This window comes from Brassica napus, chromosome A4, assembly GCF_020379485.1.
Source record: "Brassica napus cultivar Da-Ae chromosome A4, Da-Ae, whole genome shotgun sequence".
Classification (NCBI taxonomy): Eukaryota; Viridiplantae; Streptophyta; class Magnoliopsida; order Brassicales; family Brassicaceae; genus Brassica; species Brassica napus.
Window position 1 is genome coordinate 8,874,684 of NC_063437.1, and position 144,179 is coordinate 9,018,862.

Genomic DNA, 144,179 nt, shown 5'->3' on the forward strand with positions numbered 1-144,179 from the left:
TCTGGTTGCGGAAAGATAAGACCTCTTTGTACGTACTCGGTTTTAAGCAAGAAGAGATCAAATGGAGTGAGATGGATCTTAACCCGATCAGATACATCCTCGTTGCTCTCTGGTTGAACAATGGTCTCTGAGATCACTACTACATCTGCCATTTTTTTTTTTTTTGAGTAAACGACCAGTGAGGAATGTGTGTGTATTTAAATGTTTCAGTCTCACCTAAAAATAAAACTACCACGTGGTCTATATAAGATGAGCCCGGTTGGCTGTTTATTGGGTCATAAATAGCCCAGCCCATTTTCAATTTTCGTGCAGAGTTTCATTGTCAATGGTGTTACCTTGGCATGACTACAAAAGGTGTTGTTAATCTCCAAAAAAAATAAAAGCTGTGAGCCGTTAGCACTAAGATGCCCCAGCTGCTATGCTTCTTTCAACTGTCCATCTATTACTAGTTCAGTTTGTGCGTCCATCAATACTAAATCTGAAACAGTGGAATCTGATTCTTCTACATTATGGCTTTAAACTGCATTGCTCGAAATGCGAGTTAGAAGGTAGCACAGGAAGAATATCCCCTGCAATGATAACTAACCAGGTAGGCAAGGGTTTAATTTCTAAGTAAGAAAAACCATTTTATCATGCGTTTCAGGTGAAAGGCAGATTGATGGGTTCGTGCCAATGTACTACAAAGGCATAATGATGGTGCATATAAAACCTTCTCTCTTGGCTCTTGGCTCGCTTCAGGGCTGTCTAATAGCACGTTTAATTGGACCGATCGAACAGGGTCCAAATCAAAAAAAAAAAATAATTAAGAATTTTTTAAAAATATTATATAAATTACGGTCTAAAATTTTTAAAAATATATATAAATCTAAATTTAGAGCATATAATGTTTTAAAAAAACAGTAAATATACATATATATATATATATATATATAAAACTATTTCATTACATTATTAATTATACAGCTAATATTTTTGAACAGGTCCGAAAATTAATTGAGACGGCCCTGCCTCGCTTATATAACCATAATTCTGAATACCTGTGGTTACTAAGTCAGGATAATGAAAGCTTTCCTTGTACATTTTGTGTTCAACAGTGTGACGATGAGTCTGGCAAGCACACCAGTCGCAGCCCCAACTTTGGTCTGCTTGGTGACAGTGAATGGGGACACTAGTAAAAATCTATCGCATAGCCACTGTAGTGCCACTTAAAAACCGTGGCTATTTAAAAGAAGCCACGATACCGCCACGTAAAAGCCACGAGACGTAAAAAGCCACGGTAAAATTAAGAAAGCCACGACCCAGTCACGAAACAAAGCGTGGCAACTAAAAGCCACGGAACCGCTACGAAATTTTCGTGGCTGTATAAATTAGCCACGAATTTGCCACTAATAAAACGTGGCACCATTTTGTTTTTTTGTGCCGACATCAAAAAGGAAGTGTTACGTCCAATCGTTTGACGAAATGGGATCTAGCCACGGTTGTTTCATGGCTGTTTCGTGGCTATACATGCTTTTTGAGTCTTTATTCTGGTTATGGCAGAGAAATATTCGTTTGGCAATGATATTTTAAGAGAGCCACGAAAATTTCGTGGCCTGGTCGTGGCTATGTCGTATCATATATACGCTTCATAACCGTGACATTTAGAACTTTTGTTCTTCTCTCAAATTTTCAGAACAAAATGTCTTTCTACTTTCAATCTAGAGAATGGATGGATCAAAGAATTGATCCTGAGAGTAATCAGGTTTCTGAAATATTTCTTGGAGGTGTTGATGCATTTATTCAATTTGCGTGTAATCAAGAAGATTACAAAGAAAGAGAAACTTTGTTGTGTCCGTGTGCTCGATGCAAAAATGTGAAGCAACGTGAAGCAAGAGTTGTCGCACGACATCTATTCTTGTACGGTTTCAAGGGAAATTATTATTTTTGGACGAGTCATGGAGAGAAATTCAACGATCTTGGTGAGAGTTCTGGGGCGAATCATTCGACGGGTGAAGAAGAAATGTTAGAGACTCCTATTTGGAATGCTTATGAAGATCACCACCTGAATATTCCAGAGGTACCCGCAGACATTGCGCCAGCTTACATGCCGGAAGCTATAGAAGAGACAGACATGGCACAACCCTATCATGATAGTGTTTTTGAAGCATTTGAAGCAGCGACTCAACCTCTCTACGAAGGATGTGCAGAAGGAATTTCTCAGTTGTCTCTTGCTTCGCGGATGATGAAAGTGAAGACAGATTATAATCTACCAGAAGCTTGTGTAGATGAGATATCTGAAGTATTTAAAAACATACTTCCGCAGCCAAATAAAGCTCCAGCAACATATTACGAGACAAAGAAACTGACACGGTCGCTTGGGTTACCCTTACAGAAGATTGACGTATGTGTGAAGAACTGTATGTTATTTTGGAAGGGAGACGATGCGAAGTTGGTCAGTTGTCGGTTTTGTGGAGAAGATCGCTACTACCCGAAGAACGGAAAAGGTAAAAACAAACCGAAACAGAGAATGTTTTACCTCCCAATAGCAGATCGTCTGAAACGTCTATACCAACTTGAGGCGACAGCTTCCAATATGCGGTGGCATAAGGAACATGTAACTCCGGAAGGAGAAATACATCATCCATCTGATGCCATAGCGTGGAAACACTTCGGTGAGTTATATCCTGGATTTGCTGCTGAAAGCCGAAACATTTATCTATGCTTATCAACGGATGGGTTTAATCCGATTGGTATGAATGGCGAAGCACATTCCCTTTGGCCAGTTATTGTAACTCCATACAATTTGCCTCCGGGAATGTGTATGAAAAGAGAATTCTTATACCTTTCGGTGCTAATTCCCGGACCCAAACATCCAAGAAAAAGCTTAGATATTTACCTTCAGCCGCTGATTGAAGAGTTACAGAGTTTATGGAAAGATGGAGTGGAGGCATATGATATTTCAAGGAAAGAAAGATTCATAATGCGAGCAGTGTTGATGTGGACGATAAGCGATTTTCCAGCGTATGGGATGCTTTCAGGTTGGACGACACATGGTCGGTTATCGTGTCCATATTGTCAAGATGAGACAGGTGCGTTCTGGTTACGTAATGGACGGAAACATAGTTGGTTTGATTGCCACAGAAGATTTTTAGATGAAGATCATCCTTACAGGAGAAACACTCAAGCATTTACACGGGGAAAAACAGTTGTGGATCCTCCTCCACCATGGTTGACGGGAGAAGAAATATTGCGTGAGAGGATAAATAATATAAAAGGTTTATCAAAGTCCGTTGAATGTGGAGGGAATGGACATGATAATCCATCCAAGACAATATCTGAATACGGAGTTACTCACAATTGGGTTAAGAAGAGTATTTTCTGGGAGTTGCCGTATTGGGAAACTCATCTTCTTCGGCATAACCTTGATTTCATGCACATTGAGAAAAACTTCTTCGATAACCTCACGAACACATTGTTAAATGCTCCTGGAAAGACAAAAGACAACGTCAAAAGCAGATTGGATCTTCCAGGTCTATGCAAAAGGCGTGATTTAGAGATGAAAGAGGATGGAACGATGCCCGTGCCAATATTCAGGCTGTCAAATGCGGCTAAGCGAGAATTCCTTCTGTGGCTGAAAAATGATATAAAATTCCCCGATGGATATTCCTCCAAATTTAGTCGATGTATTGACGAAAGCAATTTAAAGCTACATGGACTGAAAAGTCATGATTGTCATGTCATTATGCAACGACTCTATCCATTTGCATTCGCGGAACTTCTTCCAAAAAATGTTCATACGGCAATTAGAGGTATTTATTTTTTATATTATCTTAATAATTACTATGATTGATGTTATAACTTTAATGTTTTGTTTACAGATATTGCCCTCTTTTTCCGAGATATCTCTTCGAGGATTTTGAAAGAATCAGATATTGGTCTTTTAAAGGCAAATATCGGTGTGAAGCTTTGTAACTTGGAAAAGATTTTTCCTCCATCGTTCTTCGATGTTATGCAACATCTTCTTGTGCACCTTCCAGATGAGGTAGCCTTAGGTGGGCCCGTCCATTTTAGGTGGATGTATGTATTTGAAAGATACATGTACCATTTGAAGAAGATGGTCAGAAACAAAGCACGCATTGCGGGTTCGATAGTTGCACAATGGATAAACGAGGAGATTTCAAGAGCATCCTCAAATTATTTTGGTCATCCTGAGATCATGAGCATTCCAGAAGGTCCAAATGATATTCGTTTCTCATACAATTATCCGGATGTACCACCTTTGTTTTACCACGAAGGGAGAATCAGTGGTCAATGCTCAACTGGTTGGTTAAATGATAAAGATAACACCGTTCTTCAGACATTTATGATGCTCAACTGTGAAACATTTGCTCCATATGAAAGGTACCTTAATATTATGAAAATATAATATAAATACATATTTCTAGTTACATAACTAATATTTTAAATGTGTGCAGGATGTTTGAAGAATATATGACACGGAGTATTCCTGATATTACTCCAGTTGCAATGCAAAAAGCGAAAGACACCAACTTTGCAGAGTGGTGCAAAGACTATGTGAGTTTTTGTTTTAATATTATCAAGTTCCACAATTTATTTATTTTATGATGTAATTTATAACAATGTTATTCTATTGCAGATTAATGATGCGACTCAGTTTTACACATTTCCTATGTGGATGTTGGATTTTGTACAAGGTCCTAGGCGCAATTATAGGTCTTGGCCAATATATCACACCCGGGGATACACTTTCCACACACATAACCACGGTCAAAATAGAAAAACTCAACATTATGGTGTTTGTGTTCCTGGAACCAATGAGACAGACTACTATGGCCTCATACAGGAGATTATGATGGTGGAGTATCATGGTGATGTTGGCTTGAAGGTCATGATTTTTAAATGTTCGTGGTTTGACACCACGGAAAATCGCGGTATGAGAATACATCCATCTGGTCTTGTTGATGTCTCACCACGAAGACAATATGCAAAATATGATCCTTTTGTATTACCTGGTAAGTGAAATATATATGTGCTTGAGATTTAATGTTTGATGAAAATCCATAATTTTAAACTTCGATGTTATTGTATCATGACCAGGTAATTGTGATCAAGCATGTTTTATTTCTTATCCACGGGTACGCCGACATTCTGCCGATGATTGGTGGGCATGCGCAAAAATTATTCCTCGAGGAATCCGAGAAACGTCCGAAATTGCTTTAACTGCGTGGCAGGATGATAGACGTGACCAAGTTGCAGAAAGTTCATTGTTACGGGTGGAAACACATGTTGTTGACGATGTTTCTGATTATGATCTTGCCCCGGTGAATCCTCCAAACGATGAATATGTATCAGATGTTGAGGTACAATCAGACGGTGATTCAGAGTAGTCAAATATATGCTTAAGGTTGTAAAATATGTTATAAGGTTTGTAAAATATGTTGTAAGGTTGTAAAATATGTTATAAGGTTTGTAAAATATGTTGTGAGATTGTTGGAAAAATTATATTATGTAAAATATATGAATGTAATATATGAATGTATGAAGGGTTTGAATTGTAGTTGTTGTATGGGTATAAGGTTTGATGGAAAAGAGTTTGGGTTTTAGGGATTGTGCTTTAGGGGTTGGGTGTTTGTGGTTACGCGTTTTTAGATAGAGCCACGGTTTATTTGTGGCTGTTTCGTGGCTATAAGGAAAATAGAAAAAACCAATTGGTTTGGCTCGAATTTTTTTTGGTTTCCCGCGAGATATTACATATTGCCACTGTAATTGCGTGGCTATATCGTGGCTATGCCAAAATTTTGGTAAACCAATTGGATTGGCTCCAATTGATTTGGTTTTGGCTCCAATTGTTTTTAATTTCGCGGTTCAGTGCCACGGTTTAGCCATTGATTTTTCGTGGCTTTAGAAAAGGGTTTAATAATTCAGTTTTCTTCTTTCTTCTCAACACTTAGAGAAAAAAAGACAAACTCTCTCTCTCGACTCGCGACGGAACGGTTCTTCTCCTCTCCGTTTCTTGTGTCACCGTCTCCGGTTCAATCTCGCCGTCTCCGATTCAATTCGCCGTCTCCGATTCCATCTCCCACCTCTCATGGTAACCCTCTCTCTTTCTCTTCTCCTTTCTCGGAGATGAAACCCTTCGATTCTCGATTCGATATGATGTTTTAGGGTTTTCGATCTAGGGTTTCGATTTCTCTCTGTCTTGTTTGATTGGTTGTTACATGTCTACTCTCTGTTTCGATCTAGGGTTTTGTTTATTTTAGAGTATCGATTAGGGGTTTTGTCTGTCTACTTTCTGTTTCGATTAGGGGTTTTGTCTGTCTACTTTCTGTTCTTCGTTTAGATTTGTCTTTCTCTCTTTCTTGACTCTAAAGATGTGTTCTTGTTGGTTTTTTACAGATGAACTCAACAAGAGCACCTGGAACACAAGCTGCGTCTCCTCCTATGCCTCCGGGTGCTACTGGACCCGCTGTTTACCATGCTGCGTCTCCTCCTATGCCTCCGGGTGCTACTGGACCCGCTGTTTACCATGCTGGGTCACCTCCTATGCCTCCTGGTGCTACTGGAGCCGCTCCAAACCATGCTGCTTCCTCATCTCGTTCCAACAGCTACCCGCAGATGACCCTTAATGCGATGCTCAACTCACCTGCTAGGCTCTCACAGCCACATCTCCATCCTGATAAGCCGAATGGAGCTTTATGGTAAGATCACTTCCTCATCTTTGAATGTTTCTGTTATTTGAATTGGGTCTTTGATTGGTTAGGATTGTTTCTGTTAGGATTGTTTTGTGAAATTTTAGGTAGGATTTTGTCATAGTCTTGTTTCAGTTACTGATGTTTGTTATCATCTTAGGTTTGGTATTGACCCATGTATCCATGCTTTCATCCGTGCAACTTGGCAAGGATACTACATGGGTCCTTGGAAGAGTTGGAATAAGGTGCCTGAGGAAAGGAAGGATTCCTGGTGGCAAACGTTTGTGGTAATCAAAAATTTCATTTTTTTTTAAATCTCTTACTGTTATTATTTCCTGTTTCTAAACCTCTTACTGTTTTGTTTTTTGTTGTAGCAAAATTTCTACTGGGAGCCTCAATTTAATGATTTGGTCTACGGTCTGTGGAAGAAGGAAACGATGACAACCGTTGGTGAAAGGATTAGTAAGAAGAAGAGGCAACACAAGAAGCCAAAGTACATCAATGATAGCGACTGGACACTGCTTCTGGAGTATTGGGCGACTGATGAAGCTAAAAAGAAAAGCAAGAAGGCTGCTAAAAGCCGCAAGGCTGATCCTGTGGGTAAAGGGTGCCACAAGCATAATGCAGGCCCTAGGTGTTTTGCAAGGATAGCGTATAACATGGTATCTTCCATGTCTGTACTATAAATAATTTTTTTTCTAATCTGTCTTCCTAATTTCTTTTTTTTGCAGACGCAAGCCTCTGGTGAACCACCATCCTACACTGCCCTTGTCAGGGAGACACACTCCCGACCAGATGGGACTTTTGTGGACTATCGGGCTGAAGAACTGGTAACTCAGGCCGAGATGGAAGCCACACAGCTCTCTAACACTGAAGGATCACCAGGGAGTCCAAGTGCATCATCTGCTCCTTCTCGCCTCATGTTAAACAAGGCTTATCTGAAGGTATGATAGCTTAACATTTTTATTCTCAGACACTTTTAATCTTCTGTTCTGTTTTGACAATTGCATTACATGTGTTACCTGAGTTGATCAAATAGCCTTATGTTAGTTTCTGTTTGCTCTTGCTTGGTTTTGAATATTTTTCCATTTCTCTTGACAGAATGCTAAGAGTAAGAGGGGATATGTTTACGGACTGGGCAGTGAACAATTCAGGGAGCATGCGCCTTCTTCACGCGTCCCCAATGGTATTGCCCGCAACCTGGACCTGGAGATGCGTGTGGGCGGTCTTGAGACAACCCTCCAAAGTGTCACTTCTGATGTTGCTGGGGTGAAACAGGACGTCTCAGACATGAGGCAGGACTTTGCAGCAACAAGGGAAGCAATCAATCAGCTCCTCCAAACACTTAGGCCCCCGCAAGCACCTACTGGACAGACTTCTGATCATCAGGCTCAAGCACCAACTGGTCAGCCTAATCCTCTCAATGGCATTTAGAAGTTGGTACTTTATTTTATAACCTCTTTTGTAACAAGGTCTTTTGATAGTCTTCTTAGACTCAAAACTTTTAACCTTGTCTTATGTAACTTTTTATGAATGTTGAACCTTGACTATTTTGTATATTAAGCTCTGTGTTTATTGAATGTGCAATTTTAATAATTTGAATGAATCTCTAATATGAAAATTGGCTAATTAAAACTAATCAAACCGAATGTTTTTCAAAACAGTGGATACTATAAATGTTGAATCTTAGTAGCTAAATCGTGGCTATAATAACCACTGAAAAACAGTTTTAAACCGTGGCTAATAGTGCCACGTCGAATAAGTGGCAGTATCGTGGCTATTATAGCCACTAGCAATAGCCACGTCTTAATATTATATCGTGGCTATTATAGCCACTAGCAATAGCCACGTCTTAATATTATATCGTGGCTATTATAGCCACTAGCAATAGCCACGTCTTAATATTATATCGTGGCTATTATAGCCACGAAAACGCGCGTGGTAATAACGTGGCTACTAGCCACGAAAAGCCACACTTATTTCTAGCCACGAGGCTATAGCCACGCTACTTTTCGGACATCTAAGCGTGGCTGGTTTCTTTTATAGCCACGATAATTTGCTCTATAGCCACAACTTTGTAGTGGCTATGCGTTGGATTTTTACTAGTGGGAACAGTTTGCCCAAGCTATCCAAACTGTAATGGAACCCTTTTGAGAAAAGTATATGCCCTCATCCACCTGATAAGAACTCTATCTTTCTGTTGCTTCATAAAACAACTTTTGATTCCAAGCTTTGTCTTATTTACAGTACACTGAAGCAGACCTGTACAAGCAGCTGTCATACGTTTGCCACATCTTAGACACACAATGCTCTCTTGAAAAGGTTTTTACTTGACAATTTTCCTTTGTGTTACCACAATCAATTAATAACTTCTCTGGCATTTAAAAAAAACGCAGATAGAAGTTTGCGTCAGAATTCAAGTAGAGAAAGCAATAACGAAGATTAGACATGCGTTTGAGGCAGCAGCATCCATAGCTCGAAGTATCCGAGACCGGTGTGCTTACGGGTGGGTGCAACTCACAGACATAGCCATGTGACAGTTGCAATAATTATCTCATTTCATGTAATTAAACTTATATCATCTTTTGACATCCCAAAGTTTTGCTTCGTCCTAAAGCTTCTTAGCATAACTATAACTGAACTTTGAAATATAGCAATACTAGACTAAAATTTTTTTTTGGCTCCTGTGGCTGGCCATCGTCACTCGTTATTTGCCTTAGATTCGCTACTTGACTCGTACCGCCTCGAAAATTTAAGTATTCGTAACAAGTCGACAATTTTCATTACTTGCAAGACCAAGTCAAGTATCAAGGATCATTATTATTTTTAATATTTGACTCGTTACTTGTCCCGTTACTTGCTCCATTACTTAGTATTTGTTACATGATCTATTAAATAATTGTTTATATATATATTTTTCTTTTACTTGCATTTAGGATTAGACAAAAATACTCATTACTCTTCTTATACTTGTTACTTGTTTTGTATCCATCTTGATTTTTAAATACTCGTCGTCATCTAGTCAAGTATTAAAAATTTAGCTATATGGCTTGTTATTACTTATTACTTGATTAGAGAAGATATTTTTATCATTGTGAAAATTACAAAATGCTTATATATCGAAATATTTATATATATTTTATTTGTCTTCTTTATAATATGAGAAAATATTTTGTTTAAAGTAATTCACATGTTATTTTAAGTAAAGAATAAACGAAAAAAAGTTCTTGTCAATTTTTAATAGAATATTATTTAGTAGTAGTTCTTAAATACTCGAAAAACTCGTAAATAGGTCACAAGTACTTGTAAATTTAAAGTGCTCGTTAAGTAATAGAGCAGGATAAGTAACTTGCAAGTAATTCATTTTTGATCAAGTAGTAGGTACACGCAAGATAACGAGTACTCGCCTTGTGCCCAGCTCTGTTGATTGTTTTCTTAAGAACGTCTTCTTGTTTATTGATTGTTTTCTTATGATCTTGTGGTTGTTTTCAGGTTTGTGAAATCTAGATGCTGAAATCAAAAGTACGCAAGCAATTTGTTCACCCGGACTTTGTTTCCTACTGTCCGGGGAGGGGATCGAACCCTCAAGCTTCACTAGAATCAGTATAGAGCTCCGGTAACACTTTACACAACGAGATCTAAGTACAACGAAGAAGATCCGTGTTGTTACCTCTGAAATATACCACAGATAATCGGATCCTAAGAGAGGTCAACGCCGGAGACACTTCGCCGTCGTCTCCTGATGAAATCGCCACCGGTAAAGCTCTCTTTCTCTCGTGATTCTCTATCTCGTAAAGCTTCTCTCTTGACTCTCTCTGTTTCTTCAGGTTGATCAAGATGATTGATCACGCGAGGTTGTTAGACGTTATAAAGTCATTAACGACTCAGCCAAAAACGCAGCGTCTACGCAGAGCAGCCCAACTGATGAAGATCAAAGCCCACAAATCTCCACCTCTTTGGTCTCAAACACTTCGAGACAACCCTAACCTTGTCGGAAAAACTCTCTCTTGTTTCACCGCTTAGATCTTCTTCCTCTTCCACTAAGACTGAAGACAATCATCTGTAACACCTCACGGCTGACTTAGCACGATCAGCAATCAGCTTCTTCTTGATCCTGGTAAGTCTCTTTAACTTCACAGAACTCATTCGGCTTCAACCTCCTTTTTACACAGATCCCCTTGAGCTTTACTTTCTGTATATTACTCTCTGATCCTTTAATTTCACTATGTCCGAAGTTGCAGATCCAGAATCCTTTATCAACCACGATGACCAAAAAACTGAACCCGCAGTACCTTCCTATACAAGAACTCTCTCAGACTGACACTCCAACTGAAACCACTGATCACTCTGAGGCCTGAATCGTTCTCAGACGACTCCACCTGAGACGTCACAACTTGAGATCAATCACGATCTCCTCTTCCTACGGGTAACTCTCCACCTTTAATCTGAACCATTCCAAAAGAGTTCCTTTTACTCTTGAAACCTTCATACTGTTCCAGAAACTAACTCAAGTAATTTTGTTTCTGTATGTCGAGATATTTCAAGGAGTTACCCGGAGCCGGTTCGGACTTTCAGCAGACATTAAGAATCTCACAGCAGAGCTCAAACTTCGTGCCAGGTAAACACTTAGTTAGAAAATCTGCGGGATTCTTAGAATTATGTATCTTCACTAAGTTGACGATTCGCTTAGATACAATGTCTCTGATGAAGTTGAATCGAGTATCCATATGCTTAGTCCGTTCATGATGTACTGCGTTCTTAGATAAAGCAATAGCACTTTGAGAGTCACAGTGTATCCTTACACTGTCTTGCTTGTATCCTAACTCAGTAACGAAATTCCTCAACCAAATAGCCTCTTTAACTGCCAAAGTCAGAGCCATGTATTCTGCTTCGGTAGTAGACAGAGCAACCACTGACTGTAACCCTGATTTCCAAGAAATAGTGTTACCTCCAACTTGAAAAACAATTCCTGAGACTGATCTTCTTTTGTCTAAATCCGCTGAGTAGTCGGAATCAGAAAATCCTTCCACTATAAACTCAGTAGATTTCTTAAATGTCAAACACTTCTGATAAGCTCCAGCCACGTATCTTAGAACCCATTTCACAGCTTCCCAATGCTCTCGACTAGGATGAGACATGAATCTGCTTATCAAACCAACCGCAAAACCCAAGTCTGGTCTTGATCCAACCATAGCGTACATCAAACTCCCTACTGCACTCGCGTAAGGCACATCCTTCATGTATTCATATTCATTGGCTCTTTCCTTAGGATGCAGACTCTTGAGCTTGAAGTGGGATGCTGTAGGGGTAACCACTGATCTAGCTTCAAACATTCCAAATGTCTTTAGTACCTTCTCAAGATATTTAGACTGCGATAGCTTCAAAATCCCTTTCTTCCTATCTCGAGTAATGTCCATACCGAGAATTCTTGATGCTCTTCCCAAATCCTTCATTTCAAACTCTGAACTTAGACTGTCCTTTAGAGCCTTAATCGCCGGTTTACTTCCTGAAGCAATTAGCATGTCATCCACATACAACAGTAAATATATAGCTTCATCAGAATTCACCTTCTTCATATACACGCATGAATCATAGTCGCTTCTGATAAAACTCTGCTTCTTCATGAACCCATCAAACTTTAAATTCCATTGTCTTGGTGACTGCTTCAAACCGTAAAGTGATTTCCGTAGGAGACAGACCTTGTCCTCATCCCCTTTTAGTACAAAACCTTCTGGTTGCTCCATGAGAATTCTTTCTTCCAAATCTCCATGTAAGAAAGTTGTCTTAACATCCATTTGTTCTAGTTCATAGTCAAAATTCACCACCATTGAAAGAATAAGACGTATAGACACATGTTTCACCACTGGCGAAAAAATCTCGTTGTAGTCTATACCCTCTTTCTGAGAATAACCTTTAGCCACAACTCTCCCCTTAAACCTCGGTTCCTCAACTCCAGGAATGTCAGGTTTTAGCTTGAAGATCCAACGACACCCTATAAGCTTTTGATCTTTAGGTCTTTCAATTAGATCCCAAGTTTTGTTCTTGTTAAGAGAAACCATTTCTTCCTTCGCAGCAGCATTCCAGAATTTTCTCTCCTTTGTCTTCATAGCTTCTGCATATGTTCTAGGTTCCTCAATCTCTAACTCTTCTGCAGCATTTAACGCATACGCAACAAGATTCGCATCATCAAACCTCGACGGTGGCTTAACGTTTTGTCGCCTGTTTCTGTCACGAGCCAGAATATAGTTGTCCAAAGAAGGATCTCTTGAGCTCACCACGATTCCTCCTCCTAAGTCTGAATCTGACGCACCTGACTCATCTCCCGAATCTTCTGAGCTCTGTGAAACTTCTTCATCAGAAACTTCTGAGACTTCTCCACCTGAGACAGAAGTCTCTCCTCGCTGAAACATGTCTGATGACAGTCCCTGAATCAATTTGTCACTGAAACTTACACGTTTGCCTTTTCCTTTTCTGTCTACTTTTGATGAATCCTTTTTCTCATCATCTGCTGCAGAATTTGTCAACGTATCTTTGAAAACCTCTTGTTCATAAAACACAACATTTTGACTGGTGGTGCACTTTCCCTCGTCTTCGATCCACACTCTGTAACCCTTCACCCCGAATGGATAACCCACAAACACACCTTTCACTGCTCTTGGACTAATCTTCTCTTGAACCCGATGCACATAAGCAGAGCAACCAAACTTTCTTATGTGTGACAGATCAATTTTACCCCCTGACCACCTTTCCTCTGGCAGCTCAAAATCAATACTCGACCCAGGAGTCCTGTTGATCAAGTAAACTGCGGTAGAAGTTGCCTCTGCCCAGAACTCTGGTCTTAACCCTGTCTCTGCTAGCATGCATCTAACCTTATCCATTATAGTCCTGTTCATTCTCTCAGAAACTCCGTTTTGCTGTGGAGTGTAAGTGCACGTTCGATGCCGCTTTACTCCAGACTCCTTACAGAACTGATCAAACTTGTTGTTACAGTACTCTAAACCATTGTCAGTTCGTAAACATTTAACTTTCTTCCCAGTCTGAGTCTCAACTTCAAGTTTCCATTCTCTGAACTTGTCAAACGCTTCATCTTTAGCCTTAAGAAAATACACCCAGACCTTTTTAGAGTAATCATCAATGAAGCTGATGAAGTACTTGCAGCCTCCAAGGCTTTCAGGTGTTGAAGGCGATCCCCAGAGGTCTGAATGCACATAATCCAATATACCTTTTGTGACGTGCTTAGCCTTGTTAAAACTCTGTTTGTGCGCTTTGCCAAGTGCACAACTCTCACAAAACTCTAGGCCTCCAACTTCTTTGATATTAAGATATCCCTTCTTGACTAACACATTCATATTGGAAATGCTCATGTGTCCAAGACGTGAATGCCACAACTCTGTCATGTTCTGCTCGGCTTTTCCAACGTTAGCTTCAGCTTGTGCAACTGTACCTTGTAGATAATACAAACCGTTTTCATAGTTTCCCGAGAAAACCTTTTCGCCATCTTTGAAGAAATGAATCTTAAAACCTTCTCCTTTATAGTTGCAACCGGCTTTTTCCAGCATACCATATGAAATAAGATTCCTGCTCATCCTTGGCATGTATCGCACATCAATGAGAATAATTTCCTTTCCATCTTCATTGGTGATCTTGATTTTACCAATTCCTTCAACATTACACTGAGTGTTGTTGGCCATTAACACCTTTCCTCCTTTCTGCTCCTCAAAGTCAAACAGAACTCGCCTGTGAAGTGTTATATGGAATGAGCAACCAGAGTCAAGCACCCACTCATCCTTCGTATCTTGAGTACTAACCGTCAGAACTAATGGTTGCTGCTTCTTTGATGTAGTAACCGCATTTGCAGAGTCACTCTGACTCTGCTGTATGTTGCCTCGTTGTGGACACTCTCGTTTCCAATGTCCATCTTTACCACATATGAAACAAGCAGTTTTCCCATCTTTATTAGCTCTCGGTTTTGACTATGATCTCTGATCCTTAGACTTCGATCTTCCTCTGTAAGAGTTATCATTCTTATCAGGTCTATTACGCGATCTTCCCCTTGATTCCACATATAAACCTTCGGAGCCAGACTTCCCCTTATTCAGCAAACCTTTCTGCTTGAGCTCAATCTCCTTAGCATACGCTGATGAAGTTACTTCCATCACAGTGAGTGTATCTTTTCCAGTTCCATACTTCAGTGTGTGAACCAGGGCCTCATACTGCGATGGGAGGCTTGTAAGAAGTTGTATAGCTTGATCCTCATCACTCACGTTGATGTTAAGACTGGCAAGATCTCCAATTAGCTTGAGAAAACAATCCATATTCCCCTCTATGCTCTTGCTCTCATCCATCTTAAAGCTTGCAAACTGTTGCTTGAGGTAGATCCTGTTAGGTAATGTCTTTGTCTGGTAATCATGTTCCAGAGCTTTCCACATACCAAGAGCAGTAGGTTCATTCATAACCTTCCTCAAGATCATATCACTCAGACACGTACCAATGAGATTCTTCACTCGAGTGTCCTTTGCAACCTTAAGCAGATCCAGCATAGGATCAGCTCCTGCTTCAAGTTTCTCTGAGACCTTATAAAGGGTAGCATCTCCTACAAGTACTGATGCTAGTCCCTTGATCTCCAGTTGACCAAAAAGCTTGTATTTCCACATACCGAAATCTCCTCTACCATCAAACTTGTCCATCTCGAACTTTCCTCTAGTTGGCTCCATCTCTCTCAATCACAAATCACCGTTGAAAACCTTTTCAATAACAGATCAAGAAGAACCTACAGCTCTGATACCACTTGTTGATTGTTTTCTTAAGAACGTCTTCTTGTTTATTGATTGTTTCCTTATGATCTTGTGGTTGTTTTCAGGTTTGTGAAATCTAGATGCTGAAATCAAAAGTACGCAAGCAATTTGTTCACCCGGACTTCGTGTCCTACTGTCCGGGGAGGGGATCGAACCCTCAAGCTTCACTAGAATCAGTATAGAGCTCCGGTAACACTTTACACAACGAGATCTAAGTACAACGAAGAAGATCCGTGTTGTTACCTCTGAAATATACCACAGATAATCGGATCCTAAGCAAGATCAACGCCGGAGACACTTCACCGTCGTCTCCTGATGAAATCGCCACCGGTAAAGCTCTCTTTCTCTCGTGATTCTCTATCTCGTAAAGCTTCTCTCTGGACTCTCTTTGTTTCTTCAGGTTGATCAAGATGATTGATCACGCGAGGTTGTTAGACGTTATAACGTCATTAACGACTCAGCCAAAAACGCAGCGTCTAGTCACAATGAGAAACGCTGAGCTATATTTGACGCGGCCCAAACTACGCAGAGCAGCCCAACTGATGAAGACCAAAGCTCACAAGCTCTTTGTGGTATACGGTACTAAGAGGAGATCTTGACTTCGAATCATCTTCACGTCCGAATGTTGTCTTCAAAGCAGAGTGTCTGTGGAAAAGCACATTTCCTGAGTTGATTCAGGTGGTTCACCGGTTAACCAGCGAGTGAGAAGCACCAAGCAGAGTCCCAAAGTTGAGGTCTTGTTCTAAGGTTCCATTGATCCTTGTCTGCGTAGGCGGTAGAACTGGTGGTAGTCGCTGAGGGTTTAGGCCTAGACCATTCATAACGGCTAAAGTCTGCATTATGGAGTAAATAAGTTAATCAGATGATATGTTTTACAGATTAGACTTTGATTATATATGATCTTTAGTAAGAAACCTGCACTTGAAGTTGAAGCAGCGTCAGATATTTTATCGCTTCATCAAAGCAATGAGACTTTATATGTCTACAACTATTAAAAAACAAAACAATGTTTCTCATTCTCAAGATAGAGATCTGAAGTATAAAGATTGGAACATTCAATTTAACTTGTTGGAATTGAGTATCAGCTTCTGTAAAGCTTTCATTTTCTCGTTGATCTTGCTCCTTCTCCTCTGAAATATTTTCGGAATCTATTTATTAATTTTTTAATTTTTACAGATCATGAATATTTAAAAGGAAAAAGACAGAAACCTTTTCAGACAAGTTGTGGAACTGTGTATCAATGTTTCTCTTCAACAAGTTTTACTGTCTGACTCCATTTCTATTGAGTTTTATTGTTACCATTTCAAAGAAAAATGGTGTTCTTTAGTGACTCCATTTCTCTCTCTTTAGTATTTCTTTAAACCAACCGATTATAATTTGACGACAGCTGGGTTCGAATCCCAGCCACTGGAGAATTAACATTTCAGCATTGCCAGGGATAGAGGACCGACATGTGGCAACACATGACTAGTCTGGATCACTTCTGTGGGGTCAGGATACCTCTAGCTAATTCAAAAAAAAAAAATTGGACGACAGCAACTAAAGTTGTTAAGTTTTACCTTGTTCTTTTTTTTAACACGTTTTACCTTGTTCTCAAAAGCACATTTGTCTCCTCCAATTTCAATGACCTCATAGCCTGCGCTAGAAACTGCTCCACTGAAATCGAAAGGAAAGTTTCAGTCAAACATCTCAGCGGAGGAAATGTTTCTCTTGGGTGGGGAAGGTTGGGTTGTCGGAGTACGTGACAGAATCTGCCGGAGAATGCTAGAGAGTTTGTCGGATGAAGATGGCAGAAACTGTCGTCGGAACTACCCATCTTCGACTTCGACATTAAACTGGAACAGCCACAGTACGACGCACTTGTGTCCAGACGGCATGAGGAGGCTTGGGGATTTGTAGTATTGAAACGATGAGTAAGATGGCGATCTGGGGGATATTTTGACGAGGGCGAGGAGGAGGATTGGTCGAAACCTAGTGGGCCAAAGTTGATGGTGGTTTTGGTTTACGAAAACTGTTCAACCTAATTAACATATATTTTACAAAATGCTCCCCATACTAAATAATGTATGGATCAGCTGTGGTATATAGTTAATCAAGAATGGAATGAATCAGATCTTATATTTGTGAATGCCAGCCACTCAATCTGTTTAATCAACTCTGAGCAGTAGTCTCAAATGTGATTTTTATTTGTTGCATCATGATCATGCATTCCATACCCCCACAATATTCATTTGGTTATATCGAAGTTAAAATCAAAAGTTCTTCAAAAATTTAGGGGGCTTATTGTATTGATGATTAATTCAAATCTTACGGGTTATTGTAAAGCTATTCAATCTCCTTCTAGTTAGTTCATCTCTTTAGATGCCTGGGAACCTTCTCCTTCTTTCTCCTCAAATTTTTTTCCTTTAGTAGCCTTCTCAATGATCATAGGCTCTACTGCATCTTCAGGCTGTTGAATGTTGCTATGTGTTGATATTTCTGAAGGTTGAGATGGGCGTCGTCCTGCATTTAGCTTAGCTACATCGATGTTTGACAATCGCACTCAATATGTAAGAGGCGGTTGTCGATCTCTGCTCGGCTTCTGGTATCGATCGTTGCCAGCTTGTTGGTGTCGATCAGTGTCTTCTTGTTGGTGCTGATCGATATCTTTCGTCTTGACACAGAACGGCATAGGAGGATACGGGTGTCGACTGGTGAAGTCTGAGTCACTCGATTCGAAATGTTTCGCACAATCCACTGATTCGGCAAGTGGTGTCGTCGGTGCTCAGTTGGTGGTGTCGATCGACACCAATGCAAAACTGCTGATGGACATGGAGCTTTCGACGTGAAAGTCTCCTTCTTGAAGCTTTTCTTCCTTCGCCACTTGCCAGAAATCAACATCTATGATGGCACTCACGTGGTGTCTCCTTTACGTTTAATCAGTGCTTCCTGCTTCTTAACAACTTCTCATGTTTGAACCACTTGAGTCTCCAACTTCTTCACATGTGTGCTTAGAGCTTCAAACTTGCTGTTCAGTTTGATGTAGACAGCATCCCTTATATCTTGCTCTCTTGAGTTGCTGGTGCTAGATTCTGATAAGAAAAACTCCCAAAAGTTCTGTAGTTGTTGTTGTTGTTATTGTAGTTGTTGATGTAGGGCTTCTGATATTGTGAACTCTAGTTGATATTACTCATCTGACCATTGCCACAGAAATTCATGTTTCCACCTTGATTCCTAGACCTGTGATTCTGAAAACTAGTACCACTGATGAAGTTCACATCCTCCTCATCACCTTTGTCGTTGTGGACATATACATCTTCTACATCCTTTGTGAAGCTAGCCTATTTATTGAGAATCTGATGAACAATGTCCAGCTTGGCCTTAACTTCATTCATCTGCTCATTTCCAAAGACAGTTGCCAATTTCTTCCTCTCAAAGTAGTGTTTTCGTGATATTGCTAGACGCCAAGTTCTCAATAAATCTCACAACCTCTTCTGGATTCTTAATGTTGAACATTCCCTCACTAGCAGTGTCTAGAGAAATCTAGTAAGCCAAAGCGATGCCTCTGAAGAAGGTATTTAGCAGTTGTACCTCACTGAATACATGATGTGGACAATCTCTCTGATATGACTTGAATGTGTTTTTGATGTCAGTCCAGGATGTAAGAGATTCTGGTGGTAACTGCTTAAGCCAGTATGAAGCATCTCCAGAAATTGAGTACTTGAAGAGCTTGCAAAGAAGATAGTCCTCACGGACTCCATTGGCTTTGATAGCATAAACTAGATCTTCGAACCGCTCCAGATGGTACATAGGATGCTCATGTGGGTGACCATGGAAAGGTGTATGTCCCACTAGTGTAAAGTATGCAGGTTTCAGCTCGATATCGTTCCTCTAGAAAGTAGGAGGACGAATATTGTAGATCTGTTGGCATAGTATTGAGCTGGACGGTTGTAGTCAGCAAAAGGTTTGGGTCGAGCAGTCTGGACATTCTCCTCAGCTACAGCCTGAGCATTGACTGCAGCATTCTCAGCATTAGTAGCTTATTGTACAACTCCTTCAAGATTAGGGATTACAGTCCCCTAATCACCTATCCTCTGACCTGCTGCATTACGCGGATAACCCTCGTGGTCATGTAAGTCTCCAATCTCATCATGTATCAGCACAAGATTCACAACCATGTCAGCTCGTGGGTTGGTATTAATCGAGACTGAATGAGAAGTATCGATCGGTGCTCGCTCACAAGTATCGGTCGACGAAGTTGAGTTGATGTCAATCGATGTTGCGAGTCTCTCTTTGCGCTGAACGTTCAAAACGTGGAGGGTCTGAGAATAAAATCTCTTTCTCCTTATTGCTTCCGGTACTGCTGGGCATGCGCCTGAAAAACAAGATTATTTTTAAGTAACTAAAACAGAAAAATAACCTAGACTAAATCAAATAAACCGAGTCTAATGGCAAATCCAATGCTCCCCCGCAACAGCGCCAAATTTGATATCACTCAAATTACCCTATGATCAATTTTTCTTTCTTAAATAAGAGGTTCAGTTGTAGTACTTAGGGATTGAATCCACACGGATCGAGTGTCGATCGATACTACTGACTAAAGTATCGATGGATACTTCCTTAGGTAAGCGTTATCGTCCTAATTGATATTTCACTAGTTACCTAGACCAGCTATCGCATGTATCTAGCAACCTAGCTCAGTAGGATTAACTCATGATATGATCCTACTTTTTCTGTTCTCAATAATACTAAAAATTGGTGTTCTAATTAGCTACTTTAGAATACAAGCAGTAATAATAATTTTGATGAATGAAATCTATAGATTCATCCTAGCAGTTTTATAGTTTTGGCTAATCCATAAAAACTCTAAACCTAACAGAGTAAACTACTTAGGCATAGCAAAGAAAATCATAGCAATAGTCTGAATATAATGCAAAGATAAATAAGGTAGAAAACAATGAATTCCAATACAAATCTGTGAATGAGTCTTGGATTTTCTCTCCAATCTAAAAACCTTAAATAGTTTGCTATGTAAAAAAGTAACAGAATAATGTAAAGCAGTGTGTTTTCCCAAACAATGGCAAAACACATAAATACTAAGTAAATTTCGGATAAGGCTAATTTTGTAAATATGTGGATCTTTCGGTTTCAAGTTAGTTACAAACAAGCCCGTCTTCTCACGTCAGTGTCGAGCGACACCAAAGGGTCAGTTCGATCAACACTTTGTTTAAATATCGACTCTGGCTGGTTTCTTGAACAACTACGACTTTTTCAATTTTTAGCTTTAAAATTTTCTATAATTTCCACATTGGTCCAAAAAATACGTAGAACTCTAAAATGTACTCCAAAACATGTAATATATTCTAAAAAGGTTATATAACATGTTTGAAAACTGATAAAAATGTATATCAAACAACTAAATAATATGAGAGAAATTATGTGTTGTATTGAATCTTGAGTTTTGTCTTTTGAAAATTTATACTAGTCAATTCATAACAATGACACGTAACTGTGCCATTTATATTAACATGATGTCTGATTTATATTGTATTTGTTACAGCCGGAAAATAAAATATTGGCTTAACTCACAAGATTATAGAATAACTTCTTTATTAGCTTAAGAAAATCTCTCAAAACTTAAGCTCTCACAATAATCTCTCTCACTTATAAGTTCATGTCACAACTCAACATCTTCTTATATAGAGATCTTAAAACTCCTAAACTTAATAGTAAAACCTTTTATCCTTATCCTAATACAAGTAGGATTAGGATGACTTGAGTTTCAAGCTATCTTCAAGTTTATCTCTAACATTCTCCCCTTTAAACTTGAAGTCACCATCTTTCAAATCTTGAACTCCAACAAGCTCTCGCATTTCCTTGAATTTCAACCTTCCTAAGGCTTTAGTAAGTATGTCGGCTTTCTGAAGGCTTCCTGCAATGTGCTCCACGTCCACTAGACCATTGTCTATGCATTCTCTAATGAAATGATAACGTTTATGAATATGCTTACTCCGTCCATGGAACACCGGATTCTTTGTAAGCGCTATTGCAGACTTGTTATCTATCTTAACCACCACTTTCTCACACGGTTCTTCAGTTACTTCAGCAAGTAATTCCTGTAGCCAAATCGCTTGCTTTGCCGCCTCAGTAGCTGCCATGAATTCGGCTTCACACGAAGATAGAGCAACCGTTTCTTGCTTCTGAGAACACCAAGTGATCAGGCAATCATTTAAATAGAACATATGGCCTGTGGTACTTCGTCCATCATCAATGTCAACATTGTGACTACTATCACTATACCCTGTTAACGTCCAACCTTTTCTGTTTGACCGCTCGAAGCTAAGACCATACGCAAATGTGCCTTTTACATACCTCAGCACTTGCTTGAGAGCCGCCCAGTGTGACGTCTTAGGTTCATGCATATACCTGCTTAGTACTCCAACAGAATAAGATAAGTCCGGTCGAGTATGCAGCAAGTAACGCAAGCACCCTATGACTCTGCGGTAATCCTTTTCATCCACGCTTGCTTCCTGCTCCGCCTTTGAAAGCTTTAAACCCGCATCCATAGGAAACTGTGTTGCATTGCAGTCAATCATGCTTGTTTCTTCAAGAACCTTCTTTGCGTAGCTCGTTTGCTTGATCGATATTCCTCCTTCGTGTTGAGAAACTTCAATACCGAGGTAATACGTTAAGAGTCCAAGATCACTCATCTCGAACTTCTTTGACATATTGCTTTTGAACTCGTCTATCATCTCTGCCTTAGACCCTGTGATTAACAAGTCATCCACATATACTGCCACAAGTAAAACGTCTCCATCACTCGTCGAACGATACAGAGATGCTTCCTTTGTACACCTAACAAACTTCAGTTCCTCTAGCGTTTTATTAAGCTTCTCATTCCATGCCCTCGGGGCCTGTTTCAACCCATACAACGCTTTCTTTAGCTTGTAAACTTTCTCTTCACTTCCTTTGACTATATATCCCTCAGGTTGACATACGTAGACGTTCTCTTTTAGCTCACCGTTCAGAAACGCTGTCTTAACATCAAGATGATGTACTTGCCATCCTCTGGAAGCCGCTAGTGCTATGATGAGACGTACAGTCTCTATTCGCGCCACAGGAGAGAAGACCTCTTCATAGTCTACACCGTGTCTTTGAATGTATCCCTTAGCTACCAATCTTGACTTATGTTTATTTATGGTTCCATCAGAGTTTCTTTTCACCTTGAAAATCCACTTCAGACCTATGGCTTTAGCTCCGGGAGGAAGGTCGACCAGCTCCCATGTCTTATTCTTTACTATGGATAGTATCTCATCGTTGCAAGCATTCCTCCATATCTCTTCCTCACACGCTTCATCATAGCTAAACGGCTCTTCGTTCAACAGAAGTAACAGTCGTTCTCCCTCGACTTCAGATAAGTAAACATAGTCTTCTAAGTAAGCTGGAGTTTTACTGACCCTAGTTGACCTTCGCAGTACTGGCTCTGCTTCTTGCTCTGTTTCGGACTCTGTTTCGTGATCGCTGTCTTCGATTGATGTTGCTGAGGGAACTTGTTCTTCTTCTTTACCTTCTTTGATGCTCTCATCTATGTTCCCTTCATCTTCTCGTATGCCATTGTTCCCAAAATCTCTGCAAGAAAGCTTGAACGATCCCGGAGCAAGAACTGTTTCGCTTGTAGATACACTCCAGTTCCAACTCTTTTGCTCATCGAACACAACGTTTCTACTTACCACTACTTTTCGGTTCATTGGATCAAACAGTCTGTATGCTTTGCTCCCTGGTTCTGTTCCTAAGTGCACTAGTATCCTTGATCTGTCGTCCAGCTTTCTTTGATGCGGTGTGTCCACTTTGGCATAGCTGATACATCCGAAAACTTTGAGGTGTTCGGTGTTAGGCTTTCGACCCTTTAGAGCTTCATATGGCGTCTGAGACTTGAGAACCTTTGTTCCTACCCGGTTGATGATATAAGTGGCGTGCCTAACTCCTTCTCCCCACAGATAATTAGGTACACTCATGTGTTTGAGGATGCTTCTTGTCATCTCCATCAGTGTTCTATTTCGACGTTCCACCACTCCGTTTTGCTGTGGCGAATATGGTGCAGTTAGGTGTCTGTTTATTCCCATTGCCTCGCAGAAACTCTTGAACTCATTTGATGTAAACTCACCTCCTCTATCGGTTATAAAAGTCTTTATAGATTCCTTTGTTTCTCCTTCAACCACGGTTTTGAAGACCTTGAATTTCTCTAGAGCCTCACTCTTTTCTTTCAACAGTATTGACCACATATATCTTGAATAGTCGTCAATAAGAACAAATATATATCGATTTCTCCCCGCAGTAGGAGGTGTGATGGGTCCACACAAGTCACCATGAATGAGCTCCAACGGCTGAGTTGCTCGATACATGGTGGAGTTAGGGAATGGGACTCTGGCGTGCTTGCCAAGTAAACACGAAGAACATGTTTCATTGTCCACATTTAGACTCGGCAGGCCTATTACTAGTTGCTCCTTCATCATCATCCGCATAGAGCTTACTCCAATATGCCCCAGTCGCGCATGCCATTTACTACTCTCGGATTGAGTCTCCACTTTAAGGCACTTGGCTTCCACGATATTCATCAAAACTTTGTATAACCTATTTCTCGACCTCTTAGCTTGTACTATAAGCTTTCCTTGCTTGTCATGGAGGAAAAGATACTCCTCCTTCATTCTCACTTCACAACCAGCTTCTGTAGCCTGCCCAAGGCTAATAATACTACTTTTCAGGTCTGGTATGTAGTAAACATCAGCCAAGATCTTCTTGTCGCCGTTTTGACTTATAAATAGTATGGAACCTTTGCCTTTGATGTCGATTCTTGAGTCATCCCCAAATCTCACCTTTCCTGTAACTGAATAATCAATGTTTTTAAAGTACTCATACCTCCCCGTCATATGATTACTCGCCCCATTGTCAAGATACCAAACTTTGTCACTGTCTGAGCTAGCTTCAAAATCTTTGGGGTTTACGTTTCTTTCATTTAGGTAGACTACTTCGTGCATTAATAACCTATCAGCCTCTTGTGTATCATCTGTTATCTCCTTGAGTCTGTTTTCGTATGTCTCTTGAAGCTTTAGAAGTCTATCAGGGCAACTTGACGCAAAGTGTCCCTTCTTGTCACACCTGAAACAGGTGATTTTTGATATATCAAAATCCTGATAGGATCTTCCTCGTCCTCGTCCTCTTCCATACGAACGTCCTCCTCGTCCTCTGCTTCGAAAATCTCCACTGTATTCTCGATTCTCAGAGCTTGCATACATAAGCTTACTCTGTTCTTCATGACCATCCTCATCATCTTCTCCAACCCGCTCCTCATAAGCTTTTAATCTACCAATGATATCTTCAAAGCTTGTGACCTTAAGGTCAAGTACTTGTTCGAGGGACGCCACGATGTGTATGTACTTCTTTCTAGGTAGACTCTTGAGAAATTTCTTGACAAGTTTCGTTTCCTCAATGTTTTCCCCTAGAGATGCAGATTTCGAAGAGATCTCAGATAGCTTGCCGACGAAGTCATCGATTGTATCGGTTTCCTTCATCTTTAAGCGATCGAATTCTGCCATTAGGGTTTGTAAACGAGCTTCTCTAACTCTGTCTGCTCCTAGATGTCGAGCTTTAATGGCGTCCCACACCTGCTTCGCGGTATCCAACTCTCCGACCTGCAGAATAAGCGCTTCTGGAATGGATTGGAAAAGAAGGGCTGTGGCCATATCGTTCTTCTCGGGCTCGATCGTCTCACTTTCAATGGTTTCCCACACTTTGTGAACCTTGAGAAGGACCTTCATGCGCATTGCCCAAACTGTATAGTTTGTTGCCGTCAGCATCGGACACTTTATGGATGATGTTCCTTCTTTTGTTCTCGTCGGTACGGTCGTGATGTCTCCCATCTTCGTTGAATATGATTTCAGATTTTGCTCTGATACCAATTATTGGCTTAACTCACAAGATTATAGAATAACTTCTTTATTAGCTTAAGAAAATCTCTCAAAACTTAAGCTCTCACAATAATCTCTCTCACTTATAAGTTCATGTCACAACTCAACATCTTCTTATATAGAGATCTTAAAACTCCTAAACTTAATAGTAAAACCTTTTATCCTTATCCTAATACAAGTAGGATTAGGATGACTTGAGTTTCAAGCTATCTTCAAGTTTATCTCTAACATAAAATAGACTCTACTACATCACGAACATTGTTCATCTTCAGTTTAGTAATGTGATCCTTCAAGATATACTTCCCTCTAAAAGAAAGCCTTTTCAGTGTGGTAAGTGATCATTCTTTTTCAAATTGTTTAAGATTCCTTATGAACCAATGACTTAGAAATGTCACTGCGTCTTGGAGAAATATACTATTTGAAAAAAAATACACACTAGCATTCACTTGCAAACCCAGTTACTATAGTTTACTATTATTACCACAACACAATATATAGCATAGTACGCTCTTTAGTTGCAATTGAATACGACATTTTGATCATATATATTGAGAAATATAGAGAATAGAAACATAACAGTCACGTGATATGTTAGCTGTTTCTCGTGAGAATGAATCGAAGCTTGGTGAAATTATGGCGGCTTCTGATGATAAGGCGAATAAAGAGATACTGAAGATCGATTTAAGAGACATGAAAGATATATAGTTATTCATAGGAACTATGAACGGTGCATGTCTTGGAAAAACAATAATATTGAGCCATCTAAAAGGAATCCAAAAATCAGCGATGGATGTAAGAAAAGAATTTTTTTAACATATACATAGATATAGATATAGATATATATATATATATATATATATATATATATATATATTATATCAACTGTTCTCTCATAAAGACATTTTGTATTTAATACATAAAATACATTGTGTATTCTAGCCAACCTCTTCATATAGTTAGTTTGTCAATTTATAGTTTACTAGACTTTGACCCGCACGTTGGAGGAAGCAGAGAAGCTTGATGGAGGAGGACGGTGAAGAAGCTTCACGAGGTGGATGAAGCTGGACGAACAAACGGCAGAAGAGGCGAGATGAAAAAGCGGAGGAGGAGGCAGGACGCTCAAGTTTGCAAGCGGTGGAGAGTTCAACAAGAAGACGGCGGCCTTTAGATTAGATTTAGTTTTGTATTTTTGGTCTTTTTTTTTAATTTTGTTTAATGGTGTAAACCAATTTAAAATTACAAACCGGTTAAAATAAATGAAGAAACGGCGTATCTCATGTGGCACTATCAAACTATAAAACCCAATCGTTATTTGAAATTTATTCTTTATTGATGACATAAACCAGTAAACTATATGAGTGAGAAATAGTGAAAGATGAAATCATCAAAAAAGAGAAGAGTCGGTGGTATATAACTGTATAAGATAGCGATACAGTAGCAAAGTTTTTTTTCTCAAACCACTGTACGTTTTAAATATGTCAATTTGCCTTAGTTAATATCATATTTTAATGGTTCTTGCTTATTTTTTTTAAGAAATTCTTATTAAAATTCTATTAAAATGTTTTAAAAATCTATCCAATTCAAGAAAAACAAATATTGTGAACAAAATAAAATATTTATATTTTTAGTGAATTATTATAATATAATAACAAATATATAATTTCTGAAAAAATAAGAATTAGTAAAATTTGTAGTAAAATAATAAAATTATAATTAAAATAAAATAAAAATTTATTAAAATTTAAAATATATTTATATTATTTTGTTCATTTGCTTACCCGCCCGTAGGGCGGGTCCGGCCCTAGTAATTTATACTCTAGTTTAATATATTGTGTAATTCTATAATATTATTGGTTATCTTTCTTATTCGACATTATTTATATATAATGATTTGTTATATACATTTTATTTTGTTATTAATTGTTATTACTTATTACATACTAATATATTTTTGAGTTCCGTACAATAAATTCATAATATTATATAATCAGAGAATCTCTTCCAAACTATTTTTTTTTAATTTTTACAGTTTGCATACAATACACTTTAAAATTTTATTTAGTTATACTTTAGAAAAGATATTTGTTATGATAATTTATATTTCCATGTTGTATTTAAAAATATACTTTAACATCTATCATTTTATCTTTTGTAAAATTTGGAATATTATCATTTGAGTTAGAAATATTTATTTTTAAATTATATATTTGGTCATGAGAAATTTAGAAATTTAAGCAAATTATTTTTTAGCTTGGAAAATTATATGATTTTTTTTTATTTTTTATACTAAAATAATGTACTGTTTATTTTAAAAATGAAATTTTTGGTAAGATTTTTATATTTTTCTCTATATATTTGTTCTATTATTTTTTTCCAATAATAATTTATTTAACATTAATTTATAATAATATTATTATATTACTAATTATGAACTTAATCAATGCATTAATTATAAATATATTTAAAATATATAAGAGTTTTTCTCAACATATTTTTTTATTGCTAAAAGTGAAATTTAACTTTACAGTTAAACTGATTTATTATTAATATCACTATAATTGTTTAGATTTTTAAAATGTATTATATTTAAAAGATACAATGTAAATAATCACGATAGATGGATACTTGTCTCCTGAAACTTGTTTTCCAGACTACCATCTATAGCCTATGGAGGGAGAGGAAGGCATCAAGGGCAACCCCAGAGTGCAAATCATCTAGTTCGTGTAATTGATAAGACCATCAAGAACAGGATATCATCACTACGACACCGACGGCCATCTTTCTACACTGATATGATGCAGCGCTGGTTCTTTTGAACCACCTAGTTCAAGAATCCAGTTATTTCCAGTTTCTTTTATCGATGGTGTTCATGATTGAAAGCATAAACCTTAGTGGCCTGTAATTTTTTCTTTATTGATAATCAATTTAAAATTTCAGCAAAAAAAAAATAATAATCACAATAGATGTAATTTATGAAATAGACCTAGAAGTAATTTTCATTGGAATTAGAATGTAATTTAAAGTTTATTTTAAGGCAATTTTATATTTGTACTTCACTTTCAATAATATAGACTAATATTATAATTGTACCCCGAATATTTAATTTGCATATAGTTTAGATTGTGAATTTGTGATTCAACTAATATGTTTAGTATATGTAAACATATACGTAGGAGGCAAGATTAGAGAATAAGACAGTGTATTATATTAAGCGGTTTAGATTTGCAAACTAAAATCTAGTATTAATTGAAACTCAAACCAAAAACGTGTTATAGCTAAGTAGGGTCATGATTTTTTGTAATTAAACTACAAAATATCTTTAATTAAGGAAGCAATAAATGATTTAAATCTCAGTGGCATAAAACTGTAAATATTAAGATGATGTAAGGGTGATTTTTCAAATGTACCTCAGTTTTAATAGATTAGATGCTGGTTATATATGTGCTAATTTTCCTTCTTTCTTAGGATTTTTGAGGTGTATTAATATCAATTTGTGTATAAGATTTTGACCAACTCGTGTGTTTAAGGCTTCAAATGTTTTAATCCGCCTCGCACCGCAATGCAGTTAACAATAACAAAATTTTTACATATACTATATATCTATACGTTTTTATAACTGTTAGAACTGCACCGCAATTGTACCGTTTGTCCCGCACCGCTCAATCCGCTTGTCCCGCACCGCTCAATCTTTTAGAATCCGATGACTGACTGATAGAAAAAAAAGTCTATCTCTCTTTATCTCTCTTATCTATTCGATATCTTTCAGAGGGCTATAGAATATGGTTTCTATTTTGATAATTGATAATTATAGGATTGATTTTGTATGTAAAATAGTTAAATAAGCTCTCAATATGATTGAGATTTTGTTGTGTCTTCAGCTTATTTCGGAGCAGTTTCTTCTCGTATTTTCTTCTTTCTCCAATTTGTGCTGATTTTAATAAAGTTTCTGATGATAGAGGATTAGATTTATGTGGTTTCTCTGAGTTTTCACTATTATACCTTATATTCTCTTCTTTCATTGAAGTCTTCCATGTTTGGTAAGGGTAATTTTGTATCTACTATTGTCCATAATCCTTAGTGGGACGGAAAAGATCTTCGGTTTAAGTCTTCACCGGAGATGGGAGTGTGCTCCTTGCAACTGGTGGATTGGAGAAGAAAGAAGAGTCAGAAGCAGAGAGGCTACTAGATATGGTGTCGACGGTTCTAAGCTTCTCATCATAGTGGCTCTCGATGGTAAATTGGTAATGAGCTGATCTTATTTGCAGTGGAGATATACAAGGGCTAAGGAGTGTTGGGAGAAGCCAGGCTTGAGCATTTTAACATGGATCCAAAAACTCGAACCGGAATCAACCTAAAAGTATCTGTCCCGAAGCCGAATCAAAAATTTACAAGTACCTTTTGGGTCCAAATTTTTTTTACCCGAAAGAACCAGAACCGAAAGGAACCAACCCGAATAAACCCGGACCCTAAAATAGCTGACCCGAATAGATCCAACCCGATAATAACCGATTTGTACCCGACTTAAGAACATGTATATCCAAAATTATGATTTTTTGTGTTCTATTATATATATATATAGATATATGTATATATATTATTTTATGATTTAGTTGAAATATTTTTGTTAACAATATTTGTTATTATTTTGTTATATTTTTAAATAATATTAAGCTTTAAAATGAAAAACTCAGAGTTTAAAAAAAATTATTTTATTATTGATAGTTTAATTTAAGTTATTTTCTAAAATCTTAGTTACATATGACAATTATCGACTAAATTTCATGGAGTTTAGGTATGTCATGTCATTTTCAGATCCTAAATACCCGAACCCGATCCGGACCCGATATGGGTCCGACAATTATGGTTATTTTATAGGTATTTTAATTATATACTCGAACCAATTCGGATCCGAGAAGAACCGACCCGAACCCGAACCAAAAATTTACAAATACCTATTGGGTCCAAATGTTTAGGATCCAAAAGACCCGGACCCCAAAGGAACCGTCCAAGCCCGACCCGAAGACCTGAACGCCCATACCTAGGAAAAGCTATGGCGGAGGATCTTGATGGTGAATGGCGAAGAAGATTTGAATCAGTGGAAGATTAGGTTAACGCATGAGGAGACGTGTTGAAATACATGTCTACTAGATATCGCTAATACCGCTCACTTGTTAGTTTGGAGGGAGTTCTGGGAACATTCAACTTATGGGGACAAGAAACTTTCCTCGACGCGAATCAGCCTTGCATTCGGAAGTAGAAGCACTGCGATGGGCGATGGAGAATATGCTACAACATTCAACCTGCCAGAGCTTTGGGACAGACTGTAAGGAACTGATTGCAATGGTAAAGGATCCTCAGGCGTGGTCAAGCTTTGCGACAGAATTGGAGAGAATAGAGACGCTACTGATATGCTTCCTGGATTTCAACATCACTCATGTTCCACGGGCGCGTAATCAGATTGCTGATTTTTTAGCTAATACTGCTAGATCCTTCCATTTAACTAAGACTGCTAGATCATTCCATAGGGATTTACTTTTTATTGGCTGTTTTATTTTGGTTTGGTTACCCAAACCACCTTAAGTTTAATATAATAGTCTTTTGTCGTAAAAAACGGAGGGAGTAGTACTCTTGAATTAATATTTCTCTACAAATGAATAACTCTTGTTTTAAGAAAAGTAAGAGATTTTTGCAAAAGAAAAAAAAAAGTTAGAGATGACTTTTTCCGGCTATTTACTTTTCTGTATTAGTAACGTCCAGTTGTAGAACACCAATAAGCATTTCAGATACATAAGAAAGAAATAAAGGAAACGAAGAAGAATAAACGTTGAAGTTATCAAAACGAATAAACGTAAATACACGTAAGTAAATGAATAAAATTCGATTTTGTGCAGCATCAAACGTATTAAAACTGAAAAACTAGTCAAATATCTAATTTCATTCTTATCTAACTATTGAAAGTTCATAATATTTATAAAATTTTAAAATAAAATTAAGGATAAAGGAGAAAAATTAATGAATAAATGATATTTATTTTATAGCAAAAATTTATGCTACAACAACGGTTAAATTGAAATCGATGGAGTAAAAATATTTGCAATTTTAGGGGAAAGATTTTAGCACCAAAAAAAAAACAATTTTAGGGGAAAGAGTCTTCCTAAATTCATGCAAGGTTATATCAGAAGTTTCCAACTGTGCAAAGTCAAAGATTCATTAGTTCAGGTAATAACGTTTAATTCGATTCACCAGCCAGTGACCGCGAAGACAAATCTAGACAGTTCAACAATTCTTATTTTCTTTTATCAAATATTTACATTCAATTTAATAAGTATGAGCTATCCAATCACATCTATACATCCTTAGTGTCTCTGACTCAGACTTTCTAGATATGATTAGTTTTATCCAAAACAAACATGTTCTGTCAGGAAGTTACGCCGAAATTCTTCCCTGCAGTTTAAAATTTTGATTTAAATCACGAAAATAGCGTTGTTTCTACTTTTCTTTTATTTTTATTTTGGGTGAGGGGAAAATACTATTAATTTTATACTGAGGTTACGATAAATGTGATTTTTGATACTTATTTTTTTGGTTTGACAACGTATGTTAATAATTTCGTATTGTTGACTCTTCTCTTATAGGGCGTGTGATTGACAAATAAAGGAAGGAAATTTATGTGATAAATCCTTATCTGCAGACATATATCCATATATTCTCACGTTTACAACTCTTGGGACGGATCAATCCTAATCATGTTAACTTCAACGTAATTCTTTCAGATAGTCATTTTTATGTTTTGTCATAAAAGTAACTATCAATATAAAAAGTGACCCAAATAGTTTCTTTTTATTTTGAACTTTAAATTTTTAATTTTAAAAATTTGAAACTCTATCCTTAAAATCTTACCCCTTAACTTTAACCCTTAAGTCTATATTAGTTAATCATATAGCATAAATATATTTTTACTCTTATTTGATCATTTTCATTTTCGAAGATTATTTTTTGAAGATAAATTAAAAGGGGTTATCATAGAAAATTTCTCTAACTTAATAACGGTTTATTTTATAAAGCAAATGTGGAATCTACAATCAATATTATAGGTTATCAATATTCTTGTATTAAATGATACCATAAACTGCAAATAAAAATAGAAAAACGCGTAGTTTGATTGTTTCATGTAAACTCCATAACAGTTTCTTTTATAAAAAAAATATGGAATCTATTATCAAAAACTACTCCCTCCGTTTCCAAAAGATCTATGTTTTAGAGAAAAAAATTGTTTCAAAAATATACATTTTTTTTTACATTTTCAATGCATAAATTAATTGCAAATTGTAAACTTTAAAAAATATAACCATGTTTATTAAAATCAATTTTTATTATTTGAGAAGCATTATAGAGAACTAACCTTGAGCTAACGTGTTATTATCGAAATTGTTATTTCTTACGTAGCAACACCACAAGCTCTCTCACACCATATATATTCAAAAACCATTTATTTATTAGACTAATTACAAAAATTGTCATTGATCATTAGATTATAACTTGACATAATATAGTATAAGCTTCTTCATTATTGACTAAAAAAAACAAAAGACCATGTGAGGTTTAATGCGTGGTGCTATGGTTGCACAAATTAGGCAAATAAGTTAATGCATATTCAATATTAGTTTCCATATATTCATCAAAAATATTGACCCATAATAAATTTTTCGTATTTATTATAGAGATAAAAAATATTGTATTGGTTTTTACTTTTTACACGTATCCCCTATATATTAAAAGAGAAGCATTACAACATTTGAGGTAGCCATGTGTCATCACCACAATGATTCTTAGAATCCTTAGTGAAATAGGTTGGTCCATCTAAATATATAGGAAATTATTTATTAAACTAACCATAAATTAATTATTAATGTTCTCAATTTTTTCCCTAATAAAAATTACGGAATTGTCTAATGTGGCTAAAGTATGTATGATAATTAATGACTTTGAATAATAAAGATTTGATACAAATTAGTGTATTTTCTATTATTTTTGTTTAACTTTAAGTTACTAAAATAAATTAAACAATCACATTAACCATATAATAAAAATGTAGATTTTTTCGTATATGTTATATTTTGAACTTTTTAAAAAATTTCACATTAATTTTTTTATGATCCATGATTTAACTTTTTTTTTATGACAAGATACAAATTATTACAAAATCATGTAAGTAGAAAGTCTCATATATGTTAATATCTTTTAATTAAATTATATACCATAGAAAATACATAAATATTTTAATTTTGAAATTTGCTTTGAAGAATTTTTTTTAATAAAATCTCTGAACAAATACTAACACCTTAATATTTAATTTTTTTTAATTTGCATTGAATGTTTATAAAAATTATAAATTACTAAAACTTTCAAAAACATTGCACAATGAAAATTTGTTATCAGCGCGATTTAAATTTTTGTTATAAAAGATACAAATAAGTAGAACACATCATTTAACAATATATCAATATTAAAAATATATTGTTTACCTATGTATATATTATGTAAATTTAATTATATAAAATAGAAAATAGAAAAAAACTGATTGTTTAGTTTAATAAAATTTATTTACGTATTTACAATAATTTAATTATATACTTAATAGTTATTGACTTTTTCATTGTCCAATATATATATATATATATATATATATATTATTTTATAATCTATAAAAGAACATATTATACGTAAAATAATATATATATACAATGTTCATCATGCGCAAGGTGCCGGCCTTAGTCTAGTTCATCATATAGGAGGTACTATAATTTTCACATGATATGCATATGTTATATAAAAAGGGGATAGTAAGTGTAATTATTTTTAAAAAAATTGTACTACATAATTCAGCTTACGAGAAAAGAAAGTTGTGTGTCCTGGAATATATATAGATGATATGTATTGTCTTCTGTCTCACCATGCATTTTTAATATACCTAACATGATATCACTCTCTTTTTTTGGGTGTGAGTCCATTTTTTTAATTTCAATGTTAACTAACATAATATCTATACTGTGTCATTTCTATTTTCTTTTTAAGGAAGAAACATTTATTGGTTCATACACTGATATTTGTATGGTTTGTTATATTGATTTTATTTCATGGTGGAACAACCATCCTTAGAATTTTAAAGGATTATGAGGCAGTCTCAGGCCAACTAATAAATTTTGATAAATCTTCCATTCAATTTGGATATAAGATTGAAGAACCTGTCAGACAGGAATTAAGGGATATTTTGGGTATTCAGAATCTTGGAGGAATGAGATCATATCTTGGTCTTCCAGAAAATCTGGAGGGATCAAAGATTCAAGTTTTTAGTTTTGTTCAGGATCGTTTAAATAATAGAGTAAATGGATGGACTTTCAAGTTTTTTACAAAAGAGGGAAAGGAAGTGATTATTAAGTCGGTGATCACGGCATTACCAAATCATTCGATGTCATGTTATCGATTACCTAAAGCAACGGTGAAAAAACTAACAAGTGCGGTATCACAATTTTGGTGGAGCCCAGGGGGAAGCACAAGAGGAATGCACTGGAAATCATGGGACAAGGTATGTGCAGATAAGGAGGAAGGTGGCTTAGGTTTTAAAGATATCACTGATTTCAACACAGCAATGCTTGGTAAACAGTTATGGCGTCTGATAGAGAAGCCAAATACTTTATTTTCTCGAGTATTCAAAGGTCGGTATTATAGGAATGCTTCACCCTTGGAACCGATTCGCTCATATTCTCCGTCATATGGCTGGCGGAGTATTGTTTCTGCTAGATCTCTGGTTAGCAAAGGACTAATCAAAAGGGTGGGATCAGGATCTTCTATATCAGTATGGAATGACCCTTGGCTCCTAACCACTCGCCCGAGACCAGCTAATAAAAATCAACACAATCTATATCCCCATCTTACAGTAGAGTCCCTCATTGACTCTACCTCGCGTACTTGGAATTTAGAGGTAATTCGGGCTTTGGTGGATCCTCAGGATGCAAAACTTATAGAAAGTATTCCACTAAGTAGGAATCAGAGGGTGGATAGAGAGGGATGGCACTTTACAAAAAATGGAAAATATACGGTTAAATCAGGATATCAGGTAGAACGGATTTATCCAGACAAAGAAAAACCACCATTACTGATTGGTCCCACGGTTGATGTTTTGAAGGCTTACTGCTGGAAAATACGGTGTCCACCAAAGCTAAAGCATTTTCTATGGCAATTAGTGACAGGATGCATAGCAGTTCGGAAGAATTTACAAGCAAGGGGGATTCAAGGGGATATTTGTTGTACCCGATGTGGAGCTCCTGAGGAATCAATAAATCATGTATTTTTTGAATGTCCTCCAGCTCTCCAGGTTTGGGCTCTTTCGAAGATACCATCAAACCCAGTCTATTTTCCAACAAGTTCCCTATTCACAAATATGGATCATCTATTCTGGAGAGTTCTCCCGCAGATGGAGGATCACCAGTTTGCATGGATTATATGGTATATCTGGAAAGGTAGGAATAATAAAGTTTTCAGCAACTTGGATATAGATCCTATGGATACGATTAAATTGGCGGAAACAGAATCAACATTATGGGCTGAGGCACAAGTAGTAAATGACCAAAGGATGCTAACACTACAAGAAAATAATGATATTGCAATAAATAATAAATATTGCAGTAGGTCGATATATTGTTGCAAATGTATATTTGCAATGAAACCGTAATGAATTATACGGTGTTGCTGATTGATTGTTGCAAATTCCCTTTGTTGCAAAAATATTGCAAATTTTGCAATGGAATGATTTATTGCTAAATCCATCGTAATAGTGCAATAACATTTGTCTTGCAAATTTGTTGTATCTTTACAACATACTTTGCAATTCTAAACTCACACAGTTTGTTGCTATACATAATACATACTACGACAATATAATTCTAACGCAACTTTGTTAAATTGTATTTGTTTTATATTTGCTATTTCACAATATTCTAAATGTGATGGTTATTTCAAATTTAAAATAATAAAAATAAAAATATGAATTAATCAAATAACTAATTTTATTAAATAATCAAATGTTACAACAATATTGAACAATTATTAAAAACCATGCTTCTAAGAAAAATAAACAATTCTAATCGTTATATTTTCTTCTTTTGATGGATTGGAAACACAGGAAACATATGTTGATTTGGCTCCCATATATATATTGATTCTTTGACTCCGTTTTTCTCCATCCTCTAGGACATCGACTAGGATTCATCCTGAATCTGAAAAAAAAAAGTAATAGTAAAATTTTTAAATGAATATCAGAGAACAAAACAAATACAAAGTATACACCAAATTACCAAATATTAAACACTTTGAAGTAAGGGTTCTGTTTGTTACCTTCGTTAATTAACTAGCATGCGCTATGTGTAATTCTAGTTTCACAATCTCTCTTTCGTTGAAGAGGAAGCAGAACATGGAAACTTAATTCTCCACAAGTATGACAAGAAACTGAGAAATCATATTTATAAAGAACCGAGAAAAGAGAAAATCTTAATTGCTCAAGAATCATATCCCTAAGTTCACGTATATGCTGGTATCCTATTTTAGAAAAGTTCTGGCGTGGAGATATACACCAAACTATGAATAAAATGATATATATCAGTTACAAAAAAGATATATTAGCGTGTTGGTTTCATCGTATAACAAAATGATATTTTAGAATTATAATTCAACAAATTGTCAAAAATATATAGTGAAATTTGAAATATAAGATGAGTATAACTAAACAATTGAAAATCTAGTTTACTTTACTTAGTTAAGTTTTCGTTATTCAGTATAAATTTAATAAATTTTGGTTCGAAATTATATTGATGAAATAATATGTAAAAAATTCTTTTAAGGGGGATATATATTAACTTTTAAATTGAAAATAAATATCCTAAAATACATAAAGATGTTGCAAATACAGTGATAAACGTGTCACATATTAAAACATGGTACTTTCTTTCCTTTCTCCAAAAAGCCACATCTCATTTTCTTTGAAGTTTTCATTGGAAATTTGCAAGAAATTTTTTATAAGTAGTAAAAAACTTGCAAACTGGTAACGGAATTTTGTAATGATTTTTTTTATCGTTGGTTTGCGGTGAATTTGTATTTAATTGTTGATATGTATTTATCATTGCAAAAACATGGTAAAATTTGTTACCAAATTTCAAGAGAAGATAACGTTGCAGAAAATATGTTGCAATATCACCATTTTCTTGTAGTGTAACACCAAGAATAGACACGGTATTGACGTCGATCCCAGGAAGATGGTGTTTTACGGATGGCTCGTGGAAGGAGGGTACTAGATTTTCAGGACAAGGTTGGCTTAGTACTTTGGAAGGTTTCGATGGATTACTGGGGGCGAGGAATGTAAGGGCTAGTCTTTCGCCTCTTCATGCGGAGATGGAAGCACTTTTATGGGCAATGGAATGCATGAGGAACTTACGTCAATTTCAGGTTACGTTTGCAACGGATTGTTCTCAATTGGTGAAGATGGTTTCGGAACCAGAAGAATGGCCAGCTTTTGCAACTTATTTGGAAGATATCAAGACCCTGAAAGAGAGTTTCACGCGATCAGAAATAATCTATGTACCACGGACGCAAAATACAAAGGCGGATAGTCTAGCACGCAGTGCTAGAAAACAACCGTCTTTCGTCGTTCACATGGATGCAGATCACCCGGTTTGGTTCACAGAGTCAATATGAGTCTGTATTGTTGATGACAAAAAAAAAAAAAATTTCATGGTGGAATGTTTTTGAATAAGATATCTCGAGCAATATAAACATACCATATAACAGTTTCTGTTTAAACCATAATTTCGGTCATTTGCGAAACTTGATAAGGGGATCTAACTTGGTCAAGAGGCAAACTAAAACCTTTCCTTATATGTGTAAGTATATGAATACATCCATATTCAAGGTTAGCTTTTGAATGAGAAGCAACATATTGGCTTTAATTGGTAGCAATACATTTATCACAGAATATACACATAAGAGTATCATTTTCCTTTCTAAGATCATCTCCAATGGTTTACTCTATTTTTTCCTCTAAAATAGAGTAACTCTATAATAGAGTTGGATGTTGCTCCAATGGTACTCTATTTTAGAGTACAAAATAGAGTGATGAACAAAAAATAAAAAAATACTCTATATATAGAGTAAAAAATAGGTTTACACTATTATAGAGTAGAGAATAAAATACCATTAGAGCATTTTTACTCTAAATTCTATTTTAGAGGAGAAAATAGAGTGGAGTTGGAGATGAACTCCATTACACTTAAATTGGTAGCATATTTCATTTCCCAACTTACTGGCAAACTAATCATTTATGTTTATGTATAGAAAGCTGGTTTTACTCAAAAAATCTATCTAATTTATATTATATCTTTTAAACAAATTTACCTATAAAAATCTATTCGTTAAACAAATTGGTCTATTATGATTTATTTTATATAGTTTAAGCGAATTAACCTTTAAAAAGTTGTTTGGCCTTCTAGGTAATCATCTCACCCCCGTATAAGAAAGTTAGATTATGAATTCATTTTTTAGGAATCAAATAATAATTTTACTTTTATTGATTTTATTAAATCTGTCATATAAAAGGAAGCTTGATTATGTTTTCAAATTTAAGGTAAGTTTTAATAATGTTTAGTAATTCAAATTATAGTATAACCTCTTTAAATTAATACTCTATAAATTAATATACACTAAAAATTTCTATAAAATAATATAATTTTATAGTCTCAAATTGAGTTATTGGTTCAATTAGTATATCGATAAACTAATATCTCTATTAATTAATTAAAAATTATAGTTTTGGTGTAGTCTCAACTTTATTAATTTATAGAGGTTTCACTGTATGTGAAATTAAATAGGTATTATTATCTTTACTTACGGCGATTTGATTTTATGTCACTAACCCGCGTCTTGCGTTTTGTTCTTAATATAAATACGTTGTATACAACACATTGAAACATCACACCCTTCTTCTCGAACTTCTATACCAAAACATTCTCTAGAGCAAACACGTGGCTAGCTTTAACTCCATTTTCGATTTGAAGCCTTTCAAGACTATATATTTCATTAGATCTAATATTTGTGTGTATAACTTTAAAATTCCTAATATCAATAGATTAAAAGTAATAATCTCTTTTACTCACTCATTCCGCGCAGAGCGCGGGTTATCACCTAGTTCTATTGATTAAAAGTTATGCAAAATAACTAATTACAAAAGTAATATATTTCTAACTAAAATCCGATATGTTTTTTTAATAAATGTTGAAGATCTTAAAATATACATTTTTCTGAAACAGATGAAGTTTTGTTTACCAATATTCTCTTATTAAATGATAACATTTATTGCAATTAAAAATAGAAACCCACGTGATTTGGGCTATGCAAATTGCACCATGAAGACATAACTTCAGTTTTTTTGCCTATCAAAAGTTTAAATCCAAAGTTTAAAGTTTGTTCCTTATTAAACTGAAAATCAGTCATTAAAATATCTAACTTTTCAGGTAGATTTTTTATTTCAGTCCTCTAAATATATAAATCCATATGAATTCATGAGAATAAGTGAATGAAAAAGGTGAGATGATTTATATATAAACATTTTTTACAAATTCAGTAACTCTAGCCAAACCCAAAATTTAGTCATTTCTCACCTTAGAAAAGATTCTCACTTAATTTTTTGCATATTATTTTCCTGATTCCATCCCAATTTAAGAAAAAATTAAACTTATATTATCTATTCAGACCTACGTACGTTATCATATATGACCATATAGAGAACATAAAGCCCTGTTTTTGTATAAATATATGTAGCATCTACCAATAACATACACACAAACCCCAAAACACACAAAAACGCTTGTGAAGAAAAAAAAGAGGGACACAAGAAAGGGAAAGAAACCAAAAACTCTCTTATCGTTTACATGGCAAACCGTTTCCTCCGACCACACCTCATCCACCGTTTCTCCACCTTGAGTCCCGTCGGTCCTCCGTCCACCGTCGTCCCGGAGATTCTTTCCTTTGACCAACCAAAAACAGACGTTGACCTCGATCTCTCCGACCAAGCTAGACTCTTTGCTTCTGTCCCAATCTCCGACCTTGTCCGTTCAACTGCCGTTCTTCATGCTACGGCCATAGGCCCTATGGTCGATTTTGGATCGTGGGTTATGAGTTCGAAACTCATGGACGCGACCATAACACGGGATTTGGTCCTCCGTTTCGTGAAAGGAACGTTTTACGACCATTTCTGTGCAGGTGAAGACGCCGCTGCCGCAGCAAGGCGCGTGAGGAGCGTGTATGAGTCGAGGGGGCTTAAAGGGATGTTAGTGTATGGCGTTGAACACGCAGAAGACGGTGGTGAATGTGATAACAACATCAAGAAGTTCATTGAGACTGTTGATGCTGCCAAAACCCTACCTACGTCTCACGTAAGATATCCTCATTTATTTTTTATTTTTTTTAAAGACATCCTCATTTATTTTTATACTTCATTTTTCCAATCTAAAGAGTTTTTTTTTTGTATATCACTTTCCCTATTTCCAGAACGGTCTTTCACATGGTTTCACCAAAAAAAATTTGGTGTAAACATTTCCTATTGTGTTTATTAAAAAATATATTGTCTCGGACATTGCAAACTATATGAAGTAAAAGACTTGAAAGCCTATTCTATAAACAATTATATTAACGAACAACGTATATTGGTGAACATTTTGTGGAAAAATATTTTGATTAAAAAACATTTTATATATATATATATATATATATATATATATTTGTATGTGTGTTTTTTTCACGAATATCCGTTTTTTGTTTTACTCGATTTTGCGGCAGTTTATTAACCTGTGCTAAAGAGAAGTAGAATTTCCTTAATAAAATTAATCACATTTATATAGATCAAATATATTAGTGGGATACATATAATATAATTATTTTGTGGAGGTTCGATCTACAAAAATCATATATATTGTATTATATGGAAATGCACTGATTAATTAGTGCAAGTTGGATCTACAATTTTGTATTATACGGAAATGCAGTAGGAAACCGACCAAAACGTTGCTGTCAGAAAAAAGAAGAAGAAGAAGACCAAAACCTTAAAAACCACAACAAGAAACACCAACAAATTTTTCTTTTCTAATTAAATGTAGAATAATCAAAGCCACGTCGGGTCCTAGTCAGACTTTAAAGTTAACACGTTAATCACGCAATGTGAACTTATTTGGTAATCCAAAATGTCAACTACACTCGAAGAATATTCTTACGTTCACAAAAATCCCGGTTTATCCCGGTTCAATGATTAATTAATTTTCCTTTGTCTTTGCCGAAACAGTTAAGCTCCGTGGTGGTTAAGATCACAGCCATTTGTCCAATGAGTCTTTTAAAACGTGTAAGTGATTTGCTTCGTTGGCAATACAAGAACCCAAGTTTCAAACTTCCATGGAAACTCCATTCATTTCCGGTTTTCTCCGGTTCAAGTCCTCTCTACCACACAATCTCCGAACCGGAACCATTAACCGTAGAGGAAGCACAAGAGCTTGAGACAGCTCACGAACGCATTAAATCCATATGTATTAGATGCCAAGAATCGAACGTACCGTTACTAATCGATGCCGAAGATACGATTCTCCAACCGGCAATCGATTACATGGCGTATTGGTCAGCAATTATGTTCAATTCCGACAAAAGTCGACCCATTGTCTACAACACGATTCAAGCTTATTTGAAAGATGCGGGAGAGAGGTTGCACTTGGCGTTACGAGAATCCGAGAAAATGAATGTTCCTATTGGGTTTAAGTTGGTGAGAGGTGCTTATATGTCTAGTGAAGCTAAGTTAGCAGCTTCCTTGGGTTACAAGTCACCGGTCCACGACACCATTCAAGAAACACATGCTTGCTATAATGAATGTATGGGTTTCCTTATGGAGAAAGCCTCCAATGAAACGGGCATTGCCGTCATTCTAGCGACTCATAACACCGATTCTGGTAAGCCAGTGAACCATATTTGTTAATTAAGAGTCCCACAATAAAGAGTGAACCTAATAAAATATATGAATCTAAAATACCTTGATCTTCCAATTAATAAAATTTCTCTTCATCTGTTGACCTAGCCAAATTGGTTAACTGTGTTAAATCATTGTGTGCATTTATTCGCTTTCGTATTATCTCTTGGCATATCTTATAACATTGTAGATCCAGATATTTCATTTTAGGACGAATTAGTTGTCCTTATGTATTATAATATTGATCATTTTCCCATTTGTGATTCATGACAGGTAGACTAGGTGCAAGGAAAGCAAGTGAGCTAGGAATTGATAAAGAGAATGGGAAGATCGAGTTTGCGCAGCTTTACGGGATGTCGGATGCCCTATCTTTAGGATTGAAAAGGGCTGGTTTCAATGTGAGCAAGTACATGCCGTACGGGCCGGTTGAAACCGCGGTTCCATACCTTATCCGACGAGCATATGAGAACCGCGGTATGATGTCCACCGGTGCTCTAGACCGCCAACTTATGAGGTAACTATCCGTTAGTAAACGTCGATGGTGGTCTATATTTGGTTACTAACGATGTGTTGTGTTTGTGTATTTGAAGGATGGAGCTTAAGAGGAGAATAATGGCTCGGTGAAGAAACAGATTCATATGCATCAATGGAAGGAGACATTCATGAAATTTGGCAGGCAAATGTGAAGTTATATCCTTCGTGATCATTTCATAATATGTTATTTTATATTTTGTTGATGCACTATACATGATTTTAATTAATAGTGTCTTCTTCATGTTTTGTTTCATATATTTTTAATCAAGAAAAAAATAATGAAAGAAAAATTAAGTCAAGTTTAATTTAACTCAAAACTATACTTGATCGGTAAAATACAAAATAAGAAAATATTTTGATAAGGAAACTAAGTTCTAATTTTATGACCTACTTTAAGAATTTAACAAATCCTAAAATCGACCATTAAGTCAAGTATTTGTACACTTCTAAGCTATTAGATATATTTTGATATAGAAACTAAATCCTAGTGTCAACAGAAAATTATACAATATACAATATCTTAATCTTCTTTCTTTCGAAAGTCGCCGCATGCTAATTTAAAAAATCAATTGGATAAAACACCTATGACGCTTTTATCACGGATATAGGGGGCGATTGGTTTTCCCGCTACCACCCGCAAACGCAGCTTTTACGGTTGGTAGCGGTTGTCGGCGGGTTGCAACAATCACTCAAATCGCTCTAAACCGTTTCAAACCGCTTCAAACTGCTCTGAATCTCATAAATTCAAAAGCTGACTCCAGCTAGCGTTTGCGGTTGCGGGCGATTGCGGGAGGGTAAAAAGATTTTCTTTTTTTTAAACAATATATATACAAAAGTAAAAATATTTAATAAAAAATTTAAAATTGAAAATATTAAAATATATCTATTATATTTTAATTAATATTATAAAATTTTATAATAAAAACAATTTCAATAAATTTTCAAAAATTAAAATTATAACTTTCTAAATATAAATTTTATATTTATTATAATTTTATGATTTTTGATATTTTTATAATTATATTAAATGTAAATATTGTTAAGTTATTATTTGACTGTTACCGCATTAGGTAGTTAACCAGTCATAAGTCACCCGCAAACGCACTAATTTTTAACCGCAATACCAGTCGTATAAATCTCTTAAAACTGCTATAAACCGCAACCGTCCGCATCCACAAACTCCCGCAGCCGCAACCGCAACTGTTGCGTTTGAACCAGTTAGGCCCATAGTGACATTCTTCTTTGATATGCTTTATTTGTTGAAAACGAGATAAAAACTTATATGTAATGTAAATTCAATATCAGAACGAATCATTTTTAGTTTGTCATGACCGATGCTAAACTCAGGAAGAAACACTTTAAGCAATGTGAGTTCCCAATTGACAGCATTCATGGGGTGATATTCAGCTTCCACATATGAACAACAGCTGTCAAGTCTGTAGTGTTTACTGTTTAGGAGATATCTAAACTGAACAATCCAACTAGTAATAGAACACTGAGTAACAGGACAAGCCACCAATCAGGACCATACCATCAAGTGAAATGAATGTGAGGCAATAAAATAATCTCTTGACCAAGAGTTCCTTCAAAATACCTAGCAACCTTTAATGTCGCGGGCCATACATGACTTATTGATGAGTAGCTGTCAAGTATATGAAACGTTCTACTAGATGATAGCATTCCAAATCAACAAGTATCATCTAAGCTCAATTGCAACTCACCAATTTTTTGAAGATTTTTACTATTTTGTTTATAATTTTACTAAGGGTTATTGGTGTTGTTTTCAACGAAGTGTTCCTCGGCTTGCACCGGATTGGTTTTGCCAAGCCTCCGTCATCGCAGCTTGAGAGCACCTTCGGGTTAGTCTTCGGCAAAGCAACATCTTATTAACCTGCTCCTCGTTTCCTAATGGCTTGTCCGGGTTCTAGGAAGTGCGTGTGCAAGGATAAACTTGTTGCTCGTTGCAGTTAGTGTAGTTCTATGCTTTTGTTCAATTGTGAACATGTTTTGATCTTTGTTTGGTTCTCTGTTTTTTTTTTTAACTTTTCTGCGACCCTTAGGATCAGTCTAGCTTTCAAGCAAATGAGATTACAATCACTTTGTAATCAGACTTCATTACCCTTAGGCCTTACCAGTTAATGATATTTAGTTATTTACACACTTAACAAAAAAAAGGGTAAAAATCATTCTCTCTAAACTATTTTGTGATTATTATTTTGTAAAGTGACCAGTGACCACCATAATCATATTTCTAGCAATTTCTCCTACAAGATCAAATCTTTGTCTTTGTATCTGTCTAGTCACAAAATTTTGACGGACTTAAATTAAACGTGTTGTTTTAGATAAGCAGTGGAATTGCCACATTGTTGGCTGGTCATCAACTAGTGGTTTATACTAGTCAAAGGTGGGAAACAGGCAAGTGGAAAACAGTTTGTTGCGCTCCAAAAGCGTTCCAATTTTCTCTTTTTTGGAAAAGTTTTTCCACTAAATATTTTTGAATTCGATTTCAAAAGGTTGATAAAATATAATCTTTCAAGGGTAAAAACACCCACAAAAGCTCATGAAATTGTCAATTACAAAATTGATCGTAAAAACATTCATGACATTGCTCACAAGCCTCTCTAATATATGATCCATGTAGGATCTGTTTGGTTCTTAGTAAGGCTTAAACTTACGAGCAGCTCGAATTTGTTGTATCCTCTTCTTGTCTTCCTCGAACTTAGTCTGAAGCGCCAAGAGTTCTATAATATAACACAACCCAATAAACAATCATCAGAATCAGAACAATAAACAAAGTAAAACAAAACTCTTGGATATATAAAAAGCAAAGACTTACCACTTCGTTGGGCATCTCGCCTCTGGAAACGGTAGAAACCATGACCGACAATCTCAGTCTTCTTCTTCTTAGCTACCTTATCTTCCAAAGCAGCCTGAGAAACAGATCCAACAGCTGTTCCAGATTCAGCATCTGTTGTCTTTTTCCTCCCTTTATGATGCACGACCACGGTCCAACCGCCTTCTGCTGCTTTAGCTTCTCGCTCTTGTTTCTCCTATACGACAGCAACATACAAAAACGTTGTAGTAACACGAGACTATATACATTACAGCTTCCAAATGTAGGAGAGACAAAAGAACCTGCTCAAGGCGTTCTTCGTGAGCAGTCATGAAGTCATTGATTCTCTTCTGCAGCTCGTCTAAACCGGGCCTGTTCTCATAGTAATCAGTGACCCACTCTGCAGTTTCACAAAGGACTTGTCAATTTTTATCGAAGGAACAGATTCAAGAGTGAAGACTGCTTAATATCTAATCAACTGAAGCTAATAATGGAAGAAACTGCTTACTTTTCATTCCTCTGGAGCAATCTTCATCGCCTGAAGATATTTCATAAACATCTTCCTCCTCTTCTTCAACTTTGTTCTTCTTTTCAATCTCTTTAGTAGAGGTCAGCTTCATCTTTCTCTGTTTCTTAGACTTTCCTAAGAAGACAAGTTATATTCTTAGTTAATAACAAGACAAAAATACACAGTTATTATAAAAATCTACCAAACAGATTAAGAGAGCAAAGCTTATTCATCTTACGGTTTCTCGTTTCAGTTGCATCATTAGCCACGTTTTTATCGTCATCAGCTATCAAACATAAACAAGAGTTGGTAAATGAAAATACTATAGGAGAAGTTGAAACTAGCATGTGCAGAGTGCAGACCAACACAAATGAAAAAGGACAAAACTACTAGAGTCATGAACCACACACACACACACACACATACCTTGTTTTATCAGATGATCATCAACAGGACCACTAGAAATCTCATCGGCCTTCCTTTTATTCTTAGTCTTGTTCAACTTTCCCTTGTTGCCTTTGATTTTCTCAGCTGCAACAAGGACCAAAGATAATAAAACAAACTAGCTATAGCATGAATTCTACATCTTCCCAAAAGGAAAAGGGCTCACCTTGCTCGCTTATTTCCTCGGCAACCTTCTTACTCTTCTTCTTCTTCAATTCAACCTTCTTTCTATTAGGCTTCTCACTTGTGATAGCTGTACAAAACAAAAGACACTAAGCTTAAGCTCCTCTTAATTAACACAATCTGTCAGGCAAAACTCTCACCTTGAGGATGTTCAACATTGCTCACTTTCTCTTTCTCTTTCTTCTTCCTCTGCACTTTCTCAACCACTTCAAGATAAAAGCCCTTTGTTAATTGAGTCCAAATCAAGAAAATCGTAATGATAAGCGAAGAAGAAGAAGAAACAAACGCGAAAGGTTTAGACTCTTACCCTCGTGGAGATTACTCTTCTTCAGCTTTCTGCCTTCCTTCATCTTCTCTTTTTCGAGTCAGAAACTATTGACGGCGACTATCGGCGTCGACGTTTTAGGACAAGTTTGAGGTCGCGACCATGTAAATTAGGGTTTTTGATTTTTGTGAGGTTTTGCAATTACAGAGGGGGACGGACATATACGTATTTATCCTAAACCGGAACATTCCCGGTATGTGCAACTCAATCGTTTCGGTTCGGATTTTTCTTAATTGGGGGTTGGTTTACTCTATTCTATTCGGTTACTAATAGTCTAATACTATCTTTCTAAACATGATTTTGATTATATCAAAAGTTGCTAGTGGTAAACACAAAAAAAATTGAAGCTAAAACATGGGAGAATTTTAATTTTACCACTATTTTGATACTATTTTTCAAATTTACTCTAAATAGATAAACGACTAAATGATAATGACTAAAATAATCTTACTAATCTAACTCTCATCCCTCGTTAAAGACGAATAAACTTCACCGTCGATTTTTCGTCGAGTTTCATCATCGTCTTCATTGAGCTTCGCCGGCTTCGTCTTCATTAAGCTTTCGATGTGTTGTTTCTTGTTTCTTAATGGTTACTATGTGATCAGGGAGGTGAATGAGAATATTTAGAGCCACTTTTTGATTACCATCGTGTTCAGCAATTGGACTCTGTTTGTATTGACGATGAATTTTAAATTTTTAATCACACACACATGTTTAGGCGATCTTTTTTATTTGTTTAGTTTGTGTCAAATCATATACATATTCCTTAAAGTTTGAATTTTTTATTGTTGTGCTCATTTACTTAGTTAAATGAGTATATTTTCTTTTTATCACTCACTGTAAATCTTTGTTTTTCCCAGTTAATTTTTGCATGTTAGATAACTTTGGGATAATTTTGTTTCATGATTTTGAATGAAAGTTTATACCTTTTTATGTTTTATGTTGCTCTACAATGCTTTTGATTTGATTAGTCAATGTTCTAGCTTGGTCTATTAATATCTGATTCTCTAGATAGTTGATTTGATTTGAAGTATAGTCAATAAGTTAGTCTTTGTTGTGTGATTTTATATTGTTAATTTGTATGTCCTGAAACTAGTTTGATTTGTTAATACGGTGAGGTTTTAGATTCAAGAAGCAAGGCGAATGAGAGAATAGTGATGGTGTTAGTTCCCATGAGAACTACAAGAAAGCACGAACTACTAAGGAAAATATTGTTATTTTCGTAAAAGAAATATGGTTGGCTACTGATGAGCATATAAAGATCACTGATACAAGCCATGATCATGACACGGGCTCTAGCAGCAACAACAATGGTAGTGGTCATATAGCATGTCAGGATGATGAATCACATAAAATTCAGTGGAAAGATATGTGATAATAAAACTGGTGGATCTGTTTCTGAAGCTATTACTGTGATTTCTATACCAAGTCAAAATGTTCCTGTTGCTGGAAATGCTCTATTTATGGGTTATATTGCTTATGTGCTTGTAGAGAAACAAGTTTGATGGATTCTACTACACCTAGTGATCCAAACACTCGATGCAATAATCTCAAATATCTTAAATCATAGTCCATAGTTTAGAACATAAAAAAGTCAGCTGATAAACACTAGTAATTCAACTTAGAAACCTTTAATTTTGTTTTCAAACTCTAACAAATCAGTTTATAACCCTAATAAATCAGTTTATACACTTTTATAAATCAATCTAAAAAGCTTTGTTCAGTTGATAATTTGATATACACTGATATTTCAATTTAAAAACCCATAAGTCAGTTTTCAAACTCTAATAAATCAGTTTATAAACCCTAATAAATCAGTTTATAAAATTTAAATTAGTTTATAAGCTTTTATAAATCAAACTATAAATTTTTATAATTCATTTTATAACACATAAAACAAAAACCAGTTTATAAACAGTAGCAATTATACTTATAAACCCTTAAATCAGTTTATAAACATTTATAATTTTTATAAATCAGTTTATAGTCACTTATAAATCCATTTATGAACCACTATAAATCAATTTATAGATCAATTTATAAATCCTTATAAATAAATTTATAAACCCTTATAAATCATATTTCCTTTGTAAGAATTTAAACGGGTATGTATCATTTATCAACTCTTATAAATGGGACAATCCGACTGACTTATTCACAAAGGTTTTTCCTTTTACAATATTTCGAAAACTCGTCTATGATATTAGGCGTTTCTATGAGTTATGAAGAAAAAAGTTATGTCACTGGATTTTTTTTCCTTTATGGTTTTTGTTTCATCAAGTGTTTTCATTACTAATTTTTTAACAGACAAGATGAACAATCAAAGAGAGGTGTTAAAAGATAATATTATGGATAATGATTATCCATTTTTATCAGTTTATTATTAATTTTGTAAAATATAAGTGTTAAGCCAATACTTTCCTCTTTTTTCTTCCATCATGAATTTTATATATAAAAGAGCAAGAGAGTATATAAAATGCCTATATAAAGAGATCATTTGTTCATGAAGTGAGGTAACTTAATAATAAGTTTTGTTACTCTCTCTCTCTTTTCATAACACGTCCATTCCGTCTCATTATTTTTATGGGCCCTGTGTATATTCCATATGAATAACAAAACAATTGTCTGAAAATTGACCCTAAATTGTTTAAAAGGACCCTAAAATTATACTTAAAATTGCTTAAAAAATTTTTGGGCCCTATACAAATGCCCCATCAACACACCCTTAGAGACATGCCTGACTCTTTATCTCTCTCAGACTCTCACTAGTCTTTGTTCACATATATCACAATACTAAAAGCACAATATGGTGAGCAGAGAGTGTGCCACCTCATCAAAAATAATCAGCCAATAAGAATATTTCATTTCGGGTCTGGGCTTCAGTTTTGTTTCGAATGGGCTTTGATATGTCTTCGGCTCTGGGCTTCGTGTTCGTTTAGAATTGGCACATCAGCAGATGTGAGCCCCACTTTATATTGATTTGGTTTGGTATCTAACTAATGTTGTTTGTTTAATTTGAGTTTTATTTTTCTACGGTTTAATTTTTTTCCCGTACGGTTCTCTTAATGTCGTTGGTTCTCTTACGGTTTTAGGGTTATCGTTTTTTGACTCTTCTTCACCCTCGCCGTTCCTCAAAACTCGGTCTGTAAACCCAAAGTTTTCTTTTTACAACTCTTAACCTCCCCTAACGTAGATTCAACGTATTCTACTTAATTCCCCATTAATCCAGTAATAATGTAAACCTCTCTGTTTCCTTCATTTGATCTATAAATTGGAGAGGATTCCGGGTGGGATGAATCTTCACAATCACTTTCGATTCATCTTCCATATCAAGCATACAAAGATCCTTTGATAAAGTCGTCCACAGATGCTTTGAAGAGGCAGATGACTAACTATATGCTTCAGGACGATTAAAATCATCAGAAGGTACAAACTTTTTAAAAAACAACGAGATTCGGTTCTTTACACTTTAATTCAATCTCATATTCCTTATTAATCTTTTGATGACTCCATCTACAGGGAGCTCGATCGTTTTTCTTTTCATTGGATTTGCAGCATTTTGTTTTAGTATCTTTCTGTTTTTTTTCCTCAGTTATGTTAGATATGTTTTATTGATTCAGAGTTTGGTCTGATTCTACGCTTCTGGTTCGATAGATGAGCAAAAAAATGAGTCAGAACCATTGATTTGATCGAGCAGAGGCAGAGCGTCTGAAGCTTTGATGCATCATCGAGAAAAATCTTTTGAGTCTTAGAGAGTTTCAGAGTTTCAGGGGAACAGATTTAGGATGATAAAGGCAAGCCAAACCTAGCCAAATTCTACGGTGATATGTCTTCGTTTCTTTGAAATTTTAATTTCTTACGTGGACGACTGTGACCTATTCTCAACTTATGATTTGCGGTTACAGCTACAGAAGCAATACGAGCTCATAAGCAACGTATTTTCAGGTATGGTTTTTCTGAGATTCCAACCCACAAACTACCTTGGTTTCTTGATCCATACTCTAGATCTTATATTCTGCAATCTTTCAGTCAATCGTCTGTTGTTTTATGGATTGTTAGAGCCTGTGATTTTGATTTTTCCATAGTATTGTGTTGTCTACAGCTTTGTGCAAATTATCTATATATATGATTTATTGGAGATTGATATTTTTGGCCCAGCGTGATACACATTTAAGGAAGTGACAGAGTCATCGAGTCAGTCATGGAATATGCTGCCAAAGAAAAGTAAAGAAATACCTTTTTGTACTTGCTCATACCCAATATTTTTTACAGTTCTGTATTATATTTATCTTTTGATGTTGTTGGATAATAAGGTTTTTAATCCTTGATAGCTGTGGGATGCTGTACCGTTACTGCAAAGCTATGGGATAAGGGCTCCATCAGGAGGACAGGGTGTTGAGGAAGGCCGTAGAGAAAACAAAAAAGAGGGTGATGAAGTAACAGAGAATCTCCTGGACATTGACCCGCTAGAAAACATGGTTAGACTTAGAGATGATGTTTTCAAGTGTAGAAGAATAAAGAAAGAAAAACTTCAAAGGTTAAGGTAAAACCCAATCTTTACATTTTTCATCTACTTTCGTTTGATGAAAACTTGATCCATAGGTTTATTTGTTTGAATATATTTGAATTAATGGCAGGAGGAGTTGACGACCAAAGTGGACCACCAAGACCACCAATATTGTTGATGAGAAGGTCGATATGTTTGCCATTGGTGTATTGGTTCTATAAGTCATAACCAGTCGTAGAGTTGTTGATACAACAGAAGCCATGTCAGGGGTGGTTGTGAATGCGTGCTATTTTCAGGATCACACAGCCCCCTCATACCTCAACGAACTCATCCGCCACGGGCAACTCCTAATGGAGTGAGTAGAAACAATCAAATAAAACTTAAATGTCTGGTAACTAATGTGCTTATGCCTTGCCTTAGTCCCCCTTGATTGAGTTTTGCTTCTTAAGATTCTCAATTGGTTGCTTCTTTTATTTCAGTCAACCAAACGGTGAATATCACCTAGATGTGTCTCTATGTTGTTCTACTGATTTTTGTTTAGGCTCAAACCTCGGAGCAGTTGTCAATATTCTACAAAGTTCATGTAGTTTTAATCTAAGCATAAAATTAAACCCCAGTAGACAAAGAAACTCTCAGATTAAAAAGCGTTAAATATATGGACCTTATTAGCAACAAGCTCTGCTTCCTTATGATCCTCTACACTCTGTTTTTTTTAAATGTTTTTTTTTTGTAAACTAATTTTTTTTTAATTGTTCGTTCATCTTAGGAAAAATATAAATTTATTTTTGCTTTGTACATGGTTAAGTATAAATCATTGTTTCAATTATGAATTCTAGAGACATTATCATTAATGAAACTCTCGGGCTAATAGTGTTTCCCACGGTTAACTCACGTTAATTCTAGAGACATAAACAAGTACTAACCCAAAAAGAGTTTAATAAGATATTGTCATTGCCTTTGATTACGCACGGTTAACTCACGTTACAAAGAGAATTTATCAAAATTGTTATCTCAAGTCTATCAACAATCATACTATTATATTTTTTTCCTTCTTTTACTTTGTTTCGCAATTTCCCGACTTCATTTTTAAAACTGTTTCCAAAACAACAACTCAGATATGTTTCTATTCTGACGTTTGTTATATTCTTTTCTACACAATACCCATGACTAATATATCTACACGTGTGTGATGCCTTAAGTTACGTATAAGGATTTGATTAATAAGCATGGTTAAACCTGCTTTAGATCTCCATAATACACGACTTCAACTAAACAAACAAATCAATCCACAGCACTTGCTATAACATTTTTCAAGTTTTACAACCCATCTAATTGTCAACAATCCCGCGCTTGCGCGGGGCTCCGCCCCTAGTATCACAATACTAAAAGCACAATATGGTGAGCAGAGAGTGTGCCACCTCATCAAAAATAATCAGCCAATAAGAATATTTCATTTCGGGTCTGGGCTTCAGTTTTGTTTCGAATGGGCTTTGATATGTCTTCGGCTCTGGGCTTCGTGTTCGTTTAGAATTGGCACATCAGCAGATGTGAGCCCCACTTTATATTGATTTGGTTTGGTATCTAACTAATGTTGTTTGTTTAATTTGAGTTTTATTTTTCTACGGTTTAATTTTTTTCCCGTACGGTTCTCTTAATGTCGTTGGTTCTCTTACGGATTTAGGGTTATCGTTTTTTGACTCTTCTTCACCCTCGCCGTTCCTCAAAACTCGGTCTGTAAACCCAAAGTTTTCTTTTTACAACTCTTAACCTCCCCTAACGTAGATTCAACGTATTCTACTTAATTCCCCATTAATCCAGTAATAATGTAAACCTCTCTGTTTCCTTCATTTGATCTATAAATTGGAGAGGATTCCGGGTGGGATGAATCTTCACAATCACTTTCGATTCATCTTCCATATCAAGCATACAAAGATCCTTTGATAAAGTCGTCCACAGATGCTTTGAAGAGGCAGATGACTAACTATATGCTTCAGGACGATTAAAATCATCAGAAGGTACAAACTTTTTAAAAAACAACGAGATTCGGTTCTTTACACTTTAATTCAATCTCATATTCCTTATTAATCTTTTGATGACTCCATCTACAGGGAGCTCGATCGTTTTTCTTTTCATTGGATTTGCAGCATTTTGTTTTAGTATCTTTCTGTTTTTTTTCCTCAGTTATGTTAGATATGTTTTATTGATTCAGAGTTTGGTCTGATTCTACGCTTCTGGTTCGATAGATGAGCAAAAAAATGAGTCAGAACCATTGATTTGATCGAGCAGAGGCAGAGCGTCTGAAGCTTTGATGCATCATCGAGAAAAATCTTTTGAGTCTTAGAGAGTTTCAGAGTTTCAGGGGAACAGATTTAGGATGATAAAGGCAAGCCAAACCTAGCCAAATTCTACGGTGATATGTCTTCGTTTCTTTGAAATTTTAATTTCTTACGTGGACGACTGTGACCTATTCTCAACTTATGATTTGCGGTTACAGCTACAGAAGCAATACGAGCTCATAAGCAACGTATTTTCAGGTATGGTTTTTCTGAGATTCCAACCCACAAACTACCTTGGTTTCTTGATCCATACTCTAGATCTTATATTCTGCAATCTTTCAGTCAATCGTCTGTTGTTTTATGGATTGTTAGAGCCTGTGATTTTGATTTTTCCATAGTATTGTGTTGTCTACAGCTTTGTGCAAATTATCTATATATATGATTTATTGGAGATTGATATTTTTGGCCCAGCGTGATACACATTTAAGGAAGTGACAGAGTCATCGAGTCAGTCATGGAATATGCTGCCAAAGAAAAGTAAAGAAATACCTTTTTGTACTTGCTCATACCCAATATTTTTTACAGTTCTGTATTATATTTATCTTTTGATGTTGTTGGATAATAAGGTTTTTAATCCTTGATAGCTGTGGGATGCTGTACCGTTACTGCAAAGCTATGGGATAAGGGCTCCATCAGGAGGACAGGGTGTTGAGGAAGGCCGTAGAGAAAACAAAAAAGAGGGTGATGAAGTAACAGAGAATCTCCTGGACATTGACCCGCTAGAAAACATGGTTAGACTTAGAGATGATGTTTTCAAGTGTAGAAGAATAAAGAAAGAAAAACTTCAAAGGTTAAGGTAAAACCCAATCTTTACATTTTTCATCTACTTTCGTTTGATGAAAACTTGATCCATAGGTTTATTTGTTTGAATATATTTGAATTAATGGCAGGAGGAGTTGACGACCAAAGTGGACCACCAAGACCACCAATATTGTTGATGAGAAGGTCGATATGTTTGCCATTGGTGTATTGGTTCTATAAGTCATAACCAGTCGTAGAGTTGTTGATACAACAGAAGCCATGTCAGGGGTGGTTGTGAATGCGTGCTATTTTCAGGATCACACAGCCCCCTCATACCTCAACGAACTCATCCGCCACGGGCAACTCCTAATGGAGTGAGTAGAAACAATCAAATAAAACTTAAATGTCTGGTAACTAATGTGCTTATGCCTTGCCTTAGTCCCCCTTGATTGAGTTTTGCTTCTTAAGATTCTCAATTGGTTGCTTCTTTTATTTCAGTCAACCAAACGGTGAATATCACCTAGATGTGTCTCTATGTTGTTCTACTGATTTTTGTTTAGGCTCAAACCTCGGAGCAGTTGTCAATATTCTACAAAGTTCATGTAGTTTTAATCTAAGCATAAAATTAAACCCCAGTAGACAAAGAAACTCTCAGATTAAAAAGCGTTAAATATATGGACCTTATTAGCAACAAGCTCTGCTTCCTTATGATCCTCTACACTCTGTTTTTTTTAAATGTTTTTTTTTTGTAAACTAATTTTTTTTTAATTGTTCGTTCATCTTAGGAAAAATATAAATTTATTTTTGCTTTGTACATGGTTAAGTATAAATCATTGTTTCAATTATGAATTCTAGAGACATTATCATTAATGAAACTCTCGGGCTAATAGTGTTTCCCACGGTTAACTCACGTTAATTCTAGAGACATAAACAAGTACTAACCCAAAAAGAGTTTAATAAGATATTGTCATTGCCTTTGATTACGCACGGTTAACTCACGTTACAAAGAGAATTTATCAAAATTGTTATCTCAAGTCTATCAACAATCATACTATTATATTTTTTTCCTTCTTTTACTTTGTTTCGCAATTTCCCGACTTCATTTTTAAAACTGTTTCCAAAACAACAACTCAGATATGTTTCTATTCTGACGTTTGTTATATTCTTTTCTACACAATACCCATGACTAATATATCTACACGTGTGTGATGCCTTAAGTTACGTATAAGGATTTGATTAATAAGCATGGTTAAACCTGCTTTAGATCTCCATAATACACGACTTCAACTAAACAAACAAATCAATCCACAGCACTTGCTATAACATTTTTCAAGTTTTACAACCCATCTAATTGTCAACAATCCCGCGCTTGCGCGGGGCTCCGCCCCTAGTAATATTATAATAATATATAAATACATATAATCTATTCCTCACTATATATTATACAACAAAATCTATTTATTCTATACGTAAACATACAAACCCTAGCAAATTGTTAATCATTCTTGGAATTTTTTTTTGAAATATGTTTTTCCCTATTAGATATTTGTTTGTTTCCATTTGGAAGAACATATCCCTGAAACTCGTCTAATTCGGGATTCAGAAATGATGACTTTTTTTTTCTTTTTAATTAGACTGGGTTATTTCGGTTTAATTCGGTCGAGTGAGGTTGGTCCACGATCCGATCTGTTTATTTTTTTTTTCCCGAAGATTTCCAAACCGGTTTAAGAGCATCTCCATCCCAATTCTATTTTTTCTTCTAAAATAGAGTAAAAGTGGATATGGAGTAAGGAATACTCCAACCCAACTTCATATCTCACTCTATAATGAAATTTACTCCATAAATGGGAAATGGAGTAGGATTGAAGTAATTTTACTCTATTTTCACTTTTACTCCATTTTATCCTTTAGTTTTACACTGGAGATGCTTTCAGGAATCTCTCTGTTTACAAACAACACCAACAACAATGGTGAATATCGCATCCGCAAATCGAGAAGCTTTGATCGCACAAAGCATCTGCGGCACTATATTGAAAGGAAACTGGAAAAACATTCTGAAACACAAACTCGATTCAGGACTACTAACATCATCCATAACCACACAGGTACTCTCCGAGCTTTCATCGTATGGCGGACCTTCTCTCGCACTAAGCTTCTTCACCTGGTCTGATTCGATCCCAAGTTGCAAACACACCTTACAGTCTTCCTGGAAAATGATTCTGATCCTCACCAAACACAATTATTTCAAAACCGCACACCAACTGCTCGACAAATTGTCTCAGAGAGAGCTTTTGTCATCGCCTTTGGTTTTAAGATCTTTGCTTAACGGTGTTTCGGAAGACCCGGAAGTTCTCTCTCACGTCTTTAGCTGGATGATCATATATTACGCCAAATCCGGCATGATCAGGGACTCTATCGAGGTTTTCGAGCAGATCAGGAGTTGCGGGTTGAGGCCTCATTTGCAAGCTTGTACTGTCTTGCTTAATAGTTTAGTGAAGGAGAGACTGACTGATTCTGTTTGGAAGGTGTTCAAGAAGATGGGTAAGCTAGGTGTTGTGGCTAACATTCATTTGTACAATGTGTTGGTTCACGCTTGTTCTAAGTCCGGAGATCCTGAGAGAGCAGAGAAGCTGTTGAGTGAGATGGAAGAGAGAGGTGTCTTTCCTGATCTTTGTACTTACAACACTTTGATCTCGGTGTACTGCAGAAAGGGTATGCATTACGAGGCTTTATCAGTGCAAGACAGGATGCAGAGAAGCGGGATTGGTCCTGATATCGTCACTTATAACTCGCTTATACATGGGTTTTGTAGAGAAGGTAGAATGAGAGAGGCCACGAGGCTGTTCCGTGAGATTAAAGGGGTTGTTACGGCTAACCATGTTACTTACACTACTTTGATTGATGGGTATTGTAGAACGAATGATATAGATGAGGCTTTGAGGCTACGCGAGGTTATGGAGGCGAGAGGGTTTTCTCCTGGAGTTGTGACTTATAACTCGATTCTTCACAAGCTTTGTGAAGATGGAAGAATAAGAGAAGCTAACCGGCTTTTGACTGAGATGAGTGGGAAAAAGATAGAACCTGATAACATCACTTGCAACACTTTGATCAATGCGTATTGTAAAATCGGAGACATGGTGTCTGCTGTGAAGGTAAAGAAGAAGATGGTTGATTCAGGGCTAAAACTTGATATGTACTCGTACAAAGCATTGATTCATGGGTTCTGTAAAGCGTTGGAAATGGACAATGCGAAGGAGGAGCTCTTCTCTATGCTAGAGAAAGGCTTATCACCAGGATACTCGACTTATTCTTGGCTCGTGGATGGATTCTATGACCAGAACAAGCAAGATGAAATCTCAAAACTTCCTGAGGAGTTTGAGAAAAGAGGTCTATGTCCTGATGTCGCTCTATACAGAGGATTAATAAGAAGGATTTGTAAGTTAGAACAGGTGGATCACGCCAAAGTGCTGCTTGACTCAATGGAAAAAAAGGGTTTGATGGGAGATAGCGTTATATACACAACCATGGCTTACGCGTATTGGAGAACAGGGAAGGTCACTGAAGCTTCTGCTTTGTTTGATATAATGTATAATCGACGGTTGATGGTAAACTTGAAACTGTATAAATCTCTCAGTGCCTCCTACGCTGGTGATAATGAAGTGTTGATATTCTTTTGGAGTCATGTACGTGATAGAAGTCTCATATCGAAAAGCATCTTACGGGATATGAACAGAAGCGAGGTCTTATGAAGTGAGTACCCGTATGAGCTCAGTGTTGACCACGGATAAGGTTGAAAGTCCGACTTTCCTCTGTTTTAAGAAATTAGCTAATACGCGATAAGGTTGGGCAAGCCTGATAATTTTAAGGCTTTGAACGGTGTACATACTTGAAAGACTTTAAATTGTTCTTTGCACCATCGATCAAAGATATTATTCATTCTTACAAACTTCTTTTTCTTTTTTTTTTCATTCTTACAAACTTCTTTTCTTTCTTTTTTTCATTCTTACAAACTTGCTTTCATATGCATTATTATTTTTAATTGCTTCAATCATAAATTACTTTCGTAATTATAATATCAAATTAAAACATCAAAAGGTTCTATTTCCAAACCTTCAATATCAGTTAAGAATGGTTTTCGGATTACCAGTGTCAAACTTGATACTAAATCTCTTAGCTAGATTAACGCTGAAAATAATTATATTAACGGTTGTAGATAATTTCAAATTGCTGGAGAAATAATCATATACTAGATTTTGACCCGCGGTTAAAAGCGCGGGTTTGTTTTCAAAATTAAATATATATTTAAATAAATTTCTACATAATATATATAGTGTATAGGTTTGTGTACATTTATCCGAAACCGCGAATTAAACTGTAGCAAACTGAAGAAGAAAAACGAAACCTACATTAAACTGATTTTCATAAATAATCGAGCAAATCCTATATCTTTAGAACCAAAAAACTGAAACTAATCGTGAAACATTGAAATGGTACAAAAAAACATTTTTATTTTTGAAAATGATTTAACTCCTTTTAGTAGGAATACATATGTAGTTTATTGACGAATTAAGATATAAGCATTGTTTTCATATTTGATTCGGACCTGCAATTGGACCAGTAAACTGGTGGCTGTATATAATATGGACTGACTTATATTCTTCATGTAAATTCTACCATGATTATACCAACTGATATGTTTTCACAAAATTCAGATTCAAGGAAAACCTATTAATTAAAAATCCGATAAAACCGAAAATCATGCCATTAACCCGTGAACCGACACCAGGTTGACCCGATAAAAACTTAGAAAATTTTGATAATATTTTTAAAAAAATTAATTATAATTCTCATATATTTTATAATAATACGCAAAACTTAAAAAACTATTTGATTTGTCATTTACACGTAAGATATGTGTAGATGAGAATGGGGCTTACCAATTATGAATGACAAAATCTTCAATAATTTTAATGATAGTGTGAATTCGCAAGCATATTCTCATTTAAAAATATTGTAAATTGTCTGATTAACTCATAGAAGGAGTAAAAATAGGTGAATGATATGGTATATAATGTTATTGAATATTGAGTTACTTATTGTTAGAGATAAATAAGGGAATACCAAAAAATTGTTAATCTAATGAAAGGGTCCAACAACCTTTTATAAGTAGATTTTTTCAGAATGTTTCTCTTTTAATAGTATAGACTAGATATTGACCCGCGCTTGAAAGCGCGGATTTTATTTTGTTTTCCTTTTTATAATTATGAAATTTAGGGTTTGAATCATATAATTTTGAAGATTATATCACTAATATATAGGTCATTTGCGTAAGCACAATTAATTTGTATGAAATTAGATCACGCGTTTGCGTTTTTGAAATTTGTTCGAAATTTGTTTGAAGATTCATTTGTGTGTAAAAATAGTATAGCAATTTGAAACTGGGATAAATATAGTGTTATTAGTAACGATTTATGTTACATTTAATTGTATGTCTATTAACAATCAAACTACCAATTATAAAATCAAGTATTAGAATATTTTTAATTTTTTTTATATAAAAGTATCTATAATGTAAATCTAAACTATACTTTACTATTTTATAAGAGTATCAGAGACATATGTTCCATTATTGAAAGTTAGATTTTAAAAAGAATGGTTTATTCACATATATTTTTGTAAGTTATGTTCTTAAGTATTTGAGATTTATTCTATTTTAAATTTAATGTGGGTCTCAATTTAATTATATTTAAATTTTTGGTCTTATTAATTTGGGGTTTATCTGTGTTAGAAATTAATTATGTAGCGATGGTACTATGCTCCTTGTGGGTGAAATGAATATTTCGATGTTTTTAAAAGTGGAGGAATGAATATTTCGATAAAGTTATGTTATAATAGGTTGTGCTTTGGTTTTGGTTCATGTAATTTATTTTGTTTGGGTAGGGTGGTTTAGCAATCGATTATTTAAATGGTTAAGAATAAATAATAATGTATCCAGTTTGATAGTTAGAGTAAAAATCGCTTATATATAGGTAAAATATCTTGTCCCATATTGTTATAATATATAGGAGAAGTCAATAAAATAAAAAAAAAGGAAAGAGTCCAAACAATTTTTTTAAGTAGATTTATTAAAACTCCTTCACTTTTAATAATATTGATGCCTTCCAATCTAAAAAAAAAAATATCTCAAATGTCTTTTTTTTAATTATTATTTTTTGTTTGGATTTATTTTTAATTCTAAAATATTAGTTTTATACCCTGATAAATTAACAAAATTACAAAGATTATTACATGGGTATTATCCGCCCATCCAACGGCCCGTGTTTTCAAACCGGATCGGAAGCTGAACCATATATTTTTTGGGTCATGGTTCAATATGGTTCAAGCGGGTCAAACATGGTTCAATAAGTTGGATTGATATATTTTTAGTCTATAAATTTATAAGTGGTGTTAGTAAATATGATACATAATTAAAATATAAATTAATTTAAAACATAGAACATTATAAATATAAATTAGTTTTATGTTTATATGAATGGTTTATAGATTTTTGATAGTTTTAATGGCTTTTATCAGTTTAATAACTTTGAGATCCAATCCGACTACGTGAACGGTAACCCGTTATTAGACTCAATTCCGGCTATGTAGCCGGTTCATGGTGGTCCAACCATCGGGTCGGTCTGGTTTTAAAAACATTGCCAACGACTCATCAAATCTAAAATGATATGTTCTAACCCTAAATTCTAATGCGATTTTAGATGTCTATCTCTTCCTTCTCACAAAGCAATTTTCATAAAATTATCGACCACGTCCTTCTCTCCTTCAAGCCGTTCGTGAAACTCGGAAAAACTAGAACTACAAACTACTAGGTAATTAGTCTATTATTCTTGTCAATTTTGTGTATCTTATCTGAATATCTAGTTAATATGTTCATTGTTATGGCTGCCAAAGATGGCTAAAACAAGATGGACAAAGAAAATAGTCAAGAATGCAACCAAGATCTGAGAGCTCCTCTGGATTAGATGAAGAAGACGCAAACTCAGTTAAAGAAGATGAGAGCGGATCTCAAGAGAGCTCAAAATCTCAGACTCGACTGTTAAGGAAGTCCAAAGAAATGAAAAAGAAGGTAATAAGGACAAGGAAGTACCAATCGAAACGTGAGTGACATGGTCGACTCAGTGGTAAGTAGTTCAGTTTGTAGTTTGACTCATTGTTTGTTCCTAGACTCAAATAATTCGGTAGAACTATGGAAAACTACTTCGTTTTATTAGGAAAAAAGATGCTTGGAATTGACCGCATTTAAGTAATAGAACATAATTTTGTGATGTGTTTGCTGATTTCAGATATAACTAGGTATAATTTGTCTTAGAAATGTACTGACGTCAACTGAATGTTTGTTGCAGGATTCCGAGGATGAAACGACATCACTACAATCTGAATAGGCCAACAACAAGGTCAAGAAAAAAAAAGTGTTGGCTTTAATTGTGGTAAACTATGTTGGTTTTGGTCCCATATTTACTTCAGTTTTTATTTGATTTCATATTAATGGTATTACTAGGTAAAAATATTTTAATTGAACATGATATCAGCTACAAAAGCCAATCAGCAGCAAAATCACAAGTTCTTGCTGACTTCATTATTGAATAAGCTCCTGAAATGGAACAGGACCTGATCCTTCCTAGTGAGAATTGGATCTTGCATGTCATAGGTCTTCTTCAAATAAAAGATCCGGAGTTGGAGTTCATCTTCAATCTCCTACATGAGAACTTATCCGACAGTCATTGTGTCTAGGGTTTGCAGCATCCAACAACGAAGTAGAATACAAGGCCCTTATCGCTGGAATTTGGTTAGCAAAGGCATTAAGGCGAACCATATTGATATCACTCAAATTACAATAAGGAATGGTTTTACTCTCTCAAAAGAGGTTTAGTTGTATTACTTTGGGATTGTATCCACAAGGAGCTAGGGCACACAATAGATCTGAAGCAGTTGTAATTAAGCTAGACAAATAGTTTAAAAGCAGTAAACAATGAAAGCATGGTGAACAAGTAATTGTTCAGTTGATTGATTGAGGTTGTTAATAATAAAGAGAAAACATTAGATTTAGGGTTTCAAGTAATCAAGATTATGATATAAAATACTTAGGTATCCTAGAACTCGAATTATTATGTGAAAGTATTCCACCTTCCGCTGTGAATCAATCCTATTAATTAATTCTAATATCTCAGTTGCCGCTTGTTGATAGCGTCGATCAATGCTATTGAGTATTGAGCTAGCGTCGATCGATTCTTCCTTAGGCAAGCGTTAGCGAATTGATCGATAGGTTCACTAATCTTAACTAAATCAGCTTTCGCATGTTTCTAGCCATCTCAAGGAATATATTCTGGTGCAGAACCTACCGTTGTAGTTATCCACAATCCTAATATCATGGTTCTGGTTAGCTACTTTAGAACACAAGTATTACAAGCAATTCTTTGAAGGATATTTGTCACCTTAGCAAGTTTATAGTTTTGGTTAATCCTTCATAACCCTAATTAAACCCTAAATCGAACAAGTGAATTACTTAGACATAATCAAACAAGACATGATATAAATCTGAATAAACTGCATAGATAAGAATTAGGTAGAAAAACTGGAGTTCCAATACAAAGCTCTGAAAGAGTCTTGGATCTTCTCTCCAAACTAGTAAAAACCCTAAACTTTGTGGTTTGAAAATATGAAAGTGTAGAAAAGCGTGTGTTGCCCAATACAATGGCACAACACATTAATATTAGGTTAAAGTCGGTCATGGGTAGTTCTGCAAATAGTGGAATCTTGGGCTTCAAGTCAGTCATGACATGCGGTCCGCTTCTTGCGCCTCACTGTCTATCAACGACAACATGAATTTGCCGACCGACGTTTGACTCTGAATGTCGACTCGAGCTGGTCTCATGAGCGGCTACGAGTTTCTCCTATCTTTATCTACAAAATGCTCCAAAATCACCACTTTATTCCAAAACATGCCTAAACCTGTAAATACTCAAAAAAAAAAAACTCCAAAACATAATATAAAAATCCTAAAACACTCATATACCATGGCTAAAAATTGGCAAAATCCATGGTATATCACATATCCATGCCTACTGTTACTCGCAATTCGTCGCTAACCAGTACATTGGAGATTAGATGTTAAAAATGAATGTATGGACGCATACCTCAAGTCGTCCAAAAGTATTTGAGTTCTTCAAACTCACAAAGGTCCTCAAAGAGAAATGTACGTACAGATGCTCTCTGCGTTTGGGAATAATTCCAAGGATCAGATAAAGAGGACCATTTTGGTCCAAAAGATCGATAGGCCGACCATGATATTAGCTTCTGAGAAAGCCAAAATTGTCACTCCCATCTTGGAGATAACTGGCATGGAGGTGGATAAAAATCCTCCTAACAAAGAATTCAAAGTAACTGCCGCAGATTGGAGGCTTCCAATCAATACAATATATCATTGACATCACATTGCGTGACAACAAATGGGAAGCTTACCTCGTCATGGACGATAAAATCTATCGCTGGACAGCCAATAAAGTTCTACTAACGTGCATTTAGAGAGAAGAAACCAGATTGGTCATGGCTGAGACTCACGAAGGAGCAGTAGGTAACCATTCCGGTGGACGAGCTCTGACTCTTAAGATTAAAGGATTCTATCATTTTTTTCCAACATGATGGCAGATTGCAAAGAATACACCTCAAATTACGAGAAGTGTCAGATGCATGCTACAAACTTCACTGTCCAACCGGACTGTTAAGAACAACTATTGCACCATATCATTGCATGTGCTGAGAAATGGATATAGTAGGTCATCTGCCGAGTTCGAGGAAACAACAGTTCCTACTTGTGATGACTGATTACGTCACAAAGTGGATAGAGGCAAAATCATTCATTAAGGTTACATACAAAGAAGTGCATATCTTCATCTAGAAGTACATCATTTTCCGACATGGACTTCCATATGAGATAGTAATTGATGGATCCCAGTTCACCTATAAAAAGTTCTGTGGATTATGAGAAAGATGGAGGATTCGCTTGAGCACATCTATATAAAAAAAACCCCCAAGGAAATGGATAAGCTGAAGCAACCAACAAAATTATCATCAACGGAATCAAGAAATGCCTTAAGCTTAAGAAAGCTCACTGTGCAGACGAGCTGGATGGTGTCCTCTGGTCACATAGAACAACGCCGAGAGGATTAACTAATAGGATCAACTAGTAATGGAAGAAATGGCTCCTGCCTGAAGTCAATGTTTCCACCCTCAGATGATCTAAGCTTTCTCAACACGTCGAACTGAATAAAGAAATGGTGCTCGACGCCTTAGACGAAATAGAAAAACGACGAGATCAAACACTTCTCCGGATCCAGAACCATCAACATCTTGCTGAAAACTAATACAACAAGAAATTCCAAGCAAGACCTTTGGAAATCGGTGATCTTGTTCTGAAAAAAGTGTTTGAAAATACTAAAGAGTGGATGTATGGCAAGCTTGGGACTAACTGGGAAGGTCTATAAGATCGTCAAAGTAATAAACCCGGCGCCTATCAACTTGCAGCATCATCTGGAAAGCCGGTGCCAAGGTTATGGAATTCCATGAACCATAAATGCTAATTCAAGTAAGAGCACTTCACGTGCTAAAAAAGGAAACTATGGATGACTTGATCCTCTTTGGGAGTATGTAGGCTGCTCTCACGAGTTATATTTCTGCCCGTCGTAGTTTTCAATTACGAAAAGCTATACCAATAATATAATAACTAGGTAGAGACTTGCGTTTTGCGCATGGTGAGATTATAATAACAATAGTATAATGTAATTTACATTTTTGTGGATAGTTTGTAGAAATTTGGATTATTGAGCTTCAACAATTTTAGTTTCTAACTATACTAATTTTTTAAAAAAATCAATTTAAATATACCATTCCATAAATAAAAATTTAAATTAATTTACATCAATATTACATGTTTTATAGTCTATCTGATTTTTAAGATAAAAATTAAAACAGTATACTGGTAACTCCTTTTAATTTATAAAGCTTGTAACAAATCCATGATTAACAAAACTGTATCTTCACGAAGGATTTAACCTTTGTAAGAAAAGAGAGGCAAGGAATCCTGCAAGTCTTCAAGAAAGAATAACTCCTTTTTAGACAAAGACTCAGAATGCAACTTGGCATCCAAATACAGTGCAAAACGCTCACTTTTGGTAATATATATATATATCAAATAAGCTTCACAAATTGGTGAAGAAAAAAAAAACAGTGGAAGAGGGGAGATCAGATTTCAATATAAACGAGGCAATGAGTATGATTAGTGATTCAATGGTTCCGGTTCACCCGAGTTTAGAGAAATTGAATTCTCCCGTTCTCTCTAAGGTTTGTGCATGGGGGGTAATGTTAGGGCTATTTGTCGTTTCAATAATCGCCATGGCTTATGCTTGCTATTACACGCGAAACGCTTCAAATCCAAGCACTGGAGGGCAAGATAAACCAATAAAGAAGGAAGTATTGAAGCCACTAGACATGGAACCAAAGATAGTTGTCATAATGGCCGGTAACGAAAATCCTACCTTCTTTGCCAAGCCAAGCAAGATCAATGCATGACCAGTACAAGATCGCTAGATTATTGTTTTGGTTTTCTTTCTTCTTTATGCTCCTTACTTGTTTATATTTGAATTTTAAACTTGTTACAATAAAATGATTTTTTTTATTTCCTTATATAATTAGGGGGTGATTGGTAAGTGCTGTGAGTGCTTTCCACAGCTAATTTTTTTCTACATCCACTTTAGTTTACGAATCATGCTTTAAGAAAAAAAAATTTAAAGTTACCGTCATAAAAACTAAAATAGGAAACAAAATAGCTTTGGAAATCAATTTTTCTAGAGCTTTATATTTAGTGCTCTGGAAATAATTAGGTGATGATTGTTTCTGGCTTTTGTTTTAGTTTTTGGTTTTTGTTTTCTCAAAAGCTATTTTTCCTCTAATCAAGTTTTAGCTTTTAGTTTTTTGTTTTTGTAAAAACTATTTGATTTGCCAATCAAGTTTTTTAACAAATAGAATCCCTAAAATTTAGAGAAACTAGTTTTTCAAAGTTTTAACCAATTTACGAAGAAAAACTAAAAACCAACTTTTGTGGGTTTTTAAAGGAAAAACGAATTTGATTGTTTTTGTACATAAAATATCATTTAAATAATAATGTAAAATAATTATTTGTATTTTATATCTGTAAAATAATGTAGATATCCATATATAGTATAATTAATTGTACATATTAGTTATCTATTTCTATAAATAAAATTATTGAATAATTATAACAATTATTATACACATTAAAAATAACTAAATTTATAAAAATAGAAAAAAAATTATTGTTATTGCTATTTTTTTGTTACTGCTATTTTTTTGTTTAAAGAATGTATCAGTCATCTTTTAAAAAACTAAAAATACTGCAAAACTAAAAACCAAAACCAAAAGCTAGAAACTAAAACCAAAATCTAAAAACTAAAACCAAAATCTAAAAACCAAAAACTAAAACTAAAACTAAAAACTAGTTCAAACAATCTACAACTACAATAATAAAATCTACAGCTATTATTCTAAAGCCAAAAAATAAAAGCCACAACACTTACCAATCACCCTCTTAATAACTAGGTGACTGGCCTTCGTTTATACACATGAACAATATTATGAAAAACCTAAATTGTAAAATGTATTAATATTTTTTTTAAATATTTATATTATTTTAGGTAAAACTATAATCTTTATGAGTTATTGAGTCTTGATGTTTTAACGTCCTTGATTTGGCAAAGTATTCAATTTTTGCTCTGATATTTTTTTTCCAATTTTTTTAATCTATCTTATTAAAACTCAAGTACAAAATTGGAGTGTTTGGAGACTTGAATAGGATTTTTAAAAATTTGGAGTGTTTGGAAACATGGATTGCAGTCTTTTAAAAAAAAATATTTTTGTTTGAAAACAAGGATAGTAGTATTAAGAAAAAAAAGTAATGGGCTTATGTTTTTTTAAAAAATTGAAAGTTATCTAGGCCACTTTTAAAATATACCAAAATGGGTCAATCTAATTCCCTAAAAATTTTTTTTCTAAACTAACCATAAAACAAAATTTAAACTTTATATACATATTTCAAATCAAAATAATAATTCAAATTTGATTTATATCAAAAATTGATTCAAAAATATACATATATTCAAAAATGGATTTTTACTAAACTATTTTTCAATAACCATTATAAACAAATATTGTCAATATATATAAGAAAAATATAATACAAAGCCCAATTTGAAATACCAACTCAAATTATGGTTTTCATATTTCATATTAAGTTTTAAAAATATAATATATGTAATTATTTATATGATGGTATGTATAAAATACTATTAATTATATGATTACTTATATGATGGTACATATAAAATACGATTAATTATATGATGATAAAATACGATATATAATAATGACTAGGGATGGGCTTTTGGATACCCATACGGGTTTAGTTCTGATCGGTTTGTATTTTGAGTTTTCGGGGTCAAAGATTTCAGCCTCATTAGAATGTTTCTAAATTTTGGTTTGAGTTCGATTTGGATCTTTGCGGGTTTGGTTTGGGTTTGGATAACTAATTTAAATTATTTTTAAAGTCTTAAATCATTATATATTTTAAATTTCTCAAAATGTATAAATAAAATAATATATTACGTATAAATTTGAATAACATATGTCATAATACTTAAGCTTAACATATCAATTGGCTTGATTTAAAATTTTGGATACGAAATCAATAATTATTTTAAGTATTTTTGGTGATTTGAGTATACTTTAACTATTTCAGATATTTACTTTTGACTATCTATATATATTTTCAAGTATTTAAACCAATTTAAAAGTATCATTTTTGATGTTTTATATACGTTAAATCTAAAAATAATTAATATATATAAGTATATAAATCTATTTTTAGATAAATTCGGATACCCAAATACTTCGGTTCGGATCAGATTTGGTTCTCTAAATAACAAAATTTTGAATAATTAGAATATTTAATCAATTTATGTTTGGGTTTGGTACTATATCTTTGGATCGGTATCGGTTATGTTCCTCGGATTCATTTTTCCAAATCCTAATAATTACATGAAAAACAAATATCAACATATTTTTCAAAATATACACCCGCGCGCCTGCGCGGGTCAAAATCTAGTTTGGTTTTAATTTTGTATGGTTAGTTTATTATCGTTGTATGGTTATTTTAGTTACAATTTCGTATTTTATTTATTTTGCTTTTTTTTAGGATTTATGAAATTTTGAAATTTTGAAAACACAGAAATCAATTATAAAATATATAAACTAACAAAATTCCAATAAATTGTATTTAAGCCCAGCCTAAACTTGCATAATTTAAAATATAGCATTACATAAAATCTAGTCTATTAAAATAGAGTCCTAAATTTATCTACTATAAAAGTTCTCATTTAAGTTTTGGCCTGTTTGAAGTTTGTTAGGAAGCTACTTAATTTATGGATCACCATAACAAGTTAATTACATTATTATTAGTAGATATATCACACGCTTTTATCTCCTATTAAACCGACTACATCTATTAACCCAGCATCTACTCTATTAAATGTAAACCAATATAACCATACGATTTAGTTTAAATCGTGAATCGTGAACCCAACATCTACTCTATTAAATGTAAACCAATATAACCATAGGATTTAATTTAAATCATAAACCAGTGTTATATAAAATTACAATAAACCAACTATGTACTCTATCTACTCTATTAAAATAAAGTTCTATTTAAATTTTATCATGGCATATTTTTAATTTGGACTTATTGAGCAGGTTGTAACCAAATATAAAAACAAACTAATATATACAATTTGATGTGGTAACTGGTATATTTATATTAAACCAATTATGGTTTTGATTAATATTTGAGTAACAAACCATATTTTTTAATCTGAACCAAATAAATACGGTTTGAATTAACTCGGAGAAATCAATTGAACTTATTAAAATCTCATCTAATAGATGGATTGGTTATTGTTGCTCCACGTTTTGAAACCTATAGGTTAAGTGATCAATATGGTCAACTTCCATGGATTAATTATGAACTCAAAAATCATGATCTATAAATTGTTTTGACCAATTAGATTATAATTAACATCGACTTCTTCTTCTTAACCATGTCAAACATTTTATACCCAAATCTCTATTATACACCCAAACACAACATCAACGTGTTATTCCGCGATGGTATATTCCCTAGAAAATATAGCATGCAAAAAAACATATTTCAACAATATAATTCTAGATAGTTTTAGATGTATTTTTATGTATTTGAAATTCAAAATCTATTTTAAAAATATAGAACATGGCACTGAAAAAATATTTCCCTAAATCTATGCATGGTTAATTTTAATTTACCAGCTTCCACTGATACAAATATTTGATATTCGTAACAATATCAAAAAAATATATACAATATTTTAAATTTATGCTATAATCCCGGGTTGGAATGAATATTCGGTAATTTTGATAATAGCTTCTATTTTCAAAATTTTGTGGTTCTAAACATCGACACCAAATTAAGAATACTATTATGTAATTAATACAAAACAAACATCATATATTATAAATAAAAATTCAAAAAAATAAATAATAATCCGTGCAATCCCACATACACATTAAATAAAGTATAACTACAAAATTAGATGAGCCAAACCAAAAACTAAAATAACGAAACTCAAATTCATAAATAACCGAACTATTACTATATTTTTTGAACCAAAATCAAAATCCATAACCGAACCGGAACTAAACCGAAAAATAAAACAATAATTTAACGTGAATCAAAATTTATTAAATATCATCAATCTTCATAAAATTTTAATTTTAAAACGTAACTTACAAATACAAATATAAGTAATCCCGCACTGTCTGAATCTAGTTAGAAATTAAAGTGAAGGCTTATCATTTTAGTCAAAATTGTTTTTTTTGCTAAATAAAGTGGAGATGCATGGAATCGAACCGTGTGCCTCTCGCATGCAAAGCGAGCAATCAACCATATGAGCTACATCCCTGATCTGTTAATTTCTTTCCAAAACACGTAAAAATAAATTCAATTAAAACTATTTAATTTTTTGGAAAACTTCCTTGTAAACAACATATTTGATTTTGTTGTGGCTTAGCTTGTTCCTCAGTGATTAAATACTTCTTACCTGATCTGATTTAACTGTGGAAATTGCTACTTACAATTATATGTGAGAGAAGACAGGTCTTGGCCGAAACAATCAATCTTCTTCTAGTGATTGATATTGACTCTTGTTTATGATCAAGGTGAAAGCAATACTAAGTGAAAGTTGTATGCACCACATTCTAAATATTTTTTTTTTGTTTTTGGAAGAATACCAAATATAATATACCTTTTAACCAACCCTACTACATGTTATAATCTAACTTTTGAATCAATATTCCTAACATGGGCACCAACTTATAGTGTCAAGTTGTGGTTAGGAAATTCAGAGTTTTACGCTGTTAAGAAAATCTTAAAAAAAATCATGTTATTCTTTGTGTTTTAATCTGAAGGCTCAATGCTGCTTAAGTTTAGATAGGTTCTGTCTTCACCTGTAGACTTTTTTACAAACTTAACTTATTCATTTGAAAAAGCATCTGAAATTACAAACACTGACCAGCAAATTATTTTTCAGGCAGTTCTGCTAGAAAATATTTACATATATTCACATAAATCATTCCATCAAAATATATCTTGAAAAGTATGCACTGGTCCTAAAGCACCAATTTAAAAATACTAGTTGATGGCCCTTGTGCAGACTAATATATATATATACCTAACAATTTTTAGTTCTAATATTTATTTTTATAAAAAAATAAATTATAAATTACATATAAATTTAAATTAATGTTATAAATTATAAAAATAAAATATTCATATTTGTAATCAATGTATTAAATTATGTTCTTTTGTTTCATTGTTTTATTTATAGGATGTAGATTTTGAATAAAAATATTTTCTATTGTAATAATCAAATTAAGAAACTTAGATTTGAAATTTAAATAAATATTGTATTTGTGGACTGAAAAAAATCTGGTGGCCCTGAAAGGATTATAGACAAACACAATCACAAACCCATAAAACACCAACATAATAAGAATAGCCAACAAACATCATATATTCTATATAATTTAAATTTTAAAAACAGTGACACAAAACCACAAAATAATAAATTACAAAACATCATCTCTGTATTCTGTTAGATTATATTTACATTATGTTTATCATTTTTCAATTTTTAAGTGTTATTTAATATTTCAATCCTTGTTTTTCATGCTTCCATATATTTTTACGTAATTTTTATTTTAGTTTATATAATATTCACTATTTTTGTTTTAAATATATTATTTTGATAATATTTTTGATTTTACGGATAAATTCATTATTACCATAAATTAATTTGTGATTTAGATGTTCGTCATGACCAATACAAATTTATTTATTTTAGGTTAAAAATATGATTGTTTAATATTAAAGATATATAAAATATTTAACATAAGTATATAACTTAAACAAATAACTTATCCTAAATAAAATTCATATTGGTAATCAATATATTATATTATGTTCTTTTGTTTCATAGTTTATTTGTGGGATGTAAATTTTGGTTAAAATAATTTTATAGTAATAATCAAATTTGGAAACTTAGATTTGAAATTAAACACTTATCATATTTGTGGACTGAAAATAAATCTAGTGGCACTAAAAAGATTTAAAAATAATGGATTCTTTTTCAAATATAACCTAAAATTTTAAGTCAAACAACAAACTAATTCATGTTTTTTTGAAACTTTGATTTACCCTATTCACCCTAAAAGTTTGAGTTATTCACGAAAATACCACTACTTTTTTTTTTTTGGTTCGAAAATGATTGTTTTACTCATTCATCTTTATCTTCCTCATTTATTTACAACATTGCCATTTTCATCAAAACAGCAAACACCATGAACAACCAATTTCAAGCTCTAAATGCGCATAAAATCAACATATACATCTTCATATCCTCATTTTTTCACACATAAACCATTCACCTTCCACTTTATCTCTTTTTTCATCAAAAATTCTAACTTTTTATTTCAAAAACTATAAGCTTATTAGAGTTACTTTTCATGGTCAAGAATGAGTGAGTAACTTCCATTAAGAAGTTAGGTGTGCTTGTAAAAGCTATAAATGAATTTCACAGGGTCTAAAAATGATATTTGAATTTTTTTCAGATCCGTTTCACGAAGAACTAAAAGTCTTCTAGAAGTCATTTGGTCAATGCATAGGTTAGTTTTGCAATTGACATTCTATGTGTTTTTCTAGAAGTCTTTTAACTTTTCCTTGTTAACAAGAAAAAATGGGAAGACTTCTCGAGAAATCTTCTCGGATAAACAAGTTTGTTTTGCAATTGGCCGAAGTTTATCACAAATTTGACTTTATATAGAAGACTTCCCGAGAAGTCTTCTATAGAAGTCATCTGAGAAGTCTTCCAAAGTCTAACTCAGATATGAAAATCTGCATATTCAAAATCATTCAAACGGCTCTTAAATAGAGAAACATTCAACAATAAATTTTTAGGCTTAATAAACAAAACAGTCACATTAGGTTGAATCTGTAACTTTTTAGAATCTTAAAACACACATAATACATATCCAAAATTTGTACCACGTTAGACATAAGAGTTCAGAAGACTTCCGGAAGACTTCCCACGAAGTCTTCTAGCATAAAACGTATTGGAAGACTTCTTGGGAAGTCTTCCGAGAGTCTTCCAAGAATCTTCTGTAAAGTCTTCCAAAGTTTGACTCAGATCTGAAAATTTTCATATTCAATATCATTTTCAAATGGCTTCAAGATAGAGTAAAGTTGAAAAATAAAATTTTAAGATTAAATAATAAACAAAACAGTCACATTAGGTTGAGTCTGTAACTTTTTAGAATCTAATATATAATATACATATTCAAAATTTGTACCACTTTTAGCAGAAGATTTTAGAAGACTTCCTGAAGACTTCGTAGGAAGTCTTCTAGCATAAAACGCATTAGACGTATTGGAAAGTCTTCCAAAGTCTGACTCAGATCTGAAAAATCTGTATATTCAAGAATTCAAATGGTTTCAAGAAAATAAAATTTTTAAGCTTAAATAATAAACAAAACAGTTACTTTAGGTTGAATTTATAACTTCTTAGAATCTGACATATAAAACACACAAAAAATATTTATCCAAAATTTATAGATCCACATTCGAAAGAGTGAAAGATGAGAACCATGTAATGAAAAACTGCATAAAGAAGATACATTAGTGAGAAGACATAAGACAAAAAAAAGAGAAATAGATATAAAGTTTGATGTTTTGATGTTCAAAAAGATTTACATTTAGAGTGAAAAACATTACATTTTTGTTGCAGTTATTTGAGAACAAGAAAGAAAATGTGTAAATTTTCTTTATATTTGGAGACAAAAATTATAATTAGGTTAAATATTTTTGATACATAAAACTTCCCAAAAAGTTTTCTATACCATAAAATCAAATAACTAACTAAATAGCAAAAAAAACACTTCATTAAACTTAAAATTAACTTTTAAAGTGTTTAATATTCACAAAAATAAACACATATATGTCAAATTTTATTGTAAAAAATAAATTTATATCATTTAGAAATTTTTATTAATACATGATTTCAAATTTTCCTCTTTTAAAATATTTTTTATAAAAACTTTTAATTACTTTTAAGATCTAATACATGAGAAAACTTCCCTTGGAAGACTTCGATTTGGGAGGGAAACTTAAATTCTTATAAAATTTAGGCAGAAACTCTAAATTCTACTCAAGTTTAGGCGGTATATGTCAGAAGATGTTTTCAAAAGTCTTCTGTGAGTCTTCCAGATCCTATAATCAAATAACTAAGCAAAAAATATTTCCTTAAATTTAAAAGATATTTAGAAAAAATGTTTAAATCTAGTTATTAGATAGATACTAAACACACATATGTCAAATTAAAAAAAAAAACAAGATACGATTTCAAAATCAAACCCTAAAAATACCAATAATACTATAACATATGTTACCAAACCCTAAACCAAAGACTATCGTGACTCAATCTATATTTACTCACCTATGATAAAAATAATTCAATTTTAATAAAACTAAATTTCCATCATTTATAAATGTTTACTAATACATGATTTCAGTTTTTCCCTTTAATTTTTTTTATAAATTTTTTTTATTACTTTTAAGATCTAATACATGAGAAAACTTCCCCTAAGCGAATTCCGGGAAACTTTTGGAAGAATTGATTTAGGTGGGAAACCTAAATTCTTCTAAAATATAGGCGGGAACCATAAATTCTACTAAAATTTAGGCGGGATATGTCAGAAGAGTTCCCAAGAAATCTTTTATGAGTCTTCCAGACCGTATAATCAAATAATTATGCGAAAAATACTATAAAGATACTAAGAAAGTGTTTAAAACAAGTTAAAAAAAACAATATGATTTCAAAATCTAACCCTAAAAATACCAAAAATATGATAACATATGTTAACAAACCTTAAATCAATGACTATCATGACTCAATCTACAGTCACTCATAGTAAAACTATATTTACATCATTTATAAATGTTTATTATTACATGATTTCAATTTTTTTCTATCAAAATATTTTTAATAAAAAATTTAAATTATTTTAAAATCTACTGAGAGAAGACTTCTTTGTATTCAAAATCAAGTTTTAAGTCATTTTTGGGATTTTCTTCTAAAAACAATCACAACCCATAAAATATTACAAAATAAAAATAGCTAACAAACATTATATATTATCTATAACTTATAGTATTTTTTATTATTAAATTTTAATGTTATTTAATGTTTTAATTCTAGTTTTTCATGTTTCCATAAATTTTTAATATTTTAGTTAATTTTTATTTTGTATTTTATATAATATTTACTATTTTTCTTTTGAATACATTATTGATTTTGATGTTCGTCATAACAAGCACAATTTAGTTTATTTTATGTTAGCAATATGATTTTTTAATATTACATATATATAATATTTAAAATAAGTATATAACTTCTATTTCACGAAATTATTTTAATGATTTTTTTACCTTTATTGTAATTTTAGTATTGCTGTAATATTAGTCATTAAAATTATAAACTAGATATAAGATAAACTTAATTATGTTATTATTTGTAGATATTATTAATTAAATTTCCTAAACATCATGATATGTATATATATTAAAACTGATGATAATATATTAAACTAAATTTTAAATAATAATATTAATTAAACTAATGATTTATTTTAAAATCATGAAAAAGATAACAAGTAAACAGTTTAAATTATATTATTAATTAAACTAATGATTTATCCTAAAATCATTGAAAATATGACAAGTAAGTAAATTTAGATAACCAAGATCCTCTTATACTCTTTACGTTGTTTTTATTGGGTAATGAAAATATGCGTTTATTAGGTTACAAAATAGTTATCTATCAACAGTAGTTGTCTATGGTAACTGGTTTTTGTTTATAGATAATCCCAAATAAAAGAAATATTTTTATGTGAAATAAATATTATTTTGAAAAAACAAGAGAAATTTTCTCATATAGCTTGAAAACATATTTTTGTTTTCAAGATAATTTTTTGAATTTCAAATTGATCAACATAGCATTTATCAAAAATATCGATGACAATTATATCTTTTTCCTATCAATATATAAAAATAATAAATATTTTTTGAATATAAAAATATGAAAGAAATAATTTGAATTTTTTTTGTGAAACGACTTTTCAAAGAAGTTTAAGAAGAGATTATTAAATGTGTATAAAATATTTTTGAATTTAAGTTATATGCACATTTAAGAAAACATTACTGAAAATGTATTTTCTAAAAAAAGATATTGATAGATATGTATATATCTTTACAAAATTTAGAAAAACATTTATAAATGTGTATTTAAAATACATTGAAATGTGTGTTTGGAAAAACCTTCATAAGTATATATATATATATATATATACAGGATATCTTACTAAATTTGAATTACATGTGTATTTAGTAAGATATTCTTAAATATGGATAAAATGGAATAAAATTAAAAAAAATAATGGAATAGAGAATTTTATTTATCCCACTAACTCATGTACGTTTAGAATTAAACAAAATAGCATCTATAAGGGAATAGAGAATTTTACTTATCCCACTAACTCATGTACGTTTATAAAAAATTAATGGAATAGAGAATTTTACTTTTCCATTCTTGAAGTAATATTTTATAATTTTATGAAATGATGCATTCTAAATAAATTTATTATACAAAATAGCATTTCAGTTGCATCTATGTGTTTTGTTCGGATATTAAAATTGTAGTCCTGCGGAGTGACTAGAGTGTGACTTCAAATTATTTTTGTGAGTGTGGAGCATTTTGATTATGGAAATTGCATCGTATAGCGGTGAGAAATTTAATAGTTTTCTCTATGTTCAATTGCCTTACATTTCGTATGTACATGTCTTTTATATAATAATGACATTTTTTTCTTTTCACACAATCGGTGAAATCTACTACTAAAAACAATTGAATAGATAATTAATTAATGTAAAAATAAAAATTGTGGCTGTTCTGTATTCACAGCTCTCACGATAATTAGATAATAATACGAAAGATTAATAGATTTCATCTCAGATTTGTGTGATCTATGAGAGCACCTTTTGTTTCCGGAAAATTTTTATGGTAAAGAAAATAGATTCGAAGTCGTGTGCAGTTAGGTCATCAAGTCCACCTCCGGTCACTCTGTCTTTAGTCACTCCATCTCAATCACCTCCACATGTATAATCAGTACCATCGTCATCATTGATCAGTGGCGGATGCAGACCGGATATTTGACGGGGACACATAATTAATAAATATATTTTAAATTATTTTATATATAGTACAATTAAATAATAATATGTTAAAAATATTGTAAGCTAACTATAATCTGTGAAAATAATTTACACTAACTTTTTGAACACATGAACGTTTTTATAAAGTAACTTTAATAATTCTTACACTTCTTCACAAATGTTATTAATCACAATAATTCTGTTACACAAAAATAATTTGAAAATATAAAGAAAAGCAATCTTGAAGTTTATATATATATATATATATATAACAATATGTCAAAATTGTAAATAAACTATTTTATCATCATATTTATATAAACTAAACTCTAAAATATGAAATAAAAATGAATAGATAAATTTATTATTTTAATATTAATTGGTTTTATTTATTTACTAGCAGTTGTGAATGTTTGTTATTATAAAAATATACTTAAAATGTGGCGCCAGACTTGAAATCTAAAGATGAATATATAAAATATAATATACAAACTATGAAAAACAAATAAACAAAAGGAAGAAGGAAAAATGCTGCATATAAGTTATAACTTGTAAAGAAAGATACAGTCAAAATAGACTGTAAACGTGTCAAACAGCAAATTAACTGTACAACAAAGTGGAGAAAACAAAAAAATAATTATTAAGATTAGTGGTATCGAACCTTGGAAGAATAAGTCATTGGTGGGGCTTCTTCACCAACTAGTCTACAAAAACGAATTGTTCCTTTGGTTGTTGAATAAATATTATAAAGTAGTCGGGGACACGTGCCCCTGTTCATCACACCATAGATCCGCCCCTGTCATTGATTGGTTCAATGTTACCTCCTTTGACCTCACATTCTTTCACCGGCGACAGTTCCACCGGATCTTCCACAAAATTATATCTCATAACTCATTTTTTTTCACTACTCCATCAACTCTACGTTCAGTCATTCCATTGGCATGTACTATTTTTTTTGTTATATTCTATTTGGTGAATGTAAAATAAATATATGATTTCAAAGTAAACAGATATGTGTTATGTTTAGTTATTGAATCATCATATATTATCAATCAATTGATTTATATTTATTCATCAAAATTTAGCATTTACAAATGACAACATATTAGTGTTATATCACTCGGGTCTCGAATACCGTGAACATCTAGAAAAGTATACTATTTATAGATTTTTTATAAGAGAAGATTTTTTATCAGAGAAGATGACCAGTTTTTTGTTCTATTCTATTATATATACATAGAATAGATATGTAGAATGACGTACATGCATTATGTTTGTTGTTTCATCGTTGCAACCATCCTCTCCTCTTCCACTTCGCTACCTCTAACTGATGCAATGTACTATTCATTTCTGTTATATTCTATTTGACTAACGTAGAATAGAAATGTAAATTTATAGTGAATAAACATGTGTTATGTTTTGTTGTTTTATCATTGATATGAATCTTAGTTTATGTGTATTATCAAAGCTAAGCATTTACAAAATTAATTTTATTATTTTGTTAACCACACCCACACAAGTCTATTCTTAAATCTTCATTAGAAATTTGGTTATAAATAAATTTTACGTTTTGAATAACAAGTTTATTCTACTTTCAATTTTCAGATAGTATAGTTTAATATTACATATATTATATAATATTTTTAGATTTTTAGTTTTATTTAAATATTGTAAATAGATATTATAGTTTATATTTAAGTTTGGTTTCAGTGTTTAAAGTTTATGGTTTAGTATTTAGGGGTTAGGATTGAGATAATGTCTAATATTTAAAAGTTGTGGGTGGAGCAAGAATTCCTTATATATTAATTGGGAAACATTACAACTTTTAAGTGTAGTCACGTCTCATCACCAGAATGAAATTCAGAATCCTTAGAAAATATGTTGGTCTAATTAAATATATATTATACTCTTCATTAAACTAATCATAAAATTAATTAAAGTGTACAATTTTCTATTTTCTTTTCTTTCCTCAAATAAAAGCTACGAAATTACCATATATGGCTAATATATATATGACAATTAATTATTCTAATAATAAAGTTTTGATAACAATTTATATCTCATCCATCACTTTTGTTTAATTTTATATTATTAAAATAAATTAAACAATCAAATTAGCTATAAATTAAATTATAGATTTTTTCGTATATGTTATATTTTAAATTTATAAAACAACAAAATTACTAAAATGTTAAAATTATTATGTTAAAAATTAATGATCAATGGTTTAACATCCCCTATATATTAATAGAGAAACATTTAAAAAATATAGAACTTGTAGTTTGTACTAATTAAAAAAGGGTCATGCTGAGTTGCCATGTAATTGAAATGTTAATTTGTTTACGTGACGGTTTGAAAATCAATTGAGAATTTTGTTAATCCAAAATTAAATTGCTAGGAAATGTTATATTAGATATTATGTCCATTATGGACAATTCATTTTATCAAATTGAAATTTGTTATATATTATTTGCTTAAATAAAACATACAGAATTACCTAATGTGATTTTTTTTTTTAACTGCATTGCAAAATGGACAAAACCAAGTTTGGGGGACAATAAGAAACTTATGAAATGGAGATACAAGAGAAACATATAGAAAGTGCTCAACCTTATAAAGGTCTATGAGCTAATCTAGACAGTTTCTCTCAGGATCCTTTGATGCAACCATGCAGGTCCTCCTAGCGCCAAATACGATTGTAGACGACCATCACATACAGAATATAAATGATTTTAAAACATACAGAATTACCTAATGTGATTATGACATATATAGTAATTAATGATTTTAAAAAATGAAGATTTGCTAATAATATGTATACTTTCTATAATTTTGTTTAATTTTTTATTATTAAAATAAATTACACAGTTACATTAATCATATATTAAAAATTTATATTTTTTTGTATATGTAGTATTTTGAATTTTTCAAAACGAGTATAAATTACTAAAACTGTTAAAAGTCTCACATAAACTTTTGTGATCAATGTTTAATTTTTTTTTCTATAATAAGATACAATGATAATAAAGTCATACACATAAATAATTTTATTTTAATAGGTGGTTATGTTAATATATATATATACTTCGTATCGTTTAAATTTAATTATATATCATATACGATAGATAAGATTGATTATTTTAATTTATTTATCCTAAAATGATTGCGGATAAACAAAAGCGGTCATTTGATTTATATGTGCAAGCCAATTTACTACATCATAGTAACTGATTTTTAGTTATTTAATATATAATTATTATTTATTATTTCATAATATACAGAAAAATATAAAATAAGTAATAAATATAAAATATTTATTCTGCACAAGGCGCATACCTTAACCTAAGTATGCATCTCTTTAATAATTTTGAATTTTATACATTTTCTAAATTCCAGGCCAAAATAAAAGAAAGAAATGAGAATAAACTCAAATATCAATATTTATATCGACAATAACCAAAATGACACAAAAATAAGAAAACATCAAATATAGATAGGATTGGCACGTGAACGTAAACTTTTCATAACCATAATTAAATTTTAAATTGCTAAATCATGATATAAAATCAAGCTGGCAGAGTTTCATTTTCACCAAATAGTAGACATGAGATTCTTTAGTCTAAACATTAGGTTTTTATGCGAAAAATAATTTTTTGACCTAAAATATTTTTAAAAATTGGATCAGTTCATTAGTAAACAAATTATGTAATTAAAAAAAAATAAAAAATTGTTTAAGGGCTAAAAATATTAATTCGATGAATAATATAAATTTTATTTTTCATAAGATATTTCTTAAATAATTTTTATATAAATTTACAAGGCGCATGTCTTATCCTAGTTCTATACTATTTGATGATAATATATACTTGGTGTATATGTATGAGATAAATAAATATGTGACGTGTAGGGTTCCTTCTTCTTTTATATTGTAAAGTTTTTGCTAACTCTTGTCCATATTTTCTCTTGGATATGTCTCAACTATATTACCTGTTTGCCAGCTAATTGGAAAGGGTAAAACCGGATTACTTGTGACGTAAATGTTAGATTATACAATATGTCAAGATCACTAACGTTTACTTAATTTCTATTCCTAATTTGGTTATTACACATATAAGCCTTTTAACAAAGAATTGTAATCATTTCTCAAATGGCTCCCAAGTATTTGCACCCATCCGACCGAACGGGTGAGGTTCAAGCCTTGATTTTTCTAAACGGTGGATCAAATTGATGATGAAATATTGATTTTGCACCATATGGAAACTTGGGTTCATCCATGGGCTACTCAAACAATCGTCAACAGTTTCGATGATGCTGAAAAAGACATTGTCAATGCTATGATTATTGGTTGGATCTACAGTAGTGTGTAGAACACAAATTACTAAAATATCACTAAATCATCTAATAGATATTAGATCAAAGGCAAAGAGGTCACCGACTCATCATCCTCGTAAAGAGACAAGCGAATGCAAACAAAAGTAGCACACAAATTTGGACATCAGGACATCTATTTGTACACAAGTCCGTTGCATATGAACATCTTGATTTTAAATCTTGAACCAAATTAAATGTCTCGGTCGAAACTATTTTAAATATACAGTACTTAGTAGATAATAATTGAGTCTTTCTTGTGACTACAAAAATGACATTACAAAAAAAAAACAGATCAGCATGCAAAAGCACATTTCCAGAATGGCGTCATGTAGTTGATTCTTTAAATAAGGAACGTATATCAAATCATGTTTTTATATCAAAAAAGAAAAGAAAAAAAAAAACAGACCACTCTCTCTATTTCTGTTCTCGATCCGATGCCATTATATTTTTCGGTGAAAGCGACTTTATACAATTACGATTTGGATATGGTATAGAGGTGCATACTTATATATAAAAGCATTACTAGGAGATATGTGGAAATTTGATTAACTTTGAAAGCACTACCATACTTAAAAAAAGATAAAAAAAAAAAACTTTGAAAGCACTACCAATTCGTAGAGAAAGATACAAATATTACTAAATACCACAAAAATAGTATTTAACTATATAAGAAATGAATATTTAAATAAAATATACGAAGACTCTGGAAAATATAGATTTAAAGATACCACAATCTAGTGAACGTTCAGTCTGTTTCTTAAACTAAAAAAACAAAAAAATTCTTTTCGTTGAAAAAAAATTCTTTTCGTTGAAAAAAAATTCTTTTCGTTCATAATTCTATATTTTTTTGAAACACATTTTCTTTTTTGAAACACTCATAATTCTACATTTATTATAGAGAATAGTAGATGGTGACGTTAGCTTAGAAAGAAGATAAAAAAGTGGCATTATCCGAACATGTTATAGAACATGGGTTTGATCAGAACCTAACACCATTTTTCAGGAAGCTTCGTGTTTGGTTTCGTATACAGAGAATTCTGAGTGTAAAGATACATTCCCCTCATGCTATATATAATGTAAAACTAAAACTAATGGCCTCACCTTCTTTGGTTAACCCAATTTAATTAATTTGTTTGTAATACAACGTAATTAGTGTTATATTTTAACAGGTAGAGAACATCGAATTTAAAAATATACTTTCCGCAACTAGCGTAGTATTGGTGAACCTAATTATATGGGCAATTAAGAGATTACTACACATAAAACAAATAGAAAGAAACATTTCCATACAGAAGTACAATAAATCTTTTTCTGAATCATGTCGGATATAGCTTTAAACGTTGGAGATAAGCTGTACTCAATGCAATAAACTAATAAAAACATACGAGCAGCCTTATTCCTAGCACATGCACATATATAGACTTCTTAGTCCAAGACATGCACAGGAACAGCTCTCTAAGACACAAACCTTCCTTCCTTCCTTCCTTCCTTCTCTCTCTCTCTCTCTCTCTCTCTCTCTCTCTCTCTCTCTCTCTCTCTCTCTCTCACACATCAATATTAGGGTTCTTGATGGAGAAAGAAGAATGCAACAGTAGTGAATCCGGTTGGACGACTTATATTTCGTCGCCAATTAAAGTAGATGAAGATGACGTTGTGGATGAGGGCTATTATGAAGGGTATAACATCTATAACTACTATAGAAAAGGAGAAAATGAAGAAGAGAAGAATAAAGATAGCGATGATTCAATGGCCTCGGATGCTTCGTCTGGACCAAGTTATCAGCGCTATCACCAAAAGAACAACAAAAGTGGACGAAGAGAGGCGTGCAATTTGAAGAACGGGAAAAGTGAAGGTAATAGTAAGAGTAATAATGATCATAAAAATACTGGTAGTTCATACAAGAAAAAAGAGAAGAAAACGAAAGACGATAAGACTACCTATAGAATGAAGTGACTACTCTTTGTATATTATTGTTTTAATATATGTAACTTAGTGTTTGTATATATATTTTTTGGAGAGGGGGGGGGGGGGGGGGGGGGGGGGGGGGGGGGTGGGGGGGGGGGGGGGGGGGGGTTTCATGCCTCAAGGATACGAAGGTTCATTCTTTTACAATGTACTTTACTTTATTCAGGAAGTGTTTTGATTGATGTGTATAATTTTGTTTTTCCATAGTGGTCACTTGTTCTTAAATTTGTGAATCGATATTTTTGAGAGAGAAAGAAACTATGTAATGATGGTGATGACTGATGATGATTCTAATAAAAATATGGGCTTTTTGCAAAATTGACCTACAACTTCAAGTCAAACACAAAACTAACCTCCTTTTTTTTTGAAAATTGGTTTTGCCCTATTCACCCCACAAGTTCATATAATTTACGAAAATACCATCAATTTTTTTTTTTTTTTTCGAAAATGACATCTTTACTCTCTCACCTTCATCATCTTCAAGTAATTACAAGATTGCCATTGATATCAATATCACAACCATCATGAACAACCAATTTGAAGCTCTTAATGCTCCCAAAATCGATTTACCCTTCTTCTTTTTTCATTCTTGTGAACTAAACACAACATATCTCTCACTTTCTCTCCACAATGAGCTAAAAAAAACCCAAGATTTTGATTCTAAAATTTTTATGGTTCATAGAGTCGTAGAAGCTAACGATTCTGGGTGGGTGACTTTCGTTTGTGATTTTGTGTGCTTGGAGAAGCCTTATGTATGCTAAGGAACTTATCTCACTAATTTAAGGTATGACATCGAGTTTTTTTCCAGATCTGTTCGTCAGACGACTTACTTGGGAAGTCGTCTGGCTGTAGACGACTTACCTGGAAGTCTTCTGGCTGTAGACGACTTACCTGGAAGTCGTCTGGTCAACGCAGAGGTTATTTTTGCAATTGACTTTGAAATCTGTAACCTGAGACGACTGAAAGTTAAGCCGTCTGCTATTGTTTGGTTTCAAAAAAATTTTCAAAGAACCTAGACGACTTACATTTCAGTCGTCATAGGTTAGTTTTGCATTTGACTGGATAATTTCAGAAGTTTGACTTTCCCAGACGACTTACATTTCAGTCGTCTGGCGAAAATTAAAATAATAATATTTTTTTAAAAGTAACAACTTACAATTAAGTAGTCATAGGTTAGTTTTGCAATTGAAAAAAAAGAACTTCAAGATTTAATTATACACAGACGATTTATAATTCAGTCGTCCACCAGACGACTTAATTGTAAGTCGTCCAGGATTTTTTTCCGAGATTCTGGTCAAACCTGGTAAATCCTGAACGACTTACATTTCAGTCGTCTCGTGGACGACTGAATTATAAGTCGTCTGTATATAATTAAATCTTGAAGTTTTTTTTTTCAATTGCAAAACTAACCTATGACGACTTAACTGTAAGTTGTCTACTTTTAAAAAAATATTATTATTTTAATTTTCACTAGACGACTGAAATGTAAGTCGTCCAAAAAGTCAAACTTCTGAAATAATCCAGTCAAATGCAAAACTAACCTCTGATGACTGAAATGTAAGTCGTCTAGCTTTTTTGGAGTTTTTTTTAACCAAACAATAGTAGACGACTTAACTTTCAGTCGTCCGAAATAACAGATTTCAAAGTCAATTGCAAAAATAACCTCTGCGTTGACCAGACGACGTATAGTTTAGTCGTCTAGACAACTTAGATTGAAGTCGTCCGCGTCTTCTCCGCTAGTTTTTAAGTCTTCTATGTTAGTTTTTGAATAACTTGTATTTTTAAGAGTGATAAGTAACTTCAAGATATGTAAAACTCATATTTACAAAATATGTTCTCTCCCTTAGTTTTACTAAATTTGACTAAGTTTTTCAACACAAACTTATAAAAAAATATGATATGCTTTGACTAGTTACTATTGTTTGTTTCCATCTCTTAAGTATTATTGTTATAGACAATAATGATGACTATTGTTATGAGTTGGAAGAAGGGTTAAATGCTTCTTAAAATGTTGTATCAATATGAAGCTACCAACATTCTTGTTTATTAAGATGAGAAAAAGGCCATTGGAGTTTATTATTGCATATGAGAGATCCAAAGATAAGAAAAAGGCTATTGAAGTCTATTATTTCATTGATTTGTAAATGTGTAAACACATTGTTAGCACATTTAATACATCTTGGAAAACATTATTACTGATTTTACAAAAAATTCACAACTAAAAGAGTAGACATGCAATTCACAAAACAGACCACAAACAAAACTATTATAGATCATTCCTCTACAAAGACAAGCTTGGATTCCACTTGAGTAGACAAGACCAGACGACTTTTAAGAAGTCCAGACGACTTCTAAGAAGTCCAGACGACTTCCAGGAAGTTTAGACGACTTTGTCAGAAGACTTTTAGGAAGTTCAGACGACTTCCGGACGACTAACAGGTAAGTCGTCCCAGAAGTCTTCCAGATCTGAAAAACCTGCATATTAAATCCAGATCTGAAAAACATGCATATTCAAAAACGTTCAAATGGCTTAAAAACAGAAAAAATGAGTGGAAGATTAGATAAATCTACCTTTACAGAACACACAAAAATACATATCTAAAAATAATAGATCTACCTTTAAATTAGTGGAAGATGAGTATCATCTAATTAAACACCTGCAAAAAAGATAGATTAGTAAGAAAGACATGAGACAAAACTGAAAAATTCATATAAAGTTTGGTGTTTTAAGTCAAAGAGATTAGAGTGGGTTTGGAGAGTTTTAGTTTGGAAAAAAAGTAAGAACTTTATACAACAAGAAGTTACCAAATGAAGAAAAATCAGACATAAGAACTTACCAAAACGCTCAGAAAAATCCAGACGACTTCCTGGAAGTCCAGACGACTTCCTGGAAGTCCAGACGACTTTGTCAGAAGACTTCCAAGAAGTCCAGACGACTTCCAGACGACTAACAGGTAAGTCGTCCCAGAAGTCTTCCAGATCTGAAAAACCTGCATATCAAATCCAGACCTGAAAAACCTGCATATCCAAAAACGTTCAAATGACTTAAAAATAGAGAAAATGAGTGGAAGATTAGATAAATCTACATTTATAGAACACACAAAAATACATATCTAAAATTAATAGATCTACCTTTAAATTAGTGGAAGATGAGTACCATTTGATTAAAAACCTGCAAAAGAGATAGATTAGTAAGAAATACATGAGACAAAACTGAAAAATTCATATAAAGTTTGGTGTTTTCAAGTCAAAGAGATTAGAGAGAGGTTGTAGAGTTTTAGAATGATGAACATTACATTTTTGTTGCAGCCATTTGAGAGGAGGAGAGAGAATGTGTAAATTTTTCTTGATATAGGGAGACAAAAAATCCAATTAGGTTAAATATTTTTGACTCAGACGACTTACTGGACGACTTAAATTTCAGTCGTCTGGTGAAAAAATTAAAACAGACGACTTACATGTAAGTCGTCCAGAAGAGTTTAATATTTTTAGCGGGAAACTAAATATTTTTAGCGGGAAACTAAAATAGAAGACTTTCCAGACGACTTACAAGTAAGTCGTCTGGTTTAAATTATTTAAGCGGGAAAATAATTTTTTTAAAAAATTTTAGGCGGGAATATTTGGACGACTTACATGTAAGTCGTCTGTTTTAATTTCTTCACCAGACGACTGAAATGTAAGTCGTCCGAGTAAAATGATCCGGTTAGGTTAAAACGTACATTGGTAAAATTAAAAGTTCGGTACGATGTGGACGACTGAAAAATACGTCGTCTGAGTAAATTATTCAACAGACGACTGAAATATAAGTCGTCTACACCCTAAACATAACCCCTAAACTCAATTATCTAATTAAACACTTCATAAAACCAAATCAAACTTGAAAAGTGTTTACTATACACAGAAATAAACACATATAGGTGAAAACTAATTTTTTTTAAAAACATTTTAGTTTTCCAAAATCTAACCCTAACAATACATACAATACTACAACATATGTTTGCCAAACTCCTAAACCAAAGTATTTCATGATTCACTACTTCCACTCATCTATCTTCAAAACAAATCAATTTTATCATATCTTAATTTATATCACTTAAAACTGTTTATAATTACTTGATTTTTATTTTTCACACATCAAAATATTTTTTACAAGATTTATAAATTATTTTTAAAATAAACTGGTACCAGACGACTTACACTTCAGTCGTCCAGACGACTTCCAACATCTCAGACGACTCAGACGATTTACTGAGGCTATATTCGTAAAAATGACTTCTGTTTTTTTGTTTGGTCACAAGGGGCTGAGCTGTAATTTCACTAGGCTTTTAGGTTAGTTTTGCATTTGATTCAAGTTTGGGTATAGATTTGGGATTAAAATCAAGTTGTGGGTTAGTTTTGGCAAAAACCCCTAAAAATATTGTCGTGAATTATATATATGTACATATGAAAATGGAAGAGAACGCATGCATGTCTATCCGGAAACAAGTTTCAATTATTGTCATATATATTGAGGCTTTCTGTGTTTTGGCCAAAACTCTCTGAAAACCATAAGTTGTGAATAGTTTGGGTGTAAAGAGAATGGATCCACCGCAACACATGCATGCCACCAACATGGCAATTCTCCCACACAAACTTAATATTTAATAGTCATTAAAAAAATATTTCACAATTTAAAGCTAAAAATAATGTGGTTAAGTTTGTCATGATACAATAAATTATACTATTCTTCACCAATCATTATTTTGTAAAGATCCAATGTTAATTCGTTACATCCGGATTTTAAAAGAACTTCCTTTCCTCGGTATTTTATACTTTTAATAATTCACATGTATCTAATTATTCTTTTATTTTATCTCTGTATTATTATTTGAGAAGTCATGCGTGTCGCGCTCACATTAATTCTTAGAGTAGTCAATTACAAAGTTAAATTTAATGAACTATAAATTATACATAATTGACATTATTAAAAATATTATAATTTCTTTTTGCTAATTAAATTTTAATTGGGGTTTCATTGTAATTTCCCTTTTCTATTAAGTAATTTTTACAATAGCCACATAAATAATAAAAAGGAAATATATAGTAATATAAATTTTTGTACATAACGATTTTGTTTTATTTTCATAAAACAACATAAATAAAAAAGGAAATATCAATAACAAATTAATATATATATATATATATATATATTATATTTCTATAATATTATTTAAGAGGTCAATTTCTTATGTGACGCGCTCACGTTAATTTTTACGACAGTTATTTACAAAAGTACCTTTAATGAAGTTAAAATATTAAATTTAAATTCTATTATTAATTTTTAATTTAGTTTACTTTTAATTTTTCCCAAATAACTTATATAATAAAAAGGGAAACATTTATAAAATTTAAAAAAGAACTTAAAAACGAAAATATATGTATATATAATATGATTTCATTAAAAAGAAAAGTTCACAAAATAGTAATATTCCGTTTAAAATATATTTTTACATTACAACAATATATTGTCAATGTAATAAAAATACTTTCTTTAAATCTATATTTTTCTTAGATGAAAAACAAAATATATTTTAATAAAATGTGGTTTCATAAAAAAAAGTTCACAAAGATAATCTTGATATTAAACAAATAAATATTATTCTGTTAAAACATACTTTATACAATATAAAATATATATATTTTCAAAGTAATAGAAATAGTTTCTTTATATCTATCTATTTTCTTAGATAATTACATAAAATGATTATATAACATAAACTGATATACATCTAATTGACTAAAATAGTTAATAATTATTATTACTGAAATGTTTTTCATAATCTTTAGCTGACTATATTTTCTTACATTTCCAGAAAAAAATACATATAAATTATATTTTACTTATATAATTTTTTTTTAGAAGTCAGTTTCTTATATGTCGTGTTCACGTTAATTTTTACGACGGTTATTTACATAGGTATCCTTAGTAAAGTTAAAATATTAAATTTAAATGCTATTATTAATATTTTATTTAGTTTCCTTTTTACTTTTTTTCCAAATAACATATATAATAAAAAGGGAAACAATTATAAAATTTAAAAACGAACTTAAAAACAAAAATATATGTATATATAATATGATTTCATTGAAAAGGAAAGTTCAGAAAATTGTAACATATATTTTCTTTATATCTATCTATTTTCTTAGATAATTACATAAAATAATTAAATAGCATAAACTAATATAGGTTTAATTGACTAAAATATTTTATAATTATTATTACTAAAATGTTTTTCATAATCTTTAGCTGAGTATAATTTCTTACATTACATAAAAAAATACCTATAAATTATATCTTACTTATATAATATGATTTTATAAAAAAACATCATAAATTTAGTGCTGATTTTTAAGAGATATTAAAATGGAACGTAAAAAAATTTCAATAATAATAATTATAAACTGTTTTATTTAATTAAACGTATATCAGTTTATGTTATTTAATTATTTTATGTAGTTATCTAAGAAAATAGATAGATATAAAGAAAATATTTCCATTAATTTGAAAATATATTTATTTTATATTGTATAAAGTATGTTTTAAAGGAATAATATTTATTTTTAATATCAAGATTATCTTTATGAACTTTTTTTATGTAACAACATTATATAAAAATATTTTTTATTTTTCATCTAAGAAAAAAATTGATATAAAGAAAGTATTTTTATTACTTTGACAGTATTTTTTTGTAATGTAAAAATATTTTTTAAACTCAATATTACTATTTTGTAAACTTTCTTTTAATGAAATCATATTATATATACATATATTTTCGTTTTAAGTTTTTTTTAAACTTGATTATATTTTAATCATATTATATATACATAATTATATTATATACAGCAAAAATACCTATAAGTTATTTTTTACTTATATAATATGATTTTACAAAAAATCATAACTTTAGTGCTAGTGCTGATTTTTAAGACATAATTAAATGGAACCAAAAAATATTTTTTTTGTGATAAGCATAGTTTGATCAAATAATTACAGAATCTTTTTAAATAGCATATACTATAAATGAGGTATATATATATATATATATATATTATATTTTATCATTATTAAAAAATATTTCTTTCTTAATATTTCGTTTTTTTAGTTTTATGTTTTCTTTACTATAATATTTATTTTCTTTTTTTTTGTTGTTGATTTGAGGAAAACAATCGTTAATACCAAACACCGGTCGACAGTGTGTTTTCCATGTCAAGATCACATGCTCCTATTACGGTCTTCAGCTTGGTTGTTGCACCTTCATTTACCATACACCATTATAGAAACAATTAGTTGGTATGACATACATATGGAATTTGAAAGCAATGTTAGATAACTTACACTAGAATCTAAGCTTCATAGTCTTTTATCCTACTATATTGTTCATCTCATCTTGAATGAGCTCCACCGCTTTACTTTTAGCATTTCGGCATTGATCAATCAAGGTACTCAATTCATAACGCAGCTGAATTTGTTCTTGAATTACCTTTTCATCAGTTGATCATTCCTTACTTCATTTATGAGCATCTTAGCAATGATTGTATCTAACAATATTTTGCAACGACCATGCTTGAAACAACTATGCACAATCTTGAAAGGTCTTCACCATTCATAGACCCACTGATTCTTCGTAAGAACAATATATTCTCCAAGAACCACTTCGACTCCACATTTAGCCTCAGAATTCACTCTCCCCATCTAGTGAACTGAATATTCCATCCTCCTTGCAACTTGCAAAGTGTACTCCAACAATGCTTTCCTAAACTCTTTAACACTATCAAATAGCCTTATATGTAACTTGCCACTATCTTTCTTCCATCTGTCATAAGGATTCTCTGTTTCTTCTTTGTCAGTCAAAAACAGGAGGAGTATCTTGATAATTTCATTATCCTCACCCTTACAAATCTCAGCCAAAACAGATTCAACTCGTGTTTCCTCTTCAAACTCATTTTCAGAATCTCTTTTTGTGTCACCTCTTTCTTTTAGAGAATTGTTGTTTTCTGTGTCAGCACCATCAAATTGTTATGTTCCTCTCTCTCATCATCAATGCTCTCATGCTCCATGTAAATGTCGATGTATTTAATCCAATAAAAAACTTAACACATTTTATGAAAATTATCAGTACCCACATTACCAATTATCTTCAGCTCTCTTAAATTTTCATACGAAAACTTATACCAAACCTTTGCCCATATAGTGAGATAGGAACTCCCCTCATCAAATCGGTGAACAGTTTATGTGGCTCTCCTACAAGGATATGTGAATCTCCTACAGTGTAAGTTACTAAACCACCTTCATGAATTTCACATCTTCCATTAAAGCATACTTGAAAGGTTACTTCCGCGTCATTGAAAACCCATAAATAAGAAGAGAATTTGTACTCCCTACACAAAAAATCTACCCTATTGCACTCCATACCTTATTTCTCCTCAATTTTATTCCCTCCATCATTTACCATTTTCCCCTCATAATATGGCATCCCATTTTTTTTAGTATATTGAACTAATTTGCTCAAATAAGAATATAGTATTACAACAAATACAAACTCATTACCTGATACAATTTGACAATCAATAACGATTACCTCAATTTAGGCAAGACCCTAACTCTGCTTGAGGAAGAAGGTGAACACGACACATGCAATGCTTGGGGAAGAAGAGAGAGTTAGGTTTTAATCCACAATTCTCAAAAAGAGTCGTTTTTATTCTTCTATTTTCGTCTTAAAAGGACGCTATTTTCGTTAGTAGTTGCTGAGTCATTCACCATTAACGGTGACTAACAAATTACGGTCAAAGCATGGATTCACAAAGATGTTCAAAGATGGGGCACCAGATTCAAATTATTCTTTGGTGAAGGTTTGATAAAGCGAGTCTTCTTAATACATGAATGGAATTTCCATAGTTTCACTTTGTGGGCATGAATTCGCCTTTACCCCCACAATATAGTCACATAGATAGATACCATTAAGACAAACGTAAATCTCAGATATACGTACATCATAGCCGATGGCATCACAAATTAGCAAAGTACACGCTGATCTCTATGTACACAAGTAAAGGCTGAATAAGAAAAAAGATTACAGATACATTCGCTTTCAAATCTTGTTCCCAAAAGTTTTACCAAAAAAAAAGCTGGTTCCCAAAGTTTAGCATGTAATATATTTGATATTGCCTATAAATATGTATTCCAAACTCTATATTTAAAATGGCATTTGAGCTTTTTTTAAAGGGCGGGTGTCTAAAACCAGCTACATATTACTCTTTTAAACAAATATGATTTAATATATATAATTAGAAATAGCTATACGAATAAACACTATCATAAATCATCTGAAACACAAATAATGAATTGAAAGCTATAGGGGTGATTGGAAGGAGCTGTAGATTTATGGTTTTGGCTGTAGAATTTAATCTGTAGGTTTATTTGTTGTAGATTATTTTTCTGCAACTTTGTAAAGCACTATTTTTTTGCTTTGAAAATAATGTTCTCTACCGTCATATTTTGATTTGTAGAGATTTTTTTGTTGTGAGTATTTAAGGAAAGAAGAGCTTGATTGGTTGACCTATATAGCTCTAAACTAAATTTTGGATGTCCAGAGTATCTACAGCCGCAATCAATCATCTTCTAAATAAATATATATATATATATATATATATATATATATATATATATATACTATTAAAATGGAAGAATTCTTAAAAAAAAATCTACTTAAACAAAGTTGTTGGACCATTTCATTAGACTTAACTTTTTTTTTGGTTTTACCTTATATTTCTCTAAATATATAAACACTTTACATAATTTTCTCTAATTTAAATGAACTCATTTATTATTCTCCCATAATCTATTATATAATTACTCTAACAATAAATCCCTATGAATATAAGACAAATTATTCACATGTTTACACATGACGTGATTATTACCACATATAGTTTCATTAATAGTATAAAGTTTTCAATGGTTTAGTTTTGTTTAACATATGTTGTAATAGTTTAATTATGTTTAACATATGTTTTAATGGAGAATCTTCTGGTATATAATAATTTTTTATTATTTTTACGTGAGTTGGAAACCAGAAGCCTTAATGTCAACCATTCAACTATAAAATATTAATTTAATTAATTACATGCAATCTATTATTAAGATTTGATCTTACAGTCTTATATATGAACTAAATGATTAATCTTATCATGAAAAATATTAAATGGATCTAAACGGGTTGGGAATTTAAATGGAATCTGGTTTAAATAGAACATGTTTATTTATTTTACTAATTCTAGTAATGCATATGATACGTTTTATTGAATTTTCAAAATTCTAAATATCTTGCGCTTTAAATCAGGTAGTTTAGGTTGTTTGGAAAAAGATATAGATAACTAGTTAACTATTAATTATTTGAATAAAAATATTCGAGTCACTGAACTTTTTTTTGCAAAATTTGGTTTATAAATAGTATTTTATGGTATTTGGTTATTTAAAAATTAAATATAATTAATATTTGTAGGTATATAATTTGTATTTTAAAAATTTAAGTATTCATTTGGTTCTCAGTTCGGTTTCTATTTTTGGTTAAGATATATGATATGCTCGGTTATTTATGAAATTCAGCTTAATTTTGTTTTTTTTTTCAGTTTAGTACGGTTTAGTGCACCCGGGTAAATTTACTCAAACCTATACATTATCTTATATAGAAACTTTTTAAGAAGAAGTTATTTAATTTCAAAAATAAACATGGGCTTTCTAATCGCGGATCAAAATCTAGTATTAATATAACTCACATGACAATGTTTATAAATTGTTAACACCATCAACAAAACTTTGGTAACCATAAAAGTAAATCGGAATTGGAATATGACAAAATGCGATGAAAAAATCTTCTGAAAAGCAAATCATAAATACATTTTAGAGATAAAAATATCTTCAAATAAGACTTTCAAATGTAATGTTATATAACCGAGAATATATCTATATATATATAAAAATGTTGGTGACACTCCTGTGATGCCACGTGGAAAGTCGATGACTGACAGGCCGACACCTGTCCTCTTTCTATTTTTTTACGCTTTCGTTGTTGTTTCAGGTGGGCTCACAAGCAAGAGATATTTCTATTTGGGCTTCATACGTCACAAGGTTGGCCCATTAGGCATCGTCTTCGTGACCGATGGTTGCGTCTATGTCGGTTACTCCGGTGACGTTTCGTTCTCGATTCATCTCCTAACATGCATTAGCAGTTCCATCGAATAGTCTTATCCCTCTTCCAAACTCCACCTATAAAAGAATCAGACATATCCCTTGAGAATCATTCTTAGGCTTCCAAAAGTTTTTGTAAATTTCTCTTTCTCTCATTTGAGAGTTTTTCTGAAATTTTAAATTTCAAGTGATGTTTTTTGGATTGTTATGTTGATGGATCTTACCGGAGCATTCAGATTTAGATCCGGCGGGGTTAGGCCATTCCGGGAAGCAAAATGGCTTGAGTCGCTTTGGCTCGGCGGCGGTGACCAAACATCACTTTCTTCTGCCTCATCTACCTCTGTTTACAAGAAAAAACAAAAAACGAAATCATAATTAGATTAAAACAGAGAGAGAGAGAGAGAGACTCCGACGCATCTTCTTCTCCGGTGAGCCTCGGCGCTTCGTCCCCGCGAGTCTCCTTCTTCGTCGTCTCCATCATCATCTTCATCCTGTCTTAGTTAACCAGATCTGAAAAGTGAGACATGAGAGAGTTGGTGAGCTTTCAAGCGTACAGAGATGGGAGAGATGAGAGTGAAAGAAGATGGGAGAGATGAGAGTGAAGAAGATGAAAAGAAGAAACAGAAAAGAAAAAAAAGGAGAATGAATCTATCGAGAGAGAGAAGCCAGAGAGGAAAATAAATAAATAAATCTCAGCCTTTGATTTAATGTAATCCAACAGCTGAGAAGGTGATCCTTGTACATAGATCTGATTGGCCAAAAGTATATTATCTTTCTTTTTTATTTTCTTTTGTTTTGTCTTTCTTTATTTGTTTATTTTTTTGTTTGTAATTATTTTAAGTTATGTTTTATACAAAATTTATACTTTGTAGTTCATAATTTTGATTTTAAGTTATAAAATTTTAAAAATTGGGCATACAATTTTAAGATTTTAGATTTAAATAGAGAATAATAGATATTTGAAGTTTAATTTATGAGAGTTAGTGTAAGATTTGAGTTTAATTTTTCAAAATGATAAATTGATAGCTTATATTAAGATTTGGTGTTTAAGTTTGAAATGTTGAACTATTATTTAGAGATGTAGAGTTTAGGGTTTGAAGTGTAATGTTAAGGGTTAATTTCAGATTTTGAGAATAAATTTTGAAAATAACTAAAATTTAATTTAAGATTTGGAGCTAACGTATGAAGAGTAGGAGTGTTGAATACAATATGTTAGTATTTATAATTATAATTTAGAGTATAAGGTTTGTGTACAGAGTTTAGGGTATAGAGCTTGATAAAAAGATTTAAGGTTTATGTTTGGAAGTTAAAGATTAAGATTAAAAGGAATAACTTTGAGTTTAAGTTGATGATTTCAGGTTTTTGGTATGAAAAGATTAAAGTTTTTAAGGTTTATGTTTAAAGTTTAGGGTTTATACATTTTTAGAGTTTAGAATTTAAAAGATTAGAAATTGATTTTTCATAGCAGCTCTCGAAACAATGCTATCATAATGTGCTATCGGAAAAAAAAATTATGTTTTGGCGGGTATCTAATTTTCACTTAAATTTTGGCAGTATTAGTGATTTTTTCTTCCCGCTTACTAATTTTACACATTAACGTTAATAAACTACTATTAATATAAATCCAGATTTTTTTTGATTTTTCATAGCAGCACCGGGTGAAACTAATATTTTATCGGGTTGAAAGCAGCCTTAATTCATAACTAAGTCAGACAGCACATTCCATCTATAACATGTAGGAGAAAGATTTAGTTGATTATCAAGCTATAAATATACAAAAGTACATGAAATTCAAATTAAAAGTCCGTGTTCAATGCATCTCCATTTTTAATAAAATTCAAATTATGTACAATAAAAATCATATATCCAAAATGTAACTTCAAGCCAAAGAGGCAGTCACAAATGTCGCACCATTGTCCAATAATTCACCGAGTAAAAAAAAGAGAAACATGCCTATATATATATATATGCCATGAAAAGAATTAATTCAAATAACTTCCACCAAACCAATTAACACATTCAATCAAACGTAGCCGTTGTTAGACACAAATTTTAAAAGTGAATTGAGCGCCACGACTTCAAAAGGATAATGATATATATGCCAAAATCCCAGGACAAGTAGTTTCATACAACCAAATTATCCAACAAAGTAGACCACACAAATACTTTTGCCCCAACACCAACCAAAGTAAACATCCCGCGCGAAGCGCGGGCCGACCCTAGTAATAACATATTGAATTGTTGATTTTGTTTAAGGAATTATATTATCCAATACATTTTTTTTCAGAATGACCATAGGATGAATCTCATTCGTATATTTATCTGGAAATATGTTTCCATAAAAAAATATTAAAAATTTAAATAAATTTCGATTCAATGATTTTTCATATTACTTTGGTAGTGAAACAAAATATTGTTTGAGACTAAACATTTTTTTTAATGTTAAAATAACTGAAAAACATTAGAAATAGATTTTTGTTCAAAAAATGTATTTTTTAATTTGTTCACCGCCAACAATCACGAAACTATTCCCTCTTTTTTTCTTTCACCTCCGATTCTCTCTCTTTTTTAATTGCTTCTTCCTCAGTTCTAAGTCAACGAAACAATGTCGATTGGAGATGCAATCCAGAACCATAGTGAAACAGCTCCTCTGTTGCCGGAATCAGGGAGAGATGGTGAGATTGGTCACGACGAATTCAACGGAGCTTCTTTTACCGGAGCGGTTTTCAACCTCGCAACAACGATCATCGGTGCTGGTATCATGGCACTGCCTGCAACGATGAAGATCCTCGGACTTGTTCCCGGAATCGCCATGATCGTTCTTATGGCTATCTTGACTGATTCCACCATTGAGTTCTTGCTTAGGTTCAGCAGAATAGGGAAAACGAGATCTTACGGTAGTTTGATGGAAGATTCTTTCGGCATAACCGGAAAGATTGTGTTGCAAGCTTCTGTTCTTGTTAGCAACATTGGCGTTTTGATCGTTTACATGATTATCATTGGTACTGTTTATCTCATCTTTCTTATATTCGGGCTTGGTCTTAGTTTCTTGACAGTTTTATAGCTTTTGCTCTTTGGGTTTGACCTTAAAGATCCAAGGTTCGGTCTTGGGCCTAGCGAGATGAAACATTCGCCTCTGGCCTCCAAATGTTTAGTGGTTAACATATGCACTACAAGAAAACAGCGACATACTGGGGAAAAAATCGTCGGTATGTCATCGGAATAACGCTATTCCGACGACATACCGACGAAAAAAGTCCTCGGAAATAACTCCTCGGAATTTCATTTTTCCTCGGAAATTCCTCGGAAATTTCCGACGGAATTCCGAGGAAATGAATTTCCGAGGAAATGAATTTCCGAGGAAATGAATTTCCGAGGAAATGAATTTCCGAGGAAATGAATTTCCGAGGAAATTCCGAGGACCACAAGTTCGTCGGAATTTCCTCGGAATATTCCGAGGAAGATGTCGTCGGAATATCCCGAGGGATACACTTCCTCAGAATATTTCCAAAATTAAAAAAAAAATATAAATTTATTTTTTAAAATTGAAATTCGAAAATATAAAATTAAAATTAAAATAGAAAACATATTTAAAATACAAAAAAAATAAAATAGTTTTTATAAATAAAAAAAATGTTTTATAAATACAAAATTAGTTATAATAAATATAAATATTTTTATAAATATGAAATCATCTTTTTATAAATACAAAATAGTTTTTATAAATACAAAAAAAAATAAAATAGTTTTTATAAATAAAAAAAATGTTTTATAAATACAAAATTAGTTATAATAAATATAAATATTTTTATAAATATGAAATCATCTTTTTATAAATACAAAATAGTTTTTATAAATACAAAAAATAATAAAATAGTGTTTATAAATCAAAAAATGTTTTATAAATACAAAATTAGTTTTAATAAATATAAATATTTTTATAAATATGAAATCATCTTTTTATAAATACAAAATAGTTTTTATAAATACAAAAATTTATATTTTATATATAAAATACATATAACTATAGAAATTTATATTTTATATATAAAATACATAAAACGTTTTATAACCACAAAAAAATGATTTTAAATATTATATATATGATTTTTAATCTTAAAAAAAGTTTTATAGATTTTAAAAATGTTTAATAAATATATAAATGAATTACAAAAAATAGTTTTAAAAATATTTAAAATGTTAAATAATTACAAAAAATAGTTTTCATAATATTAAAAATGTTTAATAAATATAGAAATTTATATTTTATATATAAAATACATAAAACGTTTTATAACCACAAAAAAATGATTTTAAATATTATATATATGATTTTTAATCTTAAAAAAAGTTTTATAGATTTTAAAAATGTTTAATAAATATATAAATGAATTTAAAATGCAAAAAATAGATTTTATATACAAAAAACGTTTTCAATATATATATATAATTACAAATTCGATTTTTATAACCACAAAATTAATAAAAACTAAAAAAAAAAATTCAAATCAAGTGAAATACATAATCAAACTCGATTTTACTCAAATCTACCATTCACCCTAACAAAATCTATAAATCTCATTCTAAAATCATCAAATCTACTTAAAAACCATACAAATCTAACCTAAAAGAGTGGGATAGGGTTCATACATGAGGATTAGGGTGGAAATCGCGAGGGAGAAGAGAGAAAGCGCCGTAAATCGCAAGGGAGAAGAGAGGAGTCGACGAAATCGCAGGGGAAAGAGAGAGTGCGGCGGAGAGAAATGGGGAAGAAGGTCGGGCTCGACCTAATAAAATGAGGGGTCCGACGGAAATTATCCGTCGGAATTTCCTCGGAAATATTTACTATATCCGTCGGAATTTCCTCGGAAATCATTAATTCAATTTTCGCGAAATATTTGGCGGCTTGGTTTACCCGGTTAAATGAAAATATTCCGAGGAACCAGGTTTCCTCGGAATTTCCTCGGAATTTACCGAGGAAATTCTGAAGAACCAGGGTTTGGGGTTTCAAAACATCGATTATTTTCGCCGTATTTCATTTCTTATACAATTATAATGCATACCATTGAGGATTCTTTGTATAGATGATCATAAACCATGAAATAACAAAATTTCAAAAATAATTGTAAGTATTCCCTTTACCGTTTGTTAAAGTGTATAAGTGTTTCTCTTATGTTGTGTGGTTTTCGTTCATGCAATCGTAAAAGTGTTTGTTATTGGGTAAAACACCAAAGTTTGACTTCATAATCTGGTTAAGACACTTAATGAAGGTTATATACGTGTTATTCAATCCGTAAAACGTTGTTTTCGGTTTAAAACCCCAAGTTCCTCGGAATTTCCTCGGAATTTTCCGAGGGAATTCCGAGGAAAACTCTATCGTCGTCGGAATTTCCTCGGAAAATTCCGAGGAAATTCCGAGGAAAAGGAATGTATAATCAAATCCCTAAATCGACAAGATCTATTCCGAGGAAATTCCGAGGAAAACCTTTCTGCCCTCGGAATTTCCTCGGAATTTTTAAAATCCCCCCAACGGCTCTCCAACGGCTCTCCAACGGCTCTCCAACGGCTCTCTAACGTCTATAATATTTCCTCGGAATTCATCGGTTTTTTCCGAGGAATACTATTTTTCTCGGTATTCCGTCGGAATATTCCGACGAAATGAATTTTCCTCGGAATTCCGTCGGTATATTCCGAGGAAATTCCGAGGAAGCCAAATTTTGTGTTTCCTCGGAATTGCCTCGGAAATTCCTCGGTATATTCCGAGGAATTCATTTTCCGTCGGAACGTCCGTCAGAATACCGCTGTTTTCTTGTAGTGATGTACCGACCCCAAACTGATTAAGAAAAAAATATATGTGTTGATTATAGAGCCTGTAATTGTTTTAAGCCCATAAATCTAAGGACGGTCTTGGGCATAGCGAGATGAAACATTCGCCTGCCTCCAAATGTTTAGTGGTTAATATATGTACCGACCCCAAACTGATTAAGAAAAAAATATATGTGTTGATTATAGAGCCTGTAATTGTTTTAAGCCCATAAATCTCAGGACGGCCTTGGACATAGCGAGAGAAACATCTCGTCTCAGGCCTCCAAATGTTTAGTGGTTAACTTTTTTTTTTTTTTTGGTTGGGGTTGAAGGTGATGTATTGGCTGGAAAGGATGAATTTGGAATCCATCATGCGGGTATACTTGAAGGATGGTTTGGGGAATATTGGTGGAACACAAGAACTTTTGTTCTTCTCATTTCAACTCTCCTTGTCTTTGCTCCATTGACATCCTTCAAGCGGATTGGTAAGTATTTATGTTTCATCTTCTTCCAGATTCATAAGTATTTTCAAACATTGTGTTGCATATAGTTCCTTAGATGAAGGCATAACATCTTAGAATGCAATAGAGAATGTTAGCTTCAAGTTTTCTTTTTTTAAAGGGCTTTTGCTTCTTGTCATAAGAACTTACTCTATGATATTTTTACGCTTAGAATGCAATGGAGAATGTGAGTCTTTTATGTTTGGTTTGTACATTATGTAATATTGTTGCTTTATGCTTCATTGCAGATTATTTGAGATTCACATCTGCAATATCACTTGCTCTAGCCGTTGTTTTTCTTGTCATCACTGCGGGAATCGTACGTCGTCACGAAGTTTTTCAGCGGTGGTTTGATGATGCCTAGACTCTTACCAAATGTCACTGACTTGTCATCTTTCTGGAGACTTTTCACCGTTGTTCCTGTGCTTGTCAATGCATACATTTGTCATTATAATGGTACACTCAGAACGGGTCTTTCTTGTTAAATTTTACATTTCAAGAATGAAACAAGAACTCATCTTATCCATTTGGTTTTTTTTTTCAGTTCACAACATACATAACGAGCTTGAAGACCCCACTCAGATCAAACCCGTTGTTAGATCAGCTCTGACAGTGTGCTCTTCTGTTTACGTAATGACAAGCTTATTCGGATACCTCTTGTTCGGTGAATCTACCCTTGATGATGTTCTTGCAAACTTTGACACCGATCTTAATATCCCTTTTGGTTCGGTCCTAAACGACGCAGTCAGGTTCAGCTATGCAGCTCATCTAATGCTTGTGTTCCCCATCGTCTTTTACCCTTTGAGGGTCAACATCGATGGTCTATTATTCCCTAAGGCTCCATCGCTTGCTACATCGAACCTGAGATTTGGTTCTATCACTGCCGGCCTCATTGCTGTCATCTTTGTTGGTGCAAACTTCATTCCAAGCATTTGGGATGCTTTCCAGTTCACTGGAGCTACAGCGTCTGTCTGCATCGGTTTCATATTCCCTGCTGCTGTTATCCTAAAGTAAGTCCATTTGCTTCATAAGAGAGATTGGTTTTGGAACCTATTAATGATCTGAATGTATCTCTTGTGCTGTTACAGGGATCGTCATAACCAAGCAACAAAAAGGGACAAGTCTCTAGCCATTTTTGTGATTGTTCTTGCGGTTTTCTCCAACGCAATCGCCATTTATAGTGACGCTTATGCCTTATTCGAGAAGAACAATTCCACACTTGCAATCTGACCATACATGAAGAGTTTTATTGTGATAATGTCTTTAGATGAAAACTTGAGAAATGAAAAATGTTTAAATACATATGTCATTGTTAACAATCTAGATCATGTTCGGCGCTAAAGCAATATCCAAAGTAACATATAGTTACGATTTGATATAATTGTCATTGTGAATATTCAGATACAAACAAAAACCAGCGACAAGTGTCTACTAGGAGTCATTGGGACAACTTTAAAAACAGAGTAATCGGGAGAGTCTAAAGAAGAAGAATGAGATGAAGAAAGTGTTGACTTGGCTCCATCTCTCTGTTTTTTTTGCTTAATCACTGGAATTAGCCTGAAGAGGGAAGCATGGCCTCCACACAGTTTCTTTGCCAATATCCATTAATGCTATTCCTTTAACTGTCAGTTCTGCTCTAATCTCATCACTTTTCTCAAACTCTTTGTTCTTCCTCGCCATTATCCTTTCTTCTATCTTTTGTTGAATGACTTCTTCGCTCAATCCTGCCCTTGTTAGTGTTTTCTGTTTCATTTCTTTCAAAATCTCGGCATAGCTCAGGGTAGTGAGCAAACCAAGCACATCCAGAACTTCCCTGGCTGCTTTCTCAATCTCAACGAGTGACACAAGCAGAGACATCCTCTGTTTCTTCTGCATTTTCTGAAAATTTGAACAAAACCAGACAAGTTTGGTATGTACTGGTGTTATGAATGTCAAGAGGCACAAAAAATAAGAAGAGTAAAGCAGAAAACCTTGAGCTTGCCGATGGAAGCATTGATGAACTTCAATGCATCTTGGTAAGCACCCGTCAGTATATGGGCAGTATTCAAATCGTCTAACATCTTTCCTTCAAACTCACTTTTGAGCTTGTTAATGATGTCTTTGGCTTCTGCAGTCTGTTCAGATTTTCCAGTGTCTTCAGACATTGCTTCTCGATATGGCAAGAGAGCATCATTAAGATCTTGCAATGTCTAGTAAACCAATATCACAAGTCAGAGATGTAATTGAATATAAATCATTACAACTTAAGAGAGGCTAATCAAACTGATGAGTAGTTTTGAAAACATATTTGAAGCACTGCACCTGATAAACATAATACAAAGCTTCAGAGGAACTGTCTAGCTGTGACGCTGAGAAGCTCAGAGGAGACCGGTAGTGCGCACTCATCAAGAAGTGCCTCAGAGCCAGTGGATGGTAACTTTCTGTCATCTACACAGATTGTGAAAAAAAGAAAGATAAGAACCTGTCAACAATTTTGCTTTTATTATCTTTGCAACAAATAAGAAACATACTTCTCTGATTGTTTTGAAGTTTTTCTTTGATTTCGCCATCTTCTCGTTATTGATAGTGACATGCCCATTATGCAACCAGTAATTCACTCCACCATCCTCGCAAGCAGCACATGTCTGAGCAAGCTCATTTTCATGGTGTGGGAATTTCAAATCTGCACCACCACCATGAATGTCGAATTTGGGAGACAGATAGTGAGCACTCATGGCACTGCACTCGATGTGCCATCCCGGTCTTCCTCGACCCCACGGGCTCTCCCAACTCGGCTCACCAGGTTTTACAGCCTGCAACAATATTATGTTCAAACAAAACTTCACCGAAACTTCACAGAGATGAAAAAGATTTTAAATCACAAACCTTCCATAATGCAAAATCAGCAGGGTTACGCTTTCTCGAATCAACCGCAACTCTCTCACCAGCTCGTGTATGTTCCAGTAGTTGACCCGACAACTTACCATAGTTTGGTGATTTGTCGACGGAGAAGAAGACATCGCCGTCCACATCATACCCACAATCCTTCTCAATGATCTGCGACAGGATCATCAAACACATTACCATTACTGGATCAAATGTGAGCCTTGTTATCAAAGCAAAAACATACCTTTTGAATCATGTCAATAATGTGATCCATATGGTCGCTGACACGAGGCTGGTGGGTGGGAAGGAGGCACTGAAGAGCACCCATATCAACCAAATACTCCTCGCAAAAGCGATTACTCAACTCTAACGGCTCCTCTCCATTCTCATTAGCACGTATGATTATCTGCAGACAGTTGTTAGCCCTTGTTATCACTAGAGACACCACTAGCAAAGTTCACAAAAAAAAATACCTTGTCATCAACATCTGTGAAGTTCCTGACGAAATTAACTTCATAACCCAAATGCTTCAAGTATCTGCGTAACCATTCGAGCTACGAATCTAAGTTTACGAGAGATCGGATGTATCCAAAATCAACCTCACCGATCTAACAGATCCAATTCGATAAAAACCCTAATTAAGAAGAAACCTGTATAGAACGTCGAAGGAAACGGCGGCGCGAGCATGGCCGATGTGGCTGAAATCGTAAGCTGTGATTCCACAGACGTACAATCCGACTTTCCCGGGGTTGATCGGAGTGAAAACTTCCTTCTGCTGCGTCATCGTGTTGTAGAGCTTCAACTCCATCTTCTCGGCCTCCATATCTTTCACCACAGCTGCACGGCGAAGGAAACGAAGGTTGAGAAAACCTTTTTTTCTTTTTGCTTTTTTCTTTCTCGTGCGAGCTGTTACTTTGTTTTCAACAGTTACTCTCTTTTTCATTTATCGTGGGTGAATTGGGCTTAATTTGTTTCATATGGGCTATGCTTACAATGTTGGATCCTTTATGTGAATTGTGGCTTTTTGTTGGAATCAGTGTTTTTAAACCCGTACACTAAAGAACAACCTTACCGGATCGCTGGATCACAGTGTTTTCATTCGTTTATCATTCTCAAATTATAAACCAAAATAACTAATTTTATTAAAAATAATGTACTAGTGTACATGATTATTTAAAATATTAAACAATATAATATAAAATATTTTTTACATAATTAATTAAATACATATTTCCAATAATTTAAATTTAAGTACACATGCAAGTACCAAATTTAGTAATATATAAATTACTGATACAAATGATATTAAAATGTAATCTATTCTCTAATCTAAAACTTCAGTTCAAAACTAAGAAAATAAGTATATTATAAGAAAAATACGATACAAATGACAATCAATTATATGAAAATGTTAGTTAATTACATTCACACTATATTTTTGAAACTATAATAATATATAATTAATTATATGGTAAATGCTAAAAATATCACTAATTATGAAAATAGTATTTACTTAAAAAATAAAAATAAACACCCGCTCGAGTGAGCGGATCAAGCTCTAGTTTTTTTATTTTAAAACTTAACTAATTACTAACCTAGTTAAGATTAAAATGACGAGATTAGAAAGTCTAAACTAGAAATAAATCTCTCTCACTCTCTTTGTTGACTCTGTTTCCCTCTTTTTTCAGAAATGGATTACAGATAAAAAGAGGAGACAAGGACGAGAAAGTCACTTTGTTGTTTGCAACAAACATTTTCACAAAAGCCTCCCACTCAGCCATGATGTCTAAAGGTGGGAGCATTTCCTGCCAATTTGATGTCTGCATTCTCCGAAGATTATGTGAAAATTAAGGTGTCACTGGCAGGAAATGCTCCAAAATGCAGACATTAAACAAACCAAAAAAAGCCGACATATCTACCCCTAATTTTCACATAACCTTTCCATTTAGACCCATGAATTTCAAATTCATTATACGATCACATCTATTCACAAAAATATTTTCCAGTAAAGAGATGAAAGAAAATCTTAATAATAACTTACACGGTCGACAGTCAATTACTAGAAACAAAGCAATGATTACAGACTTATAGCCTCCAAAACTATAAATGGGGAATTATTCTTTCCTCTACTAGTTATTTTTTTTTGTAAGAATTAGGAATATTGCTTATAGATCATGAGAGTTTCGGAGAATTCAGAATATAACAAGATCATGAACATGGTCCTCGAAGAAAGCAATAGGACAATGAAACATTCAACAAGCCCGATGATTGTTTGGGATTTGCAAAATGATAATATTCTCTTCATAGAATTATAAAGTATATTTTATTAATTATTGAATAACTCATTAGAAAGATAACACAAAGATTATAGAGTAGATCCCGGGAACTTTTTAGCACATATGGCTTTGAGGATTAATGTATTCAAAGCTCTCGTAGGATAGACAATCAAGAGGCATTCAGGAAGTGCTTTCACTGCTTGGCAACACTCTCTTGTTAGCAATCTGGTATCACTGCCAGACGCTAATTTCACAGCCTCGAAACATCCAGCCACTGTATCTAAAGCCGTTTTCTTGGGACATAATAACGTCGTATTCGGCTGAACATTTTGGACTCCCAATATTTGGACGACCAATGCTGAGATTACAGCTAACAAGAAAAACATGACATTTATTTGTTTAGGTTTCATTATTGACAAGATTAAAAAAAATAATTGATTTTGTAGGTTTGGATTGTGTAAGAGCTGAAGAGACCTTTGATTCGGGTAGATAAATAGCAGTGAAATGAGTTCAAGTACTAGTCTTCGGTCAAACAAAAGAAAAGATAAGTTTAGAAAGATTGACTATAAGAAACCAAATATTGGGAAAGTTTACTAGTTTGTTTGACCGACGTGCAATTAATTATTTGATGAAATTGTATACTCTGCTTTTTCCTTGTGGAATACAAGGAAACAATTGACTATTAAGATCATTTCCTTCTTCAATCCATACTACTGAGTAGTCCTGGGCATTCATATTTTGAGTTAAAAAGGTTGGGTTTTTCGGTTTTTGGTTTGTTCAGTTTCGAATTATCACACTGAGTTAACCGAAGTAAGCTTTGGTTTGGGTCGGTTTTCAAATTCGGCTATTTATTTCGTTTGGTTATTATTGTTGAAAAAACAAAAATCAATCAGATATAATCAGTTATTTTTGGTTTGTTCGATTATTCCCAATTTGTTCAAATAATTTCTATTTTTCGGTTATAATTAGTCTTTTGGTTATATTTGGTTTGATAATGTTAATACAAATATAAAAACTTCAGTGTACATGAGCGATTTAGAAAACATCCATAATGTCAATACAAATAAACAAGGAATGAAGAGGTTGTGAAAGAAAAAAAACAAACGCCATCTCTCTTCTCCCGAAAAACAAACATCACGTCTTTTTCTTAACACCAAAAAAAACAGCATCTCTCTGTTTATTCAGGACTTCCTTAGCTTCACTTCACAAACCCCATCATTTTAGTCAGTAAGAATTAGAACTAGTGAAACATCATATCCTTATCTTCAATAATCAATGACACAAATTTGAGAACGAAAATCCAAAATAAACAACATAACTACTCATCACACATAGAAAAATAAAATTTAAAACATAGAATGAATGTAAGCACCCCAAACCAACAAAATTCAGTACCTTTCACTAAGCCTCACTTGGTCCTGCCTGTGAATTCCGAGAATCTATAAAAGAAACGAAAACATCATTAGTTAAGACTTTTAGAGTTTAACATACCATTCGACATAAGAGAATAGAGTTTGTTGGAAGACTTACCAAGTTACTCAAAAAAAGTTAACTTCTTTTAACATTTGAGCCAAGTTCGCAACTGATAGTTGAGACTAATTTGAAGATTGTATCCATTTTTGTGTGCATATTAAAGACTCGATCATATAAGGAGTCAAATAACTCCTAAAAGGATCCATAATTCTTCCACAAGTGCTAAACGCCAATTCAAAAGCAACTGAAGAAACTTGAACTATGAGAACATCTTTGGCAAGTTCAGACAATATAGTAAATTTTCCATTATTCTGCTTTCACCAAGACAAAAAAAAACATCTTAGTCTAAGCCCAAACTGTTTTCCTATCTTGGCTCAGTTTTCTCTATCAGATAGATTTGTCTAACTCACTGCCATATTCACTTCTCTTCTCGCTAACCATCTTACTGTAAGGATCAGAGAATCAATCCTCTCATAACCATCATCATCATCTGATCACATCAACAGACTTCCTACAATCTCCATTATCACTTGTGTCTTCTGCTGCATCAATATGATCTGGTTGTCTAAACCGGATACTATATTCTTCATACACTTTCTTCAACATCTTTGTCACTGAAGCACAAATATTTCTACATTTTATATTTCTACAAAGAAACAAACTCCATCTTTTTCTTGAAACAAAAGCACTACCAACAATCATGAGTGGATTTATATTCATCAAACCATCCCAATATTTCTCAAACTTTTCCCTCATAATATGTGCTTGCTTCTTGATTTCCATATTACAATTGCTGCATTTCGATATCAGATTCATCTCTATTGTAACAATTTAACAAAGGGAAGAAGTTATCGACTTGGAAGCTGAAAACATTAGAGTACAGTTGAAAAAGATCTTTAGAATTTTTTTTGTTTGGGTAAAATCGGTTATGCAAAAATCAACAGTTAAAATCCTCTAAAAAACTGTGTCTTAAGAAAATATGAGCCGAAGAAACTACACAGCATAGGCGAAGCTCATTTGAATAAGGTTAAAGAGAAAACTCTGTATATTTCATCCTGGACAAGAAATAAAAGAACTCCTATCAAAACATGAGATACTCGGAAAACGTTCTTTCCGAAGTTTTTTTTCGTGGAATGACGAGTTTTATGAAATTATCTTCCATAAAACAAAATTCGGAAAGATTCTGTGGAAAAACTCTCGTAAAGAAAATCTACGAGATAATCTTTCGCAGAAATGAAAGTCATGAGAAATTTGTGTTAGCTTTAGAGAACATATGACATTGGTGATTAGACTCATAAGTTTAGACTTAAAGTATTTCACTTTGTTCTATTTTCCATTGTTAACGAATTTCCTTACAATCGTTTTGGTGTAATTTTGTCTTGATTTGTTTTTGTCACAATGAATAAAACCCCACTATGGAACTTCATCTCTTTTACTGTTTTTTTTTTCTCGTGTTTGTGTGGTTACATAGAGAATCCGGACCTTCAAAGAAAGCGACGCTTTCTTCTATTGCAAATGTCGATTGTACTTTGGTTTCAATACCTCTTCAATAAAATTTATTTTGGTCATTTAAACTCTTGGAAACTATTTTGTAATAATTGTTTTTTATATATATCATATCTATCCTATACTAAAAGGAAGATATAGAGTGATTTAAGCCTATCCACGTAAGCAAATATAATCATCCAATGAAAAATCAATTTCATGCCATGTCACCGAATTGTTGCGTCCAATTGATTTGGACCCAAATATGTTGACCCAATTCGACAAGCCCATCTCTTGGTTCAAGAACGGAGATAGAGATTACCGACTCTTCACCTTCATCGTCCTTATTGTCTCTGCAACGCCAAAGACGTTCACGTTCCGACTCCAGTCATTTCTCTCTTCATGCAAACTCAATCGCCCAAATATAGCTTCAACCACACCAAACGATTACGACGAAATCCGAAAACCCAGACGGCAAGGCTCCGCTGAGCCGGCGAATCTCACCAGGCTGAGTTACGCTTCCTTTTAAAAGACAATTGTTCAGGTAACAAGAATCAAAGTCTTAAAAGCTTGAATCACTAAGTGCTTTTGTTTTGTTTAAACATGAAAGTTTTCATGGAGTTGGATCCAATAGCAATATCTGAACTAACTAAATAAGATGACATCCCCTGAAATTGCAACCACCTACTATCTGAGCAAAATCTATAGCCTCAGGGATGCTATCGGAGCTGTGATTGAAGATCTGGGTTTGAATGGTAAGCTTAAGGATCAGAGATTAGGGTATTCAGCTAAACTAACAATCTCCTACAAACGATCACTTGGGCAGAGAAAGGTTTGTTCTTCTCTTCAGTCTGATGAGTTTTTTTGCTTTGAACTGATTGACTCAAATCAAAAGTTGCCACGTTGAACTGATTGATTCGTTTTTTTGCTTTGAACTGATTGATTCGTTTTTTGCTTTGAACTGATTGACTGGACTCAAATATTATTCGCCCTTAGTGTTTCTCTTCAGATGGAAACGTTGAAGAAGAACCCAATAGCATCTACTGTCTACTATCTATACGTTCCATATTGTTCCAGATCTTCAACTCTAGGTATGACCATGCTTACAAGTTATAACCAGTTTTTTTTAAAATGAATAATCTTATTAATAACCTCAGGAGTCATGACAATTTTCTTCATCGTAAATATTTTTGCAGCAAACCATGTTCAAATTTGGTCATCAGTGGGTTAATAGCGAAAGGAAGATATCCAATAGTGTGTTAATGCAAGTGGAAGCCATTTACTTATGGATGCATCAGGGAAGGTTGACTGTAACAGTGTAACTTTCGACCTTCTATCAACCATTCTGCTTGCCAATATTTCAATAAGTCAAGGAATTAGCTCAGCTTTTGGGTTTGTTTGGGTCTTTAGGTTGTTTTGATAGGGTTTATATTATGCATTTGACTTTCAAAAGCTGAATGAAGGTGTTTATAATGTCACGTCCGAGTACTATTACTCAGTAATTACTAATTAGCTTATTCTTTCTCTGATATTGTTTCTTTGTTCTTTATTTTCTCTCAATTTGAAATGTCAGTGAGGTCTACATTTTCCATTTCATATCTTTTTTTTTTTTTGTCAATTGTGTCCAAGAATCTGTGACCGCTATTACATATTACTACCCTCTTCTTAAGCACAACTGTTTTGGCACATTTTTAAGCCCCAAACATATACTTCTGTTTCGATATTATTTTCAGAAGTGAAAGACATGTTTTTTATCGACAAATTTAATGTGTTTTGGTTTCTTGCAGGTTATGGTCCGTCCAGGGGACCAAAAATTTGAAAGCTTGATGAGAAGTATGGGGGAAACATACTGAAACGAGGGGAAACATACTGAAACAAGTTCAGCGGTTGGGTTAGGTTCAATGTTCCTATCTCTCATTGCATCACATACATGTATAAAAATATTCTCTAGATTACTTGGAAGATAAATTATTTGGATTACCACATTACTTGTGTAGTCTGTTTTGTTTTGAGAACTTTAAATTACCACAAACATTTCGCTGGATTTATTTGTTTTGCGCAAACCTGTGAACAGCTGTGACTTCTTTTGATGCCGTCAAGATTCGACCCATGTAGTTTAAATCAGTTATACGCATTGAGATATAGAACCATTTCAGTCGTTCATGCTACCAGAGGACTCAGAGTGAGCTTTTAAAATTGTGTCTATAAGAGAGAACAATTTGATAGTTCAAATAGGACTATGTATGATTTATAAAATTGGATTGTTGTTGCTTTCAGGATGCGATTGAGAATTTCAATCATTATTCAGAAGTTGGAGCTGGTGCTGGACAGAGTTACCTACCTTTGTGAAGTCTATGCGTCCAAACTGACAACAAACTGCAGAAGTTAGCTTAGTGAGATATTGTGGTCAAAAGTATCTAGAAACAAAATCACCAATCACTAAGAAGCAACACTAGATTCTGAAGGAAGATGTTAGGGATTACTCTCGATGTAAAGAAAAACATGATAATTGAGGTTAGTAGATGAAACAATTTGTACTCATCACTATTGTATTCTTTATGCGGGTTGATATCGTTAATTTTGAAGTATCTCAAGAAACGAACACACCAAAAAGGTCTTTTATGTCTACTCTTTATACAGTTTTTCTGTTTGTGGCTCAGAGATAATCAAAGCTATGTATCATGAACAGAGAAGAGTTGAAGATTTTCTGGAAGGTGGGGCGTTTTGGGTTTGAGTTTATCTTACGTCTGATGGTTTACTGTATTCGATCTTCATGATGTCTAAACTGAAGACATGTGTCCTGCAAGCATTACAAAGAGAGCGAAAACTTTAAAGCTAACGACACCATGGCAGACACAAAACAGAGTTGGGACTGTATCTGTACAACAGAGGCCTAATTTAGCCAAATAAAATTAAAAGCATGGAATATACTCTCATTACTCCAAATATAAGCCAAAAATATAAAAAAACATATAGCAAGATAAAATATACATAAAACGGAATCACAAAGATATATATATATTTTTTTTGAAACACTCACAAAGATATTATATCAATCATAAATATCCTGTTAGATAATTATTGTGACATACAATAACTTACATATTCCATAGAAATTCAGTGTCGAAAAAAAATGAAAAACGAAAAACTGGAGTTTGAACTAATATGTGAAATCATTTTTACCTTCCCCAATACTACCATTAGATGAATATATAAAAATACACAACAAAGGAAAAAAATTAAACCAAACTTAGATAATCAAAACATTAAAGACAAAAAATTAACAAACAAACATACTTTTAGTCCAAAACAACGTACTTAATTTAAAGAAAATAAAGTACATAAATTTTTAAATAAATTTTATCATTTCAATGTAACTAAAAACAATTTTCAGTTACTTAATAACCAATTCAACTAATACACTTCAAAAATTAAACATTATTCATATTAGCGAAATATTTATAAGTTATAAAAAATAAACATCTCCGTTGAAGTAAACGTAAGAGGAACATTTCGAGGATGATTGGTAGCTGCTCTAGGTTCTGTAGACAGCAACAATACTTCACAGCCATAAAAATTTGCCAATCAAACTTTACTTTATCTTTTTTAAACCTACAGCTGAGTTTCATTTCTTTATTTAATTTTGCTGTAGACGGCACTTTATCGACAGTTTAGAAACGAAGCTTTATAAAATTTTAAAAGATCTGGTGAGTTTTATAACATATAATTAATGTTTATTAATTAGATTTTCTTTTAAGAAAGCAAAGCAAAAACTTTACATCCACGTCAAAAATTATACAGCTTAAATTCTGAAGCAGAAAAATAAAAGTTACAGCCTCAAACAATTAAACCCGAAAGAAAATCGTCTTCCTCTCCCAACAGTCCATTCATGTTCTGTAGTCTTCAATAGCTCCCATCAAGATTAGATGAGTGGTCCAATTCGGTAAAATACTCTCAGACGGGAGTTTTTGGCAAATAAACAAATAAATAATTAATATTTTATATTTTAATACTCAAAAAAAAATGTTCATCGAAATTTAATAAACATATACGGAAAACCCGGGCGTAGCCCGGAAAAAATCTCTAGTTTCTCTAAAATAAACTCAATCCCTATCCACACACTATTAAAAAACATCGATAGACCCGCATCCACTCTTAGCAGCGGGTCAAACAGGATGAGTGCTTCTGATTAAAATTCTCAGCTCTAGCTATCAGCCATATTTTGATAAATCAAAGTTAAGAGTGGACACAAATCTGAAATGGCTCAAGTGATGGGTAAATAATCTCTTACAAATACGTTTAATTTCTGAGGACCAAAGCCTGTTGAAATTACAATTGTACCATTAATGACTCTTTCCCTCCAGTCAGTGACATGATTTCTTCCACTATATTTCAATTTGACAATCAATCTCTCCTCAAATGTAACCCATAATTTTGAAGACATGATATCCACTATGGATTCAAAGCTATGGTCAGCCCAAACGTTTTGAAGGTCGTCAATGGGAAGCATATTAATCACATTATGGGTCTGAGCATATTCATTAATAAAAAAGGCCACAATGTTTTGGCACTTGTAGAAAAACCTCTGGGTTTTCCACTTTAATAGGACAATCTTTAGTTTTTTTTCCAAAGAAGCAAAACCTAACGGAGCTTTGTCCAATTGAAGAAAGAGCAACTGTCAACAGAAGAGGACCGACCACCGGCCACTAGAGCTCTGACGACCATTGTACCATCTCATCGAGCAGGATATCTCGTCGTGTTTCGATCTCTTTTTGTCATTTTCTTGAGTATTTTGCTCTTGTTCTTCTAGATCCATCCATTGATGAAGATAAGAAAATTCTAAACATTTATATTCTCTCTTGCCTATTTCTTCTTCTTCTAGATCTCTGATCTCAGATTTGGGTGGAAACCAATCCTTGTTCTTATCGATCTGGTTCACAGGGAGACACTTAAGGCATACACGCCGATGAAGGCATCACCAACTTACGTGGGGAAAGATGTCTCAGTTTATTTAGTGCTCAGCTCGAACATGAAGAGCATCCAAGCAATGAGATGACTAAGTGATAATAAAGTTCACCACCACTTAATATATTCATAAGCATTAAGTATTTTGTATAATTTCAAAATTAAATAATAAAAACAATGAAAGCTGGTAGAATACTTATATCAACATGGTAAAGGTCTTCTCAAGAGTCTCTCAGCTAATTAAAATGAAAGTATTTAAACAAAGGATTTTTAATGTCAAAACCCCTCACCCCCCCACTCACTTATCTTAGTGTAACAGCCCATCCGTCTACATTCACGTTAAAAGCTGTAACTTCTCGTTAAGTCTAAACTCAACGTTTGTTGGGGTCAAAATCGGTCACGACGGAATCAATGTCTGAAAGTCCGTAAAAATCAGCATAACCGTTTTTACGAAAAGTAATCTTCGTAAAGATATCTTTACGAACAGCCTTGCAGTAAAATATCGTCCAAATCTCAATCGAACCACTAAATACCGATTGTCCGAAGGCAACGGACATGTATCCAAATCGGCCGCGGACAAGCTCGAGTATGGAAATCAGACCGCGGACAAGCCAAGCTTGATCGATACGCGGCGACCAAGCATGCACACAGCTCGGTCGCTACGTAGCGACCGAGCATCCGTCTCGCTCGGTCGCTACGTAGCGACCGAGCGATCGTCCCGCTCGGTCGCTACGTAGCGACCGAGCTCGAGCCAAAGCTCGGTCGCTACGTAGCGACCGAGCGATCGTCCCGCTCGGTCGCTACGTAGCGATCGAGCTCGAGCCAAAGCTCGGTCGCTACGTAGCGACCGAGCGATCGTTCCGCTCGGTCGCTACGTAGCGACCGAGCTCGAGCCAAAGCTCGGTCGCTACGTAGCGACCGAGCGATCGTCCCGCTCGGTCGCTACGTAGCGACCGAGCGATCGTCCCGCTCGGTCGCTACGTAGCGACCGAGCTCGAGCCAAAGTTCGGTCGCTACGTAGCGACCGAGCGATCGTCCCGCTCGGTCGCTACGTAGCGACCGAGCTCGAGCCAAAGCTCGGTCGCTACGTAGCGACCGAGCGCTCGTCCCGCTCGGTCGCTACGAAGCGACCGGGCTCGAGCCAAAGTTCGGTCGCTGTGTAGCGATTGAACCTTTCCGAACGTCAATACGACACCAGTTCTTGCATTCTCGTCAAAACCTTCGAATGCTATCTCCCGAAGACCGTAGCAAGCTCAGTCCATGTTTCCCGCCATTCTAATTCATCGATCAAACTTCGCGGATTAGAAACCGCGGAAAACTCGTAGTAAACGTGTCGAGTCGGAAGACGGCCCAAAGGGACCTAAAACACGACTCGAGGCCCATCCTATGATTTTCCTAACCAAAAGCCCGTAAACCACAGCCTGGTTTACGCTTGGTCCACAAGGAAGGATAAATGTCAAGTTTCCGCGGATAAATACGGAAGTTTTGAAGATAATTGTGAAGATCGGGAAAAATGGAATATCTCCATTTTTATGCTATGACGGCTTAAGGGCAGAAGAGTAAAAGCGTAAACCGTCCTTGGAGCTAGTATATAAGGAGTCCTAGGCGAGGAGCAAGGAGAGAACTTTTTAGATTCGGAATTCTCTGCACTTAGAAACTTTAGGCTTATTCTCGACAAGTTCGGTTTCTATGACTGACACTCAATTACTAGACGAACTCGCCCAGGCAGTTCGATCTCTTGTCCAGCTCTATCAATTGAACTACGTTCGGCTTGATCGTCGAAAGGGGTACGTAGGCAGCCTTTAACAAGGTTCAGTCCGAAATCAATCAAAAACCTTTTCTTTATCCATTTCGTCTTTTGTTATCGAGCTGCGACTCAACTAGGTTTGAGCTATTAGGCCGCTAGAACTAAGTAACTCGCTGACAGCCTTTGCGGCCAAAGCTTTCATGATCTCTTGTAATGATCGCAACGCTCTTACGCGGAATCGAAATAAGATCAATTGTTTTCTCTAAACTCGTTTGTTATCTTTTCATGATTTCCGCATATATTTGGTCACTTGTCGTTGGCTCTCGCAGAGATCCGGGACCTCTGGGAAATTAGGGTTTTCCTAGTTTCCTTATTTAAACGGAAATCGACAGTGCGAATTTCGGTTCCCACAGTTTGGCGCTAGAAGGAGGGGGGGTTACGGATTACTCTTACTCATGGCCACAAAACGCTTGATCGAAACGATGTTTGGATATATGAAAGACAAACTCGCAGCACTGACTGCTCCTATGGCCAACGCTTACGCAAACGCCGTAGTTTTCAACAAAATCGAAAACTTAGTCGCGACCTTCCGCCACAGGAAGAGCACTAAAACAAGCTCGCGATTTCTCCCTGTAAACAAGAAGGGAAACGATAAATCTTATCAAAACCCCGTAAAGAAATCTCGATGCGTAAGGGTTTTACCAAAACACGTTTTCCGAAAACATTTCGGAAGGATAAAACTTGTTCTCCCAAAAAAATCGCTGAAAAACCCCTACGTTAATCGCGGAAAAAGGAAACACAACAAAACGATTACACAGCTCGGTCGCTACGTAGCGACCGAGCACGCACACGCTGCTCGGTCGCTACATGTGCTCGGTCGCTACGTAGCGACCGAGCACACACGCTGCTCGGTCGCTACGTAGCGACCGAGCACACACGCTGCTCGGTCGCTACGTAGCGACCGAGCACAAACACTGCTCGGTCGCTACGTAGTGACCGAGCTCAAGCCAACTCTCCACTCGCTACATAGCGACCTGTAAGGCCTCAGAAAGGTCCTTCTTTCGGTTCTCTTTTGAATCCTCGTCGAAACACTTTTCGTTTCGTCTCAATCGGAGTTTCCGTTGAGATTTTACGACGAAAACAAGTAGGACTCTTCTCGGCTTGCTTCCACTCGCTACGTAGCGACATGTCAGACTGTCAGTCGCTACGTAGCGACCTGTAAGGCCTCAGAAAGGTCCTCCTTTGGGTTCTCTTTTGAATCCTCGTCGAAACGCTTTTTGTTTCGTCTCAATCGGAGTTTCCGTTGAGATTTTACGACGAAAACAAGTAGGACTCTTCTCGGCTTGCTTCCACTCGCTACGTAGCGACCTGTCAGACTGTCAGTCGCTACGTAGCGACCTGTAAGGCCTCAAAGGGTCCTCCTTTGGGTTCTCCTTTGAATCCTCTCGAAACGCTTTTCGTTTCGTCTCAATCGGAGTTTCCGTTGAGATTTTACGACGAAAACAAGTGGGACTCGTTTCGGCTTGCTTCCACTCGCTACGTAGCGACCTGTCAGACTGTCAGTCGCTACGTAGCGACCTGTAAGGCCTCAGAAAGGTCCTCCTTTGGGTTGTCTTTTGAATCCTCGTCGAAACGCTTTTCGTTTCGTCTCAATCGGAGTTTCCGTTTAGATTTTACGACGAAAACAAGTAGGACTTTTCTCGGCTTGCTTCCACTCGCTACGTAGCGACCTGTCAGACTGTCAGTCGCTACGTAGCGACCTGTAAGGCCTCAGAAAGGTCCTCCTTTGGGTTGTCTTTTGAATCCTCATTGAAACGCTTTTCGTTTCGTCTCAATCGGAGTTTCCGTTGAGATTTTACGACGAAAACAAGTAGGACGCTTCTCGGCTTGCTTCCACTCGCTACGTAGCGACCTGTCAGACTGTCAGTCGCTACGTAGCGACCTGTAAGTCCTCAAAGGGTTCCTCCTTTGCGTTCTCCTTTGAATCCTCATCGAAACGCTTTTCGTTTCGTCTCAATCGGAGTTTCCGTTGAGATTTTACGACAAAAACAAGTAAACCTCATCTTAAACTCCTTGACTTGTTTCTGCTCACCCTACCTCCATCTTTGCGTTCACTTTCGGATCTCGATCGAAACGTCTACTTTTTCGCCTCGATTGAAGTTACCATTGAGACTTTACGATATAAAAAAAAAAAAAAAACCGCAAAGACCTATTTTCTCGCATGGATTCAGATTAATCGTATAAAACGGCAATGGTTAACTTAACACCTTAGCCGCCTTAACTATACGATTACGTTGAACCTTTTTACAAAAATCGACGTCTTATCTAAGGAGAAGATAACAGTCAAGTTCGGAAGATAAATGTCAAGTTTCAAAGGATAAACACCAATATCGGAAATGGCGAACATACACGAGAATAGGAAACGGAAATGAGCACGCAAAACTGAGAAGGGACAAAACTGCATCTTCGAGAGAACTAAGGTATTTCCGACTTGAAATTTTTGAAATCAGACTTGGAATTTTCGTAGGAAATTACTTTGAGGCTGCCATAGAACTTTAGGGAACGTAAAACCTAGGCGGATAGTCTAGCGAACTAAGTTTTAAGCGATTTTTCCTGTCTCGATATATTGTTCCATAATTGTTCATCCAGATCTTGCAAACCGATCTAAACTCTCCGAAAGTCGAGAAACGATCGCCACGCATATCAAGCTCGCTTCCTAAAGAGAGAAAAAGTTAGTGACATGAACGTCGTCTTAAAACCGATTCGTTTCTGGCAATTTTCTCGGAACCGACATATCCCAAGTCGTCAACGTGGAAACAACCAAATCACAGTCCAAGCGTCGTCTATAAATCGTCCCGAATTATCGATCATTCCAAACATCAGAAGAGAAAATGTACACAACCCTTCAAAGTATCGGTTCAACCATTTTTCTTTGGTAAAAAAAAAAGGGGGGAGTAGGTACGTATACTATACTCGTATACTTCCAAACTTCAAAAAACTTCTGCAAATCGTCAAGAATAGGCAAACGACAATCTTAATATTCGTCTAAACGCTAGCAACATATCCAGACGATCATGAACATAATCTCAAAAACTATACATCATTTCTTGTCGCAATCATGCGTACAGAAAACTTGTACCAATATCAAACTGAAACTCGTCGATTAGCCAAAGTATTGAAGCCTTTTCCGGCTTCAAAAGCCAGTTTCGTTTTAAAAATTTTACGAGAAATCTTCAATCACCAAAGCATTTCTTTCAGTTTCCGTTGTACCAAGTAAGTCACGGAAAAGCATCGAAAACATTTGCGACGAAGAAAACTCGAGAATATATGTAGCATCGTGCACATTAAAAGGAGCACTTTCCTCCCGATGGTTAGCTAGATCCACCTCTGGTTGACCAATTCGTTCAAGAAACGAATGTGTCATGAGAATCCTCTCGAAAAACCTATGAAAAACGTTCTGCGACTAGATCGTATTGAAATAAACTTCGGTAATACTCCATGAGTAACTCCAAGCAACTTTCACCTAAGATCAAAATCACAGCGGGAACGTTTCTCGTAAAACCCGCAGAAACAATGCTACTTTGACATATGTATACATATCACTGATTTACGACCTTCGTAAAATCGGTTATATGATATGATAAATTATCGTATAGCCCACAGTCGGAAATCATATGATAAATTCTTCGTAACGAAACTAAGTCCTAACAACCAAACGGTTAACGGAAAATCTAAACTTTTCGAAAATTGACCAAGTTCAATACGCTCCACAATTCACTTTAAGCCCGCAACGTTTTAACCATAATACGCGGCATGTAAGGAAAAATTCGTAACAAAGCTTCTAGAGCTATACGAAACATCCTAAAAAATGCACGAAATACATCTCGGAAGGCCAACACTTCACAAAGCACCATGAAGGAAAACGCTTGTTCCCATGGACAAATTTACACGACACCTCAGTCATAATTCCTCGATCGCAAATAAAGCTATTAGCATCCGAGCAGGAACAACAATTTTTGGCTGCGAACATTCATAGTCAAACCAGAACGTTTCTCAAACACAGGGCTAATACTAAACCCTCACAACATCGCGAAATATCTTCAAAGCCCGCGAACATTTCAAGCACGAAACGTGGCATACGAAAGAATAACAAATCTTCAGCATCGCGAGACGTCGCGGACGCCTGAAGATTAGTTCTTCGACGAAATTTCCTTCCTCGATAAAAACACCTTCATGGAAGACCAGACAGTCATACGCACTAACATCTTCTCAAAACATATTTTTCGCGAAGACTCAAAATAGTAATTTTTACCATTAAGTTTGTTGCTGATCACAACAAACTCTTAAACGTCCTAAACAGACTTAGCCATCTCGTAGAAGATGACTCTCTTACATCCGACACAAGGATAATAGCGCTATAAAAGAAATCCGAAATTTTGGTCTAGCACTTCCGGTTTCCGGAGAGATGCTCGATTCGTATCAAACAAGTCGTATAAGCCGAGAACCTATCGCGGACTTTAAATCGATACGAATCAGGAAGAAATCGCAACAGGAAAAACGATAGCTGGCCAGTCACCGCACAATCCTTAAACCGAAAGTAAACCTAGGTCTTGCCCTAAACCCAGCGCACTGGTTTCTAACATCTCTAGGCATAGTATCAAACACCCTGATACGAGATCCCAAAATTTGTCTCTTTGCCAATATTCGAACGTCTTCAGAAAATCCCGCAAGTTTACACACTGCGGAAAACTCTCGAAACAGATTATGGATATGGCAATTCACACAGAGTTAGATTACGAGACGACAACTCGTAGTCTTCCCTCTACACCCATACAAAATGCCATCGGCAGCAACACGCCTTATAACCGCTACATAAAAACTAGACCATAAAGGTCCTACTGGAAAACTAGTCATAAGAACCTTAACTCCAAGATGAACTACGAAAGGCTTGATCCCTTCGACAAGGGTACGTAGGCAGCCGTCATAAGGCGCAGCCCCAATCTTATCGCGTTTTCTACTTTTAGGAGAGCGAGAAGATCACTTACCACAGACCTTTTCAACCATTAATTCCGCCTAACTCACCTAACTTGCCTAAAGCCACTCGCTAGAACCTCACGCTAGAAGCTCATGATTCTAACGAGCTGGGGGGCTAACTGTTGGGGTCAAAATCGGTCACGACGGAATCAGTGTCTGAAAATCCGTAAAAATCAGCATACCGTTTTTACGAAAAGTAATCTTCGTAAAGATATCTTTACGAACAGCCTTGCAGTAAAATATCGTCCAAATCTCAATCGAACCACTAAATACCGATTGTCCGAAGGCAACGGACATGTATCCAAATCGGCCGCGGACAAGCTCGAGTATGGAAATCAGACCGCGGACAAGCCAAGCTCGATCGATACGCGGCGACCAAGCATGCACACAGCTCGGTCGCTACGTAGTGACCGAGCATCCGTCTTGCTCGGTTGCTACGTAGCGACCGAGCATTCGTCTCGCTCGGTCGCTACGTAGCGACCGAGCCCGAGCCAAGCTCGGTCGCTACGTAGCGACCGAGCGATCGTCCCGCTCGGTCGCTACGTAGCGACCGAGCTCAGCCAAGCTCGATCGATACGCGGCGACCAAGCATGCACACAGCTCGGTCGCTACGTAGTGACCGAGCATCCGTCTTGCTCGGTCGCTACGTAGCGACCGAGCGATCGTCCCGCTCGGTCGCTACGTAGCGACCGAGCTCGAGCCAAAGTCGGTCGCTACGTAGCGATCGAGCGATCGTCCCGCTCGGTCGCTACGTAGCGATCGAGCGATCGTCCCGCTCGGTCGCTACGTAGCGACCGAGCTCTAGCCAAAGCTCGGTCGCTACGTAGCGACCGAGCGCTCGTCCCGCTCGGTCGCTACGAAGCGACCGGCCTCGAACCAAAGTTCGGTCGCTGTGTAGCGATTGAACCTTTCCGAACGTCAATACGACACCAGTTCTTGCATTCTCGTCAAAACCTTCGAATGCTATCTCCCGAAGACCGTAGCAAGCTCAGTCCATGTTTCCCGCCATTCTAATTCATCGATCAAACTTCGCGGATTAGAAACCGCGGAAAACTCGTAGTAAACGTGTCGAGTCGGAAGACGGCCCAAAGGGACCTAAAACACGACTCGAGGCCCATCCTATGATTTTCCTAACCAAAAGCCCGTAAACCACAGCCTGGTTTACGCTTGGTCCACAAGGAAGGATAAATGTCAAGTTTCCGCGGATAAATACGGAAGTTTTGAAGATAATTGTGAAGATCGGGAAAAATGGAATATCTCCATTTTTATGCTATGACGGCTTAAGGGCAGAAGAGTAAAAGCGTAAACCGACCTTGGAGCTAGTATATAAGGAGTCCTAGGCGAGGAGCAAGGAGAGAACTTTTTAGATTCGGAATTCTCTGCACTTAGAAACTTTAGGCTTATTCTCGACAAGTTCGGTTTCTATGACTGGCACTCAATTACTAGACGAACTCGCCCAGGCAGTTCGATCTCTTGTCCAGCTCTATCAATTGAACTATGTTCGGCTTGATCCTCGAAAGGGGTACGTAGGCAGCCTTTAACAAGGTTCAGTCCGAAATCAATCAAAAACCTTTTCTTTATCTTTTTCGTCTTTGTTATCGAGCTGCGACTCAACTAGGTTTGAGCTTTTAGGCCGCTAGAACTAAGTAACTCGCTGACAGCCTTTGCGGCCAAAGCTTTCATGATCTCTTGTAATGATCGCAACGCTCTTACGCGGACTCGAAATAAGATCACTGTTTTCTCTAAACTCGTTTGTTATCTTTTCATAACTTCCGCATATATTTGGTCACTTGTCGTTGGCTCTCGCAGAGATCCGGGACCTCTGGGAAATTAGGGTTTTCCTAGTTTCCTTATTTAAACGGAAATCGACAGTGCGAATTTCGGTTCCACAACGTTTTATTTATGACCAAAAACATCACGGCATTCGTATCTCTTTTTCATCTCCAAAATCTCCAAATCAAAAAAATTAGGGCTCTTGTAGGTTTTCTCCAATCTTCTTCATTCAAGTAAGTAGAGTAGCTGTTAGGTTTTGCAGATTCACCAGATGATATCTAAGTTTGTCCACCAAAAGAACGAGATTGTGACTTCACCGCTTTGGAAACAGTCGGATGATGCTGGGACCTATGTAATGATATCTGATATATATAAAAGAAGTGGGAAAAGGGAGGAAGCTGCAGAGATGAGGATGAAGATGAAGAAGAGAGGGTTAAAGAAACCTCCTGGTTGCAGTTGGATTCCGTTCGGGTTTCAGACGCATGCTTTTGTAGTTGGAGACTTGTCTCATCCTTAGTTTGAAGCTCTTAATTGGGTTGTAACAGATCTTAGCAACAAAATGAGGAAGAAAAAGAACATGACTTCAGATGTTGAAGAAGATGAGTTCTTACTTCTGGTCAACATAATCATCCCTGTAAAAGTCAGTTTCATTGTCACTCTTCTGTTCCTCTTCCTCTTCGTCACCTCCAATGAGAACATCATCGAGACACTACAAGAAAACACAACATTAACGACGGCGAAATTCGTAGTAAGTTCGTCGTAAAATCAGTTTTACGAGAAACTAGCGAGGAAACACGTTTCGTCGTTATTTGTTCGTCGTAACGCATATTTCCTCGCTAATTCGTCGTAAACTAACGAGAAAACATTTCCTCGTAAAGACGAAGCAAAGTATTCGTCGTAAAAACCACGTAACCCTTCCACGTAAGGGAGACGCTACATTTCCTCGTAAATACCTTGAAAACATTTCCTCGTAAATAACACGTAAATGTTTCCACGTCAAATACTCGTTAATCTTTCCTCGTAGTGTTGACGTAAATATTTTACTCGTTAATTCCTCGTAAAATTTCCACGTAAGGTTGTCGTAATTTAGCTACGAATTTACTTTGAGTTTATATTTTCCAGATTAAAAAAAAACAATGTATTTAATTATTTAATAAAAATCTAATTTAAAAAGAATATTAAATACGAAAATAATTTATACATAAATAATTTTTGAATTTATAATACAACCAACGAAAAAAAAAAAAAACTAAGGGTCGTTCATCCCCGGTAGAATTCCTCACTCCTCCTCTCTACATCCGCGTCGGCATGTGTGACGGATGATGATTCGCCTAAAATTAACATCAACAATAATTAACAAATTCTATAAATCTAACTAAGTTCTCTACATTAACCACCTAATCAACACTAATTAACATAAAATCCGTAAAACTATCTAAATTTCCTACACTAACCACCTAATCTACCTAAACTAATCAAATTAGAGAGGAAATAGAGAGCGTACCATAGCTACAAAAGGGAGAGGAAGTTGAGACGAAATGGGAAGTGAGAACTCGCGTGTATATATAGGAAATTATGAAATGTCGTAAATTCCTCGTAAAGTTACGAGGAACTCGTGAGGCCCGTGTTTTTATTTACGAGGAACTCGCGAGGCCCGTGTTTCGTTTCCTCGTAACATCGTCGTTAATTTACAAGGAATTAGCGAGGCCCGCTTTTATTTTTACGAGGAATGAACGAGGCCCGCGTTTTTTTATTACGAGGTCTTTACGACGATTTCTGCTTACGTGGAATTAACGAGTGCCACGTTCTTTATTTTTAAGAATCGTCGTAAGTTCCTCGTTAATTTACGAGGAAATAACTACGTTTATGTTTAAATCCCTAAAATCCGAAACCCCAAACCCCTTCTTCCTTATCTTCCTTATCTTCTACTTCATATATTCCAAACCCCAACCCCATCCTCCCTTTAACCTCAATCTCTTCTATCCATTCCAAACCCCAAATTCTGAAACCACAATTCCTTAACTAATAATCTCAATCTCTTCTTTCTAATTCAAACCCCATTACAAAAATTAAATTATATAAATAGATTTCCATGATTAAATCCATCAAATCACATGCATTAAATCTGAAAATCAATCATATTAAAACACAAATACATCAATCAGATACATCGACATTCTCGTCATTACTAGAAACATCATCATTTTCATTAAACTCGTCTTCAACAGCTTCGTCCGTGGCATCGTCGGTAATATCTTCGTACTCATGATTATGCGGATCAATGAGAAGGATGTCATCAATTTGTTGTTCAGGTACCTCAACTTCATCTATCTGTTCTTCTTGCAATGGTGGTTCTTCTCCACTGATGATTTGTCCATGAGGTGTAACTTTGATCACGGCAAACCAATTTATTCCCGTTTCGTTTCCTCGTTACATCGTCGTTAATTTACGAGGAATTAGCGAGGCCCGCTTTTATTTTTACGAGGAATGAACGAGGCCAGCGTTTTTTTATTATGAGGTCTTTACGACGATTTCTGCTTACGTGGAATTAACGAGTGCCGCGTTCTTTATTTTTAAGAATCGTCGTAAGTTCCTCGTTAATTTACGAGGAAATAACTATGTTTACGTTTAAATCCCTAAAATCCGAAACCCCAAACCCCAACCCCAACCCCATCCTCCCTTTAACCTCAATCTCTTCTATCCATTCTAAACCCCAAATTCTAAAACCACAATTCCTTAACTAATAATCTCAATCTCTTCTTTCTAATTCAAACCCCATTACATAAAATTAAATTATATAAATAGATTTTCATGATTAAATCCATCAAATCACATGGATTAAGTCTGAAAATCAGTCATATTAAAACACAAATACATCAGTCAGATACATCGACATTTTCGTCATCACCAGAAACATCATCATTTTCATTACTCGTGATTATGTGGAATTTAGTAAGGTAGCCGAAACAAAAAACGTGTTACAATTACAAAGTGGGTGGACTCGAAAATTCTTCGTTAAGTAAATGTAAACTATTTCCTCGTAAAGAAGATGCTACTTTTACGTCGAGCTTACGAGGAAACAGTTTTTCCTCGTAAAAACGAAGTTACCTTGCGTGGTTTTTACGAGGAAATCGTTTCCTCGTTATTTTACGACGAACTAACGTTGATTGTAAATTTCCTTGTAAGATTCTCGTAAAGTCAACGTAAATTTACGAGGACTAGTTTTCCTCGTTAATTTTCATCGTTAATCTTGTGTTTTCTTGTAGTGAGATAAGGATCATCAGCTCTTACATGAAAAAAAATTATGTTTTCCAGTTCGCTTGAGGCGTTCACCATCTCCACCACATCTGTATCAGAACATACATCCTTCTTCTGATCTACTACTCCATAAGGGAAATAAGAGAACTTATTCATGTTCTCTGGAAAACCACCACTCGCAATCATACTTTCAAGCATCTTGAGAGTTGGTTCCTCAAAATCAATCCTACAACATTTTTTTTCACCACCATTGTATGTTTTATCTGCTGTCCAGTATCCTCCAACATGTAAACGAATATGAATTCTCCTGTTTACAAATAAAATTTTCAAACCCATCAAACTCATAATGAAACCAATGAAACCAGAAGGGATCAGTGAAAAAGTATGTTACCTGTTCATCCTTAAAGCTCCAATCGCAGAAAACTTTTTAACCCTCTTGCTTCAGTTTGTATCAGGCTTCCTTCATTGTCCCTTTTTGATTTTGACACAGAACAAACGAAACACAAAACGACTCTCTCAGCCTGTGTTGTATTAACCCTCTTTCAATTCTCCAATTGAAATTCAAAAACTCCAGAATGTGAAAAACGTAAGAGTCGTCCTCTCTTTCTACGTTGAATCAATAATTTGGGGGGGGGGGGGGGGTTTATACCCGAATGAAACATAATTGAGGGGTTTTGACATTAAAAATCCTTAAATAAATGAAAATGAAACTAATCACAGCATGACAACTAAGCATAAGGGTCTTTCACATTTTTTTATTGCAACTCACAAATTATTTTTAGTCTCTCTTTGAGAGACTATATCTGCTCTCTCTCCTCATTTCTTCTATTTTTTAAAATTCTTTTTATTTTTATTGGGAAAAGCTTTGGTGAGAGACCCAGGTTGTGGATGCTCTTGGGAAGTAAGGAAAAGATAAGCATAAAAAAGAGTAGAGAGTAAGGAAAAAATCTTAAAACATTAGATTGTTTGATCTCCACCATTCATTGAGGAGATTCCCATGTATAGAAAGGGGGTGAGAGCCTCATTTGTAACATATCCAAGAACTTAATAAGAGTACACTTCTATAAAGCCCTTTTCTCTAAATGTTTCTAAGAGCAAATTTGAATCAGTTAAATGCGGATTTAGAAATTCAAAGAGGTAGAAACATGTAGTAGTGGCCCTGGATAGAAGCCAAGGAAGCAGTAACTTCCGGCCCTTGTAAAATATTTATTTTTCAGCCAAATTTTTTCAATATTTCTAGTAGTTCTGCTGGTTATAAGCATGTGGTGTTCATACTAGAGGTCTTGTCTTTGAAACTTCTTACCATCATTTAGATCCAATTATTTTTTTTACAGGCCCTCAAGTTTTTGTGTGCTTCCAGCCCAATTTTTTGGACTTTCTCATAGTTGGGCCTAGAAACATGCTAAGGCCGTTCTGAGTCGAAAAAGAGTCAATCTATGACACATAGGGGTGGGCAAAAAACCCAAACCAAACCAAACCGAACCAACCAAACCGAAGTTAAACCGAACCAAACCAAACCGTGTTTTTTATGTAACCCAATTGGTTCATGTTTTACTCAACCCGAACGGTTTGGTTTGGTTTGGGTTTAAACCGAACCAAACCGAACCAAACCGATAATCCAATATATATATAGTAAAAATATTTATGATATATATATATGTATTAACATATTGTAAATTTTAGCTAAAGTTTCGTTTTTCATTTTTTCATAACTTCTATATCTTAAAAAAAAAATTATAAATACGATTCAAATAATACTATTATATATAAAATCATGTAGCATAAGTTTTTATGTTCTCACTCTATCGTTTATGAGTTGATTATTTTTTAATAAAAGTAAAAAACTAATGCCTTCATATTTTATAACCAACCCAAACTACACCGAACCAAACTAGACCATAATAATGTAAACCGAACTAAATCTAAACCAAACCGAACTGAACCGAACCGAATTAAACCCAAACCGAACCCAAACCAAAGCTACTTTGGTTTTAATTGGTTTGAGTTTTATAAAACCCAAATTACCCAAACCAAACCGAACCCAAACCGAACCCGAAACTAAACCGAAATGCCCACCCCTAATGACACAAAGCTTACATTTAGACTTTAACAATAAAAATATATAACGTGCAGTTATTTTTTTTATAATCTCTCAAGTTTTTGTGGGCTTCCAGCCCAATTTTTTTGAAATTTCTCAGGGTCAGACCTTGAAACATGCTAAGGCCGCATGTTCCGACTTGAAAAAGAGTCAATCCATGACACAAAGCTTACATTTAGATTTTAAAAATAAAAAAATGTAACGTGCATCTGCATGGAGTATTTATAAGGTAAGGAATTACATTTCAGGAATTATATAATAAAAAGGAAATACATTACATAAAATCACAAATACCAAGCCTCCAAAAACCAGGGGGCAGGTACATGACATTACATATTTACCTTATTTTTTATAATACACAAGATAGATTTTGGAGCAACTATAAGATTATTATTTCAAGCTGAACATTTCTTAGTAAGTGTGACTCGAAGACCATGATTCATCTGAAGAACAAGTCTAGGCTTTGGCTCAATCTTCTGTCCTTCGATGAGCTTAACATCATAGTTTTGTAATATCTCTACAATTATGGCCTTCATTGCAGTCAAAGCTAAATGCTTACCAGGACAAGTTCTTGGGCCACAGTTAAACGCTAAGAACTTGAAGGACGGCTCATGTCTCAACCCTCCTGTCTCTGAAATCCATCTCTCCGGCTTGAATTCCAATGCGTCATCTCCCCATACAGATCTCATCCTCCCTAACACATAGATAGGGATGATAATGATAGAGTTTGCATCGACTTTGTGCCCACTTGGAAGTACATCTGATTTTATAGGAGATTTGCGCTGGAACGGAACTGGTGGATAGAGCCTCATTGCTTCACACAACGCCCCATGTAGATACACCAACTTGTTCAGATAAGCTTTGCGATCGATATCCGACCATGGCCTCTCTTGACTACTTGTGGATTTTGGTAAATTTGTGTTGATCTCTTGGTGAATCTTGGCTTCCACGTAAGGGTGTTTTAGGAGGAGCCCGAAAAACCAAGTGAGAGCAGTGGAAATGGTATCCCTCCCTGCGGCAATGAAAGTTAAAATGGTGTCTCTAAGGAACTTATCATCGTTTGGTTTCAAGAGCTCATACTTGCTTGTATCTAGCTTTATGTGAGATGTCAAAAGATCTTCACTTTCTCCATTTGAATGATCATGATCATGATCAAATCCTTGTGATCTTATCTCTTCTCTCTTTGCAGATATATATTTCGCGCAGATTCGATCAAAAGTGGCACCCGCTTCTATCAACGTCTTCTCTTGTCCCAATTCCATCCGGTTTTGCAACTTCCGTAAGAATTTCGGCATGATATGCCTAATCAAAATGGCATCCCCGGCATTGTCGAAGGCTTTTGCAAACTCAACGTCTGGCATTTCAAAGGAGAGAGATTGAGGATCAGACCCGGTGATTGTAACCAGGGCTGTATCGAACGTGAATCTCCGGAACACATCCTGCAAGTCCACGATTGTCCCTTCCTCTGAATAGCGATTGAAAAGAGGAAGAAGCACGTCCTTGAGTTTACTTGTAGTGATACTCATTGAAAAGTTTTGAAAATCTTGATGGCTGAGCATGGCCTGAATGGACATTCTTTGATTCTTCCATAGCTCTGAGTCGGTGTTGAAAATCGCGTCTCCGAAAACATCAAATATCTCGTTGAAATCCGATCCTTTGATGTAATTGGAGAAATTTGAGCTAAATATATGATGTATATTTGCTGGATCAACGGTGATCAACGCATCCATTCTAGTGAACCATGGACCCTTGAATAGAAATGTCAAATTCTTCTTCTCAATGAACCAGATGATATCATCGATCCCATTGTGCCACACGAACAAAGCTGGAACCATCCCAAGAACAGGCCAGTTCCAAGCGTAGCTTTGAAGGGTCTTCTTGATAAGCAAGTAACCAAAATTTTTCTTGATGAAGAAGTAATAGAAGATGACAAAGCAAAAAAGAGATATGGATGCTTCAAATAAGTCGATAGAAGCCATTAGGGAATTTTTTTTTTTTTAAGGGAAGTTTGATAGTGGATAGATAAGAAGGAATTGAATTATATATATACATGGACAAGGCTACTGTTTGACTACGTTTAATTTTTTTGTAAAGGATTCGAAATGTATTAGAGATATCTGAAAAACAACGTGAATATTAACCAAATAAATCTTAGAGAATAGGATAAAAATTGATCCGTGATGATTGAGACTTGACAGTGCAACGTTGCTTAATAAAGCTTTCTTGAATTATACACATGATATATAATACAATAACTCGAAGTCCCTGTTTCCACTACATCTATATATGACTAGAGGCTTTACCTTCTAATTCACGGTGAAGATATTTCTGGAAACAGCGTGTCTGAATTTAAATAACCATGTGGATCAATTGAACTAACATTAATCATCGTATTATCGCAAAAAGGAGCTGAATTGTCGAGTGATCTAACCTACATGCACACTTCACGTTAATAGCATCCGGCGCAAGGAAATTCAAGTGTCGAATAAGTTACTTAAATGAGTGTTTCTGGATGATAAATCAATTACTTGGATGAAGAGTTTTCTTGCTAAGAAAGTAATACCAGGGGTTGATGATGTTTTGATGAGGAGCTAGCTAAACTGAGCTGTTTTCTAGTTGCTTTGTTGAAAATATAGCATTACTACTGTTGAATCTTAGTTTCGTCGGTTCTTATAAGAAGAACAAACTTCATTGTAGATTATTTTAAAATCATTTTTATTGATCAACAAAAGAGATTACAACGGTCTTTGAACAATATTTAGAGAGGATGAGTGAAAACATTCAGCCAGAGTAAGTAAAACAACACTTTCAATCGATGAGAGTAAAGTTAAACAGAGGAAACCCCTAACTCGTCGTCAGCCTGTATGAGTGTGTATGTTTATATATGTTTCCTAATGCCTCGCCTCCTCTGTTTATACCCATGCCTCTTCTCCTGTTTGTCCCAAAATTGACTTGAACTAATAAAATGTACTGAGTCTTTTGGCCGAGCTCTTGAGCCTATCTTAATGGGTCGAGTCCTTGTGTTCACCATGCTTTATCGAGGAGTGCAATCCCTTTCTAAGAGTAAGTTTCCCAAATTTACTTATGAGAGAAAAAGTGGATCTCAATGAATTTATAATAAGATAAATAGGTCATGAAAATGAAAATCGCGGCAATAAATTTTGAGAAATGGCCTTAGATAGTCTTATACCAATTTTTTCTTCTTATTCTAGACTACAAAGTCCAAAATTACAAAAATGTTTTATTTAATATGAGCATTTACTATTTTACTATTTTACCTTTTTCTTTTTCTAATTACATTTTTTCTGAAAATTGAAATCATGAAATCGACGATGACAGCTTGCTTCATGTCCGGCGTCGATCATCTCGACTGTCATTATCTCCAGTGTCGATCATCTCGTCTGTCATCATCCGGCGCCGATCATCTCCATCGCCATCATAACCACTTTAATCATCTCCGTAATCGAGCTAAGCGTGTTTGCTATTTGTGTGAAAAGTCAATTATGAAATTGTCTCTCAAACTAGTAGACTACGAGTCCCTCAACGGAGACGTGAAGAAATGTCAGTATGCAATCAGAGGTTCTCTCTTGATCAGACAAGCCTACCAAAGATATCAACATGCGTAAGCAGAACAAGACACCAAGAAAAAGGTTTTTCAAATTTGTTAACAACGAATTTTCGAAAAAACTTTCTTGAAACTACCCAAATCATTCCTGAAATTTAGAAAACACTACTCAGTTTCACAAGCACAAACAAACATGCGTAAACCAAACAACTAAAAATACCACATAGCTGGTTCTCGAAAATGGCATCTGGTATAACTCAACTGTATCTAGCAAACAACATAATCGAAAGTACCAAACAGTACCAAACATTACCTCAAAAGTCAAAACCTTGTGTTCCCAAAAATAAGCAGCCTTTGATTTGAGCTCCAACAAGTTCCAAGCCCCTTTCCCTCGCTGGACAACAAACGCAACAGAGCTTTCTCTTTATCAGAACAACCTCTCGGGTAATGGTGTTTCTCTTCAGCTACAAACAGTACCAAACAGTTTAATGAGACACACATTACACTTGCGAATAACGAGAACAAGAAAAAGCTATAATTTTTATGTATGTTCTTAACAAGAAAAAGATACAACTTTTAGAGGAACAAGAGAACTAATACATAGACACACACATGTTTGAAACGATATCATATCACGCAATCAGACTAAAACAAATTTGAATCTGAGAGAAATAAATCATTGGTTAAAAAGAACTAAGAACATCAAAGATTCAAAATGGCTTAACAAAAAGCAATTTCACGAACTCATCTTCTTCGGTAAGCCAAATTCTGTAAATGAAGCTTAGTGAGATTCTTTCTTTGTAAATCTGATTATGTTTTCTCTGTTGGATTTGAACAACAAAACAAGCTCAAATCTAGTATCTGAAGAACAACAAATCGAAACCCCTAATTTTCAATTCAAAAACATTAAGAAGAGAAAATTTTCAAATTTTCAATCAAACACTAAGAAGAGAAAATTTTCAAATTTTCAATCAAAACCCCTGATTTCGATTTTGAAGAGAAAACATTCAGAAGTTACATCTATAAATTTCTATTTTGATTGTAAAGACTGTGATGTGGTGGTTCGGCGTGATTTGTCTCCGGCATATCAATAGCGGAACTTCGGCGAGAGAAGACGAATCTTTTTTACATTTCTTTTTTATTTGTTTGGTATATTATTAACTGAAGGTATTAGAGTCTTTTGAACAATTAATGAATGCTATTTAAGTGATCTTCTATTTCAGAGTCTATTTTGGAGACCAAAACTCAAAAGTTTTTCCACAGTTTAGTGTGGTGTACCACTATAGTGTGCCCCATAATTTTTTTCCTCGGCCAAAACGATGGTTTCCAGACCCCGGTTTGGTGTGGCACCACTATAATTTGGATCCGGTTCGCTCAATCCATATCTTAAACCAAACCGGGTACCGCCTCACTGATCTCTTTCTCCCAATATTCTGAATCGTCTCATCTACAATCTGCAAATCATCAGCGATGAATCCTCCTCCGCCGCGAAACCCAGCCCGTGATCCCGGGCCTGAACCGAACACTAAACCGGCTTCACAGAGCGATGAATCCTCCGCCCCAACGGAAGTCTCGTCGATGAAACCTCCGCCTCCCAGAAACCCTAACCCAACTGATCTCGACGCAACGGAAGTAGCAGCAAACCCCGATCTAACCGTAGATTCCAAGGAAGTTTCCGTCGCTGCAGACTCGGATAATCCACCCCGTGCTCGATCCGCGAAGCAGAGCCCCGTCCCGTACACTATTCCAGAGTGGAGCGGACCTCCTAGCCATCGATTTCAGCTTGAAGTCCTCAAGGAAGGCGCCATTGTCGACCGTTTAGACGTGTAAGCTCTCTTGAACCTAGTTTTGATTTCGCCTGGTGCCGCCTTTTGTTGATTTCAATCTTTGCAGGTATGAGAAAGGAGCTTACATGTTTGGACGTGACGTCCTCTGTGATTTTGCTCTTGAGCACCCATCGATTTCACGGTTTCATGCAGGTAATGATTAAACTTAGTATCCATGTCAGAGTGTTAAACCTTTCGATGGCGTTTTTTTTCATTCTGTTTTTGTGATGTCTTGCCAGTTATTCAGTACAAGAGAAGTGGTGTAGCTTATTTATTTGATCTTGGAAGCACTCATGGAACGTTAATTAACAAGAATAAGGTGTGGCTTTAATAAGTTTGTGGCTTTGACTTGCTCCTGGAATTGTTCTAACAATGTGTTTGTGGTTATTACAGGTTGACAAAAGGGTTTATGTGGACTTGCATGTTGGTGATGTTATTCGATTTGGCGGGTGAGTCTATCTTTCCGTGAAGTCTATGATGATTATCTTGTCGGTGTTTGATCTGAGATCGCTCTTTATTTCGTATGCAGTTCGACTCGGCTGTACATTTTCCAAGGACCTTCAGAGTTAATGCCACCAGTAAGACAAACATTCCACTTTACAGAGTTTAGTTATTGGCATATGTTCTTTCTTTTGGTTTTAAAATTCATCCCATTACTGCTATACAAGTAATTTCTGGAGAGACTGTTGCTTTTGCCTTCCTGTGATGTCCCTTTGATCTGCTTTTGGTATTGGTTTTTAGGAGAGAGATTTGCAATTAATGAGAGAAGCAAAGCTGAGACGGGAGATGTCAGAACGGGAAGCTTCACTTCGGCGTGCAAGACAACAAGCATCCATGGCTGATGGTGTTTCATGGGGCATGGGGGAAGATGCTATTGAAGAAGAAGAGGTAATCATGGTTAACTCATATGTTACTATTTCTGAATGCTGACTGAGTTTGTGTTTAATACTCTTTGGATATGAAGGAGGATGTTGAAGAAATCACGTGGCAAACGTATACGGGAGAACTCACACCAAAACAAGAAAAAACTAAGGAGAAAGTATTGAAACGGCTGGAGAAGGTTAGTTTTTTATTCCCAATGTTTCAAGTTTCAACTCATCGTCACTCATAAATAAAGTTAGAGATATTTTATTAATTGATAGACCACTCCCACTTTGCCTCATCTTTGTATGGAACTTTACTCATGTGCAGATTGGCCATATGAAGAAAGAAATAGCTGCTATTCGAGCTAAAGACATTTCTCAGGGTGGATTAACACAAGGACAACAAACACAGATCGCCAGGAATGACCAGAGAACAGCCGAGGTAACCTTTAGTGTTGTTTTTATGGAGTGGTAACTAGATCCTCATGAGAATCTTCGATTTCGGTTACATAATTCTTTGTTTGGCTCCCGTCCCTTTCAATATAATAGCTTCTCGAAGAGCTTGAGACCTTGGAGGAGACACTGAATGACAGCATCCGAGAAAGTTTGGGTGCAAAAACAGGGAGAAAACCAAACAGTAAGAAGAAAGGAACTGTAGAAGATGAGGAAGACTTCTCAAGGTACTTCAAGTGTTCAACCTCTGTATCTGCATCTTCATCTAAAAGTATTGCTTGTGTCTGTTGTGTTCTGATTCTCACAAGGGATACTGTGTTCTTTTCAGTGATGAAGATGACTTCTATGATCGGACCAAGAAGAAGAAACCATCAACACAGAAAGGCACCGAAAGCCAAACTGTGGAAACGGTTGACTCTCTTCTAGAAAAGCGAGACAAAGTTTTGAAAGAAATAGAAGAAAAGAATGAACAGCTTTTGGCAGAGAAGAATAAGATGGAGACAGAGACTGTCCCAGAGGTTGCTTCGGGAGACTCCCTTGATGCATACATGACCGGGCTGTCTTCAACACTTGGTAACTCTACAGTTCTATTTTATCCTTCTATTCAGGTATATTTTGTGGATGATTTAAAAAAGTTTTCCTTCTATTCTTGTCAGTGCAAGACAAAACTGCTCAGATCCAGCAAGAGTTGTCTACTCTTCAGTCAGAATTAGATAGGATATTGTATCTTCTAAAGGTTGCTGATCCAAGCGGAGAAGAGGTTAAGAAAAGGGAGTTGAAGTCACAAGAACCGGAAATTAAGAAATCGGAAATTCCTCCTGTAGAAAAGAAGAAGAACCTACCATTAAAACCAGCTGATACTGATGAGAATAGAGAGAAAGAGGTGGGCAAAGATGTAGAGGGCTCCAACAGTAAGCCTGAAGTTGAAACGACAGCAAGTGAAACAGCTGAAGATAAGAAGACCACTGTGTTTGTTCCAACAAAACCCCAATGGCTCGGTTCCTCTGCAAACAAAGACACAGCTGAAGAGAAGAAACCTGAGACTGTAGGTGCTGCTGCTGCTGCTTCTACTGATAGTACAGATGATGTTGATGGGTTTGTTGACTACAAAGATAGAAAGACAATGATCGAAGGTGCAACAGGATTGATAATCAGAAAACGGAAGCAAGAAGACAAGAGCAAAGAAGAAGATGAAAAGTCAAAGGAAAAGGAAAAAGAAAAGCAAGCAGAGGTCATGGCACAAGACGCAGTTGCTCTCTTGTTGAAGCATTCTGTAGGGCATCGTATAAACGAAGAAGACGAAGGAGTCGGTAAAAAGGAAGAAAGTAAGCAAGGAGGTGGCCGTAGTAGAAAGAAAAAGAAGACGGATAAAAAAGTACTTGGTCCTGATAAACCAGAATATCTGGATGAAAGCACAGATTATGATTCATCATGGGTACCTCCCAAAGGTAAATCAGTACACTGATCAGTACACTGCATTTTGAATCGAATTCAGTTTTAGAAAATGGTGATAGCGCTGATGAGTGATTTGAAATTTGTAGGACAATCTGGTGATGGACGGACGTCTCTGAATGATCGTTTGGGATATTGATAGGCATTTTAGTCCCCAAGAGCAAACCATGGGATCAAGGAAAGGTCATAAGTGTGTAGCTTTAAACATGTCAAGTTTGCATTATTCATTTTGGTGAGATTTATTGGTCACATTCGCAGTGTTTCATGCTGTAAGTTGAAAGTGTGAAGTGCTTCTTTGGTGGCTTTCTTCCCTTAGTTAAATTAAGCTTCAACTAAAAGCATAGCCCTCTTCTCTACCAAAAGAAACAACATTCGATTTCAGTGCATAATGTGTTATTTGATTTCAAGCTGAATATTGATGATGTAAACTAGAGATGTTTTCCATAATAGAACACGGCAAGATATGAAAAAAAATCCAGGGATGAGCTAACATTAGCGCCTCTACACCCTCTAAGGATTTTTGATGTAATGGTGGGAGGACTTGGAGTTCACATTCGGAAGTTAACAATTTTCAGCCAACCTGTTTCATGGAGAATGTTAGTATCAGAATCCAGGTATAGCATTGCAGCTTTACAAAGCTGACTCTAGCAATTTTCAGCTACCTGTTTCATGGAGAATGTTAGGGTAAGTCTAACACCTTGGGATTGATGAGTATCGTTTGGAAAGGTGTTTCTTTCTATAAGCTCTTGAGCCAAAATAGTACAAGGATATGCCATTTGGGTGTGATAAGAAATATTTTACACGACCAAATATGGCTCATCTTTCTTGATAATGTGAATAATCTTAAACAGTTCGATGCTGTGGCTCATGAGATGTCGTGGTTTGGTTCTGGAAGTATGGTTATCAAGCCAACAGAATATAAAAAGCTTGTGGAGCACCATGGTTTCAAAAGTATCTGCTATGTGGATTTTCCATCTAGAGAAGAAGCTCTGAAGATCCTTTGTGGTTTTGATTTTTAGCCAAAACTCTCCACCTGATGTGTTTATAGCTGCGCTTGCAGAAAGAATAGCAGAAAATTGTAACGTGGTTGCCAAATATGGGTTTAAAACCCTCGCCAATAAAGCCCGGTAGTCAACACAAAAACGGCAACTACCGTCCTTCTTTGCGAGCAACGCTGGGCTTGAAAATGACTAATGTTCTCCTGAATGATCCCAGCTTTCAACATTGCTGTCACCTGACGCTCTATATATCTCTTCCTTCTGTGTGGGTAACAAAAGGGTTGTACACTCACGGAATTGCTTCCCTGTGAGAGGGTGATTGCGTGCTCACGTCCTCTTGAACGCGGCAATCCGTGAGGTTCCTCAAAGACTTGTTGAAAGCGAGCAATCAACTTCTGAAATGCTGCAGGAACTGCTTTCTCTTCCGTCAAATCCGCCACCATGGCCTGACAGTCAACTATTACACTCAACTCAGGTTGGTCCAACAGCTTCCCTAAAGCTTTAAACGACACCTCCAAACTGCATATATCAGATACTCCTTGCAACACCACCATCTTCCCTTAGATCAGAATTTTCATCGTCTACAGCTTCCAATTGACTCTCATCTCTCCCAACCTTTCTAGCCATTGAATGCCCAATATGATGTCGACGTTGTTGAGCTCCAATTGCAGAAAATCAGATGTGATCGTATATCCCTGCATCGCCAGCGTCACATTCCTACAAATTCCTCCTCTCCTGACCGGTCGTCCTGATCCTGTGATCATCACTCCAACGCTTTGGGTTTCTTCCGTCACCAATCTTAACTCCCTCATCAAACGGTAGTCGGTGAAGTTATGTGTGGCCCCGCTGTCAATAAGCACGACGGCTTGAATGTCCTGAACAGACCCCCGCAATTTGATCGTTCGAGGAGAGGAGATTCCCATCGCCGACTTGGCAGATAAGGCGGCGCACTCCACAAACTTCGTGTCTCTTCCTCTACCTTCTCGTCTTCCTCCGCCTCTTCCTTCTCGTCCGCATCACCCTCATGAACCACCAACACCATCAACTCCTTATTGGGACAGTCCCGCCTCGCATGTGACTTCCCTCCACATTAAAAACACAATCCATCTGCTATGTATCAAGCGTACTCTGCCGGAGACAGGCGTCAGAACAACGTCTTGTTTCGCCCAGTGGAATTAGGGTTCTGCGTCGCCGGCTTCTTCTCGACGGGAGCTGTCTTCTCTTGACTTTGGAAAGTCTTGGGCCTTGGGCTAGAATTCGACCCAGGCCCATTACCTCCACTTGGTCCAGATCGTATTCCCAACAACGTCGATCCGGATTGGCTTCCTCCTGGAAACCCCTTTTCGTTCTGTATTTCCAGTGACGGGTTGGCATAACTACCCCACTCCTCCACCAGCTTCGCTACGCTCATCATCTTCCTCAGATTCTGGGTTCCATAAGTTTTATGCCCGCTTTGATTTGAGGTTTTAACCCAATCGTAAACGCCATTTCCAACACCGTGTCGGTAACCTTTGGTGCGTTCGATGCTAGCGAGATGAAATCTCTTATATACTCCCATACGGTGCCTTCCTGCTTCAACATCATCAACCTCTGTGATAAGCTGGCGGTACCACTGGCATTTGTGCAGAAGCGTATGAGGTCGAAGAGGGAGGTTAAGCGTGGCTGAGAAGTAAAGAGATGATGAAGCAGAGACTCTCTTGGAGATAGAAGGTCTTGAGAGTATAATGAAGAATAAAGAAACGATGTCGTATTGTCTTTCATTTGGTTATTTATATGGTTGAGGTGTAAACATTCGCATGATCATAATTGATCATTAAAACCTTATCTAAATCCTTATCCTTTCTTCTAATCTCTCCCCCCTTTCTTGTTACGGATAAGCCTTGCTTATCATTGGTATCAGAGCAAAATCATGCCTCCGAAGCAGGAGACTCACACTGAGAGGATCTCTGCTCTCGAAGGTCAGATCGGTGGTTTCGCAACCGCGATCGATGAGTTACGTGAAGCGACGGCGAAGAGTGAGAAATCGATTCTGGATGCGTCGGCCAAGGCGGAGGAGCGTCACGCTCAGTTGGTGGCGATGTTTCAACAACAGACGAAGGTGGTAGCGGATCAGGAGAAGACCAAGTCGAAGGAGGTGGAATCGGTGCAGATCCGTCGTGAGACTGAAGGATCTGCGTCCCAAGGCCCAGGGTTGCAGATCCGTTCAGAGAAAGGTCTGTTGCACGTTCCAGAGACGCTGGTTCCCTATCGAGCGGCGGAGCTCAATACTCCGTCGTACCACGCTGGATCGTCGGGTTATTCAGCTCAACAGAAGCTTACATCACCTCCGAAGAAGCTCGATCTACCTAACTTTGAAGGAAAGAACCCGGATGATTGGATTTTCAGGATGGAGAAGTGCTTCTCGGTTAACCTAACCGACGAAGGTGAGAAACTATCGTTAGCTATGTCTTGTATGACGGGGTGTGCAGTGACTTGGCTAAGGATGATTCAGGATCGAGAAGAGCCGTTGGATTGGAGGGATTTCAAAACGAAACTGAGAAGACGTTTTAAACCCACACGAGGAGGGACGATTCTCAGTCAGATGCTCCGTCTGCGTCAGACAGGTAATATTTCGGAGTATCGAGAGCAGTTTGAAGAGCTATCAGCTGAAGTACCACACGTTACAAACGACGTATTGGAAGAGATCTTTCTCCATGGGATGAAGCGTAGTTTGAGGGAGCAGGTAGTGCGATTGAGACCGGTGGGGATGGATGAGATAGTGGATATGGCGAAGATTATTGAGGAGCAGGAGAATGAGCGCAGTGCATACCATAACCGTTCATTCCAGAGAACCAGTTCCGCACCTGCGCTCAATTCCAATCAGAGAAGCTATAACTCACAGTCGAGTCCTGCGAGGCACGGTGATAACACACCAGCAAGGAAGTCGATGGATTCTCAGCGTGATGCCAAGGGAACTGATCAGAGGAGAACAATTCAGAATCCTTGCAGACATTGTGGAGAGAGATTCTTCGCTGGGCATCGCTGTAAGGCTTTCCAGCGGTTCAAGAAGCTGGAGTTGGATGAGAGTGAGGAGAAGGAAGAGGAAGAATTGAGTGATGAGGATGGAGACGAGGATCAAGAGGGTAGCAAAGAACAAGAGTTACACGTGCTGTCATTGAATTCAATGGTGGGCATTACTTCTAAGAAGACTATGAAGATGAAAGGATTGATCGGGAACAAGGAGGTTGTGGTTCTCATCGATTCTGGAGCAACGTGTAACTTCATATCTAAGAAGTTAGTGGAGGAACTGGGGCTACCGGTGGTGGAGACAGTAGGATTTGGAGTAGCAGTGGGAAATGGTGAGGTGATTGCTGGTTCGGGAAAGTGTGAAGGAGTGGAGGTTATTATACAAGGAGTTAAGATAAAAGAAGAATTCTTGAGGTTTGAACTAGGCACCATTGACTTGGTATTGGGTTACTCGTGGCTAGCGGAGTTGGGAGAGACTCGTATTAACTGGGGTCTTCACATCTTGAGGTTTCAACAAGATCAGAAGTGGGTCTCAATCTGCAGTGATCCAGAGTTGTTGAAGGCTCAGGTGTCACTCAAGGCGATGGAGAAGTTGTGCGGGAAGGAGGATGTTGTATACTTACTGGAGTTACAAACGCTGTTCGAAAATGCCAGCCAGGAGAGTGAGACGAAGCCCACTTTGGCAGTGGCAGCGTTATTAAAGAAGTATGCGGGAGTTTTTCAAATGCCAGAAGGATTGCCTCCAAAGCGATCCCGAGAGCATGCGATAACTCTTCATGAAGGAACATCACCCATCAATGTGAGGCCTTATCGTTACTCACACACGCAGAAGAATGAAATAGAGAAGCTCGTTAAAGAGATGATGCAAGCTGGAATTATCCGACCTAGCATCAGTCCCTTTTCGAGTCCTGTATTATTGGTGAAAAAGAAAGATGGAGGATTGAGGTTTTGTGTCGATTACCGAGCAGTAAACAAGAGTACTATACCCGACCGTTACCCTATTCCTGTGATAGAAGAGCTGTTAGATGAGTTGGCAGGATCAACAGTTTTCTCTAAGCTAGATCTGAAGTCTGGTTACCACCAAATAAGGGTGAGAGAGGATGACGTGGGGAAGACAGCTTTCAAGACTCACGAGGGCCATTACGAGTTCCTGGTGATGCCCTTTGGCCTCACCAATGCCCCAGCGACATTTCAATCCGTGATGAACGACATTTTCAAGCCACACTTGAGGAAGTTCGTACTGGTTTTCTTTGACGATATCCTTGTCTACAGCAAGAGTGAAGCTGAACACAAGGAGCACTTGAGAGTGGTGTTGCAGCTTCTCAAAGACCACCAGTTCTACGCGAACAAGAAGAAATGTGCGTTTGGACAGTCTGAGATAGCATATTTGGGGCACGTGATTTCAGGTAGGGGTGTATCAGCAGACCCTGAGAAGATTGAAGCAGTAAAGAAGTGGCCTCAACCTCGCAATATTACATCCTTGAGGGGGTTCTTAGGACTCACTGGCTATTACAGGAGGTTTGTGGAGAGTTACGGGAAGATAGCGAGGCCGTTAACGGATTTGCTGAGGAAAGGAGAGTTTAATTGGTCAGAAAAGGCAGTAAGGGCATTTGAGCGGTTGAAGGCCTCGATGACGCAATTGCCGGTGTTGATTCTACCGGATTTTAACAAACCATTTGTAGTTGAAACGGATGCTTCGGGAGTCGGAATTGGCGCAGTATTATCACAAGAGAACAGACCAATTGCTTTTATCAGCAAAGCTTTCTCGAGTAAGAGAAGGGTTAAGTCAGTCTATGAGAGAGAGCTTCTTGCGATTGTCTTTGCAGTCACCAAGTGGAGACACTACTTAACTGGTCATAAGTTCACCATCCGGACAGACCAGAAGAGTCTGAAACACCTGCTGGAGCAACGAGCTGTGTCAGTGGAGCAACAGAAGTGGGCGTCTAAGTTGCTGGGCTTGAACTATACCATTGAATACAGACCGGGAAAAGATAATAGAGTGGCTGATGCATTATCCAGAATTCCCGGACGAGAGGAGATCTTGGAGCTGCAACTTACAGCTCCACTCACTCTTGATAGAGAGGAGCTAGCGCGCCAGGTAGCTCAAGATGCAGTGTTAAAAAATATAATGGAGGCAGTGGAAGCAGGAGTAGTAGGAACGGAAGGGTATAGCGTGCGAGAAGGGCTTTTGTTCAAAGATAGTAGACTGGTGATACCTGAGAAATCTCCTTTCATTCCAGCTCTGTTGCGACAGTTTCACGATAGTGGAATTGGGGGGCATGAAGGAGTATTGAAAACGTTTAAGAGGATGATCAGAGAGGTGTTGTGGAAGGGGATGCGCAATGATATAACGGAGTTCATCAAGGCATGTGCTGTCTGTCAACAAAACAAATACTCCACCCTATCACCAGCTGGGTTACTGTCCCCACTCCCGATTCCTCAACAGGTATGGACTGACATCAGTTTAGATTTTGTTGAGGGTCTGCCGTTCTCAAAAGGGTTTGACGTGATACTGGTAGTTGTCGACAGACTTACGAAGTACGCGCACTTCATTCCACTTAAACATCCGTTTACAGCGAAGTCAGTAGCAGAGACGTTTGTTAGAGAGGTGGTGAAGCTACATGGGTTCCCTGAAACTATGGTATCAGATCGAGATAGAGTTTTTCTGAGTCAATTCTGGTCTGCTCTCTTCAAGGCTCAGGGCACAGCGCTGCATAAGAGTACAGCGTATCACCCACAGTCGGATGGCCAGACAGAGGTAGTGAACCGTTGTTTAGAGGCGTATCTGAGGTGCTTTGCAGGTCGGAAACCGTCGTCGTGGACGCAGTGGCTACCGTGGGCAGAGTATTGGTACAATACATCTCACCACTCTGCTACTAACACCACTCCGTTCAAGGCATTGTATGGTCGAGACCCGCCGAAGCTGTTACGCTTTGGGGATGTTCCGACTGCAAATGCTGAAGTGGAGGAAATGATAAAAGGGCGTGATGAGTTATTACAGGAGCTTCGCGACAACTTAGTCACAGCGCAAGCTCGTATGCAGGCTTCAGCTAATAAGAAACGGAGAGATGTTGAGTTCGAAGTGGGAATGTGGGTTTATCTGAAGTTACGTCCTTACCGTCAAACGTCTGTCGCCTATCGTCGCGCAGAGAAGTTGGCACCACGGTTCTTTGGTCCTTATCAGGTGGAGAAACGAGTGGGTAAGGTTGCGTACAAGCTGAAACTACCGGCGCATAGTTTGATTCATCCAGTCTTCCATGTGTCTCAACTGAAATTGGCTGTAGAACCCAACACCAAGGTTCAGGAG

General features: G+C 35.0%; 9 protein-coding genes, 4 long non-coding RNA genes and 1 pseudogene across 17 annotated transcripts in view; 9 read left to right on the forward strand and 5 right to left on the reverse strand.

Annotated features, from left to right (window-relative positions):
• Positions 1-190, reverse strand: part of LOC106449500 (uncharacterized acetyltransferase At3g50280-like) — a 1,678-nt gene extending 1,488 nt beyond the window's left edge. The window contains exon 1 of the mRNA XM_048777411.1: positions 1-190. This exon is cut by the window's left edge and continues 1,488 nt beyond it. Within this exon, the coding sequence (XP_048633368.1) occupies positions 1-152 (152 nt within the window). The 5' untranslated portion in view covers positions 153-190.
• Positions 191-40,282: 40,092 nt separating this feature from the next.
• LOC106445937 (proline dehydrogenase 2, mitochondrial) lies at positions 40,283-43,253 on the forward strand. Of its 2 annotated transcripts, none has more exons than XM_048777412.1 (4): positions 40,283-40,907; positions 41,810-42,465; positions 42,756-42,992; positions 43,069-43,253. In XM_048777412.1, the coding sequence occupies exons 1-4, from the start codon at positions 40,404-40,406 to the stop codon at positions 43,100-43,102; spliced, it is 1,431 nt and encodes a 476-aa protein (XP_048633369.1). In that variant the 5' UTR covers positions 40,283-40,403; the 3' UTR covers positions 43,103-43,253. The 2 variants fall into 2 exon arrangements, with proteins under 2 accessions (XP_048633369.1, XP_013743042.2); XM_013887588.3 differs by having other exon boundaries at positions 40,285-40,907; positions 41,810-42,461; positions 42,752-42,992.
• A 2,258-nt stretch (positions 43,254-45,511) lies between these two features.
• Positions 45,512-47,463, reverse strand: LOC106445936 (calponin homology domain-containing protein DDB_G0272472). The gene is made up of 9 exons (XM_013887587.3): positions 47,288-47,463; positions 47,121-47,186; positions 46,964-47,050; positions 46,780-46,884; positions 46,592-46,639; positions 46,354-46,488; positions 46,148-46,245; positions 45,849-46,062; positions 45,512-45,753 (listed from the first exon to the last, which is right to left on the reverse strand). Exons 1-9 carry the CDS (start codon positions 47,328-47,330, stop codon positions 45,668-45,670), a joined length of 882 nt encoding a protein of 293 aa, XP_013743041.2. The 5' UTR covers positions 47,331-47,463; the 3' UTR covers positions 45,512-45,667.
• Positions 47,464-50,376: 2,913 nt separating this feature from the next.
• LOC125607900 lies at positions 50,377-52,428 on the forward strand. 2 transcript variants are annotated; one of them, XR_007338958.1, is made up of 4 exons: positions 50,377-50,731; positions 50,960-51,250; positions 51,464-51,529; positions 51,637-52,428. It is a non-coding gene; the product is annotated as an uncharacterized LOC125607900 (long non-coding RNA). The 2 variants fall into 2 exon arrangements; XR_007338957.1 differs by having other exon boundaries at positions 50,377-51,250.
• Positions 52,429-53,190: 762 nt separating this feature from the next.
• Positions 53,191-55,524, forward strand: LOC125607901. 2 transcript variants are annotated; one of them, XR_007338960.1, is made up of 4 exons: positions 53,191-53,827; positions 54,056-54,346; positions 54,560-54,625; positions 54,733-55,524. It is a non-coding gene; the product is annotated as an uncharacterized LOC125607901 (long non-coding RNA). The 2 variants fall into 2 exon arrangements; XR_007338959.1 differs by having other exon boundaries at positions 53,191-54,346.
• A 1,253-nt stretch (positions 55,525-56,777) lies between these two features.
• On the forward strand, positions 56,778-58,816 carry LOC106449499 (pentatricopeptide repeat-containing protein At5g38730). Its single transcript, XM_013891252.3, has one exon. The coding sequence runs from the start codon at positions 56,857-56,859 to the stop codon at positions 58,636-58,638; it is 1,782 nt and encodes a 593-aa protein (XP_013746706.2). The 5' UTR covers positions 56,778-56,856; the 3' UTR covers positions 58,639-58,816.
• Positions 58,817-66,122: 7,306 nt separating this feature from the next.
• LOC106449498 (protein GLUTAMINE DUMPER 7) lies at positions 66,123-66,627 on the forward strand. Its single transcript, XM_013891251.3, has one exon. The coding sequence runs from the start codon at positions 66,209-66,211 to the stop codon at positions 66,509-66,511; it is 303 nt and encodes a 100-aa protein (XP_013746705.1). The 5' UTR covers positions 66,123-66,208; the 3' UTR covers positions 66,512-66,627.
• Positions 66,628-83,214: 16,587 nt separating this feature from the next.
• LOC125607902 (protein SOB FIVE-LIKE 4-like) lies at positions 83,215-84,217 on the forward strand. The gene has a single exon (XM_048777413.1). The coding sequence runs from the start codon at positions 83,676-83,678 to the stop codon at positions 84,189-84,191; it is 516 nt and encodes a 171-aa protein (XP_048633370.1). The 5' UTR covers positions 83,215-83,675; the 3' UTR covers positions 84,192-84,217.
• A 10,883-nt stretch (positions 84,218-95,100) lies between these two features.
• On the reverse strand, positions 95,101-97,573 carry LOC125607903. The gene is made up of 2 exons (XR_007338961.1): positions 95,655-97,573; positions 95,101-95,508 (listed from the first exon to the last, which is right to left on the reverse strand). It is a non-coding gene; the product is annotated as an uncharacterized LOC125607903 (long non-coding RNA).
• A 316-nt stretch (positions 97,574-97,889) lies between these two features.
• LOC106445933 lies at positions 97,890-103,106 on the forward strand (annotated as a pseudogene).
• LOC106445932 (cysteine--tRNA ligase 2, cytoplasmic-like) lies at positions 103,082-105,523 on the reverse strand. The gene is made up of 8 exons (XM_013887584.3): positions 105,251-105,523; positions 105,074-105,137; positions 104,845-105,006; positions 104,601-104,771; positions 104,246-104,527; positions 104,037-104,162; positions 103,706-103,924; positions 103,082-103,613 (listed from the first exon to the last, which is right to left on the reverse strand). Exons 1-8 carry the CDS (start codon positions 105,421-105,423, stop codon positions 103,275-103,277), a joined length of 1,536 nt encoding a protein of 511 aa, XP_013743038.2. The 5' UTR covers positions 105,424-105,523; the 3' UTR covers positions 103,082-103,274.
• Positions 105,524-105,627: 104 nt separating this feature from the next.
• Positions 105,628-114,998, forward strand: LOC125607904. 2 transcript variants are annotated; one of them, XR_007338963.1, is made up of 7 exons: positions 105,628-110,378; positions 110,543-110,666; positions 110,831-110,925; positions 111,031-111,152; positions 111,622-111,730; positions 111,909-112,016; positions 112,112-114,998. It is a non-coding gene; the product is annotated as an uncharacterized LOC125607904 (long non-coding RNA). The 2 variants fall into 2 exon arrangements; XR_007338962.1 differs by having other exon boundaries at positions 111,622-112,016.
• A 13,429-nt stretch (positions 114,999-128,427) lies between these two features.
• On the reverse strand, positions 128,428-133,455 carry LOC106449497 (alkane hydroxylase MAH1-like). Its single transcript, XM_013891250.3, has one exon. The coding sequence runs from the start codon at positions 130,686-130,688 to the stop codon at positions 129,105-129,107; it is 1,584 nt and encodes a 527-aa protein (XP_013746704.2). The 5' UTR covers positions 130,689-133,455; the 3' UTR covers positions 128,428-129,104.
• Positions 133,456-133,677: 222 nt separating this feature from the next.
• Positions 133,678-137,281, forward strand: LOC106445931 (kanadaptin). The gene is made up of 12 exons (XM_013887583.3): positions 133,678-134,100; positions 134,168-134,253; positions 134,340-134,419; positions 134,494-134,549; positions 134,630-134,678; positions 134,842-134,988; positions 135,065-135,160; positions 135,292-135,405; positions 135,513-135,643; positions 135,745-135,989; positions 136,073-136,864; positions 136,958-137,281. The coding sequence occupies exons 1-12, from the start codon at positions 133,745-133,747 to the stop codon at positions 137,005-137,007; spliced, it is 2,202 nt and encodes a 733-aa protein (XP_013743037.2). The 5' UTR covers positions 133,678-133,744; the 3' UTR covers positions 137,008-137,281.
• Positions 137,282-144,179: the final 6,898 nt, after the last annotated feature.

Coding starts and splice junctions, on each gene's coding strand:
- LOC106445932 (XM_013887584.3), bottom strand. CDS start 105,423: ATGGAGGCCGAGAAGATGGAGTTGAAGCTCTACAACACGATGACGCAG. Junction 105,007..105,073: donor TCACAGATGTTGATGACAAG/GTATTTTTTTTT, acceptor AACTGTCTGCAG/ATAATCATACGTGCTAATGA. Junction 103,925..104,036: donor CTTTGTATTATGTTTATCAG/GTGCAGTGCTTC, acceptor TTGGTTTACTAG/ACATTGCAAGATCTTAATGA.
- LOC106445936 (XM_013887587.3), bottom strand. CDS start 47,330: ATGAAGGAAGGCAGAAAGCTGAAGAAGAGTAATCTCCACGAGG. Junction 47,187..47,287: donor GAAGAGTAATCTCCACGAGG/GTAAGAGTCTAA, acceptor TTTATCTTGAAG/TGGTTGAGAAAGTGCAGAGG. Junction 47,051..47,120: donor CAATGTTGAACATCCTCAAG/GTGAGAGTTTTG, acceptor TGTTTTGTACAG/CTATCACAAGTGAGAAGCCT.
- LOC106449498 (XM_013891251.3), top strand. CDS start 66,209: ATGAGTATGATTAGTGATTCAATGGTTCCGGTTCACCCGAGTTTAGAG.
- LOC125607902 (XM_048777413.1), top strand. CDS start 83,676: ATGCACAGGAACAGCTCTCTAAGACACAAACCTTCCTTCCTTCCTTCC.
- LOC106445937 (XM_048777412.1), top strand. CDS start 40,404: ATGGCAAACCGTTTCCTCCGACCACACCTCATCCACCGTTTCTCCACC. Junction 40,908..41,809: donor AAACCCTACCTACGTCTCAC/GTAAGATATCCT, acceptor TTGCCGAAACAG/TTAAGCTCCGTGGTGGTTAA. Junction 42,993..43,068: donor CTAGACCGCCAACTTATGAG/GTAACTATCCGT, acceptor GTGTATTTGAAG/GATGGAGCTTAAGAGGAGAA.
- LOC106449499 (XM_013891252.3), top strand. CDS start 56,857: ATGGTGAATATCGCATCCGCAAATCGAGAAGCTTTGATCGCACAAAGC.
- LOC106449497 (XM_013891250.3), bottom strand. CDS start 130,688: ATGGCTTCTATCGACTTATTTGAAGCATCCATATCTCTTTTTTGCTTT.
- LOC106445931 (XM_013887583.3), top strand. CDS start 133,745: ATGAATCCTCCTCCGCCGCGAAACCCAGCCCGTGATCCCGGGCCTGAA. Junction 134,679..134,841: donor CTTCAGAGTTAATGCCACCA/GTAAGACAAACA, acceptor ATTGGTTTTTAG/GAGAGAGATTTGCAATTAAT. Junction 135,406..135,512: donor ATGACCAGAGAACAGCCGAG/GTAACCTTTAGT, acceptor TCAATATAATAG/CTTCTCGAAGAGCTTGAGAC.